The 144,179-nt window shown below is 40.5% G+C and overlaps 1 long non-coding RNA gene across 1 annotated transcript; it reads right to left on the reverse strand.

The window, feature by feature from the left end:
• Positions 1 to 116,263: 116,263 nt before the first annotated feature.
• Positions 116,264 to 119,526, reverse strand: LOC115947438 (uncharacterized). The gene is made up of 3 exons (XR_004081362.1): positions 119,508 to 119,526; positions 118,914 to 118,983; positions 116,264 to 117,973 (listed from the first exon to the last, which is right to left on the reverse strand). It is a non-coding gene; the product is annotated as an uncharacterized lncRNA (long non-coding RNA).
• Between the last annotated feature and the right edge of the window lie 24,653 nt (positions 119,527 to 144,179).

The raw sequence follows: 144,179 nt of genomic DNA on the forward strand, positions 1-144,179 counted from the left end.
AGAATCAGATTAGTTGTCTGTACTGAAGTTTCTCTTGGAGAGAAGTTCATCAGAACTGTTATGATAGATATCATCTCTTTGTTGCCCAGAATCAGTTAACTGGGCAAGCTAAGGCGACATCACTAAGAAGTTATACCAAAGCAATTAAAACATCATTGCATACTTGGGTGTGTTGGTTGTGATGAAATACATGTATTGCTAAAAGTTGGGTAATGTTTTCTTTTAGTCTCAATGGAGTTTTGTTGCTAAGTAGAATGCACTGAAAAATTCCTAAAGAGCTCAAAAATCAGGTAAAGTCTCTGAAGAACGGTATCCCAATCCCTCTCCTGTTTGTAGTGAATGCTCTGAAGGATGTGGAAGGGCAAAGAAGAGGCAATGATCTATACTTGAACAAGGAATCAGCAAGACAACTGTATGCTGCTTAAAGAAGGGGAAGCTGTGAAACAAACAAATAAATTGACAGAAATAGTCCTTGTTCACCGTGGACATACATAAGAAAAACGACCATAGATCCCTGATTTTGTGTGTGTGTGTGTGCTGTGATGAAGGAAATAATAGATAAAATATTGGAAGGGAGACTGCTGGTTTACTTGTCAAGATCTTATTTCTTCATAAGAAGGTCCTGAGTTAATAATGATATTTTCATGGTTTGTTTTTTTTTTTTTTGGCTCACCAAATTTGTTACATTGGGTGAAATAAAGCAAAATGAAACTAGAACATGTTTGGAGAATGAGCTGTTTGGCTGTTAGCACTGCTATTAAGTGGATGAAGCAAATTGCTCACATAAAAGCAGAAGTAGCCATTAGCCATGCAATCAAGACACTGTAAAAATGTGAAAGATACATCTCACCTCAGCTTCAAGGGTTATATAAATTTGGCACAGAGAGTTAGAAAAGAAACTGAAATCCATTGCAAGTGGCGCTGAGGCTTACTGTTCATGAGACTATCTACATTCAGATTTCTTGATAGATAGGAAAATGCAGGTGAGAAAAGAATAAACATCTGAGATTTCAGGCTCATAAAACAAAACCATTAACATTTTCTGGAGTATGAGCACCCTTAAAATTGAATAAAACAAGGAACCAAAATTTAATGTACATATTCCACATAGTAATGTTTTCTTATTTTATTACTTGGAGATTGAAAGTTGATGTCAGCATAGAGCTGGGACTTCCTAGTTTTCATGCTGATAACTCTTGCTACAGTACCTGATTACTGTCTGTCATGGGTTCAGCAGTAGCTCATGCTCTGCCAGGGAGGAAGGAGAGATAGGGCGCCTGGTCTGGGGCAGTCGGGGAGGTATTCCATACCACAGCACGTCCTGCTAGGGGAGGGGACTGGAAGCTGGCCGGGAGGGAAGGGGTTAACACGCCGGGCTGGGCTCGGAGAGGCAACTGGAAGCTGGCTAGGAGGGGAGGGGGGAGCCTCTCTCTCTCTTCCGGGCTGGCCTTGTGGTGGCAGGTGGTATCCTACTCTCTCTCCCTGTTTGTCTCCTCTAACATAGATTTGTTATTGGTACCGGTAGTTATTTCTGTTATACCTTGATTGCTGGACTGATTTTACCTCAATCCGTGGGAGTTGTATTCCTCCGGCTCTCCTTCCCATCCCTCCAGGAGTGGGAAGGTGAGGGGGGGGGGGAGGGGAAACAAAGGGGGAACTGTGCAGATTTAGTTTAAACCACGACAGTTTTGGCGCCCAAGGTGGGGCACGAACCCACGAAATAACAACAAATCTGACAGGATTTATAGTCATTTGTCACAATGCTGTTTTATTGGCTCTCACAGTTTTTTCTCTTGTTCTCACGGTTTCAGGATTTTACCAATTACATGTCATATATATTAGCTGTGTTAGTGTTTATCAAGTATGGGGTTTGGGCTAAGGTTCTGGTCTCATTGTACTTTATGTTAATGACTTGTAATACAATAGAAGCATTGATCATGAAACTGATCTGGTTTATGCTCCTGGTATGGTCACCAACTTTATATTTTGGGAGGTATATAATAGAAGTGCTTAGGAATTTCACATCTTTTTTCTCCTTCTCGGGTGGTCAACCTGTGAAGGAGACATTCTTCTATCCTCCCAGTGTTCTCTCCAGATGGTCTACAACATCATTTGAGGGTTTTGAAGTTTCTGAATGGCCTTTTAATACTGTTGAGACTTTTATGCTGATTGTGATGGGGATCACCATAGTAGCACGCATACAGAGTGTGTTTTGCTCACAGTTATTTAATCTGATTTCAAGAGTTAAGCGAAGTCAGGTCTGGTCCTGTATTGGGGTTAAACGACGAAATAGGAAGACTAGGAGATCTTCCCAGAGGCTGGACAGTCATGAATGGCAGGGTGTGTGCGATAGTATGGGCAAGCATCTAGGTCAGTGGGCCCCTCCAGTACTTTGGAATTTTACTCCCAAACAAGTGAAGAATCCGGAAGAATTAGTAAAACACCTAAATGAGGTGTGTTGCCGTCCTGGCCATACCAGAGATGGACAAATTACAGCAACGTGCTGGGGCTTGGCCTATGCTTATAGGGCCTTGATCGACACTATCCAACACCCTCAAAATGAAAAAAATGCCCCTGGATCTGAGAGCAACACAAAATTCAGCACAGCTGTTCCAACTCCAAGTACAGCAGCTACACCATCCCCAGCGGCAAGTACAGTTGCTACCCAAACCTCAGCTGTGACAGACAGTGCAGCTACCCCAGTAACGAGTACAGCGGCTATTCAACCCTTGACTGCAACAGACAGTGCAGCTACCCCAGCAACAAGTACAGTTGCTACTCAAACTACAGTGATGATCACTGCATCTGAACTAGAGGACCAATTCGTACCAATATCGGTTGCTCCTGTACACAAGAGAAAAACCAGAAAGGACGCAAGAAGGAAGAGGCAGGATGAAGAAACTATGCATCCACTACCTGGTCTAGTATCTGATCAGGGGTCATCATCACACGACGAAGAAGAAGAGGTGACTTCTCGATCTCGGACCTCAACTGAGCTGTGGAATATGCAAAAAGATTTCACCCGTCAATCAGGGGAGCACATCATAACCTGGCTGCTCCGATGTTGGGATAATGGGGCCAATGGTCACGAACTAGCAGGTACAGAAGCCAAGCAACTGTGATCACTTGCTAGAGAAGGGGGAATTGACAAAGCAATTGCCAGAGAGAAAAAGTCCCTCAGTCTTTGGAGGCGGCTTTTGGCAGCTGTGAAAGAAAGGTTCCCATACAAGGATGATGTTATGAGTCATTCGGCCAAGTGGACCACTATAGACAAAGGCATCCAGTCCCTGAGGGAATCAGCTATTGTAGAGATGATCTACCACACCAAGCTGAGTAATGGGAATGTACCCATAGACCCAGATGAAGTCGAATGCACACGACCCATGTGGCGAAAGCTTACACGAAACGCACCGTCGTCATATGCCCATCCATTGGCAACGGTAACCTGGAATGACATAGCACCACTAACAGTGGATGAAATGGTTCATAAACTCCGAGAATTTGAAGACAATCTTACCCCTTCCATCATCTCAGCTGTGGAAAAACTGTCTCATGATCTCAAACAGTTGAGGGACGATCTGTCTGATTTATCTAGCTCCTCACGTGTGCCAACACGCGTTTCAGCTATTAACAAAAGGCGTCCTATTGCTCGAGAGAGAAAATATATAAGATACACACCACGGGCCACCCTATGGTTTTACCTGTGGGATCACGGAGAAGACATGACAAAGTGGGATGGACAACCTACTTCAGCCTTGGAGGAACGTGTGAGGGAATTGAAGAGAGGAGCAAGGGCCATGACTGATTGCCCCATGAGAGCTGCAGCTTCAGTCTCTGGTGAGCAGGTTCCCAGATGGAGCGGAAGAGCTGATTTTACTCCAGCTCCTGTGATAAAGAAGAATAATCCCTTTCAACACGACTTAGGTGTCCAAGATTGTGACGACGATGACTATTAGAGGGGCCCTGCCTCCAGCCAGGTGGAGGTAGGGGACAATTGTATTTACTGGACTGTGTGGATCAAATGGCCTGGCACACCAGCCCCACAGAAGTATAAGGCTCTAGTTGACACCGGTGCACAGTGTACCCTGATGCCATCGAACTGTCAAGGGGTGGAACCCATCTATATTTCTGGAGTGACAGGATGGTCCCAAGAGTTGACTGTACTAGAGGCTGAAATTAGCCTGACTGGGAAGAAATGGCAGAAGCACCCCATTGTGACTGGTCCAGAGGCTCCATGCATCCTCGGCATGGACTACCTCAGGAGAGGATACTTCAAAGACCCAAAAGGGTACCGGTGGGCTTTTGGTATTGCTGCTTTGGAGACTGAGGAAATTGAGCAGCTGTCCACCTTGCCTGGTCTCTCAGAGGATCCTTCTGTTGTGGGCTTGCTGAAAGTCGAAGAACAACAAGTGCCAATTGCGACCACAACAGTGCACCGGCGGCAATATCGCACCAATCGAGACTCCCTGATCCCCATCCATAATCTGATCCGTAGACTGGAAAGGCAGGGAGTGATCAGCAGGACCCGCTCACCTTTTAATAGCCCCATATGGCCAGTGCGAAAGTCTAATGGAGAGTGGAGACTAACAGTAGACTATCGTGGCCTGAATGAAGTCACACCACCATTGAGTGCTGCCGTGCCGGATATGTTAGAGCTGCAGTATGAATTAGAGTCAAAGGCAGCCAAGTGGTATGCCACGATTGATATTGCCAATGCATTTTTCTCAATTCCTTTGTCGGCAGAGTACAGGCCACAGTTTGCTTTTACTTGGAGGGGTGTCCAGTTCACTTGGAACCGACTGCCCCAGGGGTGGAAACACAGCCCCACCATCTGCCACGGACTGATCCAGACTGCACTGGAACAGGGGCAAGCTCCAGAACACTTGCAATACATCAATGACATTATTGTGTGGGGTGATACAGTTGAAGAAGTTTTTGAGAAAGGGAGGGAAATAATCCAAATCCTGCTGAAAGCTGGTTTTGCCATAAGACAGAATAAAGTCAAGGGACCTGCACGGGAAATTCAATTTTTGGGAATAAAATGGCAAGATGGACGTAGACATATCCCTACAGAAGTGATCAATAAGATAACAGCAATGTCTCCACCAACTGATAAGAAAGAAACACAAGCTTTCTTGGGTGCTGTGGGGTTCTGGAGAATGCACATTCCAAATTACAGTTCAATCGTAAGCCCTCTCTATCATGTGACCCGGAAAAAGAATGATTTCAAATGGGGTCCTGAGCAACAACAAGCCTTCGAGCAAATTAAACGCGAGATAGTTCAGGCAGTGGCCCTTGGACCAGTCCGGACCGGTCCAGATATGAAAAATGTACTGTACACTGCAGCTGGGGAGAATGGTCCTACCCGGAGCCTCTGGCAGAAAACTCCAGGGGAGACTCGAGGTCGACCCCTTGGTTTTTGGAGTCGGGGATACAAAGGCTCGGAGGCCAGCTATACCCCAACGGAGAAAGAGATATTGGCAGCTTATGAAGGGGTTCAAGCTGCTTCGGAGGTGATTGGCACTGATGCACAGCTCCTTTTGGCACCCCGCTTGCCAGTGCTGGGCTGGATGTTCAAAGGCAGGGTCTCCTCTACACATCATGCAACTGATGCTACTTGGAGTAAATGGGCTGCACTAATTACACAACGAGCTCGGATAGGAAATCCCAGTCGTCCAGGCATTCTGGAAGTCATCATGGACTGGCCAGAGGGCAAAGATTTTGGAATGTCACCAGAGAAGGAGGTGATGCGTGCCGAAGAGGCACCACCATATAATAAATTGTCAGAAAGTGAAAAGCACTATGCCTTGTTCACTGATGGGTCCTGCCGTATTGTGGGAAAGCATCGGAGATGGAAGGCAGCTGTATGGAGTCCTCAGCGACAAGTTGCTGAAACTGCTGAAGGAGAGGGTGAATTGAGTCAGTTTGCTGAGGTGAAAGCCATCCAGCTGGCCCTGGATATTGCTGAGCGGGAAAGGTGGCCAGTACTCTACCTTTATACTGACTCATGGATGGTGGCAAATGCCCTGTGGGAGTGGTTGCAGCAATGGAAGCAGAGCAACTGGCAACGCAGAGGTAAACCCATCTGGGCTGCTGCATTATGGCAAGATATCGCTGCCCGGGTGCAGAAGCTGGTGGTGAGGGTACGCCATGTAGATGCCCACATACCTAAGAGTCGGGCCACTGAGGAACACCACAATAACCAACAAGTGGATAAAGCTGCTAAGATTGAAGTAGCTCAGATGGACTTAGATTGGCAACATAAAGGCGAATTATTTTTGGCCCGGTGGGCCCACGACACTTCAGGCCATCAGGGCAGAGACACAACGTACAAATGGGCTCGTGATCGAGGGGTGGACTTAACAATGGACACTATCGCCCAGGTTATTCATGAGTGTGAGACATGTGCTGCAATTAAACAAGCTAAATGGTTAAAACCTCTTTGGTATGGAGGACAATGGCTGAAGTATAAATATGGGGAGGCCTGGCAAATTGACTATATCACACTCCCACCAACCTGCCAAGGCAAGCGCTATGTGCTTACCATGGTGGAAACAACCACAGGATGGCTGGAAACATATGCTGTGCCCCACACCACTGCCCGGAACACTATCCTGGGCCTTGAGAACCAGATTTTGTGGTGACATGGCACCCCAGAGAGAACTGAATCAGACAATGGGACTCATTTTCGGAACAACCTTATATGCACTTGGGCCAAAGAACATGGCATTGAGTGGGTATATCACATCCCCTACCATGCACCAGCCTCTGGGAAAATTGAACGGTACAATGGGCTGTTAAAAATTACACTGAGAGCAATGGGTGGGGGAACTTTCAAGCACTGAGATACACATTTACCAAAGGCCACCTGGCTGGTCAGCACCAGAGGATCTGCTAACAGGGCTGTGTTGGGGGTCGAGCATGGGCGCTTTAACAGGCTTACAGCAAGCTGTGAGAAAGTGAACCTCTGACCCCAGGCTAAAAGAAGAAGCGTCAAGATCAGCAAAACAGGAACGCAATAACAAGATGCCAGAAGCATGATGTAACGCTAAGCTGAAGCGAAGGTGTGAAACCAATCAGGAGAGGTAAAGTGGAGCGTGTACCCCTCGTGGGCAAAGTGAAGCAGCCAATCAAGTAATGCGTGATCGCGTGTAAGACAGTATATTAAGAGCAGCCTTGTAATCAGTAAACGGAGCATTTTGTGAACCTACATCGTATCGGTGTTTTCTCCCCTCCACCTGGCCGCGGCATTCTGGTGACCCCGACGTAATACCAGGAGAGAGAGAGACCGCGGACGAGAGAAGGTGGAGATCCCGGCTGCCCGAGATAGGCAGGCTGTCCGAGAGAGGCAGGAAAAGAGCTCAAATTACGTGGCCACGGCTGACCGGTGAGTCAGGCAGACTGCGGTCTGGTTCGGGATGGGTTTCGCTGTATCAGCGATAGAAAAGGCTACGACAGAAGTGTAGCGAAGAAAACAGGGTACTCGATACCCCGACAGGAACTTGTGGACTTTTTATTTTGGTGCCGACGAAGGGGGTTGTTAGAAAATACGGGACAGTTATTCTCCAAAGATCAATGGCGTAAGATAGGGGAAGAATTGTGGGAGTCGGTGAAGCTTTTAATCTTGAGACTTGGGAGAAAATTACTAAGGAAGAAGCCTCTGATTTATGGATGTTTTCAGTCCTTCCTAAGGTGAAGGGAGCAACCCTTAAAGAGACAGACCTAAAGTTAATGTTGAAATGGTCGAAGACACGTTACCCAGAGATTTATGGGTCTACCGGATTTGAGATATCCTTGCGGAATGGGGCAGGAGTTAAGCTGTGGAATGCAGCCACGAAAGGCAATGATGCTGTGAAAAGTTTGTTAGTCATTTGGAGAACTGTTTTAGAGATGTTAAAGTAAAAAAAAATGAGATCATGGAGACCAGCGTGCCCCCCTCTCCCCCCCAAACCTCCGCTGGTTGCTGCCATGGCTGTGAAGACTGAAGATGAGGATGAAGATGATCCTTTCGACTCAGGCCCTATTGACCCCGAGAAGGAGCCTGTGCATGTTCATCAGTTTGTTGTTGCTGATCCTGAGATCCTGATGCCTGATAATGCCGATGCTGACCTGGATGGTGCTTTTGACCTGGAGCCTATTCATCCGGAAAAGAAGCCTGATTTATATCCCCCATATCCTCATGATAAATGGGTAGCTGTAAAGGGAGAAGTGAGATGGGTGGGGGATGCAGATGTATTGCACGGTTTCCTTGTGGTGTATATGCTGGTTCAAAACCCGCAGTGGGAAAATCTCTTGTATGCTCTTATCAGGGGTATCGGGCAGAATGTGTCAGACCGTGGAGTTGGGACCCCGTGTACAACTCCTTTGATACAGTCTCTCTGTGATACTCATATACTAGAAGTTGGTAAATATAAGTATGTCCATGTTTCTATCGACCCTTGCAGACCTTTAGAGGTATTGCTGGCAACTTCTTCCGATATAGACTGGCCACCTGTGTCGGAATGAGTGTGCATTTTGGTCAGTAAAAAAGCCCAAGCCTCATGCGATGTGAGGGAGGCAGAGCCTCTGCGGGGACACCCACTAAGGTTGAGCCTGCCACCCCACACTGTGATGATGCTTCTCGGAGCTGGTTTCCTGATAGTCTTTACAGGGTCCTTGTGCCACGTCCTGTATGTGGGACTGTGCAGTGGGAGCAATGATTGTCTGGATTTTGTGTTTCAAATATTGTAGTTGTGTGCAGTGTGCTTGTGGGATCCCATATGTGTGTGTGTCTGTGTGTGTTTGTGATGAGGGCAGACAGTGTTCTGTATATTTTTTGTTGTCAGGTTCATGTAAAAGTTTTAACAGGTAGCAGTTTAACCTTTCAGGCAAGAAAAGGTTAATGCAAAAGTGCAGTTGCCGATAGGCCGGTGGTTTTAGCTGTGCAAAGCAGGGTGAGCGACTTTGAAAAAAAGAAAAAAAAGGGTAATGATAATTCACTCTAGCTGTTATTAGTGACTGTCGTTTTGATGTATATTGCTTCAAGCTTGTTTTCTAGACAATATGCATGTGTGAACCAAAAAAAAAAAAAAAAAATCACTTGAGGGCAACTGAAAATTAACACCTTGAATATGCGTGCCTGTAAAGTAGCTATTATTAGAGGTTGTGATTTTGTGTATAAAACCACCTGTATTTACTAGCCAATTGCTAATAAGAAACTATACCTTGTATTGTATGGATTTGTCACTTGTAAAAGAGATGTTAAAGAAAGCAAATTTGCAGCAGCTGCTAGAAAATGCTAAGGTTAAAGCTAGAAAAATTCTAATATGATGGTAGTGTTATAAAGCAGATAATGGAACAAATTAAGAGGGTGGGAGAACTCCACTGTAAGAAATTTCTTTGGTTAGTCCCTCGCTGTCATCAGCATCTTCAACATGCTGATGCACTCTGTAATAGTTACTCTGCTAATGTAAATCTGTGTGTGCTTTGCTGTAGTAGTGACTTGTTACTGGGTTAAGCAGGTGAAACTCTGCATTGACAACAAGGTGCAAGGACTGAGATTGACCAAATGCCTGCTACCACAGTCAAGGGCAAGACTGGGTTGGCCTCTGTGTCTGCAACCAAGAAGAACCTTTAGCTCCGCTCCTGGCTGCAACCCAGCAGGTGTAGAGCGGTGGAGACACATGCCATGCCAGACCTTGATGTGAGGGATGGCCTCCGCTGTTATCAGAGAGCCATACAGGAGAAAAAGGGCAGGCCCAGCTGTGTAAAGCTATCAACAGGACCATACTGGCTGCCAGCGAAATGTACAAAGCCGCAGAATTCAACCACATAAAGAAACAGCAATGGTAGAAATCTGTGTAAAACCTTTGTAATATCTGTTCTATTATGTGTGACCATGGGTAATGGAAAAGTATACTGAGCATATCTGTTAAATCCCAACTATTCCAACCTGTTATATGGTGTGTAGGATTCACTGGTATGCCACATGTTATAAAAGTTCAAGTGACTTCAAATCAGACCAGTCTTACTGAAATAATGCTGCCTAGAGTAGTGGGTTGTTATGTTACACAAGCCAAGCAGTGACAGAGCAGACAAACCAAATTGTAAAAAACTTTTAGTAAAACTAAAAAGGGGGAGATGTGGAGACAGTGTTTTCACAGGAAAATGAATATTTTGTACATGAGCTCTGAATAACTCCGAGGGATACAGCAAGGCCGTGAGAGGCCCGAGGAAGCCTAAGCAAGCAAGATAAGAAGAAGCTGTAATTCACTGAGTTATGAGAACTGTGGACTGTTGGCAAGCGTTCAAGGTCAAGTTCTCACTCCTGTGCTTAACCAATTATATGTTAGTCACTAAGGGTCTTCAAGACAAGTATCTAATCATGATATGCCAAATTGCTGTAGGTGTGTGTAAGCAATAGTATATAAGGAGTTAAAGCTTTGCAATAAATGGCTTTTTGTCTGATAAAAAAAAAAAAAAAAAAGGGGGAGTGTAACTCCTTGACTATTAACACTGTACAGTTTACCTCTGCAGCTGCTTCACATCCCGTTTGCATTAGAATGCTTCTGGGCATGTGTTGTATGAATCTTTCTGATCATTCTGAATCTATTCACAAGAAATTGTTTGAACTTAAAGAAAATATGAAAGAACTTACTGTAGAAACAAATCCTATAGACTCTTGGTTAAAATCGTTAGGAATACGTAGTTGGTTAAGGAGTTTAATAATGATGTTTAGCAGACCAATAATGATTATGTTGTTAATTTTGTTTTTTGGACCTTGTTCGTTACAATGTACTATGCAACGCATGCAGCAGATGACGAACGCCTTATTTGAAAAAAGAGGGGGAGATGCTGGGGGTCGAGCATGGGCGCTTTAACAGGCTTACAGCAAGCTGTGAGAAAGTGAACCTCTGACCCCAGGCTAAAAGAAGAAGCGTCAAGATCAGCAAAACAGGAACGCAATAACAAGATGCCAGAAGCATGATGTAACGCTAAGCTGAAGCGAAGGTGTGAAACCAATCAGGAGAGGTAAAGTGGAGCGTGTACCCCTCGTGGGCAAAGTGAAGCAGCCAATCAAGTAATGCGTGATCGCGTGTAAGACAGTATATTAAGAGCAGCCTTGTAATCAGTAAACGGAGCATTTTGTGAACCTACATCGTATCGGTGTTTTCTCCCCTCCACCTGGCCGCGGCATGGCTGGCCCAGCCCAGTCAGAACTTTTACATATTGTAGAGGGGGACAAGGTGCCTGTAGTGCATATGAGAAATTTGCTAGGGAAGACAGTCTGGGTTACTCCTGTTTCAGGCCAAGGCAAACCCACTCGTAGGATTGCTTTTGCTGAAGGACCCGGATATACTTGGTGGGTAATGCAGGAAGATGGGGAAGTCCGATGTATACCTCAAGGGGATTTGATTTTAGGGGAAAACAGCCAATGAACTTAATTATACGTTGTTGCTTGCTGTGTAATATTTTTATAGTCCATCAACTAGGTGTCTTCAGGTTACCAGCGACTGGCCCTGACTTCCCTCTAACCATCGTCCCAACAGAGAATGAACTTTGATAGAACCAGATGAGTTCTGCAGTAAAGGGATGATCAACATCGGCAGGCAACAATCCAGCACTGCACACAGACTCTCCTACTACAAAAGACTATTACAAACTTAACATCATGGACCAAATGGACTCAATTGCATTATAGGGATTGGTCCATGTATTAAGAAATTATTTCTTTTTATCTGTCTGGGTGTATGCAGATGTATATATACATATATCTATATAATGGTATATTGAAAATGCGGGATCTGAGCATGACGTGAATGGTATGGAATAAGGGGTGGATAATGTCATGGGTTCAGCAGTAGCTCATGCTCTGCCAGGGAGGAAGGAGAGATAGGGCGCCTGGTCTGGGCCAGTCGGGGAGGTATTCCATACCACAGCACGTCCTGCTCGGGGAGGGGACTGGAAGCTGGCCGGGAGGGAAGGGGTTAACACGCCGGGCTGGGCTCGGAGAGGCAACTGGAAGCTGGCCAGGAGGGGAGGGGGGAGCTCTCTCTCTCTTCGGGCTGGCCTCGTGGCCGCGGGTGGTATGGTACTCTCTCTCCCTGTTTGTCTCCTCTAACATAGATTTGTTATTGGTACCGGTAGTTATTTCTGTTATACCTTGATTGCTGGACTGATTTTACCTCGATCCGTGGGAGTTGTATTCCTCCGGCTCTCCTTCCCATCCCTCCGGGAGTGGGAAGGTGAGGGGGGGGGGGAGGGGAAACAAAGGGGGAACTGTGCAGATTTAGTTTAAACCACGACACTGTCATAATGAGCCATGGAGAGCTAAAAACAAGGTCTAAAATTAAAGTACGGTTTACTTATAGGCCCGTGAATCAACATGAGTAACCTGGAAACACTTCAGTGTGAATTAGAATGTTGTCATTGGCATGCATTCAGCTGAAGAGGAGAAATCAGCTATACATGTACCTGATGGCTGACCTCTATTCCCTTCAGCTCTTAAGGATCCTTTCCATAGAAAGGTTACACAACCTCCATTTGGGGCTTGTGTCCACGTGATTGTCTTTAAGATAGGTCTGCTCTTGGCACATGTCAGTGATGTATGCCTGGTCTTCTTCTGTCCAGAGTATAGCAATAGCATGTTTTTCATGTTGTAATGCACAAACAGCAAATGGCTCCTGGTCAACAGAAGAGGGAGAATTAACTGAGTATTTTCTCATAGCCATCCATGGTTCCCTAATAATTTCCTATAATTTTTAATTTTAAAGACGTTAAATGCTTATTTTCTGTATAGTCTTAAAATTCTTAAGTTAGCCTCAAAACCAATTTTCTGAAAATTCAGAAAGGAAGGTTTCAAAAGGCTCTGTTTGCTTCTTAGTTTTCAGTGCAAGATTCTTTGCTTTTGGTTGCTATGAGAAGACTGCTTAACAATACTAAATGCCCTCAGATGGGGATGTTGTGCTTGCATCAATAAGGCAATTCTTTTTGAGAACTCAGCACAAAACATATTTGCTTGAAAATACTTATGAAAGTACAATCACAGATTCTTACAAAGACCACAGGAAGAAAAGTGAATGGCAGAAATTATGTCTACTACAAACCATTAAAGTATAAAAACATCTGTCATGCTAAAAATCAATTACAAGCAATCTGCCAAATCTTAGCTGTTATTAATTAAGCAACTCATTCTTTACAACATATGCAAAGCCGAATTAAAAATATATTTCAACATAGTCAAAATCATATTTGGGGGATTTTATGGTAATGAGTAGAGTCCTTGGTAACTTTAGCTAATAGAAAAACTTAATTTCAAATATACAGGTAAAAATTACTTTGCATATTTCTCTTCCCTTTTAGACATATTTGAAAAATGTGAAGCATTACATTACTTCTAAATCAGACTCTAGTTTTCACTACTACTTTCGGAAATGAGAGTGGAAAGAATATAGTCTGCAGAACTTCCAAGTGGTGCTATGCCACTGTTCTTTACCATCATCTACATTACTGGTAACTGTGAAGTAGCAGGAATGGAATTACACTGATGACCCAATATAGATGAGGCATACACATTCCTAAAATAAATATGTAGCGATTTTTCTATCCAAGTTCCTTAGGACTCTAACTCTTCAACTGGAAGTACCACTTTCACTTCTTCCCTGCTATTACAATTTTCCATGGGCATTTGTTGTTGACTAGTTGAAGAGAATAGGTTAGCTGTATTTCTGCAACAGTATTGTCAGCAGTCAGTGAAATGACTTCTTTCTTGTTGCAGTAGCTTAACCCAGGGCTGTGAAGCTTATTGTCACTCAAAATTTTCAAATATTTTTTATAATTATTTTTTTTTTTAGAAAAGAAACACAGAAGTACCTTTTAAGATTTTAAGTAAGAACATTATCTATAGAAAGATAACTGAACTTTCTTTCAGGATTTTTTCTTGTGCTTTTATGAATGCTAGACCCCTCTCTCCTGGAAGCTGTTCTTAACCTGAGGTAGGTCTTTGCCTGTGATACAACACAGCTGTGTCAGCAGATGTATGGGCACTCAGTTCCCACCTTGACCCAGACCTGCTGACTGAGCTGGCTTGATCTCTGACTGTCTTGTTACTTGGCTGTGTCTGAACTGACCACTCTCCCTGACCTGGGATTGCTGCTCTTCATCCTGACTCCTTGTGATGGGCTTCTTGTTCAATGCAGCCAAAACATGGCTCCTGGCTCATCTGTACTTTTGGAGCAACTAGGCCCTTCCTTCCCTGACACCTTTACACATGGTCATGCCTTTCTGAAATGATATCAGGAGGTGAGGGGGAAACTGTGGAGCTGAAAAAGATAACTAACATTTTGAGAATAATGTACAGGGTTACTTCATTTTTGACTCTTGCCCATTGGAAAGGTTTGACCTAAATTTTATGTGCAAAGAAGCAAAGTTGATACTAAACTGAAGTGGCTCAGAAATGGAATAAACTGTATTTATGAGTGTATACCGAAGTACTTCAACTGTATTTACCTTTGTGATTAAAACATTATCTTATTGGGCATTTTCATTTTGTGAAGAAAAGACCTGTAGAAAGCAGTGAGTTTTAGTTAGCATTTCTAAAAACACAACTGAACATTAAAAAGTTCCTATAAAGATTGAAAGTTATTAGTTTTCCACAGCTGAAGAAGACTGTGAAAAGCCAAAGGGTGATCTAAAAGTGGTGGTACATACATTCTACTCCATGTATCCAAAATATTGCTTGTGATAGTTTGATTCATGAAAGGTCTTAAATATTAAAACTCTAGGCTCCACTATGATCCTAATGAGTTGAGTGAGGCTTGATGGAGAAAGGTTAACACAATCTAAGAGGTTGGTTTTTCATCTTATTTTTGATGGTGTTCAAGAAAGTCTATAAAAACACTCTCAGACAAAGATGTTTCAGACCTACATGTACTGAGGCTGAGGAAAGATTAATAAGACCTGTGTTTATTCTTTCCTTTGTTAGGCAAATCTGAGACAAAATTTAAAAAATGCATCGTTGATTCATAAGAGCTCAATTGGAAGTTGAAACTTAACACCCATTACCTGATACTGTGTTTGTGAAAGCTTCAGTCATCACTGCTATTCCTTTTCCCTGAACTGTCTCATGAGCTTTGTGAGGAAATCGTATCTTTCTTGCCTATTGAGGTCTGACTGCAGTGATTCAGCGTAAAGCATTATTACCATTTGCACCACTTTTAAATTTTATCTAGTCTCTCTAGGCAGTTCACAATTCATTATTCCCAACATTCATATACTAATGGACATCTGCTATGCTATGGGAAATATGACCAATGTCCTTCTGAAATTGATGAACGTCGTTCACTGTTAAACACACCACTAATTTTATAATGCATGTCTTTCATTTCTCTCTTTTAAAACTTCTTTAATTTTTATATTTACAGAACCTTAAACTTTTAGAGTCCACTGGTAGGTGTTCAAACAACATGTTCAAACAATGTTTGTGCATCCATGTTTTGAAATACATTCTACGGGAATTCTAGTTGTAAAAAGAGATTGCTCTTCACTCGAGAGCAACCCTAAGGAGAAGGAATTGTGAGTGTTGATTGTTGAGAAGCTTAATGAGAACTATCAGTGTGCACTTGTAGCCCAGAAATCCAACTGGGCTACATCAATAGGAATGTTTCCATCAGGTAAAGGAAAATAATTCTGCCCCTCTACTCTGCTCTCATTCAGTAACATCTGAATTGCACTTACACTAAGCTAACGTCTTCGAAGATACATCTAATCTTAGAGTGTTTGCCTCTGCTTTGAAATTGCTTTCAAATTTTTTCTGGTTCATCACAGATACTTTCCCCCGTTACCCTTGCAGTCAGGATCAGAATCTCAGACTCAGTGTCTCTGTAGACATGGACTGTTCCTATCTTGAGTAGTGTGCTGACATATTAGTTGTTAGTGTGCATTAAACAGAGTGTTCCTGCTAACAGAGAAGACCAAGTGTTATTCAATTCCTACACATATTATTAAGAATAAAGGGAAACCTTTGAGACTGGTTTATCTGTATCTGTTGCAGTACTGGAATCTTCTTTTAATTATTTTCATTTTGTGATCTATTATTTGACCCAGCTAGATGGATGTTGTGTTATTAAAGATACTCATATACCAACAGACAACCACCCTCCTTTTGAATTTATGTCTCAGCCTGTCTATAAAGTGTTGCATAGTTATTTGATGTAATAACGATGTCAAAGAAAGAATGGTATCTCGCTGTATTTTTAACAGTGATTTTAAAGGGGTCTGGCCATCTGTATGAGTCAGTTCTTCAGACAAAGAACAGAACTGATCTATTATAACATTAATTTTCGGGAAAGCACCTGTGAGACTTTTTAATTCAATGAAAAGAATCAACACATTTTCTGTAAAGTTTTTCTTCTTTCCTGTCACTGTTTCTTAAAGCCTGTGTTTTAGCATGCTATTTCCAGGATAAATTGTTTGTAAGTGCTTTCTGATATTTTATACTTTTGATAGAGACACAGAATCCTGGAGCTAAAAAAGAGACTTTAATTTCTACCTTGCACTTCCGTATGGTCACTTTGTTTATAACCCAACATCATAAATATTGTAGGCAACCTGATTACTTTGCTGAAGTGATCTATTATGCTCCTTCTATTTCAGTTGGATAGCAGCACGTGGTAAAGTCACTGGCAAATCATCTTGGTAACTTTATATTTCAAGGTCTTTATAGGCCCAGAATGAGAATGATGCTCTAGATAGCCACAAGGTTATACTGTCTTTAAAATTCATGAGTATTCCACTGGGATGATGACATTTTTACATTACTGGCTCACACATTCAGCACAATACTTCGTGTAGTTTTAGGGGACTTTTGCCTCAGGAACAGAATGATCAAAGACTAATATGAATTAGTTGCACTGCCTCTAGTCAATTTGTGGCCCTTGGACTCTTTGGTTTTTATGAAATTTAGAAATGTGGCATCTTCTGACTCTTATCAAAGCTGAGGAAAAAATAGTGTTCTGTGAATCTGATAGACTCAAAATGGGAGGAAACTATGAAAAATTGGTGCTCTCATTTCATTTAACACCCGACTTCTGTGGTAAGTTCATTATATTATCTGGTTTCATTTCTCTCTTAGACTATTGAATGCTGAACCATCAATTTATAGCTAAAGGGATGTTGTATTTATTACCTTACTGCATCATACAATTGACAGTGAAATCAATTTCTGAAATAGAAAAATAAGTGCTTAAACTGTGATGTGAATAAAATTGGATTTTACAGTCAAAACCTTTCCAAACAATGAATTTTAACTCCCCATTGCAGTATTGTGAATGAAAGAGAAAATGCTAATCGTTTCCTATCTTGCCAATTCTATGAATTTTATTAACATATTATCATGTGGACATTTTTTTGGATTTGGTCTAACTAGCAGTTGGACATCATAATTTAAAATTATTTCCTATAACTGGTAAACTGAGAATGCATGAGGCTTGAGATTAAATGTTTCTTGAAGTGTTTCTTTCTTTCCAGTCTTCACATTTAGTCCAATATCCTATTGGTATGTCTTGAGCTAGATATGAATCACGAGCCCATGACTTTGCCACTTGCTTTACTGAAAATTTATTCCAGTGGAATCTTCATCAATGAAAAAGAATAATTAGTTGAGCAGAGAATAATACTTACAAGTGTTTGGATATTATGCTAGAAAATTGTGTGTAGCCATACAAAATACATAGAGGAGTTAATTTTATTTATTTTTTTTAATTCAGGTGAATCAGGTAGACTAAAAATGGTATGTCTCCTATTATGCCTTACTAGAGAAGAAAACATGGAATCATAGAATCATAGAATAGTTAGGGTTGGAAAGGACCTTAAGATCATCTAGTTCCAACACCCCTCCAAGGGCAGAGACACCTCACACTAGACCATATCACCCAAGGCTCTGTCCAGGCTGGTCTTGAACACTGCCAGGGATGGAGCATTCACAGCCTCCCTGGGCAACCCATTCCAGTACCTCACCACCCTCACAGTAAAGAATTTCTTCCATAGATCCAGTCTAAACCTCTGCTGTTTAGGTTCCAACCCGTTACCCCTTGTCCTATCACTACAGTCCCTAATGAATAGTCCCTCCCCAGCATCCCTGTAGGCCCCCTTCAGATACTGGAAGGCTGCTGCGAGGTCTCCACGCAGCCTTCTCTTCTCCAGGCTGAACAGCCCCAACTTTCTCAGCCTGTCTTCATATGGGAGGTGCTCCAGTCCCCTGATCATCCTTGTGGCCCTCCTCTGGACTCGTTCTATCAGTACCATGTCCTTTTTATGTTGAGGACACCAGAACTGCACACAGTACTCCAAGTGAGGTCTCACGAGAGCGGAGTAGAGGGGCAGGATCACCTCCTCTGACATGCTGGTCATGATCCTTTTGATGCAGCCCAGAATACGGTTGGCTTTCTGGGCTGTGAGTGCACACTGCTGGCTCATGTTCATTTTCTCATTGACTAACACCCCCTAGTCCTTCTCTGCAGGGCTGCTCTGAATTTCCTTTTTGCCCAGCCTGTAGCTGTGCCTGGGATTGCTCTGACCCAGGTGTAGGACCTTGCACTTGTCATGGTTAAACTTCATGAGGTTGGCATCAGCCCACCTCACAAGTGTGTCAAGGTCCCTCTGGATGGCAGTCCTTCCCTCCAGCGTATCAACCGAACCACACAGCTTGGTGTCATCGGCAAATTTCCTGAGGGCGCATTCAATCCCACTGTCCATGTCACCAACAAAAATAATTGTATGTGATATTCTTTTTTCTAGATACATGAAGAAGTTTCCTGATTTCCCTCCCCCCAGTCAAGTAACAGATCTCCTGAAAAAAAAAAAAAAATAACATCAAGAATAGAGGAACCCTTAGGTAGTATCCAAATGTATTGGCTCCAGTTGTGATGGAGGTTGTAATCATTAAAGATTCACTTTCCTGCCATACAGACAAATGAACCAAACTGAACATTGTGACTTTTCTATTGATTTCTTATCCTTTTGGTCAGACCTTGTGAAACCTACTGACAAGATGTTTTTTCCTTCTCTCCTCTTTAGCGGATCTTAGAATCATGAATCATAGAATAGGGTTGAAAGGACCTTAAGATCATCAAGTTCCAACCCCCCTGCCATGGGCGGGGACACCTCACTCTAAATCATGTCACCCAAGGCGCTGTCCAACCTGGCCTTGAACACCGCCAGGGATGGAGCATTCACAACTTCCTTGGCTAACCCGTTCCAGTGTCTCACTACCCTCACAGTAAAGAACTTCTTCCTCATATCTAATCTAAACTTCCCCTGTTTATGTTTTAACCCATTACCCTTTGGCCTAATTAAGAGTCTTCATTAGGGACCCCTACAGTCCCTAATGAAGAGTCCTTCTCTAGCATCCTTATAGGCCCCCTTCTGATACTGATTTAGGGAAGGGGAATAAATGAGCTTTTGTGGGGTATTTATCTGCTGGATGGACTTAAACCATCTAAGGAGCTGGAAACCTGCTGTCTTTCTCCATTTAGGTCTTTTCTTTGTGACATGAGATGCAGTTGCCCTCATGCAAATGACATATGCAAAGGCTTTCAAACACTTGTGATCTGAATGTAGAAGAGAAAATACAAGAATGCACTAAGCTGAACACTGACAGGTTCAGCAGCTGTCTCCATGATGGCAGCTGGTATCAAAGTAACCTGGATTAGAGTCTGTCCAAGTGGAACAATATTCACTCACACTAACTGTATGACAATCAGAGAACTTTGCCAAAGCCTTCTTTGATACCTTCCTGACATTCTCAAAGGCTCTTCTGGAAAGAAGCCTAGGAAGCAAGAAAAGGCAAATGAGTTTGAGAGACTGGTAACAACTGGAAAATAGCTAATAACTATCTATATTTCTGAAATGTTCTTCTGATGCATACAAGGAATGAAAATCTGAAATCTTCAGAACTTAGCAGAACTTTTCAAACTACCCTACCTCCCCCTAAAATGAAGATGCACTTGAAAAACCATAATCTATGTATTTAAGCAGTGTCTCACTTTGAAGTTTGTTTAAAATTAATTCTAAACAAATCTATCACTGATATTCTGCACAGGTGTACCAGTAGCTGGAGAGGCAATCTGTGCCTTGGAGATGTATTACCAGGCTCTGATACAGTCTGCTCTTTCAGGTATTTGTGCTGCTGACAGGTAGGGTACACTACAAAATGACCACACAATACCTGTATAATATGCACAGTTTGTTGAACAAGCACACCAAAGTGAAGAAGCACAACAAAGCAAAAAGCACACTAATGAGAATCAGGTATATATCTCTATATAATTAGCAGTGCATCAAATCATAACTGCATAGAAAGAGCAGAGATTAAGAAGAAATACACCACCAATTACCACCAAATCATCGTCCAGGCACACACTTCAAACTAGGAAGCCCCACTGCAGCTGATGACAGGAGTCTCAGGGAATAGGGAAAATTCCTATGCTGTGCTATGGATTTAAACACAAGAGGATACTGATTTTATACCCTTAGAAAAGCAACAAGCATTATGTCAGAACTGTAATTGTTTACTCGTCAGACCATGCAGTTTGTCATGATCTCACTGTTGTCTGCGCTGAGAGAGTTGACCAGGTGCCCAGTGTAGCCAAGTATGAAGGTCATAGAGCATGTGCACCCGTATGTTTTCCTGCCTCTTTCCAACAGTCATGATGAACATCAAAATATATACTCTTCCAAATACACTCTGACAAAAACATGCTTTGTTACGTCTCTCAGTCATGAGAAGGAATCAACCCTCATCTAGGTTCACATTCATTACACCATTCTTTCTTCTGTCTCCCTCACCTAAGCATCTCCATTTATATTATTATTTATTTCATACAATATTCTTCTGGTTTGTTTCTCTTTGAAATGTTATGGTTCAGCATTTCTACTTTAAGGCCTAAATTTAGTGTTTCAAACAGCTAACACTTGTGTCCCAAACGACCCACAATTGTAACTGTGAAGTAAAGCACAAAGTACTGAGTGCCCCTATGACACATTCTGTCAATATTGACAGGCACACCATTGTTGTTAATTTGATTTTTACTTCTATGACTTCATCAGTGTTCAGAAAAGACCCACATAATTTCATTTTCAGCTATCATGGTAATATCTGCCCTAAGCCTGTTCTTCAGCTATGAACTCACACTGCTTAGCAATCACCTGACATCAAATTCCACTGAACACTTTAGAAGGGAAATTCCAGGGATGTTCCAAAACATGTCCCTCTATAGTAATTTCTATAATCTCTCCCTCCTGCAATTCTGATCACCATTTAGAAAATTTAGGATGAACCCGTGTAAGCCAAGAATCTTCAAAGCCTTAAGTAAAATGAAAAAGCAAATATGTACCTTTTCCATGGCCTTGTTTCTTCACTGTTGCTGTCTTTTTCCAGAATTATCTAAGAATAAGCCCACATTCAAATACTTGCCCCAAAACAAGGTGTATAATTACTTGCACCCTGAGAGCTGCCCAGTGGCTACAGGCAAACTCAGCAAAAGAAGCACTGCTACCAACAACTGGAGTTAGTGTAACTAGCAGTTATGCTTCTAGCAATTTGATCATCACAGCGGAGTTGATTCTAAAGAGCAAGTAGAGATCTGAGACTGAGGATCAACTCTGTTTTACTTTACTTTCGCAAAATGCAGTACTGGCCAATGAAGGTGGCAATTATCTATTCCAGGGATAGATTTTTCTTTACTGAATAAATACGTCTGCTCTTTTTTACTTAAAAAAAAAAAAACACAGCAGCCTTTTTTTCCTCCCTGCTGAAAAGGTGGTCTTCTTAGCTCTTATTAGAAGTCAGTGTGATTCCTAAAATTTCATCACTTACAAACTGAACAATTAACAGATTCCTCTGCTGCTAAACTTACAATTGATCTGCCGTGTACATTCCTGCCAGATATATGATTCTCATTCAGCTTTATTCTATTAGTTCCTGATTGCAACAAGTAATTTTTATTCTACTTTCCTGGGGTTTTGTATCTAGTTCACAAATAATTCCAGTAATTGCCCTCAAATTGACCTAGTCCAGCTTTTGTATTGATAGGAAATGAAGAGTATTGCTTTATAAAGTGGTTTCCCAAGATTTAACAGTGGCTGGAGCCAAAGCTATTACTGCCTCTTTCAACAATACTGTTCAATAACCATAAATCCATGCTGAAACAATTTTATTTGTTTGGAACACAGAGATATGACTGTGATTCAGGATCAAGTTCCCTCTGGACCTTTCTGGTTTGCTAGAACATTTAGCCTGTGCTCAGAAGAAAAGAATAAAATTTGGCAGTGGTTTATGTTTTGTAGACATTAACTGTAAATATCTCTCTGCCCAGCCGGGTGGAGAGATCTCTCTTTAAACCTATGCAAATGGATAATGTCCACTACCATATATTGGTGTTTAGCAGTCTATATGAGGACAAAGATGGAATTTTGCTCGTGAAGACTTTTCATGTGTTGTTCTTGAGAGGGATATTTCTTTTTACATGAGCAAGGACATGTTGAAGTATGCCATTTTTATTTCTTTCAATTTCAAATTGAAATCTGGTTTGCTTTTAAGAACTGTAAATGTCTAGAGTTGCAAGCACTACCTGTAATTTCAGAGTATCTAGATATTTCCTAATTCGTATGGGACCTAAGTCCACACTTACTTCAGGAGACGCATTTCATGCTTTGAAAGGATTTTGCCCCAAGTTGCTGTGATAATCTCAAACTCTTTATATATGCGTATTCCAGGTAATGCACCCAGTAGCTCACTGTCATGCTTGTGTTTTCTCTGATTTTCTTTTCTGTCTCATCTGCTCTGAAATGAGAAAATGAGAGGAAGGTTGGGGTTGGAAAAGTTAAATATCATCTAGTCTAACCCCCCTGCCATAGACAGTGACATCTTGCACTAGATCAGGTTGCTTGAAGCTCCACCAACCTGACTTTGAACACTGACAATGATGGGGCATCTACAACTTCTTGGGCAACTGTTCCAGTGTTGCAACTGTTGGAACTCTACTGGAGCAGAGGGTGGCCCTCAGCCTGCTGGCCATGATTAATTGTATGCAGCCCAGGATACAGTTGGCTTTCTCAACTGCAAGCATACATTGCCAGCTCATGGCCAGTTTTTTTATTCACCAGTATTCCCCAGTCTTTCCCTGCAGGGCTGCTCTCCTTCCATCAGTCATATGATTTTGTTATATCCAGGAAGATACCTTGAAAGAAGAGCACACATCTCACAAATTGGGAAAAAAATGGAAGGCCTAAGGAAAGGTGGCTGGGTTAAATGGCATCATCTAAATACATGTGGGATAGCTATTTAGCGTTAATAAAACAACCGATTAACAGGTTTGGGGCACAAGATGTAACACTGAGTTAAAAAAGAAGAAAAATCAGCATGAAATATTTCAGCAACCGAGAAATAGCTGTAGTAGGAAATGAAGCAATAAGTGAAAGATATATACCTTATTCAGGATTTTCCTCTGTGTGGGAAGATGGTGAGAGCTCTGAAGACTTCATTCACTTTCTGCTGGAAGGATGATCTATAACAGGTGACAGCAGCAAGTTACAATAGTAAGCAAGAAAGGCTAAGAGTGACTAAAACAAGGGACAGCTGATACAGTGGAACTCAGCAGAGAATACCAGACATGGGAACAGCAGGCACCACCTGATAATTGGTAACTTATTTTAGCTTTTTCTACATACCAGGAAAGAAAACAGACCTCTGGACTGTAAGTCAGTGTTACTGAAGGGCAGGAAAAGAAAACCTGACCTACCACGTGTCTTGCCACAGAACTGGTGAAAGGGGAAAATATTTCTTAAAGCAAATAACAGCAAAGCTATCACACAATCTGCTGAAGATTTGCAGTATGCCAATGCAGAAAATAGGCAGGCTGAAGTATGTTAGGTTAAAGATGTTGAGAGCCTGTTCGCAGGTTGCAGACTGGTCCCATAGCAGAACAGAAACTAAAGCAGCAGCAACTTACCTTCCTGTTCAGAAGAAATGCAGGAAGATCAAAACCTGTGAAATTACTGCTTGCCAAAAAAAGCAACCAAAGATTCCAGAAACTCTCAAGAGGCCAGGCCAAAATTTGAACCTCAGCTTGATCTCAGGGAATAGTTTCAGAGAGGAAGGAAAACACTACTGTGCTTGGGGATTCACTGTTTACTTCATTTCTAGTGCCTAAGAAATGTTTGTCTTTGTTTCTAAATGCTTTCCTGATGCAAAAAAAAAAAAACATATTGGAATATTTTTGTCTCTCCTTATCTGTTTAAAATTTCTCTTTTTATTCCTCCTCATTCAACCTCTAAACTGAACAGCAGAGGGCAGGGGACATATGTTTATTCATCTCAGTTGACAATGGACCATCTGACAGTAGAAAGCAAATCAGTTAATGAGATGGAATCTTAATTATGAGTCAAATGCTCAATTTTAAAAAGACAACACCTGCACAAATCTCTGTTTTTTTCAGCTGCAGCAGATCTGGACTAAGCCCTGGAATAAAACAGCTGATTAATGTGTCATTTCTAATAACACAGAAATAGCCTAGCTGCTGTGATTGTTGCCTTCGGTGATGCCAAGGTGAGGTGGTAGCTCAAATACTGCCCAGCATTGCCTGGGCTTCAAGAATTCCCTCTTCCTTTGGTTACAAAATTTTTATGATATTGCTTAATGTAGTCCAAAGTACAGTAATTCAAGGTGTTTCAATGTGTTCACCCAGCAAAGATAGTACTGCATCCAAGGCAACGACGGGGATGATTTCAGGGAGTTCTGCATGTGGTTCTGCTTCACTTGAAATGTTCTGTTTCTCGTGGTGTTCCTGGAAATGCTGCGAGGTGCTGGTCCACAGGTATTTCACCCTTCTTTGGACCATGGAGATCTGACATGTGCAAGTGCGTATGTAAGCCTTGATGTCCATAATTCTCGCTCAGGTGTTTTAGCATTTATTTTTTTATACAGGGTGATGTTATTGAATTGCATTGAGGCTTCAGGACTGTGCCTGCTTCATTGCTGTCATTTTGACTTACCCTGTGAAAACCAAGATTTATCTCTCAAATTGCAAATTCTGTGAGATGGAAAGGAACGAAAGACTTCACTAGAAAGCTGGTAAGTCTCCCAAGTGTTTTTAAGTTACCATTTATGAAGATGATTTCAGTCCCTAATTCTATTTACCTGCTGGCCAGCACTTCTGTCATTGGTCAGAGAGATCTGTTCTTCTCATACTTTGCACCTTATTAAAATTACTTTTGCAAGAATTAAGTTCTTGAGCCTCAGATATTTCCTTCTCCCTACGCAGGCATTTTGAAATGGTGATCAAATCAATTTCCATGCATTCTTTTCTGAAACAATATTTGTGAGGTTTTTGGACTTCTTTTCCCTCAGACCACTCATTAAGAATTTTTTCCCTCCTCCCTCTCCAGAGTTTGCTTTAAGAGTTTCCTTGTGCCATTTCTGGTTACTTGTCACTGCTGAATGTGTGGTTGAATCTTGTTGGGATAAAGAATATGAATAAATGCAAATTCACACTCAACTATTATTTTACTTATTTGGACTATTGGAAGGGCATATGAAGTATGTTTTCTTTGTGTAAAAAGTTTTCTGTTTCTTTACATTTTGTTTCAAAAGCTTTTTTTTCCCTTTTTTTTTTTTTGGCTGTTCACTTTCCTTTCTGAAAATGGGTCTGTGGGAAACTGAGCAGAAGCTGGGTTTACGTATATGTTTACACATGCATGAAGTGGACCTCTTCATTCTTCCCAGACAGCAAAAGTCATTTACACTTCTAGGTCAACTCTAGCAAAAGAAAAACAGTTAGCTCTTCCTAGATGAATGGCAAAATCAAATTTGAAAGTAGGGGTATTTGACTGCTTAGGGAAATTTAAGATGTCTGCCATTGGCCCATGTAAATGGACTCATGATTCCTTAAGTAAATGATCAATTTGCTGGTTTGGATGTACACAGAGGAAGAAATATAGCCAAGCATCTAACTTTATAGTTTATTAGAGAGTTTCAGAATAGCAATTTCCCCTCCTTTGCCTATGTTAGGAAGCCAATTAAAACATTATGTTTGTTTTCTTAATAGCAAAATGAGTGAGAAAAACAAGCCTCATTTGCTAGTCTCCTGAAATGAAAAATGTATCAGTTGAGATGATGCATGCAGACACACTTCCCCAGTTACCAGAACAAAAAGACTTTTGAGACTGATACCTATGGTTCATGCAGGTTCTATCATGGAGATTCCCACAGCCATAAATCCTGAAAGAAAGGCATTCCTGAGATAAATGAGTGTATCTTGAATATGAGCATGTATGGGGACACACTGTCTAGTTCTGAGAAATACAAACCCTTTTGATTGCTCCTTTTTAATTTTACTTCTGTCACTCAATTCACCACCCAGTTTACAAAGGGCAAACTTGTCACCTGCTGAGGCTGCATGACCCCAACAGCTGAATCTTGCTGAGAAGCCTGATTCTGTGCATGCAAGCTCCTTCGTTCATGTGTGTAATTGCATTTGACTCCAAAAGACAGCCTGTAGGAATGAAGCTAGCTTCTGTTAGGCAGATTTAGTAGAGTCTGCCACTTAATTAGCAATCCCCAAACTGAAGCTGTGTACCTGGATGACTCTTTCAGTGAACATAAGGAGAAATAGTTACAGCATTAGTGCATTCACTCAGCTTTTGATAACTGTTTCTTTAAAACCAAAGCCGCTCTCCAGTGGTCCCCTTTGTGTTGAGATCAAGTTAACTTTCTTTGTAACAGCTGTGGTCACTCACAGCCTGCATTATTCCGTGAGCTTCATGAGCACAGTCTTGGCCATTTCCATTGAGTATACCTCCATTTCAGAGGTTTACTGATCAGTAAATGGAATCCAGTGAGTAACAGAGGACTCAGGGGGCAATAATGTTTGCTAATTTTTCTGCAGGTCTTGATGGGGATATTGCAGAGGTTCTGTGGCCAAATGACTGAAGACAGAAGACTGAGAAGGGAGTTTCTATGGTGACAAGGAGCTGCTAGTTTTTAAGAAGGCAAAGAACTGTCCCTACATGTTGGCAACAAGACTGGTGAATAGCCAGTAAAATGTGAACTGAAGTCCAAGAGGAGTGAACAGAAAGGAACGCAGAACAATAAAGCCTGAATGGGCAGAAAAGAAAGCTACAATTTTGCTCTCAGTACTGTTGGTGTAAGAGTTAAGGGGAAACACAGGCTGTGAAAAGATTCACAGTGTGATAAAGAACATTTGTCTAAAGCTTGAGGGAGCTCTGTTTATTACCTGCTTTGACAGTAGCCATGAAATTTGGAATTGAGCATCCCCAGCTTACTATTCAACTACACTCTCTAATGTTCAGGGTTTTGTTTCGTTGTTTTGTTTGTTTGTTTTTGTTTGTTTTGTTTGTTGTTTTCTAAAATTTAATATACCTCTAAAACTGTAATCACAGAGATGCTTAATTGTTTCTCATTTCTCCCAGCCTTCACTAAATCTGTCTTCACATGCACAGGTGATTTGTGCCTAAGGGCCCATGTACCTTGGAGCACATTTGAAGGTCTGTTTGTTATAGTGCAAACCAACTGGATTAATTACTTTTGCTGATTTCCACTAGAAGTTCCTCCAGGTGACAGGGGTTGCTTGTTTCTGTTGAAATGTTTCAAGGATGAGAACCCATTTATGTTAATATTTTGTGAGCTGCCCACTGTTTGCGCAGATATGAGATCCTGGCACTGGATTTCAGTGAGCTGTTAGCTGAAATGGAGCTTTAGTCAATGTTACACAGTTTGTCTAAAGCCTTTCATAATACCCATCTCTCAGCCATTTCCAAAATCTGTACATCACAGAGATTTTTGCTTCTATATTTTCTTTCTCATAGCTTTTATCTTCAGGAGCTTTTCCTTATAACAGGTAGAATTCTCTTCCAGCTCTTACAGGTCTTGTAGAAAACCAGTTCATCTGCGATGTCAAGAAACTGGAAAGCACTTCATTACCTAAATGTCTCTTACTGATTTTGTTCTGGTAAAGTTTCAGCTAAAGTTCTTGTTCCTTAAATGAGATAGCACTTACAGAATTATGTGTCCCTAAATATCAGTTCCAAAGCAGAGTTAATAGGAATGGCCATCTGCAAGACACAGCTGAGACTGTTAATCCCACAATCCTGAACAGAATGCAAGCAGATAAGGATAGTTTTACTGTGTCAGACTAAGTATTCATTTACATCTATCGGTAATTATCCTGTTTTCAAGAGATAAAGAATAGATATAGAGAGAAAAACTAATGAGCAGAGCTAGCAGAGTGCTGCTATCCTACATTTTTTTACTGCATCCATGGATTGCAGATTAAGCATCTCTTCAGCCAATTAAAATGCTTCTTTATTAAAAAATAATAAGCAAGGTTTTTTTGAAACTATTATGTGTGAAACCTTTTTATGTAGAGAAAGCATCCTAGAATGAACCTTCATCTGAGTGAATATCCTGAAAATAATGCAAATAACTTTGAGAAAACATGTGCTGTTCAAGCCATGATACTGAAAGTACTCATGGCCACTGTTATTTTTTTGTTGGCCTGCTTTTGAAACTAAAAGACAGCTCGAATTTCGGCTCATGAGATTTTCAAAAACCTAGTTCTGCCATAAAGAACCAGGAAAATTGAGCCTGACTGTCACTCTGGAAGCCTCAGGTAATTGTGTTTTGACAGACTGGAAACTGGGAGGCTGGGGCCTCTACCTCTGAAACATTGCTCCAATGTGTTACATACATCTATGACCAATGACTACAAGGTAGATCCATTTATTGGATGGATTCCTTGAAATTAAGACCATGTATCCTGGGGGCTCTGGAGTTAGACTCCAGAGTGATCAAGATCAGAAGTCACACTTTGAAACATAGTTTCCACCAGCTAAAATCCCCAAACTAATTAAATTCTTTATGTATGTGCCTTTTCCTTTATGCTTAATCTTCTTTGTGTCACAGACGACTGTAAACTTTTGCCATGTTGTGTGTAGTGATAGTCTAAGTATGTTCATCTACATTGTAAATCCTGTACCTGTCAGGAGCAACAAAATTGGACAGCTACTATATCCAAATATGGTTAAGCATTAAAATCAAAGTTTCCAGGACCTCAGAACATCGCTGTGCATGAAGACTTCAAGAGGAGGAGGGAATAGACCATAAAACCCCATTTATCCTTGTCTGTTGTTCCAACTGCATGAACACCTCCTTGCTGTGCAATGATTACAGTGTATATATATAACAAAATTATCAGTGAGTGCATTTGAGATTAAAAGGTTAATTTACTTTAATTTAACAGTGAAGTTCCTTCCTTCCTGAACTGCTACTGTGTGAATTAGGCACATTGTCACTGGCTACTAACACAGTAGAGGAAGGTGTTATTTCAAGCGGATTCTGTCCAATGATGCAGACTATACATATCATTCTCTAGGGATGAATTGGGTTATTACTGCAATTTTAAGAAACTTGTAGTAGTAAAAATAAAATTCTCATCACCATTATGTATTTGAATGAACTCTCTGTCAATATTGTTATCAACTCTAGTCAATTAGCTCGTATTTCTGATATTTTGGCATGGAATCATGAAGAAGATGATGATAAATAAGATGAATAGACATTGTCCTGGGCTTCCAAAGAAGTTAAAGGAGGAAGACTGCGATGTGTTTGAACAAAAGCAAAATGAGAGCAAAGCTGATTGGTTTTCAAATTCCCAGACTCTACTGAAAAACAAAACCAACAATGAATCGGATGACTAAATTTTATCCTCTCAAGTTTTCAGAGTAATAAAATGTACAAATACTGACAAAGAAAGATGAGGAGGCTGGAGTTAGTGATCACAGATAGTTTGTCTAAATATGCAGAGAAAGTTATGTAGGATCTATGCAAATTCATACTCATCAAAAATATGGGAAGGTTTTTTTCTTTATTTGAAATTACTGTGACTTTGTTTTAATTCTGTCTTTTTACGTCTTTTTTTTAATCTTAATTAGAAAGAAAATTGTAACTCTAGGTTTTCTTTGTTTTATTCTTTAGATAAAAAAAATGATCTTATAGGGAGAGGTTGGCTTCTGATTGCTGCTTCGTATCCTGATGGCACCACAGATATCTGGAAGACATGCTCAGTTCTCACTGCTGGCCTGACAGGGAGGCATGAAAGGTATGCTGCTTCCCAAGACCTGAAGTCTGAGGTGTTGCAAAGAGGATAACATGCCATGCAGTTTATGCTAGATCACCATGATCTTTCCAAATTCATAATCCAGCCACGAAATCTGATTTACAGCCTGAGAGATTTCATGCCAAATGTACATGGTTATGCTTTGCCTATAAAAGCTTGCCCTAGACATCTCTGCTCTAACCTTTGTCATTTTATTGTGTATTCCTTGCTGCTAGGGTGGCTACAGCTTACATTTAAAATTTCTTTGCTCATTGTATATGAAGTATTCAAGTACCTTTCAAAGTATTAATTCTGGTTTGCACCATAATCTAGTTTTTTCAAGGTTATTATTTCAACAGCTTCAGCTTTGTCTGATACTACTGATGTAGTTGCCTTGATACAAGTGACCTTTCATAATTTTGCACCCCAACATTATGTTAGAATCATCTGGTTCAAACTGGCAGTATCTGTGTGTTGGTGTTCACCTTGCAAGCTTGCTAGGGCACATGGCTCCTCTGCTTAGCTATAATTAAGTGCACAATCACCTACGTAACTGAACAATAGAGTATCGTTGTTCTCACCCTGTGTTTCTATGCTCATTCAGGATCCTCACCCTTGAATATTTTCAAGCACTTTTGTGGTTCCCAGCAAAGGCCTTGGTGATAGGGGATCTGGTGCTCTGGCAAGACCTGGCGCTCAGCAAAGAGGAGGTTTAGGTTGTCCTGCCGCTCAGAAGAGAAGTATGGCTTGTCCTGCTAAAAACTCGTGTTTCAGTGGCAACTTTAGAATCTGAACATTTCTTCTCCCTTCATATATTGGAATTTGATCTCCTGATTCTTACATGCTAGTTTGCACACTTATATGTATTGGAATTTTCTGAAAGAAAGCCACAGATTTCATGGGGAATTTGGGGGGATCAGTATGGTATGAGAAGAACTAAAATGGCCTGTAAATGTACACAGAGTGAGGCTGGAGGTAAAAACAATGAGCAGATGTGGGAATATTTTTGGCATTTTCTTTAACTCTGTATCTGTTTACCTTCTCACTTCATATTTTTACTGCAGGCAAGAGTTTATCATTTCGCAGGTCAGAGAACCATGAGACAGAAATGTTGGTATGCAGGCTGACAGATGTATACATGCTGTCTATCAGCAACCAACCTTACAAATACATTGGAGAAATGGTCGCTGGCATTTAGAAGAGCTGACTCCACAGGGATTGAGAGCACAAGAATGACATAAAACCCAGAATTTTTTGGCCTTTCTTCATGTTTTGTTGTACATATTATTGTAAAAGCTCAGACTGATGACTTCTACTGAGTGCTTGAGTGAAAGCCTCTGTTGTTAGATCTGTTCCTAAAACAGGCTTTTGGGAGCCACAGAGAAGAGTAAAGGAAGTCAGAAAAATGTCACCTAGCCTTTACACCACTCAGAAGAGCACTCAGAAGAGTAAACATAGAATAATTCACACCATAAATAAGCAAGCAGCTACACTCTTCCTGAAATAGCCCTGGAAGGGAATTTTTGGGAATGATAATTTTTCTCTTAACCACAGTAAGCTAACTTTCTGTGAATATTTAGCAATGGGTTTTAAAAGTACTCTCTCTTACCCTTGCTCCCATCCCTCTGAAACTGGCAGTCCAGTTCCCAGTGTGAGGAGGAGCTTCTGCAAGACTTCAGCCACAGGTTACAGTCAGCGATTTCAACATGGTGAAGTAACAGATGTAGTTTAAGTGTCTCCATAGGTGAGAAGGTGTCCACTGGAGATGTACTTGGGTAGGTATACTTCCCAGTATAATGGAGACCCTATAGCTGACTGGCAGCTGGTGTTACTATGGTGATCTCAGGAGCTATGTACATGGTTAATAATGGAATTAACAATATTAACTACTTAGAATCTAAAACATCTCTAAGACTTCATTTTGGTTTTCAGAGAATTAGGAGTTACTGTACCTCATAATGAAAATACTGGGACAATGCCATGGTTTAAGCCCAGCTGGTAACTCAGAACCACACAGCTGCTCGCTTACTCCTCCCTCCCCTTCCTTCCCCCTGCTCCCAGAGGGATGGGGAGGAGAATCAAAAGAATGTAGCTCCCACGGGTTGAAATAAGAACAGTCCAGTAACTAAGGTAAAACACAAACCACTTCTGCTACCACCAATAATAATAATGGTAAAGGAAATAACAAGAGAATACAACTGCTCACAACCTGCCGACCAATACTCAGCCTGACTGAGCAGTGATCTGGCCCTTCCGTGTAACTACCACCAGTTTATATCATGGGGATGATGTGCTGTGGTATGGAATACCTCTTTGGTTAGTTTGGGTCAGGTGTCCTGTTGCTGCCTTCTCCCGGCTTCCCCTCCTCCCCGGCAAAGCATAAGAATCAGAAAGTGCTTGGTCACAGTAAACATTACTGAGCAACAACTAAAAACATCGGTGTCATCATTCCCAGGCTGAAAGTCAAACCCACAGCACTACACCATCTACTAAGGAGAAAAATGACTGCTACTGTTGAACGCACAACAGACAATCAAGACAATTTAATCTCAACAATGTTGAAATAATGGATAATATAACAAACACTAAACACAATTCTGCTGTTTTTAGTTGTGTTGAAGGCTGAAATAAACCACTTGCTTCTGAAACATGACAGTTTTCTGTTCTGGTGAGATCTTCCAGCTTCTGAAAGTGTGGTCATTGCTCCTTCACATGTAGCAGACTAAAGCAATCACTGTTCTTTGCTGTTAAATGTCACTTGAGTGCCTTATTACAAGTGGGACTCCAGACAGCTGTTAAATGTCACTTCAGTGCATTATTACAAGTGGGACTCCAGACACATGCAATGGGCCAGTCTCAGTTGCAATGACATTTTTTGGAAGAGCATTAGCATACTTCTTCAACAGTCTGTATTAGCACCATTCTCTAGTGTACTGTGAATATATTACCCATCTGGCAGCTATCTCATATTCATGTGCTTTTCTGCTGTAAAATATTTCAGATGTGGAAGAGAGTGAATAACATGTCTCGTCCATAATTTAACATCTGGATTTTCAATGTTGTTTTCAAGAAGAGCTAATGAAGAAGGACAGGTGAAATTTAATACTTTAAGGGTGAACACACTGAAATCATCCTTGGTTGTGATCTCTTTATTCCACCTTGCAGAAGCAGTAGATGCCCTTTCAATGTAAGCATTTAACTTCAAAGTGTGACTGGTTGATATTTGATACACAGAATTTTATTACTGGAGTACACAGAAAAGTTGTAGCAAAAGTCCTAAAAAAAAAAAAGAAACGAAAGTGTAGTTGTATTTCTCTGAACTTTTTCATCTTCTGTCCTGATGGTTTGTTTTTAATTCTTAGTGAGACAAAGCTTAAAAGCAGTGCAGGAGGTATGGAGACACAGAAACATTTTGTTTTGTCATGACAGGTAGGGTTCATATGTGCCAGCATCATGACTCTCCTCTACCTGATGGTTGACTTCTCAGTTATGGAATGCCCATTCATTGTGCTCCCCAGATTGGAAGTCTCAAAACCAAACTGGAATTAGATGCTCATTCTGAAGCAAGAATGACCTCTGACAGTCTTTAGAGAGAGGCTTAAATGACTAGCATAAACTACAGTAAAAGAAGGTTTAAGAGCATCTAACACTGTTGAAAAAAGGGTGAAAAGCTATTCCATACAATTAAATTGCCATGAATGATAAACTTGATTCTAAACTTATTTCCTTATTGCTCTGCCTAGTCAGTTTTGCTTTATCAGCTTTTTCTAAATGTAAATATGGTAATAGATGTAATCACAAAGTTCTTCAGAAAGTTTAGGAATTGTAAAGCCTAGCTGAGTAACAAAACAGAGTACGCAGCAAATGTGTTGTCCTGGGAAAAGGGAGATAAATCCTGGGTAGCAAGGTCTCTTCTGCTTAGAGCTCACTTCAGAGGTTTCAAAGGTTTCTACAGATAAAATTATATTGGTGGCATAATTTTATCACTCAATTATAACAGTGGTATATATTGTCAGATACATGTACATAGTACTTCAAACAAAACTGCTGTCTTCATGACTGATTTACCTAATATTTGAAGCCTGTGGTGGTGATAAATCCATACCTAATATCACTAAGATGGGTTCATTAGCAAAACATTTATCTACAGATCAGGGCAGATTCTTTCTGCTGAACAACCCTGACTATGCAAGCCATGTAGAAACAGAGAGATTTGCCACTAATCTATGTTCTTAATAGTAATATTTCAATAGTAAGAGCTGAAACAGTGAACAGACACCTCATTTCGTAGATATTATTTATGCTGGAGTTTTTGGTTTTACTTCAAAACTTTGTTTCTTTCTACTACAGAGATTTGTATTTTCAGTTCAGTTCTTTTAAAGAGCTGGAAGCTGAAGAAAGGACTCTACTTCAGAACCAGAGAAATATGCCCAAATGAGAACTTGCACTGGGATCTAGAGCTTGTGAAAGAATCAGTAGAAAGACAATACTTCTCCAAGTTCACAATGGGATTTTAGTTCAGAGGTGGAATGGATCAAACCAGGTAAGACACAACTGATGTCCCTTTTTCTGTTTTATACTTCAGAAACTACAAAAAATAATAACGCTCTGTGATTAATATACTCCTTGCATCTTTCTATTGGATGCTGATGGTAGTTTGCTTGTCTTTAAATCCAGTATTCCTTCTCTCTTTACACTATAATTTGAGCTGCAGACAGAGAAACCTCTTGACACTGATTGCATGAAAATCTCAGGCAGTGAAATGTGGCAGTCATTAGAGGCATTTTAAAGAATTCCACAACTCATCTTCTGTGCTCAGAACAATTATAACTAACAGTACTTCCTATCACAAGTTTTTATATTCATTTTATAAAAGCCCATGCTTGGGGGCTCTCAAAGAGGAGTGCTTAAGAGAATAATATTCATAAAGCTGTGAATGGCTGCATAAATAGTGAAAAAATGCTCTAAAGTTTCAACTGATGCGCAGTCAGCAAAGATGAAGGGGAGTGCCTCACATTTTTAATGTCAAGTTTCCAAATCAATGTGCCTGATCAATAGGAATAATATTATGACTATGCAAGTTTGGAGTGAAAGCTGCTGAAATCAAGAGGAAGCATCCAGTTCATCTGAGGATTTCAGAACAAGATTTTTCAAGTGCTGTAGTATTTTTTTGTGTGTGAGACTTTCATGTTGTCAATTTTGAAGGTATTTTATTAAGAAACACACTACACCCCTAGTTGCATGCCATCTTTTGTGGAGGAGGATCTAAGTTTCCCTGCCTGAGTTTGTGGGATATTCACTGGTGGGTAGGAGGTAGAAAAATAAGAAAAGACGATGAAACTGATAGCGGCAGACATGCTGTCTCTGTAATGGTAGCTCTGTGGGGATATTCCCTCCTTTTTGGAGGAATGAAAAATAGAGTTGAAGAATTGCAAGCCAATCCCCTCAAATCCTATTTTTAGGAAAAGGATTCTGGGACTGAGAGGTATGGTGAGGATTTATTTGCATTTCACTGGGAGTCAATGTGTTTACAAGAATATACTGTACTATAAGAAAATCAGTAACAGTCAATACTGTTTATGCTTTTTTGTTTCTTTCTTTCTTTGGTTTTGGTTTGTTGTTTTTTTTTTTATTTGACAAATCTGTTCATTTTTTCTTGACATTTGTTAGAATCACTGTGTCCTCCTCATTCCCATGGCTGTTCCCCACTATTGACCGATTTTGATCTGCTGAAAACTTGTTAACTGGGGACATCCAATACTCAGTGCACAGTGCAGTTCCTGTATCACTGGAATATTACTATTTTATTATTTCAGAAACTATGTACACTGAACTTTATTACTACAGCACTTTCTCCCAGTCAGAATTCAGTATCTTAACCTACATATATTGACTCTCCTCACAGCAGGTTTTGCCACTAAAGACCTGCCACTCAAATATTGCACTCCTTACACCTCAAAAGGGAAGGCATAAACTGACCTGGAAACTGAGTTAAAGAAGGGCATTTTCGTAGTCCTCCACGCACCTGCAGCACAAATGCAAAAAGTGTTTCTGTGAGTGAGAGGGCAAACTGATGAGCAGACACTTCTTCGTAGCGGGCTATTCCAACTGTGTCTGTTGAAGGATGTTTTCTGCAGAATTCCCTACTCTTTGTCGTGGTTTAAACCAAGCCGCAAAGCTCGTGCACTCACTCCCCCCCTTGTTCCCCCAACTCCCAGAGAGTTGGGGAGGAGAATGCAAAGAATGTAGCTCCCACGGGTTGAGATAATAACAGTTTAATAACTAAGGTATAACACAAATCACTACTACTACTGACAGTAATAATAATAATGATAAATGAAATAACAAGTGAAGAGAATACAACACCTCACCAGCCGCCGAGCCATAACTCACCCCACCCTGCCCGACTGAGCACCGACCAATACCTCCTTCAACCCCCCAGACCATGAGCCCTTCCGGGTAACTCGCGGTTACATCCTGTTATGAAATACCTCTTTGGCTAGCCTGGGTCAGGTGTCCTGTCTCTGCTTCCTCCCAGCTTCCCCTCCTCCCTGGCAGAGCATGAGACTCACAAAGTCCTTGGATAAACCGAACATTTGAGCAGTAACTCAAAACATAGGTGCTATCAGCACCGCTCCCAGCCCGGAAGTCAAAACACAGTGCTGCACCAGCTACTAAGAAGGAGAAAAAATGACTGCTACTGCTGAACCTAGTCCTTGGACAAACCAAACGTTTGAGCAGTAACTGAAAACATAGGTGCTATCAGCACCGCTCCCAGCCCAGAAATCAAAACACAGTGCTGCACCAGCTACCAAGAAGGAGAAAAAATGACTGCTACTGCTGAACCAAGGACACTGTTTTATCAGCAAAGTGAACAGGAAAGGAAAAAATCCTACTTTTCAGCAGTTTAAACTCCTTAGTGAGACAAGAAAATGAAATTAACTATGGACATTATCTTTAGGTGAAGGTGACAGACCTAATGTTCAAGCCTACAAAATGGGGGCATTGTCTATGGACAAAGAATGAGTGTTTGAAGACAAGAAAGTTGAGGAAAGCAGTAAAGTCTGAAAGCCCAAAGAATGAAAACCAGAATCTTCCAAGGCTGCTGTAAGGAATAATCTTCAGAAAATAATTTCTCCTTATAGTTCACTCTTCCAGAATTTCACTAGAATGCCCTTTCAAATTATTCACACCTTGCCAGAAATGTAGGTCCTCTACATGTAAGAGCAAAGAGTAGTTCTCCTGATTTTTAAATTACAGAAATCACACCTTTGTTATTGAATGCAGATCTACTTGACCTCTAAACAGAATGGTAGAAAAAAAAACATGTTAATTTAGTTTCTATTGTGCATTCAGAGCCAATTAGAAAAACGCAAAACAAATAGTCCACAAATAGTCCAGTTGCCAGCACATAAGCTTGTTTTTTAATAAAATACATTAGCTTTAATCATTGAGGATTTATACAGGAAAAGTTTTTCACATCCAATTAAAAGACTATCAAATAAAAATCATTAACAGATTCACTGAACTGGGATTCAGGAGAAGCCTCAATATTCTGGGGCAGGGGTCTCAGTAAGTCCCTCTTTGACACATCTTCCTTTCTCCCTTTGCTACTGAAGTAAGAAAAATAGTTGCTCAAAAGTCTTTTCTGAGGAGTGAATATTGGAAGAAGCTACTTTCTGGACACTTTGCTAGCTTTTTTTGGCACAGGATTTTGCTGCAAGTAGTGGGATATGAAATGTTATACAGATGGGGATAAAACTTCATTTTCCCCATTTCCCTGTGCATCATACACTTACTTGTGCTTGTCTGAGGATGATGAAAATATGCATAAATTGAATTAGAATTGAGAAGAGTCTGAAAAATTTTCTCCCTCTATTAATCTCATCATGTGTGTTCATGCTCTCCTACATAAAATAATATTTCTTTTTCCACTAGGATATGCCTGCATCACCGTGCTGTTTCTCTTCTCTTTCCCCAGTAATGTTCTCCCTGGGGCAGTCATTCTCCTGCACAAGGATGTGAAACAGTACCTCCTGATCTCCTGGGAGGTTTTTTTTTTTTTACTTGAGTTAGAGGGAACTGAGCACTGCATGGGGACAGAAATTCATTCAACGCTTCTTGAGAAAAGAGGATTAAATTCTTCTTCGAGTTGGATTCTTTTCCACTTAGATAATTTTTAGACATAGGAAGTTTGGTTGCTACAAAAGAAAGCATTGCCTTATCCAGAGTTATTGCATTGCCAGCAGAGAGCATTGTCATAATGCTTCAGGGAAGATGAAAAAACTTTGTAATTGAAAGCAGATGCTTACCTTAGTGCTGAGTTTTGCTCAGGGTGATATCAGGTCTTCCTGTGGGGTATCATGACCTTTTCTCTGGTTTTGAAACTATTTAACTATTGTTAAAATACCTCACTTCTCATGTGTTCCTATCTGGTGACAGAGGATACATGGGCATTGTTCTCAGAGCGGTTCTGTTCTGAGTGGTGGCATCTGATTTCCTATACTTGATTCCCATTAAGTCCTATTAAAGTGAGCTGATTTTCAGTCCCTTTTGATCATAGCAGCAGATGTTTAGTCCAGCACCTCTCCAGAGGAAATCCCACTGTGCTTGAAGACATTACTGCAATATTGGGAAAGTCAATGTGTTGTGTATAGTATAAACTATTAATCCTTTATAGCATGATGAAATAGATAGGTGTGCACAAAAATGGTGTTGTTGGTAACCAGCTGTAAACAGAAGCTGGTGGCTGGTTTGGGACTATGATGGCTGCCTTTTCTCTGAGAATAAACCACTTCTGATGCTGTTAATTAAAACTGCTAAAGACATATTAGTCAGAGACATAATACACGATTAAAGAAACACAGACAGTGCAATAAAAGACTATCAAGAAAGCGCAATAGTAGTTTATGGCAAAATGTGCTTCTGGAGTCTAAATTAGTGTAATTACTCAATGATTAATTATGTCATTGGTCACATAAACACTTCAATTGCTGCTCTTGCCTCTGGAATTTGGATCTTTCAAAGTAGTTCTCCATGTTCTGTCTAATATCAGTTTTATTGGAGTTGAAATCAATGTTTGCTTCAGTTCCCACATTTGCTTTCATTTGTTAAAAAAAAAAAAAAACAACGGAATTGTTTCTAGCTATTTTTTTAAAAAAAACAGACCTAAACTAATATACTTCAGACTATTCTCATGTATTCTGAAATACTTAAGACGAATGCTATACAATCCTTGTTTAAGTCATAGCATGGTTTATTAAGTGCCGCGGAAAGGACTCAGTCAGAGATCAATGTGATCAGACAAAAAGCCATTTACTGCAAAGCATTAACTCCTTATATACTATCGCTTACACACACCTACAGCAATTTGGCATATCATGATTGGATACTTGTCTTGAAGACCCTTAGTGACTAACATAATTGGTTAAGCACAGGTGTGAGAACTTGACCTCGAAAGCTTGCCAGCAGTCCACAGTTCTCATAAGTCAGTGAATTACAGCTTCTTCTTATCTTGCTTGCTTAGGCTTCCTCGGGCCTCCCATGGCCTTGCTGTATCCCTCGGAGTTATTCAGAGCTCATGTACCAAATATCCATTCTCCTGTGAGAACACTGTCTCCACAATTAAGCTTATTTTTGTCTTTGTTTGCAAGGAAAATGTACCATTTCTTTTTGATTACAGGTAGACTTGGGAAGATATTAAAATAATAATTTAATTTTCCAGGACTGTAGCGTTAACTGTGATTATTTTCAGTGATTTCTTAGATGACTCATTCAATGTACTTGAAGACTAATTTATAAAGATATAAATAAGCATGGCTTTCCCTAACACAGAATCTTATATTGTTACTAATATTTCACAAAGCTGAGGAAAGACTTTCATGCCTTCAGTTAACATTTATTCACAATAATGCCCTGATATGCACTGTAAATGGGGAAGGTGTATTTGAGACATTTCAAGGGCTAAATGAAGCTGCCAGTCAGCCTAGAATGCTTAGGCATATATGTCTGTTGTTTAACTCATGGCTCATTAAAATTGGAGGGAGCTTTGTAACATCTGTCCTGTAATTTGACTATAACTCAGGTCTATTGGCAACACAACAACAATATTAAGAAGGCACTGATCCTGCAAGGAGTAAGATGTGTGTTTTATTTTATGTACTGTATGGTAATGCTATTAAATTAATTTAGCCTGTCAGTGCATGAATATGGAGATGTTTGCTTTTAAGACTAAAGATTACTTCAGTGCTAGTTTTTGAGATGTGGGAGGCAGGATCTATCCTGTTTGACAATCTAATTGGTGGAAGGGAGACTTCACCAGCATCTGTAAAACCAATACTGGTATCCTTGGACTGATAATACTACACCAAAGTCTGGTTGCTATACTGTTCAAGAAATGAAGATAAATGTAATTCTGTTGTTTAGCAAAGGACTCTCAATGGGCAAGGTTTCTCCAAATGCACAGCCTAGTCATAAGCCACTGACTTCCATTTATACAAGGGCCCACACTTGGCATACTGGAGTCTCAGTTGCTGTATTTGCAGCTGAGAGGAATAACGCCTGGAACCAAGATTGCAGACCTATCTTCTCTAAATTCAGTTTCTAATCTCTCTGCTATTTGAGATACAGCCCTGCAGGTCATTAACAAGTAGAAATCCTCTTCTCTGAGCAGAAGACAACATGACAATGAAAGCTAAAGAATAGTCATGCAGCTGGATACTTATATGTCCTGCTGTTCTCAGTTTTTCTACTGTTAGCTCTTTTCTGAATACAAACTCTTCCAATCAACCAGATGAAGGAGGAAAATACTGCCTCTTGCCTCTTAAGCTTGAAAGCTACTCCAAAACCGGTCTGCACTTTCAACTCAGGTCTAACTGGGTAGTGCTGAGACAAAACACCAACAAACTGAAGTGCCTTGGAACATGGGGTTGCTTCTTAATGGAAAACTAAAGGCTGAAAAAATAACTCTTTTGGCATTGTACAATGATGTCTTACACAACAGCAAACCCCAAGGTGTGGGTGGGCTCCACACGTAAATACAGTGGTGGTCAGTAATGTATACCCCTGGGCAATAAGATAGTCTCAGACTTCTGAGGGACAGGATGGGAACAGGCATTTGGTCATTGAGACTCTAGAAGTTTCCAAGGATGCTGAAGCAATATGAATGAGATTCTTAGATACATGAAAGAAGTATATGACACATGTAAATGTCACTTCTCAGTATGACTGAGTTACTCTTTTCTTGCTTGGATTTTTGCAAATGATGATCATGACAGAAAAAAACTGCTGCATTGTATCACCTTTTCACATTGAGTGTAAAAGGCAGTGTACAAATCTGTCGTGGTTTAAACTAAATCTGCACAGTTCCCCCTTTGTTTCCCCTCCCCCCCCCCCTCACCTTCCCACTCCCGGAGGGATGGGAAGGAGAGCCGGAGGAATACAACTCCCACGGATCGAGGTAAAATCAGTCCAGCAATCAAGGTATAACAGAAATAACTACCGGTACCAATAACAAATCTATGTTAGAGGAGACAAACAGGGAGAGAGAGTACCATACCACCCGCGGCCACGAGGCCAGCCCGGAAGAGAGAGAGAGCTCCCCCCTCCCCTCCTGGCCAGCTTCCAGTTGCCTCTCCGAGCCCAGCCCGGCGTGTTAACCCCTTCCCTCCCGGCCAGCTTCCAGTCCCCTCCCCGAGCAGGACGTGCTGTGGTATGGAATACCTCCCCGACTGGCCCAGACCAGGCGCCCTATCTCTCCTTCCTCCCTGGCAGAGCATGAGCTACTGCTGAACCCATGACATTATCCACCCCTTATTCCATACCATTCACGTCATGCTCAGATCCCGCATTTTCAATATACCATTATATAGATATATGTATATATACATCTGCATACACCTAGACAGATAAAAAGAAATAATTTCTTAATACATGGACCAATCCCTATAATGCAATTGAGTCCATTTGGTCCATGATGTTAAGTTTGTAATAGTCTTTTGTAGTAGGAGAGTCTGTGTGCAGTGCTGGATTGTTGCCTGCCGATGTTGATCATCCCTTTACTGCAGAACTCATCTGGTTCTATCAAAGTTCATTCTCTGTTGGGACGATGGTTAGAGGGAAGTCAGGGCCAGTCGCTGGTAACCTGAAGACACCTAGTTGATGGACTATAAAAATATTACACAGCAAGCAACAACGTATAATTAAGTTCATTGGCTGTTTTCCCCTAAAATCAAATCCCCTTGAGGTATACATCGGACTTCCCCATCTTCCTGCATTACCCACCAAGTATATCCGGGTCCTTCAGCAAAAGCAATCCTACGAGTGGGTTTGCCTTGGCCTGAAACAGGAGTAACCCAGACTGTCTTCCCTAGCAAATTTCTCATATGCACTACAGGCACCTTGTCCCCCTCTACAATATGTAAAAGTTCTGACTGGGCTGGGCCAGCCCTGTTAGTAGATCCTCTGGTGCTGACCAGCCAGGTGGCCTTTGGTAAATGTGTATCTCAGTGCTTGAAAGTTCCCCCACCCATTGCTCTCAGTGTAGTTTTTAACAGCCCATTGTACCGTTCAATTTTCCCAGAGGCTGGTGCATGGTAGGGGATGTGATATACCCACTCAATGCCATGTTCTTTGGCCCAAGTGCATATAAGGTTGTTCTGAAAATGAGTCCCATTGTCTGATTCAGTTCTCTCTGGGGTGCCATGTCACCACAAAATCTGGTTCTCAAGGCCCAGGATAGTGTTCCGGGCAGTGGTGTGGGGCACAGCATATGTTTCCAGCCATCCTGTGGTTGTTTCCACCATGGTAAGCACATAGCGCTTGCCTTGGCAGGTTGGTGGGAGTGTGATATAGTCAATTTGCCAGGCCTCCCCATATTTATACTTCAGCCATTGTCCTCCATACCAAAGAGGTTTTAACCATTTAGCTTGTTTAATTGCAGCACATGTCTCACACTCATGAATAACCTGGGCGATAGTGTCCATTGTTAAGTCCACCCCTCGATCACGAGCCCATTTGTACGTTGTGTCTCTGCCCTGATGGCCTGAAGTGTCGTGGGCCCACCGGGCCAAAAATAATTCGCCTTTATGTTGCCAATCTAAGTCCATCTGAGCTACTTCAATCTTAGCAGCTTTATCCACTTGTTGGTTATTGTGGTGTTCCTCAGTGGCCCGACTCTTAGGTATGTGGGCATCTACATGGCGTACCCTCACCACCAGCTTCTGCACCCGGGCAGCGATATCTTGCCATAATGCAGCAGCCCAGATGGGTTTACCTCTGCGTTGCCAGTTGCTCTGCTTCCATTGCTGCAACCACTCCCACAGGGCATTTGCCACCATCCATGAGTCAGTATAAAGGTAGAGTACTGGCCACCTTTCCCGCTCAGCAATATCCAGGGCCAGCTGGATGGCTTTCACCTCAGCAAACTGACTCAATTCACCCTCTCCTTCAGCAGTTTCAGCAACTTGTCGCTGAGGACTCCATACAGCTGCCTTCCATCTCCGATGCTTTCCCACAATACGGCAGGACCCATCAGTGAACAAGGCATAGTGCTTTTCACTTTCTGACAATTTATTATATGGTGGTGCCTCTTCGGCACGCATCACCTCCTTCTCTGGTGACATTCCAAAATCTTTGCCCTCTGGCCAGTCCATGATGACTTCCAGAATGCCTGGACGACTGGGATTTCCTATCCGAGCTCGTTGTGTAATTAGTGCAGCCCATTTACTCCAAGTAGCATCAGTTGCATGATGTGTAGAGGAGACCCTGCCTTTGAACATCCAGCCCAGCACTGGCAAGCGGGGTGCCAAAAGGAGCTGTGCATCAGTGCCAATCACCTCCGAAGCAGCTTGAACCCCTTCATAAGCTGCCAATATCTCTTTCTCCGTTGGGGTATAGCTGGCCTCCGAGCCTTTGTATCCCCGACTCCAAAAACCAAGGGGTCGACCTCGAGTCTCCCCTGGAGTTTTCTGCCAGAGGCTCCGGGTAGGACCATTCTCCCCAGCTGCAGTGTACAGTACATTTTTCATATCTGGACCGGTCCGGACTGGTCCAAGGGCCACTGCCTGAACTATCTCGCGTTTAATTTGCTCGAAGGCTTGTTGTTGCTCAGGACCCCATTTGAAATCATTCTTTTTCCGGGTCACATGATAGAGAGGGCTTACGATTGAACTGTAATTTGGAATGTGCATTCTCCAGAACCCCACAGCACCCAAGAAAGCTTGTGTTTCTTTCTTATCAGTTGGTGGAGACATTGCTGTTATCTTATTGATCACTTCTGTAGGGATATGTCTACGTCCATCTTGCCATTTTATTCCCAAAAATTGAATTTCCCGTGCAGGTCCCTTGACTTTATTCTGTCTTATGGCAAAACCAGCTTTCAGCAGGATTTGGATTATTTCCCTCCCTTTCTCAAAAACTTCTTCAACTGTATCACCCCACACAATAATGTCATTGATGTATTGCAAGTGTTCTGGAGCTTGCCCCTGTTCCAGTGCAGTCTGGATCAGTCCGTGGCAGATGGTGGGGCTGTGTTTCCACCCCTGGGGCAGTCGGTTCCAAGTGAACTGGACACCCCTCCAAGTAAAAGCAAACTGTGGCCTGTACTCTGCCGACAAAGGAATTGAGAAAAATGCATTGGCAATATCAATCGTGGCATACCACTTGGCTGCCTTTGACTCTAATTCATACTGCAGCTCTAACATATCCGGCACGGCAGCACTCAATGGTGGTGTGACTTCATTCAGGCCACGATAGTCTACTGTTAGTCTCCACTCTCCATTAGACTTTCGCACTGGCCATATGGGGCTATTAAAAGGTGAGCGGGTCCTGCTGATCACTCCCTGCCTTTCCAGTCTACGGATCAGATTATGGATGGGGATCAGGGAGTCTCGATTGGTGCGATATTGCCGCCGGTGCACTGTTGTGGTCGCAATTGGCACTTGTTGTTCTTCGACTTTCAGCAAGCCCACAACAGAAGGATCCTCTGAGAGACCAGGCAAGGTGGACAGCTGCTCAATTTCCTCAGTCTCCAAAGCAGCAATACCAAAAGCCCACCGGTACCCTTTTGGGTCTTTGAAGTATCCTCTCCTGAGGTAGTCCATGCCGAGGATGCATGGAGCCTCTGGACCAGTCACAATGGGGTGCTTCTGCCATTTCTTCCCAGTCAGGCTAATTTCAGCCTCTAGTACAGTCAACTCTTGGGACCATCCTGTCACTCCAGAAATATAGATGGGTTCCACCCCTTGACAGTTCGATGGCATCAGGGTACACTGTGCACCGGTGTCAACTAGAGCCTTATACTTCTGTGGGGCTGGTGTGCCAGGCCATTTGATCCACACAGTCCAGTAAATACAATTGTCCCCTACCTCCACCTGGCTGGAGGCAGGGCCCCTCTAATAGTCATCGTCGTCACAATCTTGGACACCTAAGTCGTGTTGAAAGGGATTATTCTTCTTTATCACAGGAGCTGGAGTAAAATCAGCTCTTCCGCTCCATCTGGGAACCTGCTCACCAGAGACTGAAGCTGCAGCTCTCATGGGGCAATCAGTCATGGCCCTTGCTCCTCTCTTCAATTCCCTCACACGTTCCTCCAAGGCTGAAGTAGGTTGTCCATCCCACTTTGTCATGTCTTCTCCGTGATCCCACAGGTAAAACCATAGGGTGGCCCGTGGTGTGTATCTTATATATTTTCTCTCTCGAGCAATAGGACGCCTTTTGTTAATAGCTGAAACGCGTGTTGGCACACGTGAGGAGCTAGATAAATCAGACAGATCGTCCCTCAACTGTTTGAGATCATGAGACAGTTTTTCCACAGCTGAGATGATGGAAGGGGTAAGATTGTCTTCAAATTCTCGGAGTTTATGAACCATTTCATCCACTGTTAGTGGTGCTATGTCATTCCAGGTTACCGTTGCCAATGGATGGGCATATGACGACGGTGCGTTTCGTGTAAGCTTTCGCCACATGGGTCGTGTGCATTCGACTTCATCTGGGTCTATGGGTACATTCCCATTACTCAGCTTGGTGTGGTAGATCATCTCTACAATAGCTGATTCCCTCAGGGACTGGATGCCTTTGTCTATATTGGTCCACTTGGCCGAACGACTCATAACATCATCCTTGTATGGGAACCTTTCTTTCACAGCTGCCAAAAGCCGCCTCCAAAGACTGAGGGACTTTTTCTCTCTGGCAATTGCTTTGTCAATTCCCCCTTCTCTAGCAAGTGATCACAGTTGCTTGGCTTCTGTACCTGCTAGTTCGTGACCATTGGCCCCATTATCCCAACATCGGAGCAGCCAGGTGTTGATGTGCTCCCCCGATTGACGGGTGAAATCTTTTTGCATATTCCACAGCTCAGTTGAGGTCCGAGATCGAGAAGTCACCTCTTCTTCTTCGTCGTGTGATGATGACCCCTGATCAGATACTAGACCAGGTAGTGGATGCATAGTTTCTTCATCCTGCCTCTTCCTTCTTGCGTCCTTTCTGGTTTTTCTCTTGTGTACAGGAGCAACTGATATTGGTACGAATTGGTCCTCTAGTTCAGATGCAGTGATTATCACTGTAGTTTGAGTAGCAACTGTACTTGTTGCTGGGGTAGCTGCACTGTCTGTTGCAGTCAAGGGTTGAATAGCCGCTGTACTCGTTACTGGGGTAGCTGCACTGTCTGTCACAGCTGAGGTTTGGGTAGCAACTGTACTTGCCGCTGGGGATGGTGTAGCTGCTGTACTTGGAGTTGGAACAGCTGTGCTGAATTTTGTGTTGCTCTCAGATCCAGGGGCATTTTTTTCATTTTGAGGGTGTTGGATAGTGTCGATCAAGGCCCTATAAGCATAGGCCAAGCCCCAGCACGTTGCTGTAATTTGTCCATCTCTGGTATGGCCAGGACGGCAACACACCTCATTTAGGTGTTTTACTAATTCTTCCGGATTCTTCACTTGTTTGGGAGTAAAATTCCAAAGTACTGGAGGGGCCCACTGACCTAGATGCTTGCCCATACTATCGCACACACCCTGCCATTCATGACTGTCCAGCCTCTGGGAAGATCTCCTAGTCTTCCTATTTCGTCGTTTAACCCCAATACAGGACCAGACCTGACTTCGCTTAACTCTTGAAATCAGATTAAATAACTGTGAGCAAAACACACTCTGTATGCGTGCTACTATGGTGATCCCCATCACAATCAGCATACAAGTCTCAACAGTATTAAAAGGCCATTCAAAAACTTCAAAACCCTCAAATGATGTTGTAGACCATCTGGAGAGAACACTGGGAGGATAGAAGAATGTCTCCTTCACAGGTTGACCACCCGAGAAGGAGAAAAAAGATGTGAAATTCCTAAGCACTTCTATTATATACCTCCCAAAATATAAAGTTGGTGACCATACCAGGAGCATAAACCAGATCAGTTCCATGATCAATGCTTCTATTGTATTACAAGTCATTAACATAAAGTACAATGAGACCAGAACCTTAGCCCAAACCCCATACTTGATAAACACTAACACAGCTAATATATATGACATGTAATTGGTAAAATCCTGAAACCGTGAGAACAAGAGAAAAAACTGTGAGAGCCAATAAAACAGCATTGTGACAAATGACTATAAATCCTGTCAGATTTGTTGTTATTTCGTGGGTTCGTGCCCCACCTTGGGCGCCAAAACTGTCGTGGTTTAAACTAAATCTGCACAGTTCCCCCTTTGTTTCCCCTCCCCCCCCCCCCCTCACCTTCCCACTCCTGGAGGGATGGGAAGGAGAGCCGGAGGAATACAACTCCCACGGATTGAGGTAAAATCAGTCCAGCAATCAAGGTATAACAGAAATAACTACCGGTACCAATAACAAATCTATGTTAGAGGAGACAAACAGGGAGAGAGAGTAGGATACCACCTGCCACCACAAGGCCAGCCCGGAAGAGAGAGAGAGGCTCCCCCCTCCCCTCCTAGCCAGCTTCCAGTTGCCTTTCCGAGCCCAGCCCGGCGTGTTAACCCCTTCCCTCCCGGCCAGCTTCCAGTCCCCTCCCCGAGCAGGACGTGCTGTGGTATGGAATACCTCCCTGACTGCCCCAGACCAGGCGCCCTATCTCTCCTTCCTCCCTGGCAGAGCATGAGCTACTGCTGAACCCATGACAAAATTGAAAGAAGATCTCTTTGACTTTAGTTTTTATCACAGTTTCAGAACTCTTTTTTATGTCTTCTTCAAAGGAAAATGCAGCAGAAAAGGGAACCATAGATGTCAAAAGGAGATGTCACAGGCAATTAAATAGGCACTTTTCTTGCCTTCATCCTGATATAGGAAGTGTGAAACTAAATGTAGAAGTGATTTTTCAAGGTTTCTAATGATGCATGCCTTCCAGTAAAGTTTTAGTGATGAAAAAGTAAACACAAAATGGTGTGATGCCAAGTGAAACAGCACAAGCTTAAATAGGTCCATGCTGAAAGAACAGGAATAATTTAATCTTAACATTTATACTGTTCTTTATGCTGCCTCTCTGGGCTTTTTATGAGTCGGATTCCAATTCTTCTTCAGTTACAAATTATGTAAAACACCTGTGAAGAATTTTCTGTGGAATGGCATGGCAATTAAGTCATATGTCTCTTGACCTCAAATTAACCAAGAATCAGTATAATCCCTGCAAATTTTGGATGTCAACTCCTAAGGTTAGTATGCTTTGAGCTAGTTACATCAGCTATAAATCACAATTTTATTAATCACAACTTTACCATTTATAGAATATTTTAAGCTTGTATTATGTAGTTGAAATTATGAAGAAATAATGGTACTGCATTACAGAAGCCTCACCACAGAGTGACAAGAGCCACTGAGGAGGGAGCCTCAAGTCCTTGACAGGACTTGCAAAGAGCTCAGCTACCATGAGGAGCTGACTCACCGGGGACGGAGACAGGAGGAGTGGCACCAACTGTGAGTGGTTAAAAATCTACCCAGGGAGCACGGCGACCAGGAGAGCGGCAAACAGAGCGGGCAAACAGAGCGGGTCGAGGTAGTTTGCGCGGGCAGGCGAGCAGGATGGTGAGCACTCACCATATGACCAAGATCCAGTCTGGGAGCTCTGCCCCGGCCACCACATTGGTGGCCAGAGTAGGCACCCAGACAGAGCCGGTAAGTGGGAAGGTTGTGGTGCAGAGCTTGGAGTGTAGAGAGTGCCTGCACTGGTCTTGTGAGGGAAAGGTGCAGAATGGGCAGGGCTGTGCTTACTGCTCCCTGATGGAGGTCCTCCTCCAGCAGGTGGCTGAGTTACGGCATGCTGTCAGTAAGCTGCAAGATGTCAGGAAAGCTGAGAGGAAGCAGGACTGCTTGCTCCAAGACCAAACAGCACAGGGGCCTCAAGATTCCCCTCTGACTCATGGAGGAAAGAAGGGGTCTGTTGATCAGGGAAGCTGGGAATTAGTAACAAAAAAAAAAAAAAAAAAACAACAAAAAAAAACCCACAAAAGGAGGAAGAGAGCAATTAAAAGCAAGGGGCTTCCTCCAAAATCTGCTGTACCCACCCAGAACCGCTTTGCTGTCCTGCCGGGGGCCGATGAGGAAATGCACTTGCATCAGGAACAGTCGCTTGTGCATTAGTACAGAAGATCTCCACTGGTGCCACCAGGAAAAAGCAGTGGGTTGTAGTAGTAGGGGACTCTGCCTTGAAAGGGACAGAAGTGCTCATGTGTCGGGCTGACCCGGTCGCAAGGGAGGTGTGTTGCCTACCTGGGGCAAGGATCAGGGATGTTGCAGAGAGGCTGACTGCTCTAGTAAGTCCCACGGACTATTACCCGCTTCTAGTGATACATGTGGGTGCTAAGGATATAGATAGTAGTAGCCTGAGGAGTATAAAGAAGGACTACAGAGCTCTGAGAGAGGTGGTCAGAGGTTCTGGAGCTCAGATAGTCTTTTGGACAATTCTCCAAGACACAGGGGAGGACCTTCCAAAGTCAAGGAGGATTGGACAGGTTAATAAATAGTTAAAAGGGTGGTGTCATAGTCAAGGGTTTGGGTGTCTTGAATACGGGACTCATGTTTGTAGGCCAGCTCTACTGGGGGCTGGTGGAACTGCTCTGATAAAGAAAGGGAAGAGTGGCTTTGCTGGGAGGCTTGCCAGACTTCTCAAGGATGCTTTAAACTAGTTGTGTTGGGGGAGGGGAGCATCATTCCATCCCAACACACCCAGTCAGTTGCCAACACCTATAAGAAATACTCTGAGCAAAGTAGTAATATTCCAGCTGCTCCAGCCACTGAGCTGGCTTCATTTGGAGCTCGGCTCAGATGCCTCTATACAAATGCCCGTAGTATGGGGAATAAACAAGAGGAAATAGAGATGTGGGCACATCTACGGCACATCTTGGGGGTGCAAGACTCTTGGTTAACATTCAAGGATCACCTGCTACAAGCTCAGGAGTGTTGCATCCCGATTAGAAGGAAGTGCAGCAGGAGGGCCAGGAGACCTCCTTGGATGGATAAGGAGCTGCTGAGAAAAATTCATAGGAAAAAAGAGGCTTATAAAAGGTGGAAGCAAGGACAGGTGGCCTGGGATGAATACAGGGATGTTGTCAGGGTAGTTAGGGACCAAGTTAGGAAAGCTAAGGCCCAATTGGAGGTTAACTTGGCAAGGGATGTTAAAGATGATAGGAAGGGTTTTTATAGGTATGTAGCAGCTAAAAAACAGACTAGGGACAATGTAGGCCCCCTCCGGAAACTTTCAGGAGAACTGGCTACACAGGACTTGGAGAAGGCTGAGGTTCTGAATGGCTTCTTTGCCTCGGTCTTCAATGGCAAAGGCTCTGACCACACCACCCAAGTCTTAGAAGGCGGGCGCAGGGACTGTGAAAACCTAGACCTTGGGCCCACTGTACGAGAGGATCTGGTTCGAGACCATCTTAAGAACCTGAATGTACACAAGTCCATGGGGCCTGATGAAGTCCATTCGCGGGTCCTGAAGGAGCTGGTGAGTGAAGTTGCAAAGCCACTGGCCATCATATTTGAAAAATCATGGCAGACAGGTGAAGTTCCTGATGACTGGAATAAGGGAAATATAACCCCCATTTTCAACAAGGGGAAAATGGATGATTCAGGGAATTACAGACCAGTCAGGCTCACCTCTGTGCCTGGAAAAATCTTGGAGCAGATTCTCTTGGAAGGCATGCTAGGGAACATGAAAAAGAGAAATGTGCTTGGTGACAGCCAGCATGGCTTTACTAGGGGAAAATCCTGCCTGACCAATTTGGTGGCCTTCTATGATGGGGCTACAAAGATGATGGAGAGGGGTCGAGCAGTTGACGTCATCTACCTGGACTTGTGCAAAGCATTCGACACTGTCCCACATGACATCTTTGTCTCTAAATTGGAGTGTCATCAATTTGATAGGTGGACCACTCGGTGGATAAAGAACTGGCTGGATGGTTGCACTCAAAGAATTGTGGTCAACAGTTCAATGTCTGGCTGGAGATCAGTAATGAGTGGTGTCCCTCAGGGATCGGCGTTTTGACCGGTCTTGTTTAATATTTTTGTTGCTGACATGGACAATGGAATTGAGCGTGCCCTCAGCAAGTTTGCCGATGACACCAAGCTGTGTGGTTCTGTTGATACGCTAGAGGGAAGGAATGCCATTCAGAAGGACCTTGACACGCTTGTGAGGTGGGCTGATGCCAACCTCATGAAGTTTAACCATGCCAAGTGCAAGGTCCTACACCTGGGTTGGAGCAATCTCAGCCACAGCTACAGGTTGGACAAAAAGGAAATTCATGGTAGTCCTGCAGAGAAGGACTTGGGGGTGTTAGTCAATGAGAAAATGAACATGAGCCAGCAGTGTGCACTCACAGCCCAGAAAGCCAACCGTATCCTGGGCTGCATCAAAAGGATCATGACCAGCAGGTTGAAGGAGGTGATCCTGCCCCTCTACTCTGCTGTCGTGAGACCTCACTTGGAGTATTGTGTGCAGTTCTGGTGTCCTCAACATAAAAAGGACATGGAGCTGTTGAAACAAGTCCAGAGGAGGGCCACGAGGATGATCAGGGGACTGGAGCACCTCCCATATGAAGACAGGCTGAGAAAGTTGTGGCTGTTCAGCCTGGAGAAGAGAACGGTGCGTGGAGACCTCATAGCAGCCTTCCAGTATTTGAAGGGGGCCTACAGGGATGCTGGGGAGGGACTCTTCATTAGGGACTGTAGTGACAGGACAAGGAGTAATGGGTTGAAACTTAAACAGCAGAGGTTTAGATTGGATCTAAGGAAGAAATTCTTTACTGTTAGGGTGGTGAGGTACTGGAGTGGGTTGCCCAGGGAGGTGGTGAATGCTCCATCACTGGCAGTGTTCAAGGCGAGGCTGGATGAAGCCTTGGGTGATATGGTTTAGTGTGAGGTGTCCCTGCCCATGGCAGGGGTGTTGGAACTAGATGATCTTGAGGTCCTTTCCCATCCTAACTATTCTATGATTCTATGACTTCATCCTTTCTGTGAGGTTTCTTCAGTAAGGTTAAGCCATAAAGTGAGAGATTTAATCAATTATTTCTTCTTGCCTATTCCATTAGAGGAGATGTAGAACTTACGAAGCAAATGCTGGCAAAATATTTGTGCATGTAGAGATACTGCACCATTGAAAGAACGTGTTGGTAAATTAAACTTTCTTCTCACAAAAATCTGTGTTTCAAGAGAAGGAGAGGGAAACATTGGAGTATTTTGGATTTTAGAAAATGAACATTGAAAGAAAAACATCCATTGTATATTATAACGGATATTATAATGGCAAAAGGAAATAATAAATAATACTAATAAATATATTAATTATTAATTAATGTATTTTTATAATGGTTTATTAATTGATAAAATATGTAATTTCCCCTCCCTCCTAATTTATTTGAAATATTTGTTTCTGCAGACTTTCTTAGGCGATGTGTCAAAGCAAAGGAGATGTTTTTCTTCCCTATTCTCTTCCCCGGCCTCCTACTAGTAGTGAAGAATTTTCACTCCTCTGAAGGGTTTACCAAATATTGGCAACCACATGACTATAATTGTCTATTCCTCCCTTTACACATGGTACAACTTTGTTACAAACTCTGCATTCTTTCATGGATGGCAGATATTTAAGATAAATATTTTCTTTTAGTGTCAGATCAAGATTAAGAAACCACTTTCCTCTCTGGGTCTTTGAAGTACTAACTAGCTTGTTAGCCATGTTGCTATGCCTTAGAGTCTAGGTTTAAGTTCTTAAAAATCAGAGGTCTAATTTTCTAATTTTTTGCATACATCCTTTTACAGTATGAAGTTGACTATGCTGAGTTGAGATCTTGTGTTGTATAGTCTCTGCTTTCTGAAAGAGAAATGTTCCCTTTTAGAAACCTTACTGGTCACACAGGTGAGTTTCCAATTTATATTTTGCTTGTGACAGATTTTGGCTGTTTAGGCCAAGCCAGTAAGAGAAATACCGACACAAACTATCTGAGTTTGTTGGCCGAGATGTTCGATCTGAGGAAAACTGTTTGCTTGTATCAGAGAGGAAACCAAAGGGTTATCTAAAACAATGGAAGCAAATACAGAACAGAGGTAAAAGATAATAACCTGCGACCTGGCCAACAGCCAATGAATGGTACCATAAGCAAGATTTCCAGGGTCATCTGTGGCAGTACAAAGTAAGCTCAGAATGCTACACTTAGATTTACCTAGTGAATTCTACTACCAGAGGTATTTTAATGAGATGCAAAAGTACTACTTGAAAACTGAAGCTCTTTCCTATCGATCATTACCTATCTGCCTTATCCATTGGAACTGAAGTGAAAAATATGCTGCCTTCATGGAAATGAATTGACTGGTATTTTGTAACACATGATGCACCTAATCTGTTTGACTATTTTGGGATTTCTAGTATTTTAAAGTATCAGAAGGTGTTATCCCCAGGGGAAAGATTAACTGGAACATTACAAATGGACTGCATAAATTCAGGTAATGAAAATTAGATGGAAAAACGTGAAGAATTAGCAGAGTAGTAATCCTGTCAAAGGTTTGCTTTCCAGCTTTTTTTCTGGAAAAGTTCTGTGTGTGGATTTTGAATGGATCAGGATCAACTGAGTCAACTGCTGTTCACACAAAAAGGCTGATCCCTTTGTTTACAATTTGTGAGAACTGGAAGAACATCTTGCCTGATGATGGTGTTATAAGCATGGTCTTTGCAGCATCCCAATACACATGAGCATTTCTAGGAGCAATGGGTTGTGAAAGCAACTGAAAAGCCACATACAAGCAGAGACCTACTGCACACAAGATAATTGTTAATTATTTTTTCCTTGATGCAACCTAAAATTTTAGATACTGTAATGTAAATCCCGGAGATGTTGAGGAAACATACATATTCTGAATAAAGGGAGCACGAAATGGCTTGTTTTTCAAACCAAGGGCCTTTGTATTCACACTCAGCGTATGAGTTCCCTCTATTTTGTCTTCTTTGTTTTTGAAGACATCTGTTTACTTTCAATTGAATCAAAGCACAGGGAAGATACTGGTTGGGGTTTTTTTGCCCCTTCTATATAATCAAATGATATATACTAACTGCTGAACCACAGAATAACCCTGGAGAGAATAACACTGGAGAATATGTTTTAAGTCTTGTCAAATACACACTTTTTTCAAGGACCTCTCTGGACCCTTCTGTCAAAATTCATAATCATACTTTCTAAAATAAGCAACACAAGGATAGCAGCAGCAAATAGTTTCAGTGACAGCTAAAATGTGTAAAATATTTCTGAATTTGAGTTACAATTGGATATTCATTTTTGACAAATGAATGGCAAATAATTTTTTTGAACTGCAAACTGAGAAAATAATTTTTCAGTATTTTGAAAGCAAAACATATTTTATTTGAAAAGAATATTTAGTAAAAGAAATGTTGACTTCATAAAATAAAATTTAACTTTTAGTTTCATATTCTTAAGGATAATATTCTAGATAGTTTATGCCTCTTTGAAAAGACTGTAAAGTTGTGTTAAATTTTCTTCATTAAGTCTTAGATTTTAAACCAGAGACTTAGCAGTAGCTGCTACTTGCTTCTGAGTGCAGTTTGCTGTTCTATTATTGCAGCACTGATTGGAAAACAAGCTTTAGAAAGTGCTGTTGTCTGATTAAATGTTAAGTTTACATATTTCAAGACATTAAGTCTTAAAATAAATTTTTAAAACAGAGAAACAAACTGTAATGAACTTGGGGATTATCCCCTTCAGGCTATTGTGAGTTCCAGTTAGAAAAATAAAAGAGCAGTGGTTGGAGTTGAAGTCTTCAATATAGTAATCTTGAAAGTCCTTAGATAATTTGTGTTTGTGTATAAGCACAGGTGCTTGAATTTTACAGTTTGCTTTTTTTTTTTTTAATTTTTTTAGTCTAAAAGTGAATTCATTATTAGATTCTGGAGTTTATAACTATACAGAAATCATGCTTTCAAAACATTCATAGCTTAGTCTTAATTCTGCCATTTAACACAGTATGTGAGCTTATAACAGTGGAGTCAGTGAAAGTCATAGCACTTCAGCAATTTGAATGTCATGCTGATAGTTTTGGCCCTGTGAAGGTGACAGAAGTCAGTCATGAAGCTTCATGAAGGTTGTTATAACAGAATCACTAAATGTCCAAATGAATGCAACCTTGCATATTTGAAGGTCTTGAAATTTGTAGGTCTTCAGGAATTTTTTGGACTGGGGCTGATATTGTTCTGGCTCCTTCATTTGTGTACTTTCAGAATTTGTTTGATACAGAATTACTTTTTCTGCATCTAAAAAAGCCAGGAGGAAATAAGAACGCTTGAATACCATAAAAAAAAAGTTAAAAAAAAATAGATCTATTTCATGGTATTTGACTGGAAATCCTATCTCTGGTAGAGGCAATGTCAATTATTGAGTGTCTCAAGGCTGGTGGAGTAGCTTTTCTATAGAATTAGGTCACCTGTAATACCTGTAACTGTAGGGAACTGTTTTCAACAGCATGTGAATTTGGGTTGTTTTTGTTTTTTTTTTTTGTTTAGAGTCATACATGAGAAAATACATTAAATTTCCTTTTTATTTAATACTCTGTGGCTTAGGCAAGGAGTGCACTTAGGCATAATTTTTGAAACACCATGAAATCAAAACCTCACTGGCTCTTTGCTTCCAAAATGAAAAGTCCGTCTTTTTCATTATTCTTGCAAGATGCTCTTTTACATTGTGCTTTTTATTTCTAATTGATGTAGAGTTTGAAATTCTTTCAAATACTTTGAAAGACCTTTGGGAAAACATAGGTAATCAAGAATGAAACCTCAAAACTACCCAGCAGCATGGACACTGCTTCCCCCTTGGTGAGGGGCTGGCTCGGCCCCAGCTGGGTCTGTCCCTGCTGTGGTATAAGGGGCTTGTGGTCAGTGAGGAGCTGCAGGATAGGAGGAGGGAGAGCTCTGGGCCGTGTGTGCTACCAGCTGCTCCACCTAATCCTCTGCCTGAGCGAGATAGCCAAAGCCACTGACAAGGGCATTGTGGATCACAGGTCTTTCTTCTTCTGAAGATCTTTATTTTTTTCCTTCGTAGCAGGAACAGCAGCCAAGCTAGGCTGTTTTAGCAAGCCAGTGGTCAGAGGCTTGTGCTTTTTGGTGAATTATGGCAGTCTTAGTCTAATTGACTAAAGTGTCCCAGGCTACCTAGGACCTTTCTTTGAAAGGCAGCTATCAAAGACAAGCAGGTTTGTGAGTGCTGGAATCAGTCCCAAGAAAATTTGTTCGCTTTCTTATGTTTTACAGCTTTTAAAACCCCCAGTGTATTTGTTTGGTTTAGGTTGGGGTTTTCTAATAGAAAAATGTGAGGTTTTGTTGCTGTTATTACTGTTTTTACAAAACATAACCTCAGTCACTATCCTGTACAGTAAATACTACAAGTAAAAGGAACAGTTCTGATCCCAAAGAGAGTATCTCTGAAGTAAACTGCTAAATTGTGCTAAGGTGTTTTCCGAAGTTCTGCTTCAAATGGCTGGGATAAATCACTATGGATGAGACCTGACAGCTGTAAGAACACATGGACACAGTCCTTCATCAATCTCAAACAGCAAGTATGTACACTGAATGGAAATTTCTAAGATGATCAGAAATTACGTAAGATCTGTTATAACTATACAGGAAAGTATGTTGTCATGGGTTCCGGCTGCTGGCCTCGTGGCGGCGGGTCGTATCGTATTCTCTCTCCCTGTTTGTCTCCTCTAACATTGATTTGTTATTGGTACCGGTAGTTATTTCTGTTATACCTTGATTGCTGGACTGATTTTACCTTGATCCGTGGGAGTTGTATCCCTCTGGCTCTCCTTCCCATCCCTCCGGGAGTGGGAAGGTGAGGGGGGGGGGGAAGGGAAACAGGGGGGGGAACTGTGCAGATTTAGTTTAAACCGTTTTTATCTCAATCCGTGGGGGCTACATTCTTTGGATTCTTCTTCCTAACTCTCCCGGAGTTGGGGGACTTGATTTAAACCACGACATATGCATACAGAACAAAAGGGAAAATCATGCTAGCAGGGACTAATAAGCAACCTTTCAGAAAAGAAGATAAAAATATTCTGTCCCCATAAGATTATCATGGATGTCAGGTGGTTTGGGTTTCTCCTTTAAAGTGCTCCATTAATATACCTCAGTACACGCCTGGCAGGTTACTCTTGAATTCCTGCCCTTTGTGGAGTGACCAATCCTTGCTGCTAGCTGGCAGGAGAGATGTGGCAATTGTGCTTAACAAGCCTCAGTTTCTAAAGTAGAGTAAAAAGTAATTTACTTCTTTCAGAGCGTTCAGGTATCCACATTTCTAGGTGAGCATCTCATGGATAGCTGTGTAGGATGTGTAGAAATGAAGGTAAAAAAACTGGATTCTGAGTACAGTAATGCAGACTGTGGAGTCTTTTGTCCTCCTGTGTGGCAAGACCTGTTGGGAAAGTTTAGTGAAGTTGGAGAAACACTGGTATCCATGGATGTTTCCTCTTCCTACTTTGCGAAGTTATCTGAAGGTTATTATGATAAAATAGGTTGCACTTTAAATAAAATTTTTGCAAAAGTAAGAATGGGCTAGTATAAGTTCTAATGATGGTTTGTGTTGATCTTACACAGCAGCAGAGCAAAAGTCAAATGAATAACAGGAGGAAGGAGAGGAAAATAAGTCCACTTGAAGAGTAGATGCTGGATAAGGAAAGTGGTGGCCAACTATAGTGTAGAAAAAGGGATTATTTTCTTAAACATATCTGAAGAGGAGTAATACGTAGGACAGAGAGTCTGTTGCCATATTATTCTGGCTGTGAATCAAGGAGGATTGCAATTTTAGATCTGAACTGTGGTCTACCTTTGTCCTGTTTATATATAACTGCCAGTCAAACTGCTTTGACTTTTGTACAGCTTCTAAATAACACATGCCCATTATTGTTTTTGTCTCTTGGACTTCTGGAGGAACCAAGTGGTGTGAGCATTTTCTACATTTATTTATTTATTATTCTCTTTATTTGCCTTGAGCCACTCAGCCAAAATGATCTGGCCTTTATACCTCAGGAGTTGGGCAGAATTCTAGGGATGATATGCTTTGTTGTATGACTCTAGGATCTTTTGATTTATAAATATACATTAATTAAGGTCACTGTGTTGCAGTCCTGGAAAGCTCTCTACTTTAAACTTCTTAAAGGGGGATCTGCAGAGTGAATAGTGACATTCGATTGAAGATCTCCTGTATGATATTTGTCAAGCTGGAAAGACAAATAAATCTATGTAAGACACAGATGTAACTGTGAGGTAGCAGATTGTTCATCTGCTGAAGGGGTGACTGAAGGTGCTGAAGGTCATTGCCTTTGTTTATGGGTTTTCAGATTGCCACAGAAGAAGGTAAATTGATGCTAGTGTCCTAGGCAGTTTCCTTGAACAGGGCAAGAATCCAGCACAAACTTGCAGAAAGCATTTGTGCACATGCACACTTTGGTGTGTAGGGGGTAAAGGCAGACAGATGAAAGACTGAGCTGAACATGGTGAATATGGCTTGCTCAAGGTCACAGCAGCAGAACTCTCCCAACCCCTAATATGAGACCTTACTACTTTGTTGGAGGACTTCGAAGCCACTTTGTCCCTGCAGCATTCCTAGCACAAGTTACTGTGTGACAAAAATAAGCTTATGTCAACAGGGAGGAAAACAGCAAATTCCTGTCAACTAAATGGGTCTTTCTGATGAACACTGTGATCTCCAGTTAAAGTAACAGTCATACAGGAAACATTTTTTACAAGCCCATCTGCAGCAATAAGAATCTTAGCAGAAGATATTCAGGTTTGTGTCGTGTCTGCATGCAAGCTGCAACTTCCTATGGTATTTCTAATGTCATTTCAAAATATCCTTTGAGATCACAAGAAGAATCTCTAATGAAGACCTAAAGTTGATGCTTCAAATTCTTAGTCACACCCTAATAACAAAAAGGGAATGGGACAAGGGGGAGCAAATTTACTGGGTCTGCTTATAGTCTCTAGCTGCAATACTTTCCTTGAACTCTGTTCAAAGAGGAATGGGTTGGATTATTTCCATTTCATCGTTATTTATTACATATCACCATGCCGTACTGTTATGAAGCCAAGAAAGACATCCACTTCTCCCCTATGGCTATAGAAACCACGATGACTGGCTTGACATGCAAGATGAGTAACCTGGGAGCAGTTTTGGGGCTCTACTATTAGTATATGTATATGAATACATGGTTAATAGAGCTGTAGACGTGGTCTGAGCTTTCCGTGTATTCTGCCCAACTGGAGCTAGAAGCTGTTTTGGAGATGAACCACATCTTGTGGCTGTTTGGAGAACCCTCAGCACACTGGGGTAGCTCAGGGCTGTAGCTCTGCTTGTCATCACTGAGCTGTGCCTCTCCATTTACATTTTTCCGTTCTAGCAAGGGCTGTGGTACAGTGTGGTATGGTGTCTATCTTGGTGTCTTCATTGCATTTACTGCCTTTCCATTTTCTGGAATAAAAGCTTTTATTTCTCATACTTTTACAATCCATCATCTTGGAAATCAATCTTCTCCTTCAGTTTACTTAATATTACTGTCAAAAATCATCAACTGGAGAGCATGTGGTGGTGAATATAAGAAATTTTTTCAAACCCCCCCCCCCTCAATGATGAGTGCAAGGGACAAAAAAATCTTTTACAATTTATTTTTTTCTGCCACAGTAAAATAAAAGCAGCCTCCTGAGACACATTAGTAACTGTTGAAAACCCTTACTTACACTTGGTAATTTATCTTCATGTTTATAAAAACCACAATTAAGTATTTTTAAAATCTTCACAGTATTATAATTTAAGATCTTTATCCAGTTTTTGGTGGGGCAGAGAGGAAAACAAAATAATTTAAAATGCTTTTAACATCCAAGGATTTGTGTTTGTTTCTGTTAACTAATATATACAGTAAACTCCTAAGTCCCGAGTGACTCATGGCTGTGCAGATGGTGAGCTTCCTTCCCTCCAGGCTCACTGAATTAATGGAATACAAAGGATGCTGCATAACCACCTCCCCCCATCCCAGGTCCTCATCCCCTGTTGTAAAGCCAGAGGGTGTGTGAAAACCCCTCCTGAAAACCCAGCTTCAGGTATACTGTGTTTTCCAGACAATTGCGTTTTTTTGGGGGAAGCTTGTCCTCTGTCCCTGTGTGAATGAAAGGAGATTAGCTGAGGTCTTCTGGAGGTTGCCAAGGTGAAAGCCAAATGGATGATGTACTGTGGGAGGACAAAGTAACTTCATTCAGGGTTAAGTCTCCCAGGGCTGGTTCCTACTTCGGAGGGGTCTTGGTGTGAGCAGTGTTCTGCCTTCCTTCCACTGTTGTAGCAGAGCATTTGCCATTTCTGTGAAGATTTTGAAGAAAAGAATTGAAAAAACTCCAGTCACATACCTCTAAAACTAACCAACTAAAAAAAACCAACCTGCAACCAAAACCCCCTTACCCAGAAAGACACTGAAGTGCTGGAGCATGTCCAGAGAAGGTCAATGAAGCTGGTGAATGGTCTGGAGCACAAGTATTATGAGAAGTGGCTGGGGGAACTGGGGATGTTTAGTCTGGAGAAAAGAAGTTTCAGGGGGTGACCTTATCACCCTCTACAACTACCTGAAAAGAAGTTGTAGAAAGGTGAGGCTCAGTCTCTTCTCCTAAGTAAATATTGACAGGAGAAGACGTCTCAAGTTGCACTAGGGGAGGTTTAGATGGGACATGAGGAGAAACGTATTCACTGAAGAGGTTTTCTAGCATTGGAACAGGCAATCCAGGGCAGTGGTGGAGTCACCATTCCTGGAGGGATTTAAAAGACATGTGAGGGACAAGGTTTAGTAGTGGACTTGGCAGTGCTGGGTTAATGGTTGAACTAGATGTTCTTAAAGGTCTTTTCCAACCTAAAAGATTCCATTATTCCATGATGATACCATGATTTCTACAGCTGATGAGTAAATGTCATTGCATGATGATTTGAAAATGTTTAAGCCTTGAACATTTTGTTGTAATGTGAGGTAAAAATTGAGTACACAGATGGAATCCATGCTGTACACTCTGTGTCTTCTATACTTGTTCAGTCCAGTCTTACTTCCTCCACCTCAGTTGCACAGTTCATTTTACCTAATGTTTTAATCTCCTTTTATAGCTTTGATTAATGAAGGGTATGTGTGCCCTGTGTTAAGGGAAAAAAGCCAGGAGCTTGATTCCAAGTCTAATTCAAATTTAAAGGATTCAGCCTTTAGAATATCAATGAAGAAAAAGAATGACAAAAGCAAAAGGAGAAAATGGTAAAAGTGGTTAAGGAGAAGAATTAGAGAATTAGAATGAGACCTCATTCTTTTTTCTTTGAAAAACTACACTTTAACAAGGGCAATGAATAATCCCCAACTGGGACTTTGGAGCTGGTACTTAATTTGCATTGTCAGAGGTATTGCAGGTACCAGAAATGCTCTAACAATTTTGACCTATTTCTTCTCCTCTTTAAATTCCATTTTCAAAGATAGGCACATAATAGTGGCCATGGTAGTGCTCCAATTATTATTATTTCCTCTCCAGGTATGAATCTGATCCTGCACCATAAACCATGCTTGAAGCAAGCTGTTGATACTGAGCCATTTCCTTGACTTCCTCAATGTGGGAACCAGGAAGAAAGCAACTTTATTGTTGGCAGCTCACAGGAGCTCCCCAGGTTTGGCTGTTGTGCAAGGATTACTGTTTGCTTCCAGCTGGCCCAGGGCAGTGGATAATTTCTCTGTTGAATTTGCAGACACTGATCTTTAGTGTGACAGTTGTGTTAATGGAGATACACCAGCATAGGTACTGCTATGGGTAGTGAGACTGTTTGTCAGAAAAACACAGGAACCAGCAAGCTTCCATCTGGAACAGGAAACAAAAAAATAAAATGGGGTATAAAAGAAACCTAGTCTACCCCAAAGCAACCAGTCTTATGAACTATTTTTATTCATTGTTCCAGTTCAAGAAAGCTCCAAAACCTGTTTTTCTTGTATCTATCAGAAAGACACCCCAATAATATCTTGCAATATCAGCACCAGCTTGCTTTTTTTTTTTTTTTTTTTTTTTCCTACAGATACAGAGCAATTTGGGAAGCATTTAATGGTGATGTCGCCTTTCAGCAAGTGCAATTCCTAGTTTAAAATGAAAATAGTTACTCTCACACTCACATTCTCTCTCTCTCACACAGAGCTCACTGGCTGACAGCATTACTTGTTCTGCACATCTACAGATGGTAATATTGTGGCAAATAATAAGTCCAGGTGGAATAGTATCAAGATTGAATTTAGAATCTGGAGCCAACTAGCAAATTGTCTCTTAATTATTTCTTTCAAGGCACTTAGCAGACAAAGTATAATCACCTAAATTGAAAGCGAGGGGAATTGGAGGAAACTTCTACCTATGAAGAAAAATCACAATACTATAAACAATCTAACCATTAAGTTAATGGATATAGATCAAACAGACTTGGAGGAAATATTTTAGGTAGACTGAATTGTTCAAGTATAAGCTCTTGAACTATTGAGTTTAATTATTTATATCTACACTTTCTGAACACGACATTCAAACAACTTCCGAGTCACCAGCTTCAGTGGAATCAGGATTGGAAAGACCTTGAGCAGCCTTGCCAGCATGGGATTAGTTCTGGATGGTTAAGCCAGGCAGACACAAAGTAAATGAATGATAATGCTCAAAAAGATCAAGACTCAATAAAACTCAAAAATAGCTTAAGGGAGGTGGAAAAGTCAGGAAACAAAGCAAGGCCAATGTTGTGGAAGTGATCCAGTAAGTCAGACTTAGGTAGAAAGGAATATATATTCAGTTTTGGTGTTTTGGCCATACTTTGATGAAGTCTTGTTTGAAGAGCTTTGTTAGACAGAGCTTCTCTGCGGGTATTATGTTAAGACTTACTTGTTATCCAGTGGCAGCAGTCTGCTGATGAATACCTCGGGGGTTTCTTTCCCTATCCTACTTTGTGCCAAGTCCGCAGGCAAAATGAACCTGCAGTTATACAAGGCTGATTTAAGTCATGAAGATTCATACCTAAAGTGTGGAAAAATTTTCATATGGGGAAAAGAAACATTTAGAAACTGATTTTGGATTTTCTTTACTGAAGATCATTTGGTTTGGGATGAGCCTCCCTCTAAAACAACTGAGTAATTTACTGGATGGTGAGGAAGTCTAGTGAGCTTCAGCTCTTGATTGACTGACTGAGTTATCACAGAAATTTTTGGTCACAGCAAATGTTAGAAATCCCAGCCAAGATCAGGATATCCCCGATGTAGAAGCTGTACAAGGATGGACCAGTTGAATCTTTAGGGACATAAAATCAAGATGAGTTACTTGATAGATTTTTGCCTAATTAAAAAGACCTGAGCCTAACCCAGATAGCATCTGGACCAAGTACCAGATAGATCTTCTAAAATACCAGTATTTATTGAGTAAGTGAGGCTTTCTAAACATGTTTTCGTAGTTTACTTTGTTTTGATTTTGCTTTTGTAAGCACAGGTACATACTAGGGAATGAATCTGTGCTTACTTAAACAGCTGTCTTACAGACTTTCCTATAGGACTGTTTTTTTTCCCCTGCTTTGTAAGATACAATTTTTCAGTATCTTAATCATATCTTGCGTTTGGTTGTCATATGTTAGTGTATGCTAAATAGGGAAATGTATGAAATGCTGAATGTGACTGAATATTACTCAATATTACTGAGTATGATGGAATATTACCGAATTTAATATACCTTTGCTCCCTTTTTCACTGCTATATGCAGTTGGAGTGCTCCTTCAGTCCAGCAATATGAAACGACAGCAGTCTGTGTTAGGAAACCAGTTATCACCTTGCCTAATGTTTCCATGCAGCAACCACTCATCTGTCATCTTAGCAGCCAAATGTTAATGTGACATCTGTTATACCTAATTCCAGACACTATCCAGAATCTCTCTGCACACAAAAAAAAATTAATGCTTACAATTCAAATTTCTCACAGAATATGCAATTTCTGCAAACACATTTTTTTTTTTTTATTAGAAGGCAAAATGTTAGATGGATAAAGGTAATGCCCATACAGGCTTCCAGCCAGCACTTGGAACACCTGAGGCCATTTTCCCATGTGTTTATCTAAGCCATTCCCTTAAATCTTCAATGAGATTCCTGATTGCAGCTCCAAGAATGAGCACAGACAAGTTACTAGATGGAATTACATTTATGTCTAAGTAATGCAATAGATCGCATTCTCTTATTATAGTAAAAAAATTACCAGTGGTCACTAGAGAACAAGCCATTTTACTTTACCTGGTTTTTGTCATTATATTTTATAATTAGTACGATAGGTGACGGTAGAATATTTTATCACTGGCTTTTCAGGATGAAATTCTGCCTAAACTGTATTTGTATCACCTAAGTTTGTGCACCATCTTTTTGCATAAATACACAAAGGCTATTGGCCCAGTTATGCAACATGCCAAAAGTGTTAAGAGTCTATAAGCATACCTACACATTTAACTGCTATTATATTGAAAAAAATATACTTTTTTTTTCCAAATGTCAGACTTTATCTTCTCATTTTACTGCTTCTTTATACCACTGAAAGTGAATGAGGGGATGGCACTGAATATGTTTTCTGGTAAAGCCTGGCATTATTTTCCATAATTGGGTTAACTCAATTACAGTACATTAAAAACTTTCATCATAGTGAGTTACAGAAACGAGCCCAGGACAGACCTTTCACCAAAGTTTTTGTTATTTTCCCCACAAGTCCATGAAAACCTCATGCTAGTAAATATCCCGATTTCACCACCTGTGAAGAACATGTGCTGGAGAGACAGAAACATGCCATATTTGAGATATCAAAACTGCTGTATGGACCATAGTAGTCATAACTGAAAGTTGGTATTTTAATTTTGGGGCAGGATGAGAGTCAGCAATTTTTAGTTTGAGGAAATAAGACCAGGAAAAATATTCAATGACAGCACCTCCAAGGCCAAGAGTATGTCTAATTAGCATAGGACAACTTGAGACAAAAGATCAGTTCACCTCAGGCAGAAAATCTCTTTCCAAACGTACAAGTTACTTTCCTCACTGACAAACTGTCTTCCTTTGATAATCAAAACCACAACTCTGCAACGCTGTGGCTAAGCAAAAATGTTGATAACTGTCGACACTGAATAAATTATTCTTCTATGCTGTCACCTACATTTTATTGGTGAATAAACACCCTGATTTTCTTTTATTGTTATTTATCATTAAATTAAAAAAATCGGTCTGTGCCTGTCCATATCAAAATTGATTTTTTTTAAATAACATTGTAAGGTTTGAATTAATATTATCATAAGTTTGCATGAAATATATAAAATGTCATGATGATATGGTAAATATATTCATATATTCTTTTAATTTAATGTTAAAAAATCTTTTACAATAATTCAAACTACTGAAGGAAGTGCTGGGATTTTCTTCCCCATTTTAAGTCTGTCATTCCAGGTGACATACATCTACAGAATCAGTTGGTTTTAGTTTCAACTCATTTGCATTTTTAATAGAATTGCTCCATCAAAACCAAATTATAAATTCTATTACATATATCTATGCCCTCAGAAGAGTGCACAGAAAAAAAATATTAAATCAGTAAATTATTTCAATGCTCCCTTATACATACTTTACAGATTCTTTTTTCAGCCAGGTCACATACAAGAATCAATATATTGCTTACCACACCATGAGTCTATATATTAGTGATGTTAGTTATCACTAATAACACAGGACATATGAAACTCTTGTCTCTTTGAAGCCATAGGTATATGATCAACTAAATTTCTTTGTTAACTGTGGTGAGACAAAAGCTTCCACCAGGATTATTTATCTATTTATATCACTTTTCCTCCAAGCAATAATCATTAATCAATTGTTCATTAACTGTTGTTTACTTTAATGACTGTTAAAGGACAAATAAGAAGCTTCATCTGTCTATTCTGCATTTAAACAGTGAGTGATTTGTTAAACAAACCCAGCTAACACATTTCTGAGTGTTACTAGTCCTTTTTACTTCTAACACACTTTCAGTTTCAGCTTATTTCTTGTACCTGCAACAGTCTTCAATCAAATATATGCTAACTCAAAGCTCTTGAAGTAACTTAAATCACATCTATCTAGGGCTTTCCCTTGCTGGGGAAAAAACAGCACTGGAGACTGGAGAGTTTTCTGGAGTGCACTGCAAGAATGGTGCTCAGCAGATGAACTCTACCATAAAAAATTATTTATGGTGTCTCTAGTCATGATTGCATATATTTTAATGGGTGTTGAAAATATGTTGTAGAATGGTGTTCATAACACTTATTAAATGGTTGTAGTTAGGCAAAGAACTGCACACTAGACATGGCTCTCCTGGTTTTGGGAAGGATTTGGGGTGATGATTTATGAAAAGCAAAACATGACCCAGCAATAGAAAAACATCCATGTGCCGGTCTGCATCAGGAGTGTGATCAGCTGGCCAGTAGAAGAGATTCTGCCTCTCTACTCTGCACTCATGAGATTTCACATGGAGTACTGCATTCAGCTCTGGGTCCCCAACACAAGAAGGATGTGAACCTGTTTCACCAAGTCCAGAGGAGGCCGTGAAGATAATCGGAAGGTTGGAGCACCTCTCTTACAAAAGACAGGCTGAGGGAGTTCTGCTTGTTCAGCCTAGAGAAGAAAATAAGCTCTAGGAAGACCTTAGAGCAGCCTTCCAATACCTAAATGGGGCCTACAAGAAATCTGGAGAGGGACTTCTACAGGTGTGTTTTATAGGACAAGAGAGGATGGCTTTAAAATGAAAGTCAGTAGATTTAGATCGGACATTAGGAAGAAATTTTCACTATGCGGGTGATAAGATCCTGGAACAAGTTGCCCAGAGAAGTTAAAGAGAGGTTGAATGGGGCTTTGAGCAACCACGTCTAGGGGAAGTTGTCCCTGCCCGTAGCCCATAGGCAGTTGGAACTGAATGATCTTTGATGTCCCTTCCTTCCGAAACCATTCTATGATTCTATGATTAATCAGCAAGAGCTGAGGTCCATAGGTCTGCAAATACTGTAAGCCAAGCAATTCTGAATAGTCAATGTTCAGATGTGAGTTAATGTTAGCAATGTTGTCCTGAATGTATTTCTGTATTCTTCATGGTTTATGAACTAACCTACTTTTATTGTCTTAATTAAATTTTTCATTAAAAAAAAAGAGGAGTTCAATCTAGTCTCTCATGACTAACATTATATTCTCTGCCACGTAAGAATGAGACAGTCATCTAACCTTAATGATTAATGACATTTCTTTAATATAGATTGTTGCAGGTACAGGCTGTGCAATCATTCGCTTGTCATTTTGAACACTTTTAATGCTAATTTGCATAGTGAGGTGGTTTTAACTTTTTTTTTTTAAGAGTAAAGATGCTTCCACAAATTGATTTTATTAGACTGTTTTAGTTTCAACAACTCAAAGATACCTGCTGGTGCAGGAGATGCGAATTTAGCAAAATTCTGGCACAGATTTTTTTAAAAAGAAAATGCAGGATAGGGGAGGTAAAGACTTCATGACTACTCTAAGTGACTTACTGGTAGCAGCTCCTTTTTATACGTGATTTAGTTAAGCTCCTGAATCATTGATTTTCCAGAAACTGGAGGCTTCTTAGAGAAAGGTGTCTTATTGTTTTTTAAATGCTGATGACATCTCCTTTTTCACTCTTGTTGTCTGATATTGACCAGGAAAATACCTGAGGTTTCTTCTTACAATCTAAACTCTCTTAATTTTGTAGACATATATGAGCAACTGTAATTTTAACCCAGGAGACAACTATCCAGAGATTCATTAAGAAGGTACACCAAGAAGATGGCTAAAAAAAGGATGGAGTCTGCTTTTACAAGGTATCACATGGAAAACATGAAGGGCAATGGGTACAAGTTACTCCTGGGGGGATTCCAGATGGACATGAGAGGAAAATTTTTTAGAGGAAGAACACCCAGTCATTGGAATAATCTCCTCACAGAAGTGGTGGATTCCTCAAGGCTTGATATTTTTAAGATTTTTTTTAAACATATATTCTGCCCTAGCTTCTTTGCTGTTACTCTTTTCACTGGAAGGAAATACAAGGAAGGACTTGACCCCATCTGTTTGGCAGGGGTCTGCATGTGCGCAGGTGTGGAAAGACCACAGCATAACTCAGAGTAGAAGGAGACAAGTGGAAATAACCATCAAAGGGCTCTGGCTGACCAAGAACAGCATGGCTTTAGGACTGGTAAATATTGCTGCCCTGCTCAGATGGGAACAGGTAATCAGAGGGAATCATGTTGAAAGGGACAAGTACAGATACAGACTGAGATGGTAACTTGTAGACTGCATTGTGTGCTAAAGCTCTGAGTTCTCATTGAGATCATCTCTGTTGTAATGAGAATAAGAGAATATTCTTGTAAAACTTCTGCTATAAAGTGTCCTAACTTTATAAAGACAGAGTGAATGGCAGAATTTTTACATCAACACTTAAGTTTTATAGCTGAAACATTGTTCTTGAGAGACAGGGCAATTTTTCATTCATCTATAGCAGGCTCCACTGCAATTTTTCCAGCTCACTCTACAGTTAACAGGACCCAAACCTGAGGAAGGAGGACACAGTGGAATTATTCCTTAATGTTCCCAGGTTTTGGAATGGAAAAGAAGATTAACAAATACCTGCTATTCTTATCTTCTCTTCCTTTCCCCATACACTACTGCTGTGCGTAACCTCTTACAGTGAAAAATGTAATCTCAGTCCTTTTTCTTTGAAAATCATTAAAACCAATGCCTTATTTGTAAAGAGTTACATAAAGGCACTGAATCTTCCAGCTGATTGCGTGATATTTTTGATTACTTGTTTGCAATGGTAAAGAGACACCTTTAGTGCTTATCTCAAGAGAACTCAAAAGATAGAAGGAACTGACAGGTCCTTAGGTACTTATTGCTGGGGTAAACAGAAGGGAGGCAAAGCAAGAGATCCTATTTCACGAAGGTGAGGAATGTTTTCCTGTGTTGTCTGCTCTGAAGCTGAGAATATCAACAGCCTGGGCAACAAACTCCTCTGGGACAGGACCACAGTCCCTGCAGGCACCTGTCAGGGCACAGCATTTACTGGGTCCTGGTGCTCACCAGATACCCCTGCAAATGAGTGTCCACCTGTGGGAGGATTCCAAGGACTTGACCCTGTAAAAAAGCAGCCTTCCTTAGCTATGTGATGTGCACTGACTAAAAGGACCACAACTGAAGAGGCGGCAACTGAAAGAGTTTTTACTTGCTGGCCTAAAAGACATTGCTGGATCCAGAGGGCAGTGATCCTAGTTCTTTATCTCCTTTCTTTTCTTTCTCCTTTTCTCCTTCTACTTCAGATCTTTTACGAGAAACTGCCAAGGTTTTTATTTCTCCTGACACAGTTTTAAGGAAGTTGCAACAAAATTACTGTTTTGTTTTTCAGCCTCTGGAGAGCCTATGATTTCTCCCATGGACTGCAAAGTATGGTAAAACCCACCTCTCCCACCACTGAGCAGATGGAACATTTGTTACAAAGCAGTCTAGAGATATCTTTCATGAGATCATTCAGGAACAACTTGCCTGTCCATCTGTGAGTGATGACTGCTTGAAACTGAAGTTAATAGAAAGTTGTACTAAGTATGAAACAAACTGAAGTTGTTGTGGCAGTGACAGAAAGAATTTCTCTGCTGTATACACACACCCCTAAGCAGTTAACAACTTAATTCAGCAGTTTTCAAAGTCTCACTTTTCCCAAGGTGAATGTAGTTCTTTACAGAGAAGCACATCTGCATCCTCACATCGAAAGGTCTAAAGAAATTTCATTTTTTGCTTGGACCTCTCCTGAAGCTGACTGCACAGGAAATCATCCAGATAAGCCTTACTTGGATTTGGGTTTGGAACTTAAGAATTTTGAGATACAGAGAAGGATGATGCACAAGTGTTCCCATTTGGGAGGTGCTTCTCTTGAGTTTCATTTCTAGCTTCTAAATGGTTTATGGAACCTCCAAGATATCTTTTTCTAAATGCTAGAGGGAAAGAAGGAGGCAGGCAAACCTTCACTTCCTAGTATTGCTTCAGTGTGACATAGGCTTGAGAGGAGAGAGATAGAAGAAAACGGTATAGCCAAAACTCTCTTCGGGCAGTGGTAGAAAGGGTTTGTTTTGCATTGCTAGAACACCATCTACCCATTTCCGTACATGTGTGAGACCTTTGAGACAGATGTCACATAAGAACAGAAATTGCTGCTTTGTGGTCTGGAGTATCTCATCAAATAAAAACTCATTAGAAAGAAGATAGTCATGTGCTAGTACTTTCATCTCTGACAGCTGCACATGCTGGTGACTCACAAAAAACACCAATAAAAATAAAACACAAGCAGCTTTGCCCCCTGTAGCCCTTAGGTCATGTTCAGCCAGTTAGGCTTCAAGTTTCTGGTGACATCTTATTAGCTTAACATTTGGAAAATGTCACTGAAAGGAGAGTGCCATGGTATAAACCCAGCTGGGAACTAAGCACTACACAGTTTATATACTGTGCATGACATGCTGTTGTATGGAATACCCCTTTGGCTAATTTGGGTCAGATGTCCCCTCTCTGCTTGCTCCTGGCTTCTTGTGCCTCTCCTCACTGGCAGAGAATGAGAGACTGAAAAGTTCTTGATGAGGGTAAGCGCTACTTAGGAATAGCTAATACATCATGTGTTATCAAGATTATTCTCAAACTAAAGCCAAAACACAGCACTGTACCAGCTAAGAAGAAAATTAACTCTATCCCAGCTGAAACCAGGACAGTATTCACCCCTTATTCCATTCCATCCCATCCACATCATGCTAGTTCCCACACTTCCCACAAACATCTTTCCTGTCTTTTGATCTGTCTATCTATCTATCTATCTATCTATCTGTCTAGATCTAGATATCTAGATATACTTACATACAGATATTATTCCTTTAATCTATGGACCATCTCTTCAAAAGTTCATTGAGCTAATTCATGAGCCCACGACTCTGCTGTATTTGTCCAGTTTTATCTAAGTTCATTCTTCAATAATGTGGTGATCAAAAGGGAGTCAGGTTCAGATGCTCAGATCTGGAGCAGTAAAGACAGGTACCACTAGGTAACCAGCTCAGTGATGGGCATATAGCCTTCATGGAAGCAATCATGTTCAATATTATACAGCATCATACAGTTAAATTCATTGGCTATTTTCAGCCATAATCAAATCTCCTTGAGGTAAACACTGGGCTTCCCCATCCTCCCATTACCCAATATGTGCGCACAGGTCCCTGAGAGGAAGCAATCCTGTAAGCAGGTGTGCCTCTGCTTGAGGCTGGAATAACCCAGACTGTCTTCCCTAGCAGATCTTTTATGTGCATTACAGAACTTAACCCCCTCTACAGTACATAAAAGTTCTGACTGGGCTGGACCAGCCCTGTTGGCAGATCCTCTGATGCTGACCAACCAGGTGTGTATCCCAGTGTCTGAAAATCCCACCACCCATTGCTGTCAGTGTAGTTCTTAACATCCCATTGTATTGCTCAATTTTCCCAGAGGCTGGTGCATGGCAGGGGATGTGATATACGCACCAATGCCATGCTCTTTAGCTCAAGCGTCTATGAGGTTATTCCAGAAATGAGTCCCAATATCCGACTCCATTCTCTCCGGGGTTCTGTGTCACCACATCTTGTTTCTCAAGGCCCAGAACAGTGTTCCGGAGAGCAGAATGTGGCATAGCATATATTTCCAGCCATCTGGTGGTTGCTTCCACCATGGTAAGTACATGGCACTTGCCTTGGAGTGTCCATTGGAGTGTGGTATAGTAAATCAGCCAGCCCCCCCCCTTATTTGCACTTCAGCCATTGTCCTCCATAACACAGAGGCTTCAACTGCTTGGCTTACTTAATTGAAGCTCATGTTTCACATTTATGAATAACCTGGGCAATAGTATCCATGGTCCAGTCCACCCCTCAATCACAAGCCCATCTCTATGTTGCATCTCTGCCTTGATGACCTGAAATGTCATGCAAAAGGAAGTTTTGTAAGGAAATGCAACAATCATATTGTTATCTCAGCTGAAGCAAACGACTGTTTAAAGTCAGGTTATTATGTTCCAGGTTCTTCATCTGCAGGAACTGGGAATTTGGTTTCTAGCTACTCTCTATTAGGGCCAATGGAGGCAGTCTCCCTAACACTTGTTCTGTGTCATTGCACTGTAAAGACCTAATCCTGCAAAGTATCAAGAAATATGGATGTGCTCAAGATGAGTGAAGCAGTGCAATCCCTGTGACTACTTCTAATTTAATTGTGGAATATTGTGTTTAACAGGAACACTGTGAAACTAGGTCTAGTACTCTTCTGAAGTCACTGTTTTCCTATAAATATAAAGATTTCAGGGAGGGTGATTGCCTTTCAGGGAACAAGGGGACTGTGAATGAAGTGACTATTACATTATTGCAGCGCCTGATAAAGGAAAATAGAAGATAATATGTACTGAGAATGAGAAAATCAGCTGATTTATCAGAAACATGACTTAGTCATGAATGGAGAGTGATAGGAGCAGGACTGAAGACTTTATCATGTTGAACTATGTGTATACAAAATTACTCATAGAAATAACCTGAATACAGACAGAAAAAGGACCCTATGTAGAATAGAGATTTTCTTGATTATGACTATTTGCTATGGATATTGGATTCAAAACCCACTGTGTCTGAAAAGATAAAAATGAAAATGCCCATCTGCATTGTTAAAAATATTACTGGGTGTTTCAATTCAGAAATTGCAGGAAGCTATAAATAACATATGTTGTCAGATACGATTGTTAGGCAGGACTATCAAGGTTCTGAAAAACAGGCAAAATCATTAGACTGTGTCCAGTATTCATGCAAAGTCAAAATAAAATTTAGCTATTTTGACTGCAGAAGGGTTATTCTAATTTTAATTTTCTTCTAATAAAAGAATCTATTAGAAACACAGTGGTGAGCTGTCTCTCAGTAGGGAAAAGATAGTGTCACTGGAAGATTTGTTTTTTCCTGTCAGTGGGCTAAAGGCAGACTTGAAATAAAATGTGTTAAGGCATTCCCCATAGCAGGATCAGAGCATCGTCGGTTCAAGTGCAAAATTTGAATGACAAAGCAGTGGTAGAAATCATAACTGAAATGAACAAGACCAGATGAAGCACAGGTCCTTGGTCTTAATATTTCTGTGAACTAGCTGTTTATTGATACTGGGTAAAATAAACCTTGGATTTGTCAGCTGTGAAAGAACAAAAACATGAACAATGGAGCTTAAAGTTGTGCACATATTTATCAGTAGTGCCTCAATGATCTGTAATGACTTATGCATGAAAGAGCTTTGAAATAAAGAGATTTCCTTGGTTGATTTTATTAGCAAAATGTGCAACTAAATATTGGTTTATACATTAATGTGTGCCACTAAACACCCCATTGATAGTACTGAGCTATCAACTTTATTTAGCAGGAATTTGCCTTGAAGAGTTCATCTGTGTGCAATTTCTTGTGACAGCTTGGACCTGTTTATTCCAAATAAGGGGCAAAAGGCAGAAACCTTCCTCTGAGGAGTCAATGCATATCACGGTGAGAGGTAATTTCAGCTTTTCTTAGCAAAAAGAACATCAGGAACCTCCACTAAATAGAACAAAGTTTGAATTGCTGCAGTAATTGAAGGTAGAGGTGTCCAGTTACACATGGTAGAAAGCAGACACTGGGATATACATATTGCAGGTGTTTCTGTACCCCAGGATTAAATTATATTTCTAAATAACCATAACTTGTAAAAAAACCCCAAACTTCAGTCTGATCTACAAAGCAATATTTTGTATTTCAGAAAATACAAAGAGGAAAGATACAGAAATATTACAGGGTCAGACTCAGCACATGTTAATCTCCCATAGGAGCAAATCTGATTCAGACCAGTTGAAATTCTTCTTGACTGCAAGTCAGAAGTTTAAAAATCCCACCATGGAAGGCTCTCCTGTCATAGCCACCCATTTATTGTCCTCTATTAACAGATAATGATGTTTGTAATGGTTTAAGCTTCAGTTCCTTGAGTGGCAGATAAGAATCTACATGGCTTCCAGAAAAGTTAGAGTGAGACAGGGGAAGCTTGCATCATAAAACATGATTCAGTCCATAATTACATAAAGTAGAAAAACTGTTTCCTTTTCCCCAGCTTGTTTTGCTATAAGTCAGGGCAATAAACTCAATGTAGGAATAAACTAACAATACAGGATTATCATTTGTCTGTACAGAAGAGCTTAGAGTATAATAATTTCCTAACTCTCTTCTCCACATTTCCAAATTCAGGAATAGAATTCCCAGGCAGACAGTGGTCTCTACAGAAGGATCCCTGTCAAAACTGGTTTGTGTGAATCAGAGTGGCTGCTAGCCAGGAGTACCCTTGTGTTTGTGTCTCCTGTGATCAGCACAGCTCTTATAACTATCAGTCATTCTCTGGGCAAGCTTTCTTTCACTTGGAGAAAAACCACACTTAGCTTGAAAAAAATTGGAAAATTTGTATAGAAAGACAACCTTAGTGATATGAAAGTTGTGATTTTCTTGGTACACCTAAGATCCCTCGGGGTCTCAGGGTAGGGTGTCTCTTATCAGCAACCTCGTTTGTGTTAGCCTGGCTTGGTGTCCACATGGTGAACTGATATTCAACCTTCTGTGTTGATCCTAGAGATGTGAAGGGCTCTGGAAAGCATGGTCAGCCTTGCACAAGGATGGCATGGTCTGTAGGTGTTTTTCATCAGTTTGTTTTGAAGAAACCATCCTGCCTTCTCTGGAAGTGTGTAGCCGCTGCAGGGAGATATTGAAAGACTCATAGAATGCAGGTGTAACAAGTATTTTTTTTTACCTTTTAAAGGCACATTTTGCTCACTCAATTTTTTCCTTCTGTTTTTCTTCTGTCCTCCTGGAAAAAAGGTCATAAGTTAAATGTATTTGCTTGGAAAATCATTTAACGAATTTTATAATGAATTGGAGAAGTAAATTGCATTATCTTAAAATGTGTGAGATCTGTAACAAGGTTTTTAAAATATGTCATTGTTTACATTTGGTGATTATGTAAGAATTAACTAAAAACTACTGAATCAGGATCTTGTCTTCCAGGAAATAATTTTAAGTCGGTGAAAGTATGAGAAGTGACTTCTTACTTCCCTGTTATGTGCCAACAGTGAATTGTATAATATATTTTCAACCTTACATGTGGTACATGACCTTGTAAATTTATGTATTAGCTATGGAGCTTATCAAAGCCAGAGAATTAGAAAATTACAAGAAATGCAAGAATTTGCTGGCTTGGGCTAATAGTATAAACTCTTTTAACATTCAGGAGACCACATGTTAAATCCTTTTCTATCTCTTTATTCATATCCAGTGATCAATTTCATACATTCTGCTCTTTAAAAAACTTTTATAATAGTGGTGTTTACTGCAAGTCACCTCTTTGCTACATTGATTAGCAAATGAAAGCAATTGTCTTTGGTAAATGAAACCAAACAAATAAAAATTAACAACTCTAGACATAATTGCCCTCTCTCAGTAATTTTTTTCTATATATAATTAATGTAATCAAATAGTTAACAATGCTGAGAATGACAAATATTTAACTCCATCCTCAGCAGATTTCCCCCACTATTTAAGATCTTCCACAGTTTGAAGACATTCAATTTTCTGGGGCCAGAGTTTAAATACTGATCACTAATGGTTTGCTATTCATGTGCATATATAACTTTTCATTAATACCTTTTTATCAATTATTAAATGGGTGATCTTCCCAGAATTTTGTGTCCCTGCTTGCAATTCCCTTGCATCCATCTGGTTTTGCTGTTTGTTTTCTGTTTCTGAAAAACAGTATGGTCTTATGTGCTAGTTAGTTGCAAGTTCAGTAATTCCTATCCCTGTTTCTAGGCTCAGCTCTCATCTAAGTTTATTTACATTACTTCAACAAACTTTTAAAATGCACAGAGGTCAAATGACAGCCATCACGAAGTTGAAAGCTCTTGAAATGAGGGCTTCAACGTAATTAATTTCATGTCTTCATTGACCTTGACAATAGATGAAGATTTGTCCACATCACTATGAAGATGAAAAGCATGGATATTGATTTGAGTCTGCAGCTAGCACACTTGCTTAATTACCTTTCAACAGAGAGGATGTTACTCACTCTGATGTTCTTCCTGGATGATCTGGTAACACATGTTTTTTGAACTCTTTAAAACATAATGTAGCTTTTTATGACTGTATTTGACCTACTGGAAATTGTTATTATAATACTAAGCTTCTTACTACTAAATTTGTGATATTAGATGTCAATGAATCCATTCACATCCTTTCCAAACTACAGATGTTCATTGCAACACTGAATAGGTCATCTGCAGAAGGAGTATGCCCCATGTAAATGTCATGTTCATAGTTTAGTTATGAAGTTCTATCAGAGGCATGCACAATTGTGGAGTCAGGGGGCTTACAAACATTCAGTTAAACAATGATTTTTTTTTTGTTATTTTAGTGTCTTATCTATCTAATGTATGTAAGAAGCCACTCCTAGCAATAAGAGATTAGTGGGAGTGTGATTCATTAAGCCAGGAAAAAAAAAACAAACACATTTTTTAGCATGTGCACAGAGAAAGAAGAACTCTTCACTATGATCATTTACATTCAACAAAAATGATAAGCATGACTAAAAGTGCCAAGGTGCTCTGATAATGGAGAGTCTGTGGATCTCTGCAGAACGGAAGTATGTGTTGATGAGCTCCTGGAAGCAGCTTTCCTATTTTGTCATCCTCATCATGTGTTAACACCTTTCTCTTCAGTGAGTCTAAGCCAGCTGCCCTTTATCTATGAACAGAAAAGGAGAGCCCAGTGGTGTCTTTAATAGAGATATATTTATACATCATTTGATTTAGGTAGAGAAAAAAGGTAGAACCATCTACTGCTGTTGTTCAGTGACATAAATCCAATATTCTGGATGCCCCAAAAGAGAGAATAAATATGAACATTTAACTAAGGTGTTTGTTCATTGCTATAGCAGGAATGTACAAACCCTGAAAGAAACAGAGAAACGGTAAAAGGAGACACAATTTATGCCTGTCTTTAAAAGTCCTGGAAAAATTAGAATAATCACCTGCCACAACCATTAATAATTGGAGACTGGCTGTGTTACTGTCCAGGTGTAGATTTGGAATGGGTTCTGGGAAGAGGGACAGAGGAGATCCCAGAGCTACCATTAACATCAGTCAATGCTGCAAATGTTCCCCGTTGCCTGCAGTGGGGACCTACCAACCATATTTTCTGTTTTCCTTAAGGGACTGAACCTGCTTCAGGTTTGAGTATCTCAGGAAAATTAAACCATCCATTGCATGTTTTCTTCATGAAAAACTGATACATATTTATTATAAGAACTGCTTACTGCAACCCATTCTAGTATATATTGGGACTTTTTCCAAAATATATGTTGGAAAACACTGACTCCATATGTGATATTTTCCCTCTTCAGCATTTTTACCTAATTTCTAGACCTCTCACAGAAAGTGTGTGAAAATCTTTTTTCCTTAATTTTATTAAACATAAAAGTGACCAATAAAAAAGACAGCAAATGGAATCCTTTGGAATTCATTGCAAATTTTTGCCTGCTTTAGAGATTAATTAAACTGCAGAGGGCCAGAAAATTAGGATATCTTTTCTGCAAATAGAATCTTAGTTATGTAAATCTGAAGAGCTCTATTTTTAAATGAGGAATAGTTCTAATCATCCTTAGAACATTTTCACCTATGTTACTAGCCAGATTTTTCTATTTTCTTTTTTTAATCAGAAACAGCTCCACTCCTACAATTACTGTCATGACACTGTGCAATTTCAGATCATTGTGACAGCAAATCTGATAGACTGCTTAATTCCCAGGGATCCTGATACCTCACCAGCATCCCTCGTAGCTTAGCCTTTGTCCCAGGTTTAAAGGGTCTTCATTCTATTTTATGCAGTTAACCAGAACTTCCCCAAAAAGGCATTAGGGGAAGTATATTCTCAGACTGATTTGAGGACCTATGGATGAAATAGCTTGCTCAAGCAGCAAACAGCTTGTTCACATCTGGTTCTGCTCTTTTTTTTTTTGCCCTGAAGAAGTGGAATAATCTGTATTCTTCATCTGGAAAAATAACAGACATGCCAGGCAGGTTGTTAGCCTAATTATAGTATATCAAGTCTCAGGAGATGCTTGTTCTATGCTGTAGTGTAACTTGCTTTATGGAATCAGAGTTAAAAACAAGACAAAACACACAAAAAATTCCCCCAAAAAATCAAAACCAAACCCAATTTCTTATTAACAAGTTCCAGTGACTAAGGGGGTGCTAGTCTTCTACAACTCATCCTCTACATAGATATTTCCCTAGAAATTATTTTAGAACAATTGTGGAGATGGACTCGGGGATGTTGGTCAATGAGAAACCTAATATGAGCTGACAGTGTATGCTCATGGCCCAGAAAGCCAGCTGTATCCTGGGCTGCATCAAAACGAACGTGACCAGCAGGCCAAAGGAGCTGATCCTTCACTCTCATGAGACCTCACTTGAAGTGTGCAGTTCTGGTGTCCTCAACATGAGAAGGACATGGAGCTGTTGAAACAAGTCTAGAGGAGGGTGATGAGGATGATAAGGGGGCTGAAGCACCTCCTGTATGAAGAGAGGCTGAAAAAGTTGGGACTGATCAGCCTGGAGAAGAGACGGCTGTGCGGAAACTTCATGGGAGCCTTCCAGTTTCTGAAGGGGGCCCACAAGGATGTTGGAGAGGGACTCTTCATTAAGGACTGCAGTAATAGGAGAAGGGGTAACGGGTTCAAACTTAAACAGTGGAAGCTGAGGTTAAATATAACAAAGAAGATCTTTACTGTGCTGGTGGTGAGGCACTGGAATGGGTTGCACAGGAAGGTTGTGAATGCTCCATCCCTGGCAGTGGTCAAGGCCAGGCTGGATGGAGTCTTGAGTGGTATGGTTTAGTGGTGTCCCTGCCCATGACAGGGGGTTATCACTAGATGATCTTAAGGCTCTTTCCAACACAAACCATTCTATGAATCTATGAATCTATAAACTTGTTCAAATGCTCTTAGATATATTAATATCTCTGAAAGGCATATTATAATCTAACTAGTCTAATTTTTTACCTCAGTGCTACTATTGGGATGCCATAACTTGAAGCATTACATGAAGAAGAAAAATTAATATTTTTAAACTTAAAGGTATACATATTTTAAAACAAAATTCAGCATTTCAAAATATTAAAGGCTGGATAATTCCTTGTCAAAACAGGTTTTGTTCCAACAGATAAACAGTAATGAAAATATTTTACTGGGCTTTAGTCAAATACTATGTGCTGGCATTTCATTTCAAATTCCTTGTAAACAAATGGGTACACCAGCCTCATATTACTATGTAAGCTCATGAGTTTTGCACTTCATTAGCATTGTACCTTGGTTGTTTTTCATTAAAATAAGCTGGATGACTTAAACTACTGGGAATATATTTGAGTTAGAAGGGGTGTTTGTTAGGTTTAATTTGTGATCTTTGGTTGGTTTTGGGGTTTAGATTTGATTTATTTTTTTTCCTCTGACTGGTGCTATTCTTTAAAACCAACATTATTTATGTGATGTAGTACCTTAAATATTCTCATGTTTAAGTTAGTATCTTTTGGGGGATTTAATGACTGCTTCTGATTCTTAGGGTTTGATCAAATGTGCTCTGGTCTAACAATATTGTAGTATTCAACGTTTTTTTCTAGAATCACTGTATGTCTCTCTATCCTCAGTTTTAACTGAGGCGACAAGTATTTTTTCACAATCAAAACAATCAGGAGTGTGTGATGTGGGTCATAATTAAACACAATCTGCTTTAAAGCAACTCTTTACCAGCCATGAAATGGAGTGATGAAGCAGTTCACTCATTGCCTTTCTCTGGAATTGTAGTTTCTGTCCAGGCACTCTCCCAAGCACAACACTAATATCAGTGCAGCTCCCAGAGAGAGAAGGCTGTTCACACACTGCTGAAATTACTCCGAAAACCCTGAGCTCTCTCTCCACGTGATGATGACGTGAGCAGACATGCTTGCTACATTTTGGGGAATTCTGCAAAACTTACTGTGGTTTACCAGATAGATAAGCTGCTTATTTAACAGTTGTATCAGCATGTATTACACAGAACACAACCACCATGCTGGATACTGTGATGCTCTTCTAGCAGGTGCACGCCTTCATCATTGATTTTCTTGTGGCACTTTCAAGTTGCCCCAGTAACACCACTGTGGCCAATAAGTAATCATTTCTCACTTGTTTACCATCCTCCACCAGCTATGATGTTCCCTTATGCCGATGTTTTCTTTCAGTGTTTCCATTCTTTTTATTCTCGAAGAATTATGAGATTTCATCCCATTTTGCACAGAAAATGACAGGGTGAGTCCAGACTCCCTAACTTGTAAATCTTCAAATATGCAGCCACACTTTTTGAAGGCTTTGCAGAGCTGCTGTCTTTGCTGTCTAGGGAGTGTAAAGCAGGAACCTGAACCTGCACCACCAGATCAGAAGATACAAACATGCTGAGCTTGCAGGCCTCATATGTTAAGAGTCATCCTATCTGTTGATCAGAGCATGGCAGCTTATTCTCAGTATTTCAAATTAACACAGGCATTGGTTGGCATGCACAAGCCTTTCCTGAAAACTAGCAAACCCAAGAACTTTCAAAGGTTTATGTTTGTATGTGCTTGAAGTGCATTTTTCTCACTCCTGCAGGTGCACATAACTGCAGAATCATGACTCCAGCGTAACTTTGTGTTGCTGATGTAGTGACCCACTTCACCATAAGAGATAAGTAGCAATATATTTACTGATATAAAACAGCTATTTAACAAGCCTTACTACTAAATGAAACATAGATTTAACACGATTCAGTGGCAAAGTACACTTGAGTATTTATTGCATAGAGGACAGGGTCACACTAAACTGTCAGGAATACCCTCCTCTTGAGTTAGGAGGTTCAGAAAGGACCCCTTGCATTCTGAACTCCTTCTCAGAGAGGTGTCTAGGTGCAGCTGGATCCAGACTTATCTCAGACTTAGTACACCGTTTATGTCTAAAGGATTATATGTTTGCAGTCAGTCCTTTATATGACTTAGCTAAGATTTCAAAGTTTAATAGGCTATTAATCACTTACAGAGTATCTGTTGTGGCAAGGAATCTCTCAACCTTGAGGAATAACCTTGAGAGATGTCCCTACTTAAGGGAAGATCTTGGTGTGCAGTTCACTCATGTGCAGGAGAGCTTAATGGGCCCTGCATTGTCCACTATCTGTGGAGTGAGATAATTGACTTATAGTCATGTTTGCATACTGACTACAGAAACCTTGCTTAAATTGGACCTGGTCGGGAGGTGGTGGTACATCTTTCTCAGATTAGCACTTGGATGATGTATTGTTATCTGTCTTCCTTGAATCTGTTTTGAATCTGATGGGGCCACCAAACCCAGAGGCATCCAATACCACCACCACCACAGATTGTTATCACTTTAGAAAAGTTAAAGGAAATAAAGGTCAGGTCAGGAGAGGCAGGGTTGCACACTGCCACACTTTAGTGCCTGTTGATACTCATAGATCAAGTCAGTCACTTCATTGCAGACAGTATAATCTCCTTTCCTAGTCAATATTGATTTCAAAGTCCGTCAATCCTACTGTAGAGTTTGCTACAGAGGATTTCATTACATTTTCCCTTATCTGATAAACTTACATTACCACCTTTTCCTCAGAACACCAATTTTCATTCTTATTTCATGATGTACCTGATCTTATGTATGTATTTAGTATTTAACCAAGAAGAATTTAAACTCCAGCACTTCCGAAGTATCTTTTCTCCATTCAGTTCATTTTGTCTGTTATCTTTTGAGGCAGAAGAACGCAGCATTAGTGGGTTAACTAAAAGTAACATGTAAACCTTAAAAATAATTTTTAAATAAGAAAGAAATTCACCTTCTCTATTCCCATAACTGTAATTTGAGACTTTTCTTAACTACAATGTTTTGCAGTCAAAGTGATAGCTTTTATTCAGCTCAATAACAGTTATAAAATTCTATAGGTCTTTTTTCCTGCAACAAGTCTGGACTAAATATTACATGAGCAATAAAACAAAAAAGGTTTTGGGGACTTTCCCTTTTTTTTGTTTGGTTTTGGTCTTTTTTTCCTGGTTTTTGTTACTAAACAACGACTAGGAAGGACTTTACTGACCTTTCATAACATCTGCCACAGGATATGAGCCAGTAAGCCTCTTATCAGCCTCTTAGCCAAGATGCAATGCTCTGAGAACTTGTAATATTTTTTTGGTTAGCAACTCATCCTAAACCAACCCAAACCACTTCAGACAGGAGGCTATTTGCATATATTTTAATGTAATTGTTTATATTTAATGTATTTTTTCTTATTGCATGCTTCAAGCAGTTCATTAATTCTTTTATTTTGATCATCACCTGCTTTTCTGGTTTAGCAGTAGCACTGAGTGTAAAATTCTAACATTTTAATTAATGACTACTTTCAAAAGAAGTGAAATTTGGAGTAAGAAAAGGTCATACTTCACTGTTCAATTGACCATTTTTTATGCCTAACTTGGAAAATCTTTTCTTTTTTCCCTTTTAATATGAAATCAGCAAACTAACTATCACCGGTTATTTGTGAGAAATATTTGTGATTAAGGGAGAGGGAGAGGAAACAGCAGACAAGGTTCTAGTATCTGAATGTCAAAACCACAAAAGCCCAGAACAGATTAAAAAGAAGAGTATTTATGCAGCTGTGATACTTTCAGATATTGTGATTTTGATTTTTTGATATCTTCCTAACACCATTGTGCTGGTGAAATCATGTAAGTCATGCTGAAAACATACAAGTAATTTTCTTAGGATAGAGAAGTACAGATAAGTTCATTCCAGTGAAATGATATATAATAATAACAAGTGCAGTTTCTTTACAGTGAAAGTAACCTTATATCTTTTCGCTCTTGCAAGCATATTTAATTGTCTTTCACACTGACAGAAAGATCCCATTATTAAACAAGACTGAAGTTGGTGCGGAGTAAAAAAACACTTAAATTATTTCTGTTAATTCATTTCATCAAATAGATCAATTTGTTCAGCTGGAAAGAATACTTTCTGTGCTTCAACATATTTGGACTGCAGCTAGAAATCAAAACAATTTTTGGAGTGTTTTTTCAGCAAGATGTTGTGCCTGCTTCAGGTTATTGATGTTCATTTAAGTTGATATCTGTTTTCTTCTGCACATCTTGATTTAAGAACTACCTTAATAAGAATATTTGAGTTTACTTTTTTGGGTTTGAAAAGACAGTCTCTCTCTGCATCATGTAGCTAATGTGATTTAAAATGTAAACCTGCTATTTTTGTCAACCCAAAGTCTAAAATAAGTCAGACTCTTGTAGGACATTATACTAGTCTCCCTCATACCTCTCCCCATCACCCTGCTCTATAGGTGGTTTTAAGTCTTTTCCAACCAACTTTGTTATGGGAGACCTTGTTAATAAACAAATAACAGGAAAAACTTCAGCTGGAGCTTGAATCAGTGACATTATTGTACATATTAGACATATTTTCATTCACTGCTCTTGGAATTGCTAGTTTTACAAACATCTGTATATCTATAGGACTTCTAGATCTGCTTAAGCAAACATTTTGCTTTTTTATTTCCACTGTATATGTAAGGGGATAAGTAGGTTGCCATTTATGACATTCATTAAAAACTTAAAGGCTCTCTTTTATTAGATGTCTTAATCCAATTCTCTTTATGGGGTTGTGGAGTGAAAATACATTCTTTTGAGTACAAACAATAAAAGACAAAGTTAAACATGGGACACAGACAACTCCAGCTAAAAACAGAGAACTAGCAGAATCAGTTTGACAAACTTACAGTATGTATTTGGAAAGAGGATATTCCAAGGTAATTGGGTCAGGAAATTGAATGTGGGAATTCTTTTTAGGTGCAAAAAATTAAAGGGAAGAACTCCTGATTTCAAATATTTTTCAAGAAGTCTTTTGTTTCTGAAATGCATTGGTTTTATGAACCTATTTACTACAACAGAAGATGAAAAATAATATAATAACCTAAAAATTAAGCTGAAGGCTTTGTTGAACTAAAAAGCTCTGTGGTTTAGGTTTACCTGATAATTCTACCTGATTTGTCAATTTCACCTTTAGTTTCAACCAAGTACAGCTCAGGATTGCCTGGCACATGTTTGCCAAAAAGAAAATTTTAGTCTGTAGTATTGGAGTGTGTTATCATTAGGTGGGAAGGATTTGGAAAAAAATTAATAGTTGCTTGACCAAATAAAACTGTAAATATGTCTTCTATCATTAAAATTCAAATATTTGCACCAAAATAAGAGGTGAAGACCTTACCTTCAATGTGTTTGATTCTTACCATGCAAATGATTTTCTTTTCTTCAAACTGTATCTGTTATTTGCAAAAAGATGGGATTGAGTACTTCTAGTTACCGTTCAGCAAAAAAAAAAACAACCCACATTTTTAATTGTTTTTTAAAAACTGCTGTCATCATGGATCTGATCTAAAGTCTTTACCTGTTCCCATTATCTTCAAAGATGGTTAGACCTGCAAAAGTGTTCAATTATATCATTGAGTCAAGGTCCATACGAACATGTAACTGTTGTTAATCTCATTGTGAGTAAAATGTTCACACTCTATGCAACTCTTTGTGATGCTGAACTTATCCTTGAGATCTGTGATTAATTTATATCAAAGTTTTATTACTGCTGTTGATCTCTTGTGCCAGTTGTGAGTTATAACTGAAATTATTTTGGAGTACCTGTCAGGAATGTGTGAAGTATAATTATAAGTCATATGGGAGTACTGAGACTTGCAATAATGAAAATCTCAAGGACCATTAAATACTAAACCAAATTTCCAAACCCTTAAAAAGCAATAAGGGTTTTGAAATGGAATCTAAGTATCTGTTTTGGTGAAATCTTTCTGTGCATAAAAAGCTTTACTTTCAAATAAAAAGTTTGTTATTTCTGTAATAAAGCCATTATTATTATTACCTACATAACTTTACAGAGTCAATATGTTATGCAGTTATTTTCTTGCTTTCTTCATTAAATAAATACTGGTGAAAAGAAGCAGGGAGGGAGGAGTTCTAATTTCTTACTCTTAATGGTGTTGCAAATTAAGCACATGTAAATTACTCAAAGAAACTCATGTCATGTTTTAAGGCACTGAAACATAAGGGAAGAACATAGTGCTTTCATCAAGGTGAAGAAAATACAGAGACTCTGGAAACAACCAAAGCATGTTCCCACTTACAGTCCTTAAATTTTCTCTGTCTGTGCAGCAAGGCCTTTCACTTACAGCCAGGAGCCACAAAAATGCAAGTTAGCTGTTCTCCTCCTAAGGGCTGATTTCATTAGACAGTCTGAGTCACTCTTGAACTGTACTATACATTAAAATATAATACAAAACACCTGCACAATGCAATACATTTTCTACTTTGTTTTTAATTTTTTTCTTATACCTTGAAGATAAGGATACTTTCCTTACATTTATACAATTATATTGAATGATCTACTAATAAAAGTTCACCATCTTACATATATCCTGCCTCTCCCTATGCTATGATGGGTCTAAAGCCCTCTTTTTCTCCCAGCAAGAGAAAATCTTTAAAGCTAAATTTTGCTCCTGTTGTCATGGTCGTCATCATGTTTCTAAACAGGCAAACTGACCCTTGGTTTCAAAGTGTTTGTTGGAGTCAGATGCTGCTATTTGCTGGTGGTCTTGAAATTATTCCTGTTGCATTTGGTAGCTGGAACCAATAGGAAATCATGCTGTTGGATGATGGTATTTTATGCAAATTGCTCACCCTTCATCATTCTTCCAATAAAGCAAGAACTTTGCACAACTTTCTCAGATAAATGTTTACCCTTCTGATTTCACTTCTTTCATCTTCCAGAAGAAATACATCTGCTATCCAACAGAGGCGCTCCACTCTGGGCATTTCCTTTTCTTCCTGCAATAAGATTCTACCCTCTAACTCAGCTTCTTTTCAGGCTCTACAGAGTAAATTCAAATTGGAGATTAGAAATAAGAAATTGGAAAGTATAGCCTCAAACTGTCCTATGCAGCCTCAGTATATGCATTCCTTTGTAAAACAGGATGATTTGTGTGGCTTTTTGTACATTCTGCTCCTTGTACGAACAGGAATAACTCTGCTAAAGAGGGTAGAATAAGCAGATTTTAATTTACAAATGTACTGCTTCTCTTTTAGTAGGGCAAGCTTTCCTATTTTTGTGTACTGTACTTTTGAGTGCAAATATTCCCTCGGTTTAGAAGGAAAAGCATTCATAACTTTCATACTGGCTGAAGCTGGAGGGAAGATCTTAGGTCTAGAAGCGAGTACATTTATTGTGCCATAGGAACAGATGTTCAAGCTTTTTATATACACACAAACCCACATTCTTATTGACTGGTGGTTCTCAAGTGTGTGCTTCAATGAATTTAAATGATTTTACATACACATGAGAAGAATGCGTAATACCTTGTTCAGAATATAATGCAGAATAATAGAGGTAAGAGTTGCAGTGAGCACCCCTGCAAATTTTATCTTCCTCCCAGGCTTAATCTTCAGAGCCTGTTTGAAGCTTTCTGTTGCCAGATCCTTGACTTGTGAGCACTGGCATAGCTACATAGATCTGACCTACGTTTTTAAGAAGAGGTGCAGAGCCTTACCAAATTAGGTACTGTTGAAAATCATTTCACACCCAACAGTATCCAGAATTCAGAAAATATTTTGGATTTCCCCATCCTAACCCTGATGTTTTTGCTTAACTGTTTGTTTTAAAGACAACTCTAGAGCAAGTGTTATGAAAGAGGTATTTACATTTAGTACTGTCAAATTAAAAAAAAGGATTTGGAGAAATGTTTTTCCCTCATACTGATGAGAAGGGGAACTATAGATAAGTGATTCTCTCTTAAAAAAAAAACACTTTTGCAGATCCTTCCATGTAAGTTCATTATTCTGTGCATTTGGAAGGCTACTTACAAAAAAAATTGGAGCTTTAGGGAATAGCTGTCTCAGCAACCTGAAGATTTACTGTTTGTCTTGACCCATAAGGCAGCCAGAGGCAAAGGCTTTTCACAACAGTAGGCAATAGGCCATCTGTACCCAGCACCATGCCTGATGTGATTTCCACACAGATTCCCATGTTTATCAGTGACTGGAGCAGCCTTTCAAAAGTGGCCTTTGCTGTTTTCCTCTTGGAATTGTAAGGCTGCCTTATTGTTTTGGGAAGCCTGTACTGATGAAGTATTCACACACTCATGACCTTGCATGGGTATAGGGATAGGAGAAAGCACTGTTAAGAGTCTGGACAGCAATCACAACCACCCTGGAGAAGGCCAGCACAGCAATGATGCAGAGTTTTTACCTTGAGTATTTGCATTAATTAGAATAATGTGCTGTGTCTACAGATACAGCTTGGTCTCATGTAATTTTCTGCTTATACATCTCTTGCAAAACACAGGTACAGCTCACAGTGCCAGTCCAGTCATTTTTTTTTTGTCCACTTCTAGCTGGTAAGTTATTCTATATCAAAAATATGGGGTTTTATATATGATATAATATGATATTTAATATGTTATTATATTTTATTTTATTAGCTGTAAAGAATATTCTATATAAAGTATATGATGTGTATCTGAAATCCACTGGACACATTATTCTCCAGGGTTTCAGCCACTTACAGCACACTAAGTGACTACTTGCAGTAGTTTGTAGATTAATTAATTATTGAATTAATTAAAGTTTTCAAACATTCTTCATCAGGAATTATGAGGAAAGGACAGCATCATGAGATACTGTATGTCTTCTGCTTATCTGATGATGCATTTTTTCATTCCTATTATCATATGATTCAATTTGTGCGAACACAGGTTTTTGGTGACTTGTCCTTTCCTGAAGAATGTGTCTCAGAGACTGAGGACAAACTCTTAACTGGGAGCCTTATGCAGGCACTTACTGAAGAGGGAATATACCTGGGTACTCCAAAGAGCTTGGCTGCCACCAGCGCTGCTGAACAGGCTGGGCTGACTGCTGCAGGTAAGAGTCTATTTCATGAAGTCACTGAAATAGAGATTGATGGAAAGCCTCCCTGCCCAGGCTGGAATAACAGAGTCCCTTTCATTTCTCCTTCCCCTGGTAAACCCATTCCCAGACCAATTGTTACCTGGAGGCTGCCACCAAAAACTTTCTGCACACCAACAATTGTTTTCACCCATTTCCATAGCTCTGAAGACAGTCCCCCAGGCTCGGTGTGAGAAAAGCAGGGGTTTGTCCTACCTCTCTGAGTCTGCAGTTGAGAGCAGAGGTACCAGGTGGAGGATAGAGAGTAGTGCTCTGTACACTATGTCCTAGGGAGGGATGGCTGCTGGGGTGGGACAAGGGCACTGTCCCAGCTTCACTTCACTTGTCTGTGTGAACATGGCTACTGAAAGCAAAGGAGAGAAATAGCCCTCATCAGGCAGGTGACAGCACTGATAACTGACCAAATACTAACAGTGATAATGACCAAATACATGACAGTGTATGTGCAGTAGCTACAGGTGACCTGAGATCTCCTTTAGTCCTGAAGAATCCAGGAGTGTTTTTTGGCAGAGACCTGGGAAATTAATGTGACAAGTCTGCTGGAATTCTGAAAATCTTCCATGTTGGCTCAAATCCTGTCAGTTCACTGTGCTTCCTTACATGGAACAATTGAGTTCCATGCATTTGGTGTTAAGACATCGGATGCCAAACACAATTATCTGTTTTGAGTGAGCATCATAAACTCTGGAACATAACTTTGGAGCTGCTCCTAACCCTGTGCAGGGCAGTGGCAAGGTATGTGGCATTTTCCTCAATGAATGTTCCAGTTCAGCCTAGGAATGGTTTGAGATGCCAACTTGTGTGGCACTGTAACTAGCCACATTTTTCACAACATATGTTTCAGCAGGATTATAGCATAGTCCCTGTAGATTCCATTCCGGCTCTGTAAAGGAACAGAAGCATCCCTATACCCAGTAAGTTAATGAAATCCAGACGCTTTCGACATGTTTTCTTATACACACATAGTTTTGCTGACAGAAGCTACTTCTGGAAAAGGATGTACATACATGTTTTTTAAGCAGTGCTTCAGCTGGGGATCCTTGAACAGGGACATATAATGATAGAACAAGGGGGAATGGTTTTAAGGTGAAAGAGGGAAGATTTAGATTAGATATTACTGAAAAAATCTTCATTATGAGAGTGATGAGACACTGGAACAGGTTGCCCAGATAAGCTGTGGATGTACCATCCCTGGCAGTGTTCAATGCACTGCAGAGCCAGCATGATTGTTTCCTGGCTAATTCAAAATTAATCTTAATATTGTTGTCAGTGTTCTCCTGAGGGGGGAAAAAGGTTAGTAGGTAGAAAGCCTTATGCCTAATTGCTTTGCATCTATATTTTCCAATGAAATATGTTAATATGCATTATAAAATCTGTTGTTCTTGCTTCTATAGTTAACTGGCTCTCATAGTTTTCATTACAAAACTGTAATTTTAGGGATTTATAACCTTTGCTAGACTATCAAAATTTGCTGCTGGCTGAAGCTTGGCAAATAAAGGTCCCAAGCTAAGAACAGTTTTGTTGATAAAACTTACAGATATCCAACTTCTCTGCTTTCCAATTATTTTTCTAAAATTGAAAAGAAATACTGATATATATATGTGTGTGTACATATCTATACATTTGCTGATCTGTAAATTCAAATATTACTAGTGTATTAATTCATGATGAAGTCCGAAATACCTTTTTGAGCTTCAAGAATTCTTTTGTTTCCAACAACAGCAGGAACTTACAAACTGAAAATATCTTATGATTTTTATACAGCCATTGTCAACTTTTGTTCCTTCTAAAGCTCCAGTGTCCCGGGTTCAGCAGTAGCAGTCATTTTTCTCCTCCTAAGTAGCTGGTGCAGTGCTGTGGTTTTGACTTTCAGCCTGGGAACAATGCTGATAACACCAATGTTTTTAGTTGTTGCTCAGTAATGTTTAGTCTGACCAAGGACTTTCTGAGTCTCGTGTACTGCCTCATGCTGGAGGAGGGGAAGCCAGGAGGAAGCAGAGACAGAACACCTGACCCAAACTACCCAAAGAAGTATTCACACCACAGCATGTCATGCTCAGGATGTATAGCTGGGGCAGTTACCTGGAAGGGCTAGATCATTGCTTGAGTCAGGCTGGGTATCAGTTGGTGGGTGGTGAGTGGCTGTATTCTCTTCCCTTGTTATTTCCTTCATCATTATTATTGCTGGTGGTAGCAGTAGTGGTTTTGTGTCATACCTTAGTTACTGGACTGTTCTTATCTCATCCCATGGGAGTTACACTCAGGGAGTGGAGGAGAAGAAAGGGGAGGGAGTGAGAAAGGGACTGTGTGGCTGACTGGATTTAAACCATGACACTCCAGAAAGAAAATGTAAGTTTTCTCTCAAGCAGATTGTACTAAAGGTACTGCAGATCTTGTTTCTTTGGGCACATAGTCACATAAATTTTGTTTTAAAATTTCTTTGTTCTAAAATTCTTCTTTGCATATTGAAGTTGTGGCTTTTTCTCATTTGCAGAAAAGTGGTTTCTTTTTATCACTTTCCTCTTGGCTAGAATTCCTTACTTTCCCTGAACAAGCCCTGGAAGTTGCAAGACCAATACCCTTCAATTTAACCTTTCTGACAAACCCTGAAGCTGTCATTTGCTCTGTAGTGCTGTTACTTTCTGGTTTTGTGTACTCATTAATGATAATTAAAGTATTCTGTCTTTGGAACTTTTTAGCAGACTCTATCTGCTGTGCATTTGTAACCTGGATCTTCCCACCCTTTCCTATATGTTTCCCATAAGTGATGTTATTGATTCTTTTTCTAACTTTTCCAACTAATTATTTTGAGGTTTTTCTTAACTCACTATGTACTTTATGAAATTTCTAGAAAAAAAAATTTAGGGATGGAGATTAATTGGGGTTATAGGCAACTAAAATAGAACCCATATAATTAACTTGTTTGGCAAAATAAATTGTTCTTGAAATTTTCAGTGACAACATCCATTACATACTTGAGGAAGCAGTGATGCTATCAGCTACCAGTATTTTATCTATGAAGGGTTATTGGCATAAGCCCACAGAATTCCCAGAGCACTGAAGATGCAGCTGGTCTTGATATGTCATCAAGAAAATATCAGGTTTTGTTCCAGGAGTGGTTGTAAAGATGAAGGTCATTTCTATTAACTATATTTGCATATATGACATCCCTACTTGAAATTGCTTCCTGGCTCTGATAATACTAAAAGAAATTAATTCTCACTCTTGAAGCTATGCAAGTAAGTACCACCTTAAAATTGGCATAAGTCTTGAAGGACAGTCTTGTCAGAATTTCTGTGTCACAGAATTTTTATCCCAGCTGCTATCTCTGCTATGAAATCAAAAGGGGATCCTGGCTTAGTGGTGTAAGCATCCCTTTCTCACTGGGCATCCTGCAGCTATTGGGAAGTGGTCTAGCACCCAGCACAGGACAGGATAGAGTACTTCAGGGTTAGGTAACACTAATAGTTGGACAAATTGCACTAGCACATTAGTTCTTTTCTCCAGAGACCAAACTAAACTATTGCATTAAACACACACTTTTCCACCTCAAACTTGTGGCTGGGAGCAACTCCACCATCATGTTTTCATGTTCCCATTTGGTCATTTTCTGTGATGTCTTTGTGTTACAGCAATAGACCCTGGGTCAACCCACAGGCCATCAGAAGCTGTAGGGTTGCTGTTGACATTGAAACAGGTGATGATATCCTGCCTCTGCACAAGTGGACTAACAGAGCTTGCAATCAGTTGTGCTCACCCCCTTTCTCTTTAAGCAGAGTTTTTATAAAAGTAGAGAGAATAGTAGGATTTCATGTTAACTGCTGCATTTGCTGTCCTCTTGCAGTTGTTGCATACTAAGAGTTACTTGACAATAGAAAGTCTGGGTACAACCACAATGATTAAAAAAAAATGTGAGTGGAAGGGTAGTGATGAAGCAGTATAAAATTCTTCCTTCAGAAAGACCAAAACCACCATCTAAACAAAAATTTGTCAGTTGATCTCAGGTTTTTTGTTAATGAAGTTTTCATCTGGAATTACATGTTCCCTGGGGCTCAGAGCTAGCCCTGTAAAAGCTGCCAATTGGACAGGCCAACATGTGAGATTCAAAATATGTTATTAGCTTGAATTATAGTTTCTGGGAAAAAAAAAAACAACAAACAAAACATTGCAAGTAGAACATCAGGAGCTAGACAAATATTCAGGAAAATATATCCAGAACATTAAGCTTGTAATATGTTTTGCTGTATTTTTTTCCTAAGAAAGAAGCATCCAAAATGATCACCCTGTGTTCTGCAGAACATCTGTGGGTTTCTCTTATTGGCAGCATGCATGTCTATGACGTGACAGTGTGGTTGACATGATTGAGTTCATGAGTGTCAGGCCACAGGCATTACAGGAGAAGTTAACATACTTTACAGATGGAAAGCTTGATCAGTCCTTGGACCAGCTGCATGACACACTGATGTCAGTGGCACCAGCACAGGGAGCTGGTGGCAACTCCTCTGCTTCCATGTCTCAAAGCATGGGAGAAGCTGCAGTGTGGTCCTCATTGAGGACCCGAGGCCCTGGTGTGACAGTTGCTCCTCAGAGATGCCTCATACTTTCTCATACTCTACATGGATGGCAGATAGTTTGGTCTGGGAGGAGAAAGGGATGAACTTTTTCAGGTTTGCAAAGGGATAACAACTGATACGGGAAGAGGAAAGCTGGCATGATGCACACATGTGTCCTACTGGCATTGTGGTCCAGCACTTCTGCTCCACCATCAGGCCTACATGCCATTAAGAATGAAACTCTTCCCCCAGCTCCCTTTTCTAAGTGGGCTGTTCAGTTAGGACTCAAGCAACTGCCCACTTGACACTCAGGACACCTCACTCCAAATCACCAATCACTGTTGCTGTCATTTCTCTTTATTATTGAAGTGAGTAAATAGGATCAGTGATAAGTGCTTTCCCTAATGAAAACCACCTCTGATTTATTTTCTTATTTCTTCTTGTTTTCTCTCAGTCAACTACTTCTTTTTCTTTTTTGCATGTTCATATTTTCTCAGTTAACAAACGAAAAGAGAACTAATATTCAGAGTGGTTTCCTTTTGCAGTTCCTCCTGCCATTTTGTTTTGTGGGGTCTTTTTTCTCTCTGAGGGAAAAAAACTTGTTTTTCTCTCTGAGAAAAAAAAATTTAGAGAAGAATATATGCTTCCCAAACACAACCTCCTCTCGATTCTTTTTGCAGTTAGTAGTGAAAAATCAAGGTGAAGAGATTACAGAATATAATATATACAGAATTAAAAAAAAATATAGGTGAACATATTGCATTATCATATATAATATAGGTATGTTCAAAACATAATTTTATTTTTTGCAGGTAGAAGAGACACACTGCATATGCCCAAGATGATACCAAATGTCACTCTGCATGCTTATTGCACCTATTTATATCATAATATGTGTCTGAGTGTGTACACATATGTAGGTATAGCTCTATACAGTGCTCAGTAACACATAAATATCTACAAGATATATAAATGCATTTATCTTTGGGTTTATGTTATCTTGCTTTTTTCATAAATGACACATTTAATTCCTACTTATGGAATAAAGCTCTTGTTTCAATTTTAATACAATTTTAAATGTCTCTGCTTCCAATTTCTGTCTCCTGTACAGCATAAAACTAGGCTCCAGAGGATACTCTCCTTAAAGGAGATAAATGAACAGCAAGAGAAACAAAGCTATTTAATAAATGAATCATAAAATGGTGGTTAATAGTTAGACACTATTAGGCAATATGTTTGATTTGGGACATGCTGTGCATGAGATTGTCAGATTTTTTCATTAAACATTTTAACCCCCCTAAAAGAAATAAAAAATCAAGATCAGATTTACAACTGTTTCATCCAACATGCAAATACTGTTTGATCTTTCTGGGCACCCAACTTGTGTCAGTGTAATTTTACTGGTTCAGTTTTATTACATTTTTTCAGGATGAAGATGTTGAAAGCTTGGATAATTTATCTGGTGAATTACTTTTCACTTGTATCCTTCTTTCCCTTCTCCATTGTTTTTAAATAAGTTTTAAATTTAAAGACTTATGTTAAGTGATAATCCAAAAGCATGTTAAGGAAATTAATGTTACATATCTCATACCCTGAAATGAGATACGTAGGAATTGTTTGACTTCATAAACTGTAATGACTGGTACTACTAAGTCTGGATTAGCCACCCACTGGTAACGACATTTGCACTGCATATTCAAGACTACCAAAAATTAGCTACTGTAAACATTCTATAATTATTAGCTGTATCATCACTTAGAAATAGTGATCACTACTGTATTTTATAGATTTCAGTCTAAATCTTTAAAAGTCTATATGGACCAGTGTGTATTCAAGCTATCTTTCATTTTCTCTTTTTGAATCACAGTATGACACACTCATGCATTAGTGACTACTGATACTCTATTACAACTCTCCTTGCTCTTTCTTTAAATGGTGATGTACGGTCTTAAGAAGCCTTGCTTTAAGGTGTGCCAGAGTGGTGTGATCACTGATATTTCCAGGTAGTGAAATGAGTGATGGCAGCATTAGGCTGGGGTATCAGGAAGCTCCAACTGTTCTGCTTAATGTGTCTTTTCATCAGTTGCTCTTATTCTGTAGAGAACTGATAGTAAAGACAATTATCACAAAAATGTACAAAAATTACCACTTTCTCAGCCTGTTACTACATGCTGGGTTTACTTGGTCCCTTCTCTTTGAATGATGGTGTTTTCTACCTGCCATCCCACCCACTAGGAACATTTCTGTAGTATGGCTTTGACTTTTGTTCCACCTCTTCTCCGTGTTGTCACTCTCTGATTTTCTCCAAATCAAAGCCCCTTGATCTACTGGCTCATTTAATTTTCATTCTCATTTGTTGCAGAAGATCTTGACAACATTTCTTTTCAGGTCTACCTGGGGTAAAGGGAAACCTTGAGGGGAACACCACCATCCTTATTTGCTGAAGGGTTTGTACAGACAGCAACAGGAGCATGTTCTGAAAGATTAAGAAAAAAAGAAAAAGAAAAATACTTTCTGTTTCCTGAAGAGAGGAAAAAGACAGCTAAAAAACAGTGGAACAGAATGGTAGTTATTTCCTGTATTCTGCATCTTTTCCATTCTAAAGAAAAGCCAACTCTGGAATTTCAATGGTGTAATGACTCTGCATTGCAAAAGACAATTATTTCCAGGAATTGTCAGATTTTAGTTTGCATTTTATAAAACATGTTGTTTTATCTGAAATCACTAACAGCAACAGGAAGGGTGCAGAGGTGCAGGACTGCTGAATAGCAGTCCCCCAGACTGGCAACCCAAGTATGCTCTAAGAAATTATAGTTTCCTGAAGAGTCACTGAACCAGGATCCCACTATTGTGCCATCTCACTCACCCAGCATCAGAGGCAGTTCAAAGGATGCTTAGATACTGACAGTTGCTGGAAATCCACAGGAGGTCTTAGGGATGCTTTTTTAACTTCCTACTTCACAAAAGAAAAGCTTTTTCATATCTGCATGATTGCCTGGTAATAACATATTTAAACACCCTAAGAACATTTAAAGTACAATGGAAAAAATATGACTTTCAATAACCATCTAGTAAGAGATGGTAGAGCTGATCACCTTCATTTTTTTATCCACTTATAGAATCATAGAATCATAGAATAGTTAGGATTGGAAAGGACCTCAAGATCATCTAGTTCCAACACACCTGCCATGGGTAGGGACACCTCACACTAAACCATATCACCCAAGGCTCCATCCAAACTGTTCTTGAACACTGCCAGTGATGGAGCATTCACCACCTCCCTGGGCAACCCACTCCAGTACCTCACCACCCTAACAGTAAAGAATTTCTTCCTTAGATCCAATCTAAACCTCTGCTGTTTAAGTTTCAACCCATTACTCCTTGTCCTATCACTGCAGTCCCTAATGAATAGTCCCTCACCAGCATCACTATAGGCCCCCTTCAGATACTGGAAGGCTGCTGCGAGGTCTCCACGCACCGTTCTCTTCTCCAGGCTGAACAGCCACAACTTTCTCAGCCTGTCTTCATATGGGAGGTGCTCCAGTCCCCTGATCATCCTTGCGGCCCTCCTCTGGACATGTTCTAACAGCACCATGTCCTTTTTATGTTGAGAACACCAGAACTGCACACAGTACTCCAAGTGAGGTCTCACGACAGCAGAGAAGAGGGGCAGGATCACCTCCTTCAACCTGCTGGTCATGATCCTTTTGATGCAGCCCAGGATACGGTTGGCTTTCTGGGCTGTGAGTGCACACTGCTGGCTCATGTTCATTTTCTCATTGACTAACACCCCCAAGTCCTTCTCTGCAGGACTACCATGAATTTCCTTTTTGTCCAACCTGTAGCTGTGGCTGAGATTGCTCCAACCCAGGTGTAGGACCTTGCACTTGGCATGGTTAAACTTCATGAGGTTGGCATCAGCCCACCTCACAAGCGTGTCAAGGTCCTTCTGAATGGCATTCCTTCCCTCTAGCGTATCAACAGAACCAGACCACTTGGTGTCATCGGCAAACTTGCTGAGGGCACACTCAATTCCATTGTCCATGTCAGCAACAAAAATATTAAACAAGACCGGTCCCAACACCGATCCCTGAGGGACACCACTCGTTACTGGTCTTCAGCCGAACATTGAACCGTTGACCACAGCTCTTTGAGTGCGACCATCCAGCCAGTTCTTTATCCACTGAGTGGTCCACCTATCAAATTGATGACACTCCAATTTAGAGACAAAGATGTCATGTGGGACAGTGTCGAATGCTTTGCACAAGTCCAGGTAGATGACATCAACTGCTCGACCCCTCTCCATCACTTTTGTAGCCCCGCCATAGAAGGCCACCAAATTGGTCAGGCAGGATTTTCCCCTAGTAAAGCCATGCTGGCTGTCACCAAGCACATTTCTCTTTTTCATGTTCCCTAGCATGCCTTCCAAGAGAATCTGCTCCAAGATTTTTCCAGGCACAGAGGTGAGCCTGACTGGTCTGTAATTCCCTGAATCATCCATTTCCCCCTTGTTGAAAATGGGAGTTATATTTCCTTTTTCCCTGTTTTTGGAACTTCACCTGTCTGCCATGATTTTTCAAATATGATGGCCAGTGGCTTTGCAACTTCATTCGCCAGCTCCTTCAGGACCCGCGAATGGACTTCATCAGGCCCCATGGACTTGTGTACTTTCAGGTTCTTAAGATGGTCTCGAACCAGATCCACTCGTACAGTGGGCCCAAGGTCTAGGTTTTCACAGTCCCTGTGTCTGCCTTCCAAGACTTGGGTGGTGTGGTCAGAGCCTTTGCCATTGAAGACCGAGGCAAAGAAGCCATTCAGAACCTCAGCCTTCTCCAAGTCCTGTGTAGCCAGTTCTCCTGAAAGTTTCTGGAGCGGGCCTACCTTGTCCTTAGTCTGTTTTTTAGCTGCTACATACCTATAAAATCCCTTCCTATTATCTTTAACATCCCTTGCCAAGTTAACCTCCGATTGGGCCTTAGCTTTCCTAACTTGGTCCATAACTACCCTGACAACATACTTTTATTCATCCCAGGCCGCTTGTCCTTGCTTCCACCTTTTATAAGCCTCTTTTTTCCTATGAATTTTTCTCAGCAGCTCCTTATCCATCCAAGGAGGTCTCCTGGCCCTCCTGCTACACTTCCTTCTAATCGGGATGCAACACTCCTGAGCCTGTAGCAGGTGATCCTTGAATATGAACCAAGAGTCTTGGGCCCCCTTGCCCTCTAGGGCTATATCCCATGGAACTTTGCTAAGCAGGTTCCTGAAGAGCCCAAACTCTGCTCTCATGAAGTCCAGGGCAGTGAGCTTGCTGCATGCTCTTCTCACTGTCTTGAGGACCTCAAATTCAACCATCTCATGATCACTACACCCAAGACTTCCCTGGAGAGTCACATTTCCAATGAGCCCTTCCCTGTTGGTGAGCATGAGGTCAAGCATGGCACCTCTCCTTGTTGGCTCCTCTATTGCTTGCAGAAGAAAGTTGTCTTTCACACAATCGAGAAACCGCCTGGATTGCTTGTGCCGGGCCGTACCGTCGCCCCAACAGATGTCAGGGTGGTTGAAGTCCCCCATGAGAACAAGGGCCTGTGAGTGTGAGGCTTTTCCTATTTGTCTGTAGAGTTCTTCATCCACAGGTTTCTCTTGATCAGACAATCTGTAACAGGTCCCCACAGTAATGTCTTCCATCACCGATATCCCCTTAACCCTAACCCACAAACTTTCTGTTAACTGATCACCTGTCCCCAGAGAGAGTGCCATACTCTCCAACCTATCCCTAACATAAAAGACAACTCCCCCTCCCCTCCTACCAGGCCTGTCTTTTCTAAAGAGCCTGTAACCTCCCATTCCAAAATTCCAGTCAAAGGAGCCATCCAACCATGTTTCTGTGATGCCTATTATCTCATAGTCCCGTAGATGTGCCCACATCTCTAATTCCTGTTGTTTGTTCCCCATGCTATGGGCATTTGTATAGAGGCATCTGAGCCAAGCTCCAAATGAAGCCAGCTCATTGGCTGGAGTGGCTAGAATGTCACTACATTGCTCTGAGCATTTATTATAGGTGTTGGCAACTGACTGGGTGTGTTGGGATGGAATGATGCTCCCCTCCCCCAACACAACTAGTTTAAAACATCCTTGACAAGTCTGGCAAGCCTCCCAGCAAAGCCACTCTTCCCTTTCTTTATCAGAGCAGTTCCACCAGCCCCCAGTAGAGCTGGCCTACAAACATGAGTCCCGTATTCAAGACACCCAAACCCTTGACTATGACACCACCCTTTTAACTATTTATTAACCTGTCCAATCCTCCTTGACTTTGGAAGGTCCTCCCCTGTGTCTTGGAGAATTGTCGAAAAGACTATCTGAGCTCCAGAACCTCTGACCACCTCTCTCAGAGCTCTGTAGTCCTTCTTTATACTCCTCAGGCTACTACTATCTATATCTTTAGCACCCACATGTATCACTAGAAGCGGGTAATAGTCCGTGGGACTTACTAGAGCAGGCAGCCTCTCCACCACATCCCTGATCCGTGCCCCAGGTAGGCAACACACCTCCCTTGCAACTGGGTCAGGCCGACAGATGAGCGCTTTTGTCCCTTTCAAGGCAGAGTCCCCTACTACTACAACCTGCCGCTTTTTCCTGGTGGCACCAGTAGAGATCTTCTGTGCCAGTGCACCAGCTGGCTGTTTCTGATGCAAGTGCATTTCCTCATCAGCCCCCTGCAGGACAGCAAAAGGTTCTGGGTGGGTACAGCAGATTTTGGAGGAAGCCCCTTGCTTTTAATTGCTCTCTCTTCCTCCTTTTGTTGTTTTTTTTGTTACTAATTCCCAGCTTCCCTGATCAACAGACCCCTTCTCTCCTCCATGAGTTAGAGGGGAATCTTAGATATCCTGTGAATCTTAGAATCCTGTGCTGTTTGGTCCTGGAGCAAGCAGTCCTGCTTCCTCTCAGCTTCCTTGACATCTTGAAGCTTACTGACAGCATGCCGTCGCTCAGCCACCTGCTGGAGGAGGAACTCCATCAGGGAGCAGCGAGCGCAGCCCTGCCCATTCTACACCTTTCCCTCACAAGACCAGTGCAGGCACTCTCTACACTCCAAGCTCTGCACCGCAACCTTCCCACTTACCGGCTCTGTCTGGGTGCCTACTCTGGCCACCACCGGGGCTGCCAGGGCAGAGCTCCCAGACCAGACCCTGGTCATACAGCGAGTGCTCACCATCCCTCTCGCCTGCCCGTGCGAACTGCCACGCAAACTCCCTCGACCTGCTCTATTTGCCTGCTCTGTTTGCCGCGCTCCTGGTCGCCGCGCTCCCTGGGTAGATTTTTAACCACTCACAGTTGGTGCCACTCCTCCTGTCTCCGCCCCCGGTGAGTAACCTCCTCGCATTAGCTGAGCTCTTTGCAAGTCCTGTCAAGGACTTGAGGCTCCCTCAGTGGCTCTTGTTGCTCTGTGGTGAGGTTTCTGGACGCTGATCTTCCCCGGCTCTGCTCCGGTGCCACAGGCGTCCTTTCTCAAGCCACCCCCCTCAGCAAGTCTTATGCTGCTCTATGTGTGAGAACTTGAGTGTAAATATGGAATCCAGCTCTAAATATTCTTTATTATACTGGTGAGATGAAGTTGTTTGCCTTTGTTTTAAATTTATTCTTATTTTGAAGCAGATTTTTAAATAAATCAATAGACTTAATCCAGAAGTAAAATAGTTTCTAAATACATGAAGGAAAACATGCACCTTATTTTTTCATTATCTCCTATCTTTACATGTTTGTGCAAAATTCCTATTTCTTATTCTCAGATGGCTTTTACTTTCAACAAATATTTTACATTTAAATATTGTCCCATCCATACAAATGGAAGACTTCCAGCCAATCATCAAAATGCAGCACTGAGATGATTATTTTTTCTTTTTTTTATCTTTTCATTGTTTTTGAGCTGCTTATGTGCCAAAAGTCTTCCTATGTGTACCAATTCACAGTTAACTATTACTACACTACTATACCACAAACACCTGTGATTAATTGATATTTGGGATGTATGTTGAAGACCATGTCCAGTGCTGCACTGTTAGTGAACTGTTGCCCAAACCAGTTTGATTAAAGTCATGATGTGATTATATTTATATGTGAATGATATAATATATTGATATTTTAATATATTAATGACATATTAATACATTAATGATATAATATTATTATATTGATGCATTATTATGATATTAATGATATCTTGATGTATTGAAATGTTTACAATAAAATGTTTCTCCTTTGAAAAATGTTTGAGAAGAGTGCCACATAACCTTTGGATCCTTTTATATAACAAACCTTGGGTAACCATTTTCTAAACTCCATGAAGGAATTAATTCACAGACACTTCAGGACAATATGTTGTGAATGAAAGAACTGACATATATATCATATACATAGACCACAAAACATTATTCAGCTACAAAAAGAAATATTTGGTTTTGGGTTTTTTTTGTTTGTTTGTTTTGGGATTGTCCCGGGTTCAGCAGTAGCAGTCATTTTTCTCCTTCTTAGTAGCTGGTGCAGTGCTGTGGCTTTGACCTTCAGCCTGGGAACAACGCTGATGACACCAATGGTTTTAGTTGTTGCTCAGTAATGTTTACTCTGACCAAGGACTTTCTGAATCTCATGCTTTGCTAGGGAGGAGGAGAAGCAGGGAGGGGGGAGGGACAGGACGCCTGACCCAAACTAACCAAAGAGGTACTCCATATCAGAGGATGTCATGCCCAGGATGTAGAGTTGAGGCACTTACCTGGAAGGGCTAGATCACTCCTCGGTCAGGCTGGGTATCAGTCGTCGGGTGATGAGCGGTTGTATTCTCTTCCCTTGTTATTTCCTTTATCATTATTATTATTGGTGGTAACAGTAGTGGTTTTGTGTTATACCTTAGTTACTGGACTGTTCTTATCTTAGCCCATGGGAGTAACATTCTTTCAATTCTCCTCCCCATCCCTTTGGAAGAAGGGTGGAGAGGACGGAGGGAAGCGAAAGAGAGACTGCGTGGCTGGGCTTAAACCACAACAGGTTTGTTTTTTTTTTTGTATCACCAAATGGGGCTATAACCTGTCTTGCTAGCAATTCTTTTTTTTTAAATTTTCTTTCATAAAGCTATGTTACACACCCAGAATTGATTCCACATGCTGTTAAATTTCAGGTAGAAATGAAGGACAGTGGTGGATAACGCATGAGATCACTGGCAGAATGCTTAACATCTGTTAAAATATAATAAGCAACATTCCAAGATGTGTATGTACATTTATCAGCTGTGAGATTAGGAACTTGGCTTTGCTCAAGCTGGTGAGGCCACATTCAGAAAACTGTTTGCAGTAGTTCACACCAAGCTCTGGATCTGCTCATATAGCAAAGAAAAGAATAAAGCATATGGCAGTGAGAGAGATGCAGGAACCAGAAAGTAATGGGTGTTTGCCAAAGCCAGAGGAACTACAGTGGCTTGATGTCTGCTGAGAAAGTCAGAAATGCAGCAGAATCTCAATGAGGTTAAATGTATGCAGGAGCCTGAGTAGCTATAAGGCTGGAATAAGCAAGTGCTAAACAAAGGAATAAAAGATGTTAGGCAGCATTTCCTTATAAGACAGTGAATACAGCGTAAGAGATTAAGCTGTTAAGATCAGCACCAGAAATGCCATTTAGAATGTCTGGTGGTTGATAGAAGGGCATAAGCAATACTAAGGAAACAAAACAAAAGAAAGTAGACTCAAAGGGTTTGTTGTGTTTTCTTTTTTCCCATTAAAATTCATATTCAAAAACATGGTTTAAAATATTTGCTGAGATGCACATTAATAAAAAAAAAAGAAAAAGGTAATGCTGTATGTATGTAATTGCTGAGAACTGCTTTTCTGCTTTGATTCCAAGGAAAATTCTCCCTTAACTATAAAAACATGCTGTTCCACTATTTCATCCATGTTATTATTCACATTTTTTCTGACTTCTCTGTACATTCTGCTTCTTAGCAGAGTTTAATTCAACTAGGAAACATAACCATGATTATTTTGTTGTCTGGGGTTTTGTAAGTCTCCAATAACACTCAAGCCAGTTTTTAATAGGCCCTTATTTGGTAGGTGTATTTGCACGGAACATGTTATTATTGAAGCAACTCAGAAAAAGTCCAAGGTTTTTCAGTGTTGGGGATTCTTACTTGGGAGTTGGGTTTTTTTGTTGGTTGTTTGTTTTCACTTTTTCTTGTTTTTTTGTTGTTGTTGTTTGCTTGTTTTTGTTTTGTTAATTTTTTTATTTTGTATGTTTTTGTTCTTTCCATACACATTTTTTAGAATTTTTTAATTTGTTCTATCTCAAAACCCTGCAATAAACTCTGCACCAAATCTTTACTGTAATTGAAATGTGATAGCAAAATAAGTAATGAGGTGGGTTTCCTGATGAGATAAAAGGTGTTTTAAATATGAAAAAAAATATACCATTTTAGATCATTTTTTTTTCTCCTTTATGTATATGTTTTCATTTTATAGTCACTAGCTAACTCTATTTCAGACAGCCAAGACTGCATGTTGTGTGGACATTATCTACCCTCATGAAAGGTAGTAAGAGGTTTACTGTTCACATAAATAAAACATGGACAAGCAGCAGAATGACCTTCTCTAGATCTGTGTCGTGCCCCAGAGGATGCTAATTGGCCTTGATTGCCCTGACAAGGCTCATCTGGGGCCTCTGTACGTGTTGGCTGACCCCATCTCTCATTCATCAGCATGAGAGCTGTATTTAAGCCCCGTCCTTGGTTGGCCTGAGCTGCAGATGTGCTTGTTTTCAGCACTGCTTGGTTTTCTTTTACTTATATGGGATCTCAATATATGGTCTAGCATTATTTCCTGGTTGGTAACTGTTTGCTGCTCCTGGGTGGACTTTGTTTATAAGCCCCTTGTTTCCAAGTACAGTGGTGCAAGTTGCTTTTGCGGGTTGTTTTGTTTGCTTGTTGGTTGGTTTGGGGAGTAGGAGGACTCAGTTCTGTGTATCTTCATAGTGATATGTCTAACCTTCATCTTTGTACTTTTGTTGGTTTGCACAGCAATAAGTTTTATGGGATAGCAAAAGCACGAACTAAAGGTGTGAATGCAAAGTGTAACTGTGGGAGTTATGAGACCTTATGACTTCTTAAAAATTGGAAAAATAGGATCCAAACTTTGTTTATAACCTAAAAGCATAGAATGAAATCTTAAAGTCTGAATTATGTGAGAAGTTCAAATGCTGTTAGAGGCCTACAGTGTTGCAAATGTCTTGTAACAGATCCCTCCCATCACTTCTGTTCGTGAATCTACAGGTGTCATGAAGCTAAGGTTCAAGGTGGGGAAAATAACAGGATGTTCTCATTTGAAAGTGCTTTACCACCCTTAGGTTATATATGCCTCAAGAGCACAACATTCTTATTCTCACAATGTGGTTGCTACTATCCAGGTGGCTTTCTGTATTGCTGTTCAGACTTCGATAAGAAACAAGGATATCTAATCCTGCTAACAGAGATATAACCGTTACAGTTGGATTTTGCACACAAGACTTCAAGGGTTGTCTGAAAGCTTTTCTAATAAAGGTGATAGCATTCTGTGGTGTATTTGTTGAACTATTTCAGTGAAACTAATGGGGGGAAAACAACTGCAGCCTATTTTTATTACAGTCTGTAAAACCAGACTACTTATGCTTCTATGGAGTTTTACGGAAGAAACTATCTACTTCAAATTGTTGTGTCTTTTACTAATTTAACTTTACGTTATAAAGTATCTGAAAAGCACAATCATGGTTGTATTTGTGATCATCTGCTCCTAAAATTTAGTGGGTATTCAACCACTGTAAATTAGTTAAACAGAGCCTGTTACTTGGATTGGGCTCAGAACAATATAAAAAAAAAAAAAAAAAAAAAAGAAGAGCTGTTCCTAAACACTCCACCAAATAATGAAGGCATTGAAAACAATAAAGCTTGCTCAGGATGAAAACCCTGATCCCACCCATCAACCTGAAATTTGATAGCTCTTTGTCTGGTGTTCATTATAATGTCTGTATTTCATGGCAAGAAACTTATTTTATTCTAGACTCTAAGCATAATGGATCAGGAGCTACCACTATTACTGATTTTTAAAAGAATCACAAAAAAAAATATAATCTCCCTAGCATTGTTTAATACCAATGTATCAAGTGAAGGTAGGAAAGGTGAGAAAATTCAGGAAGCAATCTATAACCTTTTAATTGAATGTCCAGCAGATGCATGTCTTTGCAATGCTCATCACAGGGTCTGCCTGTGAAAGGGAGCTCAGTCCTTCTATTGATAAAATTAGACAAAGATATGGAAGTACCTTGGTGTTATGAATTCCAGGAAATAGTTTAAAGAAACATTCCCAAAGGAATGAAATTGTTGTCACCAAGACTACTAAAGTTTGATTGGTTTTTTCTTCCCCATTGAAGAATCTGAGTGTGGGTTGTAGATTGTGAGGCATAAAGATAACTGGTTAGATCAGATAGGTCTCTGCAAAGGTGGTTAAAATGGCAGTTAAAACTGGGGGAAACATTCTGTCTGTCCCACTCATTCATAGTGATTTATGGTGGCACAACAGCCTTTGAGAGAGGACTACAAAAGTAGGTGGAGAAAAGCTTTTCTGGGCTGTAAATAGTTATTAACTGAACAGAAGAATAACACTGGCTGCTGGGGGTCAGGAAAGAGTAGTTTATAGGGTAGAAATTTTGCATCATGGGCCTCTTCTGCCTTTGAATTTTGGCTGAGTTCTGGATTAAAGGTGCCCTCTCCTATTTTCAGATTAACCAATAATGAGGAATACAATGTCATAGAATTGTTCTTTTTTTTTTCTTAAGAGTGGCAGCTGAAAAATTTATGATGAATTAAGTTATAGCAATATTTTGTCCAGAAAATGTTAAGATGAGGCATTCTGGGGACCACTGAAACACTCTTCCAAGTCTGCCTTTCAGAAAGACCTAAGAAAAAAGCTAACGTGTTTTGCTTTGAGTGGATTGTTTTTTTCCAGTGAATAGTCATAATAAGGTGTTTTCTGAGCAGTCCTAGACACAAGTACCACTGGGGCATCACTCAACCTCTAGCTGAGAAGCAAAAAGAAGAAAGCCTGAGGAACTCTGGCTGCCCTAAAAATCTCTGATATCCTGCAGCAGAAAACTCATTTTGGTTTAGATGGTACAAATCATGACTTTCGTGTCTGCAAAGGTCTGTGGAGGCAAGATAGCCTTTTTTAAAAAATCGGCTTGTGATTGCATTCTTCCAAGGAAAATAGCCAGGAGTTGTAGAACAGGCCCCTCAAAATCCCGATTTAGAAATGCGCACTTTTTCTCGTAAATGAGTATGAAGAAATAAGCTTCTATTGAAGCCAACAGGAGAGAAATTTGAAGATGTTTCCAGAGTTTCACTGGACTAAGAAACACTTTTGTTTTGATTTGTTCCTTTTTGGTATTTGATTGTTGGGGTTTTTGTTTTTTTGTTGTTGATTTCCTTGGTTTTTGAGTGTATGATGATGCATGTTGTTCCATATAAAGTGGGATTCATGGAAAATGGTTGCCTATGCATTTGTCCTATGATTGAGGGAATTTGACAAGAGGTGAGCTGTTGCAAGTTTTCCTGTGAGGAAGCACTAGTGGAGTGTTTTCTCCTTTGCCTGACCTGGTTTTACATTTTAGGGAGCTGAATCTATGTGAGAGCTGTGTCATTTAGTCACAATTAACACAAATTTCAGACTCATCTGGAAGAATATGTACAAACACAGATACATGACCACCTACCTACAAGAGAGTATGTGCTGCTACTGAAGAACCCAGGATTCTTGCTTTAGTGCAGGCTGGCCACTGTGCAAGCCTGAAGAACTTCTGTTGACATTAATATGTCAGTGTTAAACTTCTCTGAGAAGAGATGGAATAGCAACAAAAGATTCACTGTTGGCCCTTTGTATGACAAGTTGTACAAATAAATTAATTTTCCTTCTTCTAAGATCCTAATCTTGTCTGCTGCAAGCAGGTCTGGGGCGCTAAGCAGGATTTCACCCCTCTGTGATCCCTCCTCACATTTCTGCTGCAGTTTTCTCTGGGTCTTCAAGTCCAAACATCAGGTAGCAAACCCCACACAGGAGCTGTAGATGAAGCTTTGTGCTGCTTGGAGGTTCAAGCAAAACACAAAAACCATGCTGTGCAACTGATAACAGTTTTCAGAGGCAGTACTGTCTTCAAAGAGATGCAAATGCATATTTTGCATCAGTTCTTTCCATTCAAGTGCACAAGACTCACAGTGTTTCTGTGTACATTTCTGTGACTTGCAGACATTTCAGCCCCTGTCTGGTGACATTCTGTTTGTAACGGGGTTTTGGCATGAGTAGGGGCTGTGTTTTGCAGGAGGTCTTAAAAAATTTTTAGGATGCATTATCTGTTTTGATATTGTCATACAGAAGTATTATGCTGTTCTTTTATGGCAGCTGTAGAAATTAAATTGTGGAGTTACACAGTTGCTTAATCTCCAATTGTGATTCCTCTTCATCTGTTTTTGTCCAGATGAAATGTCTTTCTTAAATGCAGCCAGACAGAAACAAATTATCTGTGATTATTTTCAGCTAGTTTCTATAAAATGTCCTTTTGCATAGCAGTGACTGTGAAATAATGTTTCTGGTTAGCAGTTGAACAGGGACTGGTTTGCCAGAGTAATCCAAAGGTGCAGTCAGGTGTCAGACCTGGGATTATGAACTAAAGTCCCATTCCTGTAACATTAGAAACCCTAAATGCTAAGCAAGATAGAAACTGTGAAAGAACTAAAACCAGAGTTTTTTTAACAGGTGGATTTGAAGAGTGTTGAGTAAACAATGCCAAAAGAAATTTGATGTAAAGGAAAGGGCAATTCTGGCATTTTGCTGTTTGTGCATCTCTGCCCCCTTTCCACACAAGCAGATTCCTGCCAGTACTGTCTGCATCACAGGTTTGACCTGAGGGATGTCTTCCACTTGTCTGTTATAGAGTAAAGCTTCATTGCTTGTTTGGGTTATTTGTTAGGTTTTTTGTTTGTTTGTTGGGGTTTTTTTGTTTGTTTGTTTGCTTGCTTTTTTCTTTTTTTTTTTGGGTGGGGGTGGGTTTTTTTTGTTTTGGTTTGTTTTTTTCCTGTTGTTTCATAGAAGATTTCACCAGGTGACAAGATAGACCTAGATCTCTGTAAAAAGGCTGAGATTCCTGGAAGCTGCTGGCAGGCACCATGAAAGAGCTGTCATCTGTGGGGGTGGGAAAGGGATTTACCACAGACCAAGAAAACACCAAGGAAAAAACAAAATAAAAAGATTTAATTCAGGCATATCCTTGAAACAATAAAGCAAAAAGAAATAAAAAGTGACAATAGGAATAAGTCCATATACACATGCACCTCACAGGGGCAGTGGTTAGATGGCTATATTACAGCACTTCTTTCCTGTGTGACATTATGTGACATGTAGCCATTGTTGTTTCAAAGTTAATGATATTTTTCCATGAATTTGCTTTATGTGCAAAACATAGTATTGAAGCAATTTCTGGTTTTGTTTGCTCCCTCAGAACTTCTCAATTAGGTCCAGCAGCTTGAGGCAAATGATTGAGAGTTTTTAGTTTTCTGATTATTTCTTTTTTTTTTTTTTGTTTTGTTTAATTTCTCTCTTTCATGTGGGATGATATCACTAACAGCCAAGAATTTATGGGCACATCTTTGGGCAGTTTTATCATCAGTTTTAACATAATTAAATAAATTGAGTGGGACAGCATAAGCAATTTTAGGTAGATAGTAGCTATTGGACCTAGCTCTATGGACATGAAGGAGCAAAAAATGCCACATGCTTGTAGAGTTGATTAGTTTTGTTTAGTTCTGTTTTGTAGGATTTTTGTGGAGTTTTTGATTTCTTGTTGTTTTTTTTTTTTTTAAGAATAAGAAAAGTTATGAGCCTCTTCATAAAAAGTACTTTGTCAAAAATTACACTTCTCAAACCTTTTAATTAAAACAAGTCACTCCTTACAGTAAATATAGCTAGGATAGCACGAGTAAGAAACTGAAGTACCTTAACAGGAAAAAGTAAATGTTCAGGTATATACAACTTTTACATTTATTTATTAATTGATGATAAAGGCAAGTCTGAGTATTTCTACTATTTTCTATCCTGTTAGTCTGGACAGAATGGAGTACTGCCAGCTACTGTGTTCTTCCAGAATGATTGACCAAGATTTTATTAATGTTGCTGCAAAGGACAGGCAAATCAGCTTGTTAACTTGGTAGCTCTACACTTTGGGTTTCTTTCAAGAAGTGTCCAAGGTAGTAAAAAAGAAAGGAAAAAAAAATTAGCTGCTCCAAGAAGGTAAGTGCCTAGCCCATTAAGCCAAGATTGGTTTGACAAGTTGGGGTTTGTTGTTTTTTTTTTTTTGTGTGTGTTCTGTGTTTCAGAATCATAGAATCATAGAATAGTTGGGGTTGGAGAGGACCATAAGATCATCTAGTTCAAACCCCCCTGCCATCACCAGGGACACCTCACACTAAACCATATCATCCAAGGCTTCATCCAACCTGGATTTGAACACTGTCAAGGATAGAGCATTCACCACCTCCCTGGGCAACCCACTCCAGTACCTCACCACCCTAACAGTAAAGAATTTCTTCCTTAGATCCAATCTAAACCTCTGCTGTTTAAGTTTCAACCCGTTACCCCTTGTCCTATCACTACAGTCCCTAATGAATAGTCCCTCACCAGCATCACTATAGGCCCCCTTCAGATACTGGAAGGCTGCTGCGAGGTCTCCACGCACCGTTCTCTTCTCCAGGCTGAACAGCCCCAACTTTCTCAGCCTGTCTTCATATGGGAGGTGCTCCAGTCCCCTGATCATCCCCGTGGCCCTCCTCTGGACATGTTCCAATAGTTCTATGTCCTTTTTATGTTGAGGACACCAGAACTGCACACAATACTCCAAGTGAGGTCTCACGACAGCAGAGAAGAGGGGCAGGATCACCTCCTTCGACCTGCTGGTCACGCTCCTTTTGATGCAGTCCAGGATGCGGTTGGCTTTCTGGGCTGTAAGCACACACTGCTGGTTCATGTTCATTTTCTCATTGACTAACAACCCCAAGTCCTTCTCTGCAGGGCTGCTCTGAATTTCTTCTTTGCTAAAACTGTAGCTGTGGCTGAGATTGCTCCGACCTAGGTGCAGGACCTTACACTTGGCATGGTTAAACTTCACAATGTTGGCATAAGCCCACCTCACAAGCGTGTCAAGGTCCTTCTGAATGGCATTCCTTCCCTCTAGCGTATCAACAGAACCACACCGCTTGGTGTCATCGGCAAACTTGCTGAGGGCACACTCAACTCCACTTTCCATGTCAGCATCAAAGATGTTAAACAAGCCCGGTCCCAACACCGATCCCTGAGGGACACCACTCGTTACTGGTCTTCAGCCAGACATTGAGCCGTTGACCACAACTCTTTGCATGTGGCAATCCCCCAGTTCTTTATCCACTGAGTGGTCCACCTATCAAATTGATGTCTCTCCACTTTAGAGACAAGGATGTCATGCGGGACAGTGTCGAATGCTTTGCACAAGTCCAGGTAGATGACATCAACTGCTCGACCCCTCTCCATCACCTTTGTAGCCTCGTCATAGAAGGCCACCAAATTGGTCAGGCAGCATTTCCCCTTAGAGAAGCCATACTGGCTGTCACCAAGCACATTTCTCTTTTTCATGTTCCCTAGTATGCCTTCCAGGAGAATCTGCTCCAAGATTTTTCCAGGCACAGAGGTGAGCCTGACTGGTCTGTAATTCCCTGAATCATCCATTTCCCCCTTGTTGAAAATGGGAGTTATATTTCCTTTTTCCCTGTTTTTGGAACTTCACCTGTCTGCCATGATTTTTCAAATATGATGGCCAGTGGCTTTGCAACTTCATTCGCCAGCTCCTTCAGGACCCGCGAATGGACTTCATCAGGCCCCATGGACTTGTGTACTTTCAGGTTCTTAAGATGGTCTCAAACCAGATCCACTCGTACAGTGGGCCCAAGGTCTAGGTTTTCACAGTCCTTGCGTCCACCTTCCAAGACTCAGGTGGTGTGGTCAGAGCCTTTGCCATTGAAGACCGAGGCAAAGAAGCCATTCAGAACCTCAGCCTTCTCCAAATCCTGTGTAGCCAGTTCTCCCAAAAGCTCCTGGATGGGGCCTATGTCGTCCCTGCTCTGTCTTTTAGACGCTACATGCCCATAAAATCCCTTCCTATTATCTTTAACATCCCTTGCCAAGTTAACCTCTAACTGGGCCTTAGCTTTCTTAACCCTGTCTCTAACTTCCCGGACAACATCCTTGTATTCACCCCAGGCCACCTGTACTTGCTTCCACCTTTTATAAACCTATTTTTTCCTGTGAATTTTCCTCAGCAGCTCCTTATCCATCCAAGGAGGTCTCCTGGCCCTCCTGCTGCACTTCCTTCTGGTGGGGATGCAACACTCCTGAGCCTGTAGCAGGTGATCCTTGGATATTAACCAAGAGTCTTGGGCCCCACCTGCCCTCTAGGGCTAAATCCCATGGAACTTTGCTAAGCAGGTTCCTGAAGAGCCCAAACTCTGCTCTCATGAAGTCCAGGGCAGTGAGCTTGCTGCACGTTCTTCTCACTGTCTTGAGGACCTCGAATTCGACCATCTCATGATCACTGCATCCAAGACTTCCCTGGAGAGTCACATTTCCAATGAGCCCTTCCCTGTTGGTGAGCACGAGGTCAAGCAGGACATCTCTCCTTGTCGGCTCCTCTACTGCTTGCAGAAGAAAGTTGTCTTTCACACAATCGAGAAACCGCCTGGATTGCTTGTGCCGGGCCGTACCGTCGCCCCAACAGATGTCAGGGTGGTTGAAGTCCCCCATGAGAACAAGGGCCTGTGAGTGTGAGGCTTTTCCTATTTGTCTGTAGAGTTCTTCATCCACAGGTTTCTCTTGATCAGACAATCTGTAACAGGTCCCCACAGTAATGTCTTCCATCACCGATATCCCCTTAACCCTAACCCACAAACTTTCTGTTAACTGATCACCTGTCCCCAGAGAGAGTGCCATACTCTCCAGCCTATCCCTAACATAAAAGACAACTCCCCCTCCCCTCCTACCAGGCCTGTCTTTTCTAAAAAGCCTGTAACCTTCCATTCCAAAATTCCAGTCAAAGGAGCCATCCCACCATGTTTCTGTGATGCCTATTATCTCATAGTCCCGTAGATGTGCCCACATCTCTAATTCCTGTTGTTTGTTCCCCATGCTACGGGCATTTGTATAGAGGCATCTGAGCCAAGCTCCAAATGAAGCCAGCTCATTGGCTGGAGTGGCTAGAATATCACTACATTTCTCCGAGCATTTATTACAGGTGCTGGCAACTGACTGGGTGTGTTGGGATGGAATGATGCCCAGCTTCACAGTTCCTTCCCTGATTCAGGAATTCTGCTTTCTATAGCACTGAACTGAACTTTGGCTGCAGCTTGCCAAATCTCCAGAATCCTCTCAAAATTACTGAAAATTATTGTTTGAAGAAGATGAGCAGAATGCAACCAGGAGTCTGCTTAGCAATGCCGTAGTTTGCCATTATGTCATTATGTTACCTCTGATACGTGCCATTCACTAAAGGAATCCAATTAATTTTCGTCTTAAAATTCAGTAATGGTCTAAACTACGTAGGAATAATTTCTTCTTTCTTAATTGTAGATGCACAGAAATAACAAAGTTATCTGTCTGTCAGCAAGATGAAAAGAGGAGTGTTTAAAAAGACCAAAAAAAGAACCATCAGCTTTTCTGGACACATAAGAGTGTTCCATTCATTCCACTGATTATTTTTCCAAAAAAAAAAATTATAAAAATATGAGAAACCCAAGCACACATATCAAGTGGATATTTATACACAGCCTAGCATTTGAAGCTTGCCATGTACTGTTAGTAGTTATGTCTTGTGTCTTTGCTGGTGGTACTGTCTAATGAAACCCTATCTTCTCCTGCACTTACTGCTACAGAAAAACCTTATTTTCACCTGTTATGGATTCTTATTAACAGCAAACATAGTGCGAAAACACTAGCCACTCACAAAGATACCATTTCAAGTACAAAGCACACTGCAGCCTCAATAGAGATATGTTATAAAACTCAATGTTGTGATATTGATGAAAAAATAAAAATTAAGTTATTCCACCTAATTTCCTGACTGAAAGAAATCCCCTACCTTTTATGATAGAAATTATATTGAGGCAATTTTGTCACTACAGAAATGTCATTAAATACATATAACCAGGTTATCTAGTAATGGGATGATGTGCTTAAAAACACAAAGTAAAGCCCAAAAGATATGTATTTGCTGCTTTATTGCAATACCCAAGAAGAGATCAAGGTTTGCTTCTAAACACCTCATTTATTTCTCATTTTGCACTGGGTAGCAGTAATGATTCCTTTGAGTATTTGCTAGTGCTTCACACAACCACCCTCCCTCATAAGGATCATAGCAGGAGAAGTTTCCTTCTAGCCCAGGCAGGTGTGATCTATCTGATTGTGCTAAAGATGGCAAAACAGGCTAGACAGGCTGAACAAAACTGAAATTGAGATATTGTATGCTAAGACTGCTTCCTCAAAAACAGGTTTCAAATTTCACATTCAAACCACCATAATTTTTGTGAAAAAGACATTCAAATTCATAGTCTCAGTTTCTATTTGACTATATATACATACTGGGAACTCAAAAACATTATGTGCAGTTATGGTAACTGCAGATAGACATTTCATACATTTATAGGAGCAAAATAACCATATAAATATTTCCCCTATTTGCTAAAAATGTATTTAATGGTCAATAGGCCAAAGAAATGCATTAGGATATGTTTAGCTGAGAAACCTATGCTAATACTCTGTGGTAATTCATGACTGAAACCAATAAATGTCTGAAAAGCCACTGTAATGATTCCCTTAGCAGATATAATTCATTTGCTTTGTGTGCATAAAAGATGGGAAGGTGCTAGTTTCCTCAACATTTGCTTTGTATATTGGTTAACCTTTATATATATGAGGTACAACTTCATCCCTGTGATTTTAGAAATTCAGACTGCTATTTAGACTGAATGTACATCAATCAAAATTACAAAATAAACACACAGTATCAAAACTCAGAAATAAATAGCAACCTGATAGGTCACTGAATTAAAATCTCACAAATGTTGCAGGAAATAATTAAAAAAAAAAAAGAAAAAAAACAAAATGCCCACAAACTAGTATACCTTCTCTGGATTTATGCAACATCTGCTATAGCTATAGACTTTTTTTTTACAGTATAATTGTAACAGTCTCTAATGCAAAGACTACATGCACAATCCCAGATGTATGGATTGAATACAGATATAAATGGGGAAATGGAAGTAGATACGCAAGGTGATGAGACGGGTTCAGATTCTCCCTTGGCTTGGCTGCCTTGCCCACAAGTACAGAAGTTTTAACAGTTTTTTTGTAAGTGAACATCTTCTAGCTCCCAGAGTAAGCAGCCTGGTGTGGACTCAGGAAGTTGACTTCCAGTTTGTGCCAGAATCTCAGCAATTTACAACCAGTCATCCTCCCAGATAACCTGATGAAGGAGTATTTGAAACAGAAAACATTATTATTATTTGCCATATGCAAAGAAATTTGCAAGACAGACACTCACACAGAAAAATTTTTTGCTGTATCACAGAGATTTTTTTGCCATATCATAAAAGTCAACTTGCAAAGGGGTGAGAAAAGGGACATGTAAGCAGCTAGTGGCACTAGAATCTGTATTTGAACCCAGTATGAAAGCCACCTGCTTGTTTGAAGGGTCATATATCCAGAATATTACCAATGTATTTATTAAATCAGGTGTCAATAGAAAGTATTTACTGTTCACACACTGTGAGTAATCAATACAATGGAAAAGAAGGAAACTGGCTTTATAACAGAGTGAAGAACACCAATACAATTATGGGAGGAGATGAGAAGCCATGGGCATTAGCATCATCTGTAAATGTGAATATGTCCTTCTATGCTACTGTCTGGAGAAGCAGTTCCAGTGCAGAGAAATGCTCTATCTGTTCACACATGAAGTTTGGAGGTTCACCTCAGCTAAGGACATTGAAGAAACTTGTGAGGCATGACATGCCAAACTACAAATGTTTGTGCCAACTACTTGCTCTGATTTTCCCAGAGGTGCAGAGACAGTCCTCACCTACCTGCAGAAGGCAGAAGAGTGTTCAAATGGCTCTTATTTCTCCTTCCAGACCCATAAGACCCACAAGACCCACATGGGGTGGGTTAAGAGGACAGACTTTGCTCCTTGCTCTGACAGTGATGTACCAGACTGATGTGAGACAACTCATGTACACATAGATCAGTGTCTGAGAAACAGGGACGTGGCACATGTATGCATGTGCACATGTACACACACAGTCACAGAGGTGGCATTATACAACTTCCCATAAAATCTGTTGCAACATGCTTTTGAGCTGTGCAGCTGCAGGACCTGAAAAGCAGGCTTTCAGTAGTTGCTATTCTTACATTTTACTGCTTTGTTGTTTTGAGTTTTTTGTTTTTTTGTTTTTTTTTTTTTTTTGTATTTAACAGCAGAAATTACTGTGGCTTCAGTCCATGTCATACTGAAATGTGCTGTCTCAGTCATTGTTACAGACTTGTCATAAACATTTACTTCATCCCTCACACAAAATTATTTTATACTTTAAGCAGGAAAAAGAGATAAACAAATGTCCAAAGGTCATTGTGTATTTTGTTTAAGGGCCTAAAGTAGAAAAAAATACCACCAAAACACCTCTTTCCTTACTAATTTCCTTGCTCCTCAACATCTTTATTCTCTTTGACCATTACAGAGCAAAATTCAGAAGCATTAAATAAGAGTATTCTTTGCAGTCATTACTCATATGCAATGTCATGTAGGTAATTTGGTGCATTGACTGCTGCCTGAACCACAGCCAGAAATCTCAACAGGGCTTGCAAAGCATGACCAACACAGAGTGTACAAACTCAGCAGGTCAAATATTTTGCTGTATCAACTGGATGCTACCTGAAATTGTCGCTATAAACCTAACAAGGATGGGTTTAAACAACAGTTTAGGCACCACATAAAATGCCAGTGACTGCTGGATGTATGAATCAGCTGTCCTCTGAGTTTTATGGGGAAGATTTCTTTCCCAGTGTAATTTCCTCTTTTCAGACTGAAAAACTTACAAAAACACACATTTTCTCGCAGGGATCATTACAAAAATGGCAGAGTGGTGATCTGTCTGATCTAATCCAACAGCTGGCACCTCAGCCATTTGTTTGCTGGGCTGCCCTGTGGCTTTCTGTGGCATCTCCCCACAGCTAAACAAGGGCTCAGAGAAAAGGTTACTTGCTCTCAAGTCCTGTGTAGAACCACCACATTGACACTCAGTTATTGTTAGTAATCAGGCAATTATTTCATTAATGTGTAATTGAGCAAACTGCTTGGAGATGATTCTATGGTTCTATGTTATGATCTAGGAAATGGTACGACAATTCCCAGATTTTCCATTGCACTGGGAAAAGATTTCTTTCTATCGAGAATGTGACAAAGTTTCCTGGTTTATATATTTTTCAGAACTCCTGACTACAGACATATAAATGTTTTCCTGAGAGAAACCAAATACTACCTCTTTCAAGCCAGTAAGCTGGTGCTCTTTGAGAACTCATGAGAAAGGTGATGCTGGCTGCAGTTCAGGACAACTTTCTGTGGACATGCATTGCACAGACTCTCCTTAGATACAGTTTTATCCAACCCAGAGAAGAGTGAGGTCTTTCTGGAGCTGCATAAAACAGTTAGAGCTGGGGATCGGTGGCAGCTCTAGTCTCCACAGCCCATGAGGGCTACAAGATGACAGTGAGGAACTCCTGCTCCAGCTGCCTGACATCGTTCTGGCAGGAGGGAAAGTGCTAAGGGCCAGGTCTGCACTCATTACTGAATCAGCAAAACTCCCAGCAGGAAACAAAGAGGAAAAGACAACTCATAGTGTCTTCTTCAGCAAGGCCCTCAGGCTGCTCAAGTGTTTCTTTTCAACCAGTCATTTCTCACCCTGCTTTCCCAGGGGCACAGGTAACTTACTCATGAGAAGGCTTCCCTGGGCAGCAGCCCAAGCACAGCAGAAGTCTGTGCTTCCTAAACATCATCACCTGGAACGAGAAACTTTTTTTTGACAGATTGTATTTGTAACAGGTTGGGACTAATCTAGTCCATGGAGGTCATTAATACTCATTTATCCAGCACAGGCACTACCACAGTGTCAAAACAAGAAAGTTCTTGGATGGTCAGTTGATATTGAAACTACAGGAAACTGAATCCAATGTGTTCTTCCCATGGCACTCTCATCTTCGGTGCATGTTTCTGTGACTTTCCAACTTCATCTTTCAGTGTTGTAGTCTCTCTGGTTTTGGTCATGATTTCTGCAATATCTGGTATATATCTGAAAGCTGGAGATCTTGCCCATCTGTCTCTAAATTAGTATTGCCAGGTTTTACTGTATCTTACAAAAGTCCTGCTTCCAAAGAAACAGACATGAGTCAGCATACACAGGAACTTCAGGAAATGGAAATATGCATAAGGGAGAGGGGAAATCTTATACAGTGTCAGGATTGACCTCCTCTGAGCATGAAGAGACAAAACTTTTGTGGTTAGTGTCAGTTTTGCTAAATGCTTGTTCAGTCAAGTTTCTGACCTGTCTGTTCCATGTGCTTGTATATAAGTATCCTCAGCTGCTTGGCCACTAAATTCAGATGCAGTAGAAGTTTAGAGACTTTACATTACCTGCAAGCTTTCTGAAAATAAGCTGCAGAAAAAAAAGCCCAAATGCCCCTTGACTCTTGGAGAAAAACCTAAGCTGTGTGGTTTTAGTGAGCCACTGTGGAAAATGTTGTTCCCTTCATCACATTTTTTGTCTCCCAAGAAATGACTCAGACTTACCCGCACCTTTCAGCCCTCTCTTCCGTATGCTACACCCTGTCTAGTTAAAGTTCATGGCTACAAATTGTAGAACTGAGTCATTTGTGTTTCCTCACAGTTTTTAAGTTTTTAAGGCTTTTAAGTTTTCCTTAAAGTTTTGCCATGGGACTTTCATAGACAGCATGTTTGTTGAGGACCTGTCCCATATGTATGCTTAGATACATACATATGTATACAAGTAGGTGTAAGCAGAAGTAAAGGAAGTAAATAAAGATGTAATACAGCCTTCTTCAAACAATTCAGGAAGAAATTTTTCATAAAATTTAAAAAAGAGTGCCACAGAAGAGCTGAAGACATCTATTTTAGCTAAACATGTGCAAGAGATGGATGGAGAGAGAAAAAACATTTGCAAAAAATCCATCTTTCTATTCTTGCAAGAGCTCCAGACCAGTGAAATATGTTCCATGTTATGATACAGAGAGAAAACAGAGCAAGAGAAGTGAAGCACAAAGTCATTTTTTTTCAGTGTTACCCACCTTATTTCTACAAGTTAACAGTACATGTCAGTAGTATTTAACAAATGATCCCCATCTTTGAAATTTTGACCTGTCAGGAGCATAATGTGTGGAAAAAAAAAACCCCAAAACATTCTTTAATTGAGATAACATTGCACCATGCAACAAAAGAACTTCAAATGATAGAAAAAGAAAGAAAAAGAAATGATAGTGTCGTGGTTTAAACCAAGTCCCCCAAAATCCCGAAGAGTTAGGAAGGAGAATCCAAGGAATGTAGCCCCCACGGATTGAAATAAGAACGATTTAATCTAACCTTAGACAAAACCCAAATCCGCTCAGATCTGTTCTTATCTCAAACCCTCGGGCCCCACGTTGGGCGCCAAAAACTGTCGTGGTTTAAACTAAATCTGCACATTTCCCCCTTTGTTTCCCCTCCCCCCCTCCCCCCCCCACCTTCCCACTCCCGGAGGGATGGGAAAGAGGGCCAGAGGAATACAACTCCCACGGATTCAGGTAAAATCAGTCCAGCAATCAAGGTATAACAGAAATCACTGCCGGTACCAATAACAAATCAATGTTAGAGGAGACAAACAGGGAGAGAGAATACGATACTACCCGCCGCCACGAGGCCAGCCCAGAAGAGAGAACTCACCCCCCCCCGGCCCCGCCCCCGCCCCCCTCCTGGCCAGCTTCCTGTTCCCTCTCCGAGCCCAGCCCTTGAGGAGAGAGCTAGCCCCTCCCCTCCTGGCCAGCTTCCAGTCCCCTCCCCGAGCAGGACGTGCTGTGGTATGGAATACCTCCCCGACTAGCCCAGACCAGGCGCCCTATCTCTCCCTCCTCCCTGGCAGAGCATGAGCTACTGCTGAACCCATGACAGATGGTAAGGTAATTCTGTTCAAAACTACTCACAGCAAAACCTGTAGTTTTAACCTAGCTGTTCCAAATAGCATCATACAGAAATTATAAATGCTTGTTCAAAATATATCACAAACTTATATGTGGAAACACTCTAGGTTTCTCAACAAATCTCAAGTCCTGAGTAGAGAAGTGGTGAATGATGTGCTAGCAAGCTCTGGAAGAAGACTTCTTCCAGGAGTCTATTTGGAAAGAACAAGAAGAAACAAGGAACAGTCTCAATCACAACCTCCTTCTCATGAGGGCAGAAAGTTCACTGCTTAAAATACGTGAATGGTGATACCTTCTTAAAAATAAAGCTTTATATGGAGGCTGGGAGGCCTGAGAAAGAAATTACCATTGACAGCCTTCTGCCTCCTGATTAGGCAGAGCAGCACATAAGGCAAGCTTCAGGGGCAGAAATCCAAGAAGAGTGCTCTCAACACCTTGAGGTACAGCTACTCCTTCTGGATTGCACAAAAAATCATGTGGAGCAACACTGTGGTCTTCAGTCTCATATTTCTCTCGATGCTAAGAAAATATTTTTCTTGTAGCAGCACTGTCCTTTAAAACCACTTTGTGTTTACAGATCCCGAATTCTCTGTCCTCCATGAATTGAAGAAAGAAGAGGTAGAGAGAAAGTGACTATAGGATTGTATACAGTTGGCTTAATTCACAGTAGCAGTCCTTTCCTCACTGAAATCTGAAGCTCAGAAAATTGGCTCAAACAAAATTAGTTGTGAATAGAGCAGCAAATACATGATGGATGGCACAGAGCTGTAAGCAGAGCAACCTTCTCATCTTTGTTGACATCATGAGACAAAATCTTACAGGAGGCTACGCCCAATTATGTTTATTCACATGTGCAATCACACTGAACTCAAAAGAGACACCTGAGTGAAAGAAACCTGGATTTCATTCTGACTGAAACTAAGCAATTATTTTGAGACACACTACTATAAACAGTCATTCAGTGCTTCCAGGACTGAATGCATACAGTTTATTAACATGTGTCAGGCTTATGTTAAGGCTCCTACAGCAGGTAAATGAAGGCAATGCAATGCTCATCTGTAACTAGCTTTTCACACTTCTCACTCATGAAAAAAGTTGACCTAAAATACCAGGAATTGGATTTTATTTTCAGTTCTTAAACATAAAACTTTATCATAAGCTAAATTTGAATATTAAATGTTAACTTAAGTGATTGGTAGTTCAATATTTTTTCAATAATTTATCAAGATTCTGTAGGTTAAGTGGTTAATTTAAGTAAGAAAAAAGAAGAAAATCAATACAGGTCTGAATGCACCTAGTAACATATTCAAATGTGTCCAAGGTCCAAATTAGCAAAACATCCTTTCATTACATTGTATTAGAAGATACCAATTACTGAAGCCACATTACTCCTGGTTAAAAAAATTACTTGGCAGCTTTCAGAAGGATAAGTTTAGACTATGCAGCTATGAAAAGAAGGAAGATTTTTAGGATAGAGAAAGATCTGTGAAACCCAAAGCATGTTAGAGGAGAATTCTTTCTCAACATATGACAGGCCTGGGAAGGCAAGTTTGTGCCCATTTAAAACAACCAATATTTAAAAAATACTTGATTTTTTTTTGTCTCAGGCTTAAACAACTCTGTACAGCTCAATTTGTTTTAATTTTAGAGGATTTTCTTTTTCAGAGTATGCTTCTTGAATTACCCAGCTACAATTCTCAGACAGGAATGAAAAATATGAAAAGATGGGCTATGCTACAGGGGCTCACCCAAATGAGTATAAGGAAAATTAACCTAAAGGGGTTAAATAGCAAGTTTCTTGCCAGAAATTGTTTGCCATTTACACAGAAAATCAACTGCACATATATGCTATATTCTCCATAGAAATGTACATTTTGTTGAACTCATTTTTTCCAAAACATAATTTATCTTTCTGTCACATAAAATATGATAATGAACTGATTTATGCTTTGGCATGGATTCCATTATATTCCAATTCCAAATAATAATCAATAAATCAAAATAAATAAACAAGTGTTGAACTCAAAAAAAACATCTCAGTGGACATTATAAATCTACCATTAATTACAGTGTATGGCTTTTTGTTCTAAGTTTGAACATTTTCTGGCCATAGACAAGTTTGTGCAAACATTAAAAGACACAAAATTAGTTCTGACTGCTGCAAATTCATGTTTCATGAGGAAGACACAGAAGGGTGCTATCTAAAAAGACCTCGGGAGCAATGTCTATCAAGCTCAAAAACAAGCCACTGTTCACACACTGATTGTAGGAATTTTACTAAATTTTGATGACCAAGAGATTTTGTGGTCAGATACACTAGTGTGAATTTTACAGTGAAACTAGATTTATTAGAGAGGGTCTAGCAGATGTCAATAGAACATGGTCTGATGATGCACTACATCACATTAAAGATATTAAATTCAAGAAGTTCCCGAAGTCAATATTATTTTGTATTAATTTCTTCCATGCAACACCATGATTTAAAGACTTCCAGGACTTGCCTATTCCTCTGCAGGGTTTATTTGCTTATACCATGATGTACAGTAATGAGGACTAATTAAACACTAACGAGTCTCCCAATGTCCTGCTGCACTGGGAAAAAATTAAACATGCCACCTTGTTTCAGAAAATGATGCTCAGAGTAGAGGGTAGCTGAGTCTGATGTCTCCAGTGCATTCCAGAATAATTATAAAAAAAAACCAAACTCATCAGCTTTTCTGATGCACTGTAACTTCAGTGAGAACAACCTGTGGTGGCTGAGATGTCCCAGACTTATTACAGTGGAAGAAAGGAAGTGTGGCATGAGCTTTTTTTTGTGAGAATGGTCTTAAAGCTTGATGGTACACCTGCACATTGAGCTCTGTTGGATTGCGACTTGGAGTAAAGATATAATACTTCTGATGTTCTGAATACTGTGTTAGTATTCTGTACCCACAGAACAAAATTTGCAGCCATAATGGGGTGAAAAAAAGGGAGAAAAGAAAATAAATCTATTTTCATCTCTTCTGACTGTTGCCACACAGGTATAAAGGTGGAGGTGGTAAACCTGAAGTGTCATTGCTAAGAAAGATGAGAATATAAATAAGAAACTGCAGGTAGGACCCTTCTAAAGGACATCTGTGATGTATAGTGGTCCTAAGAACATGTTTCACTTTTTCCTGAATGCCTCCTCAGCTACTTTTTCTTCTGCCCCTACTGCTCCACCAAAAGCTGGAGTAAGGTGTTGGCCAAATAGCACTACAGCAGAAGCAGCAAGGAAGGAACCTCTCAAAATTATGAGTGGAAACCCATTCACTGTTAGTGGTTGTCATGGTTTTAATCACCTTAATTTTAGGCAAACTTACTGAAAAATCCATGAGGAATAACCAAATCAAGGAAATCTGGGGACTTTTATAATTTCGCTTTGCTCCCACTGAAGAGGAAGAGGCACCATTGTCACATGTCTGGGAAGTCAGAGATCTTAGTATTTGGTCTGGTCCCAACCCCACAGTAGTGGTGTCAGTTGCTTCAGTGGTGCCATATGGATGAAGTTGCCGATGTCCCTGGGGAGCTCAGTGACTCACAGTGGCTACAAGGAACTTGACAGAAAATGGATATTGATGCTAAAATCACAGTGCTGTGACATTAGCAACAGAACATGGTCACATTGGAGACCATCACTAGAGCTTCCACATGCAGCCAGAGCTGATAGTCCATTCACCATACACACAGCTCTTTTCTAAACAGTTTTTTACTGTTTTACCCCTTGCAGGTCCATTGCATGTGTTCAACCTTGAAGACTAATAGCCTGTGGCAGGCCAGATAGTCCATACAACATTTTTCCTCTGCTCTGATTAGATTAGCATACGCCTCCATCAAGAATAATTGTGCATAAAAATTTAAAAGGCAGTTTCCATGACAACTTGAATAAATGTCTTTGAAATTTGACTTCTGTGAGCACATTTTGCCAGTAGAACTAGGTTACTGAAATACCTCATGGAGAAAATGGATTAAACAGGTAAAGAATTTAAGGTGACACTACGGGAGGGTGAAATCTGCACTATGTTTAGACAGCTCCAAGCACAAGCCTGGTCTGGAAATGGGATCCTCATTGCTACCCAAGTTTCAATGAACACATCAGTGAATTAATTTATGCTAAGAATGGCAATTCATGTGAAAATAAACTTTACCATTTATTTGTTTTCCATACTTGCTCTAAGATCTCTGTCATCACCATGATTTAATGAAGAAACTATCCAAAACTGTCAGCAGTTTTCACTGACACTGTTCCCACACCTATTTACTGCAAATATATGTTGTGGGGCTGACAATCCACAGTTATTTCTGATACAGAAACTGTAACTTGGAAACAAGAATTGTCTGAGAATATTCAGTTATTCCAGTGGCATTGTGTAAAGCAGAGTAACCTGTAATCACAGATTCAGAGAATCACAAGGGTTGGAAGGGACCTCGAAAGATCATCTAGTCCAACACCCCTGCAAGAGCAGGGAAACCTAGAGTACATCACACAGGAACTTGTCCAGGCGGGCCTTGAATATCTCCAATGTAGGAGACTCAACAACCTCCGTGGGCAACCTATTCCAGTGCTCTGTCACTCTCACAGTAAAGAAGTTTTTCCTAATGTTAACGTGAAAACTCCTATGCTCCAGTTTACATCCATTGCCCCTTGTTCTACCACTGGATATCACTGAAAAAAACCTAGCTCCATCATCCTGACACCCACCCTTTACATATTTGTAAACACTGATGAGGTCACCCCTCAGTCTCCTCCAAGCTAAAGAGACCAAACTCCCTCAGCCTCTCCTCATAAGGGAGGTGTTCCACTCCCTTCATCATCTCTGTGGCTCTACGCTGGACTCTTTCAAGCAATTCCCTGTCCTTCTTGAACGGAGGGGCCCAGAACTGGACACAATACTCCGGATGTGGCCTCACCAAGGTGGGGTAGAGGGAGAGGAGAACCTCTCTTGACCTACTAACCACACCCTTTCTAATGCACCCTAGGATGCCATTGGCTTTCTTGGCCACAAGGGCACATTGCTGGCTCATGGTCATCCTCCCTTTCCCCTTCACTACTTTCCGGTAGGTCAACCCCCAACCTGTACTGGTACATGGGGTTGTTCTTCCCCAGATGCAAGACTCTACACTTGCCTTGTTGAATTTCAACAAGTTTCTCCTTGCCCAACTCTCCAGCCTGTCCAGGTCTCGCTGAATGGCAACACAGTTTTCTGCTGTGTCAGCCACTCTTCCCAGTTTAGTGTCACAAGCGAACTTGCTGAGGGTACACTCAGTTCCCTCATCCAGGTCGTTGATGAAAATATTAAACAGCACTGGTCCCAGCACCGACCCCTGAGGGACTCCACTAGTCACAGACCTCCAGCTAGATTCAGTGCCATTGACCACAACTCTCTGCCTTCTTCCTTTCAACCAGTTCTTCATCCACCTCACTACCTGATCATCAAGCCCACACTTCCTTAGCTTAGCTATGAGGATGCTGTGGGAGACAATATCAAATGCCTTACTGAAATCAAGAAAAAACACATGCACTGCTCTACCATCATCCCTCCACCTAGTTACTTCCTCACAGAAGGCTGTAAGGTTGGTCAAACATGACTTCCCCCTGGTAAAACCATGTTGGCTGTTCTTAATGACCCCCCATCCTTGATATGTCTAGAGATGGTGTCAAGAATAACTTGTTCCATCACCTTTCCAGGGATGGAGGTAAGGCTGACCAGTCTATAATTACCTGGGTCCTCCTTCTTGACCTTCTTATAGACTGGCATGACATTTGCCATCCTCCAATCCTCAGGCAACTCTCCTGTTTCTCACGACTTACCAAAGATGATGGAGAGTGGACTAGCAATGACCTCCGCCAGCTCCCTCAGCACCCATGGGTGTATTCCATCCGGACCCATCAATTTATAGATGTCCAGATTGCATAGCTGATCCCTAACCCAATCCTCATCTACCAAAGCAAACTCCTTATTTGTCCTGACTCCTTCTGGGGCTATAGGAATCTTGGCCCCCCTGGGAGAATCTGCAGTACTAAAGACAGAGGCAACGAAGGCATTCAGCACCACTGCCTTCTTTATATCCTCTGTCTCCAGGGCACCCTTCTTGTTCAGCAGTGGGCCTATATTGCCTCTTGTGTTAGTTTTATTCACTATGTATTTGAAGAAGCCCTTTCTATTGTCCTTAACCCGACTAGCAAGATGAAGTTCCAAAGAGGCCTTAGCTGTCTTAATTGCCTCCCTATATCCTCTAACAACTGTCCTATTTTCTTCTGAATATCATGAATAGAAAGAACACTTTTTTCCTATTAAATCAATGTTTTTTTGGACACACTACTGTCTTACTCTTAATAAAAAGAAATCAAAGTGAGATAAATGTGAGATTAGATCTTCATGGATACAGAAAACATTTCATGCAGCATAAATCACTTATATTGGCAAATGTTAAATTGTTAGTGTCAATGTTTACTACTATGTTTCCCTAATCACTGAGGTTTTGAAGGGTTTTCAGAACATATACAGGTTTGTGTTTCTGCTCTACAGTTTAATTCTGACCCCAGTGAAATGAACAAGAGCTTTGACTGACTTCAGCCATCCCTCTCAGGATCCAGCCCCTAGATTCTCAGCTGCGAAGTATATTTATCCACAGATTTCACACTATCTAGAAATTTTCCTTTTGCTGAGTAGATACAATTTCAAATTGGATTTTTCACTTCTGATTAGTTTAGGAGGATCGGGCAGGTTAATAAATGGTTAAAAGTGTGGTGTCACAGTCAAGGGTTTGGGTGTCTTGAATACGGGACCCAGGTTTGTAGGCCAGCTCTACTGGGGGCTGGTGGAGCTGCTCTGGTAAAGAAAGTGAAGAGAGGTTTTGGTAGGAGACTTGCCAAACTTGCCAAGGATGTTTTAAACTAGATGTGTTGGGGGAGGGGGGAATCATTCCATCCCAACACACCCAGTCAGTTGCCAGCACCTATAATAAATGCTCAGAGCAATGTAGTGATATTCCAGCTGCTACAACCAAAGAGCCAGCTTCATTTGGAGCTCGGCTCAGATGCCTCTATACAAATGCCCGTAGCACGGGGAACAAACAACAGGAATTAGAGATGTGAGCACATCTACAGGGCTATGATATAATAGGCATCACAGAAACATGGTGGGATGGCTCCTTTGACTGAGGTGTTGGAATGGAAGGTTACAGGCTCTTCAGAAAAGACAGGCCTGGTAGGAGGGGAGGGGGAGTTGTCTTTTATGTTAGAGATAGGCTGGAGACTATGGAACTCTCTCTGGGGACAGGTGATCAGTTAACAGAAAGTTTATGGGTCAGGGTTAAGGGGAAATCGGTGATGGAAGACATTACTGTGGGGACCTGTTACAGATTGTCTGATCAAGAGGAACCTGTGGATGAAGAACTCTACAGACAAATAGGAAAAGCCTCACGCTCACAGGCCCTTGTTCTCATGGGGGACTTCAACCACCCTGACATCTGCTGGGGCGACGGTACGGCCCGGCACAAACAATCCAGGCGGTTTCTCGATTGTGTGAAAGACAACTTTCTTCTGCAAGCAGTAGAGGAGCCGACAAGGAGAGATGTCCTGCTTGACCTCGTGCTCACCAACAGGGAAGGGCTCATTGGAAATGTGACTCTCCAGGGAAGTCTTGGATGCAGTGATCATGAGATGGTCGAATTCGAGGTCCTCAAGACAGTGAGAAGAACGTGCAGCAAGCTCACTGCCCTGGACTTCATGAGAGCAGAGTTTGGGCTCTTCAGGAACCTGCTTAGCAAAGTTCCATGGGATTTAGCCCTAGAGGGCAGGTGGGGCCCAAGACTCTTGGTTAATATCCAAGGATCACCTGCTACAGGCTCAGGAGTGTTGCATCCCCACCAGAAGGAAGTGCAGCAGGAGGGCCAGGAGACCTCCTTGGATGGATAAGGAGCTGCTGACGAAAATTCACAGGAAAAAATAGGTTTATAAAAGGTGGAAGCAAGTACAGGTGGCCTGGGGTGAATACAAGGATGTTGTCCGGGAAGTTAGGGACAGGGTTAAGAAAGCTAAGGCCCAGTTAGAGGTTAACTTGGCAAGGGATGTTAAAGATAACAGGAATGGATTTTATGGGCATGTAGCGTCTAAAAGACAGAGCAGGGACGACATAGGCCCCATCCAGGAGCTTTTGGGAGAACTGGCTACACAGGATTTGGAGAAGGCTGAGGTTCTGAATGGCTTCTTTGCCTCGGTCTTCAATGGCAAAGGCTCTGACCACACCACCCAAGTCTTGGAAGGCAGACACAGGGACTGTGAAAACCTAGACCTTGGGCCCACTGTACGAGTGGATCTGGTTTGAGACCATCTTAAGAACCTGAAAGTACACAAGTCCATGGGGCCTGATGAAGTCCATTCGCGGGTCCTGAAGGAGCTGGCGAATGAAGTTGCAAAGCCACTGGCCATCATATTTGAAAAATCATGGCAGACAGGTGAAGTTCCAAAAACAGGGAAAAAGGAAATATAACTCCCATTTTCAACAAGGGGGAAATGGATGATTCAGGGAATTACAGACCAGTCAGGCTCACCTCTGTGCCTGGAAAAATCTTGGAGCAGATTCTCCTGGAAGGCATGCTAGGGAACATGAAAAAGAGAAATGTGCTTGGTGACAGCCAGTATGGCTTCTCTAAGGGGAAATGCTGCCTGACCAATTTGGTGGCCTTCTATGACAAGGCTACAGAGGTGATGGAGAGGGGTCAAGCAGTTGATGTCATCTACCTGGACTTGTGCAAAGCATTCGACACTGTCCCGCATGACATCCTTGTCTCTAAAGTGGAGAGACATCAATTTGATAGGTGGACCACTCAGTGGATAAAGAACTGGGGGATTGCCGCATGCAAAGAGTTGTGGTCAACGGTTCAATGTTCGGCTGAAGACCAGTAACGAGTGGTGTCCCTCAGGGATCGGTGTTGGGACCGGGCTTGTTTAACATCTTAGATGCTGACATGGAAATTGGGGTTGAGTGTGCCCTCAGCAAGTTTGCCGATGACACCAAGCGGTGTGGTTCTGTTGATAATGCTAGAGGGAAGGAATGCCATTCAGAAGGACCTTGACACGCTTGTGAGGTGGGCTTATGCCAACATTGTGAAGTTTAACCATGCCAAGTGTAAGGTCCTGCACCTAGGTCGGAGCAATCTCAGCCACAGCTACAGTTTTAGCAAAGAAGAAATTCAGAGCAGCCCTGCAGAGAAGGACTTGGGGTTGTTAGTCAATGAGAAAATGAACATGAACCAGCAGTGTGTGCTTACAGCCCAGAAAGCCAACCGCATCCTGGACTGCATCAAAAGGAGCGTGACCAGCAGGTCAAAGGAGGTGATCCTGCCCCTCTTCTCTGCTGTCGTGAGACCTCACTTGGAGTATTGTGTGCAGTTCTGGTGTCCTCAACATAAAAAGGACATGGTGCTGTTAGAACATGTCCAGAGGAGGGCCGCAAGGATGATCAGGGGACTGGAGCACCTCCCATATGAAGACAGGCTGAGAAAGTTGGGGCTGTTCAGCCTGGAGAAGAGAATGGTGCGTGGAGACCTCGCAGCAGCCTTCCAGTATCTGAAGGGGGCCTATAGTGATGCTGGTGAGGGACTATTCATTAGGGACTGTAGTGATAGGACAAGGGGTAACTGGTTGAAACTTAAACAGCAGAGGTTTAGGCTGGATTTAAGGAAGAAATTCTTTACTGTTAGGGTGGTGAGGTACTGGAATGGAATTGGTTGCCCAGGGAGGTTGTGAATGCTCTATCCTTGACAGTGTTCAAACCCAGGTTGGATGAAGCCTTGGATGATATGGTTTAGTGTGAGGTGTCCCTGGTGATGGCAGGGGGGGTGGAACTGGATGATCTTAAGGTCTTTTCCAACCCTAACTATTCTTAAGGTCCTTTCCAACCCTAACTATTCTTTGATTCTGTGATTCTATGAGATGTGAGTGGTTGCAGCTCTGGCTTCAGCTCTGTCATTTTACGTGGTTTAAAATGCCATCCAACAGAAGGAGGCCCAAACCTGTGACAACAAGCAAAGCCATGGGAATATAACACAGGAGACATGCTCTGCAACTAATCCACTTGTTTAAAGTTCATAGTTTTGTAAACATTGCACACACTGGATATATTCTGTAAACCAGGCTGGATGTAGTCTCAACAAATCTTTAAAAAGAGCTGGCATGCCAGTCTGTGGGAAAGTAAAGATCATCTTTGACTTCAAGTTTTATGTAAGATTTTTGTCTTATTTTAAATTAAATTATATTTATGTGGTGATGTTTAATGAAAGTATTTGGTTTTGGTTCTTTTTTCTTTTTAGCTTTTTTTTTGCATGGAATTGTAAATATCTTGAGTAGAAAAGACTATTTATAAACCTCATGATGTACTTGGAAGACAAACTGTGAGTGTAACACAAAATCAAACTTCAAAAATTTTGTCAGGAGTTCTTTAACTATGTTAAGTGAACTAAGTGTTCCATAGTGCTTGCCATGGAGATCCTAGAAGGACAGCACGACCCTGTCTTCCCTTGGCTTCATACCATTCTCTCATCAGAGTTTTCCCACCCTGCCATAAGCCCACATCCCCAGGCACAGGAGGTATATTCACTTCTCCTTGTCCCTGTCTGCATGCCTGAGCACAGAAGCTGAATGGCTGGTTGTTGTCACTGTCCTGGTTCCACTAGTCCGGCACAAAAGGACTTGGCCAGGTTTCCACATATCAATGAGCTCACCATGTACTTTAGTTTATATTACCATTATTCCTTCTCATATAAACAACCTGTACCTATTTTACTTTTTCTGTAGTGGCCCTGATTTTCTTCATTTTGCACCCTTGTTTGGTAATTTCATCCTTGCTCACTGGCCCCGCAGGAAAGAATCCCTTTACTTGCATTCGGATGGTGAGTGATGGTGCTCCTCACTCTGAGACTTTCTTTCCTCTACCTTTGATGCATAAAAATGTCTCCTGGGGCTGCTTTTATTGCTTCAGCCCAAGTTAGGACTGATCACCTTTCCTGTCCTGTTTTGTCCAGGGTCTGACACTCTCCTTATGAGCATAGAACCAGGTAACGGTTAGCTGTATGAAGGCACACTCTCTCTGAACATCTGGTGGACAGATTCTCTAACCAGCACAGGCAGAATCTGTTTTGCTTTCTGCGATCCAAAAGTCTTTGGAACTGCTGTTTTTTTAGTTTTCATGTTGCTTGTGTGAAAGATAGCTTTGCAGTTTTCAAATTCTTTATTGTGAGTAGCTAATTTAGCTAATTCTGTTTGTTTGGAAACTGCTTGTGAGCATCACTTTGATCTGAACCCCTCCCCCCCCCCCCTTCCAAGTTCAGTTTTTTTTAATTACAGAATAGTTAAATTCTTAGAAATATTTTGTCAATTGTGATCGATGCTGTATGCTTGATTGATTAATGACAGTGTATTGTTTTGCTCTCAAAGTGGATTTTTTTAAACTACAGGACAATAAATAAAATATTACATGTGTTCTCAAGTATTTCCGTTGTAGAAACATTTCTGTGGAGAACAGCTATCCCCACACATTTTTATAGGAAGAAGAAAAGCACTTAAGAGAGAAGATTTCTGCTATGAGTAAAAAGCATCACACATGGCAAAACTGGAAATGCTCTAGGATATGAATGAGAAAACATTGCTTTTTTGGTACTCAAGGCATCTCTGCTATTCTAAGAAGGACATATGCAATCTGCTATTTATTTTGTAATTACAGGCATGAGCAGTATATTTATTAGATGGTTTTCAATAAATGATAAAATTGTTGGTTCTATTTAATCCTGAAAATTGCAAAGTATCTACTTTTCTAGTGCACTCATTAGGTCTACAAAGGGATGCATCATGCTTAAGAGTCAAGCAACTTAATCTTGCTTAATATCCTAATGAACGATGGGTTTTGAAAATGTAATTTTTATTCAATAACTCCAATTGGTTTCAACATCTTAGTTCATTACAGATATATAGGCCAGTCCTTCATATTTTGAATTTTGTATACTTTCTGTTTCTATTCCCAGATGATGCTTCAGTACTCCCCACTATAAAGAAAACTGCCTTTTTTGCAGTCTTCAAACAAATTAGAAAAATATTTCTACCGAGATTGAAGATTGTATTTCCATTTTTGTCAGAAAAAGGAAAGAACAACTCAGGGTATATGGAACAATTTACATGAAATAAAATGCTCAATTTTTCAGGATAGTAAGGAAATAGTTTCATTTTTATCAGAAGTACAACTATAGAAATGGGTGCAGTGGTTTTGAGCCCCAGTTTTCAAAGCAGCTGAAGCAACAGAAGATTGAAGGACAGGATTTTAACTTCAGGCCTGAAAAATCCATTAGTGATGAGGGGTGACAGCAATAAAAAACACTGACATCAAATTTGGTGCACTGACAGCAAAATCGGCAGAATTGCTCAATAAAATTCAAAAAAATTAAATAATTAAATTACCGTAACCAACTATATTCTTGCAGTCACTTCTAATAGTTCTTTGAAGTGGCTTATCCACTGCAGCAGTAAGGCACCTATTCCAGATATTTTTCAACATAGTGAAATCCATCACTGTGTTTTAGACACTTAAATTATTTATCTCCTGCATGGAAGAAAAGTTACAATGGCATGTCCAATTCTCACATTCTTGTTTGCATCCTGACTACCAGAACTCGGAATAAAAATGTCTACTCATTCATTTTCATGCTTACCTGGCCTAGTGTCCAGTCTGTAATACTTGCACCTCTTGTTCCCTGCTAATGCTACAAGCCGTTTAGGTATTTAACTGTTCCCCAGATTGTCAGAGAAACACTGAGCTTGTGAATGTTATAAGATTCTGGACCTGCAGCAGGTGGACATCTAGAAGATTTGATGTGTAAAAATACAGGTATCACAATTTGATTCCTGGTGCACAAGGTGTCCCACAAACTTGCTGTGCCTAGCAAGCTCATCCTGCTCTGCTTTCTTTAAAAAAAAAAATAAAAATTCCATGTGTCCTGCTATGAAAAGGACATTTTAGAGGTTCCAGTTGCTTAATCTTATGCATAAATTTCTTTTACTTTTTCAATTTTTCTGTCTTATGTTTAAACCATGGAAGACAACCAGTATCACAAAACGACACAAGACTGAAGCAGCTCCTCTCAGCATCTGCCAGCTCCAAGTGAAAGATTAGCAGATTTTGTACACATATTATAGTTATATATTTCAGTTATGTGAGCTCTGTTAAATGGCTTTTAATGGGTTTGATACTGGATTTGTAAAGGCTTAGAGCTTAATGAGTCAAAATCTGGCTGGATTTGTTGGTTTGGTGGTTGTCAGAGGTTTCCAGTCTCTGAAGACAGCCATGAAACCCCAGAAATTGTGTCTTTTCAAAGAGAGAGAAAAATAAATTGATACATACAGCACAAAGACAATGCTTCTGTTTTTTTTTTGTTTTTTTTTTTTTTTTTTTTTTTTTTTATCCAGCTGTCAAAGAAAAGACCGTTTCCATCTGCAGGGTCAAAACAGCAGTTTAAAGAAATACCTGGTATGTTTTCCTGGGGTTACTGCATATAAATCAACCTGTCAGACGTGGCTATGTACACAAAGTCAGCAGTTTTTCCAAGCTATGGTAGCTGCTGTTGTGTTTTTAGCTTGATGCAAATATGACATAGTTTGTTTAGTTTAGTCCCTTTTTACTCACCTCTGTATCACATGTGTTATCCTTTAAAAAATTCCCAGAGCTCAATAAAACCCACTTTCTGTCTTGCCACCCCTCAGCAGTTCCTGACTTTTTTCTCTTCCATTTCTACGCTTATCATTCAGCTCTTACATCCACTTCCTATTTTTTTAGTGAAAAGAGATAGCATCTTTTATTTTGGAGGTTCACATTAAGGTTATAATAAATAGATATTAACACATATTTTCCAAGGCTATGCCACATGCTATAGAAGTAAGTCATAAATGTCTGTTCAGGATTGTAATCTCTATACTGCAGTTTGACATAATTTTGACAAGTGTATATGATAGAAACAGTCATTGGAGTACACATGATGTTTTTGGAACTGATTGATGCTGGTCTTGCTTGCAGGCATTTCATAAAGGCCATAAATATGGAGAACATATCCTTTTCTACAGAGTAAATTGCTTTTTGTACAAAACTGAAGTAGGTGTTCATTGGTGTGAAGTGGGTGGCAGGTGGTAGGAATAGAGAAGGCAGTGCAGTTCTTTCATCCTTGTCTAGCTTTTGCCTTGGTTTCTACAAGTAGTGTCTGGTTTAAATTTCAAAAGAGTTTAGGTTTTTCAGACTTCCTGGGTTGCCTGTTTCCTAGGAGAAACTTTCAAATAACCTTCAATATAACATGATATATTGCTATATAACAAATATATCAAATAATGTGATAGCGGATTTATGCTCTAACTGCCCCATTACTGTAACTTTGTTTCTTGCCTCACCTCTTCCAGAGTTTTGTGTAAATAAAGTAACTTGCATCAGTTGATTACTCATTGTTGCATACATCTTCATTCATCAGTATGTGTTTGCTGTTTGGGTTTATTTAACCACATGGCTTTCTTGATGAATTCTATAGCTTTAAGCTGGGTGGCATCTCTTCTAACTGATTACAACAAGCTACCTTTCTACATTCCTCAAAATAAAGGAAAATTTTTACCACTACAGAATTAATCCTATTTATTTTTAGCAGGTCATAGTATCATTGAGCATTAACTGGGCCCCTGAAACATTTCTGCTAGAAGTTGCAGGACAACAATTCAGTTTTCATATCTACAAAGGCTGTCAGGAAGAGTGCTGATCAGGCGTTTTGCATTGACCCACTCTCTCACAGCATTTCTACTCTCACTAAGTGCCATAAGATATTAATATAATTTGCCACATGGACTTAACATGAATACATTCTCTGGAGCTCTCATGGGTTTTTTTCCATTTTAGAAGATTTTACCTTTCAGTTTTCATTAACTGTGCACTTAAAAGGAAAACGGAGCACATAATTTTTTATATATGTATATATATATATATGTATGTATATATATATATATTTTTTTTTTTTTTTCAGATTTCCCGTTCCATTTCATTCGCAAGAGCTGTCTTGGCAATTTTCAGATCTGAAGGAAATCTTGTATGTCCAGAAATTAATTTACTTCTTTTCAGAGGCATAGCAATCATAACACTACTTCCGCAGAGAAAAGAGGCTGAAAGGAGGTGGGACAAAATTTGTTACTTAAGAGTTTCTAGAAGAGTATATGAGATAATAATACCTATGGATTCTAAGCTAAACCAAATTCACAGTCTAACAGAGTTGCACTGCCAGAAAGGTTACTTTTTAGCTGCATATATTTTCCCCTGAGAATAGGTACACAGTGTAACCATCCTAAGGTGCTGTAATGTCTCTTTGCTATCAGGAAATTGTTTTAATTATATCCAATTCAAATTATATTGGTATGTGCTTTACAGCTATATGGCTTTTGTATTTTTGTTAAGGTTTAATAGTTATGTGAATCACTCTCTTCATCAGGCAAACAGACAGATCATCATTTTCTTTATCTGGAAGAAGCAATAAAATGTGTAGACTGGCATAGAAACACAGTCAAATTGCCTCTTCCTTTTCTTTCCAGTCAAATGAATGAAGCGTAGTTCAATGCTCAGATAAATCATCGTAAACAAGCAAATAAAAAGGCTTAGTATACCTTTATGTAGCTATACTGGGGGAGAGGATAGTAGGAAGAGAGAGAGTAGCAGACAAGATTTTGCTGCAAGTTCCTTGCCGAATGCTCCCAAATTTCAGGAAGAATATTTTTCTCCATGAATTTTTGTTTTGTGACTAGATCACATCCTGTATTAGTTGTCAAGGATCCAGGACTGTTAAAATTATTCTGAGGCTGGTTCCAAGTAATTTGGTAGGAAAAGAAGCTTGGAAATCTTGTCTTCTCTTGGTGATTCATAACTACTGTCACCTAGGAAAAGGGGAAGTACCGAAAAGACGCTGTTGTGTCTCTCCAGAAGAGTCCAGCACACTGTAAAGAGAAGTTAATCTGATCTGGAAGGCATTCAGTGATATAGGCATCTCACCATTTGTAGATATTTATACCTGAGCTATCTACCACACAGAACATCTCATTTGGCTCATGTGAGTTTAAGCTTATCTTTTCAGGGGATTACACACATCTAAATATTGTAAGTTTATTAATAATGTTGAACATGAGAGGGATTGGCAGTACAGAAGTCTGGGATTTTTAATTGTAATATATCTTCTAGTGGGTTTTGGGAAAAATAAAATCAGACCATTGATAAGAAGTTGATAACCAGTGTGCACTTCTGGATGAATTAGTTGTTTTGTTTGGTTTTTTTTTTTTTCTTTGCTCAGTTATCTGGTTGTGACAGTCTCACAGACATCGTGTAACTCAGCTAAGAATGCAGCCTAGTCATAAACACGCATTTTCATAAAAATAGTTTAAATGTACACCAACTGTGGTAAAACCAGTTAGTCTGAGCATGTGCTACAAACTAAATGTTTTTCTGAGTACACTTAACAGAACAGGCATTCTTCTACCTCAGTTCTTGTCTACAGCAAAGCTCTTCACTAAAAAGACATGGGTGGAATGAATAACTGTTCTTCCTGAATAACTGTTCTACCTGAGCATCCTTTAAGTTGGTACTCGTGCCTTGGCTAAGAGCTTCTTGAGGCCAGTGAAGAAATATGAGTTCTGTCCTTATCATATTACTGAGTTTATTTTGAGGTTAAAGAAAATAGTCAGAACTGTGGAATGTTTTTATTCTGTGATAAAGACGGGCATCTACATGTGAGACAGAAATGACAAAAGTTAATGTCATGGTTTGAGCATGTTTTGAGGGTGTTTTTGTTCAAGGTTTTTTCCAGCTAGGTGGAGGAGGGGAGGCCGGGAGGAAGGAGAGACAGGACACCTGACCCAGGCTAGTCAATGAGGTATTCCATACCATAGCACGTGATGCCCAGGATGCATACTGGGAGCTCTGGAGGAAAATGGAGGAGGGAGCACGCGGTGCTCAGCCGGGCAGGGTGGAGTGAGTTATGGGTCGGTGGCTGGTGGGGTGTTGTATTCTTTTCGCTTGTTATTGGCTGTATCATTATCATTGTGTTATGCCTTAACTATTAAACCGTTCTTATCTCAATCCGTGGGGGCTACATTCTTTGGATTTTCCTTCTTAACTCTCCGGGAGTTGGGGGACTTGGTTTAAGCCACAACAGTTAATGATCCTTTGCTGTTGTTAGCTTTACTTCTACTGACAACATAGGTGATTCACCTCTGCTGTGTTTGTTTGCCGCAACATATCTCTTCTGACAACTATCTGCATGCACTGGTCCTCTTTGCTGAAGGAGGTCCTTCCAGACTTGTCAGTCCTTCTCCTCCTGAAGAAGATAGATGTCTCCTGTAAAGTACAGGAATCTGATATTTTAGCAGTGCAAGAATAATCTGAGTACAGTTAATTGTCATGATGGTTTCATTATAAGTACACTTCTAATTAGGTCTTTAAGGAGAGTTAGAAATGTGAATCCTGTGTTTCTAGATGCAGAAACTCAAGGTTCAGATGTTTTCCTCTCCCAGTTCGACATTTGAGAATTCCCATTGCTCAGTGTTTGGATCCAAATGGCCATCCTGAGAGATTTTGCCTTCTGCCACTAAGCACCAGGAACTAAGCTGTCTGAAGGAAAAATGAGAGAGTGCTTCTGTGGCTTCTCACAGGACAGAGAGGGTCATTCACATGAAATGGATTGGTCTTTTGCTACTGAAAGCCTCCAAACTGACTTTGAAAACTTCACTGCAAACACCACAAGTGTATACACCACCTGACAGAAGACCTGCAGTTCTTGAATGACCCACTTAATTGCTACAGACTTTTCCAATGATGTAAACCAAGTCTGTGAATTCCTATCTTGGTTCTGATAAAACAGGGATTTTCATGATAATATAAATAATCTAACAGGTCCATCTGTGGCAAACAATGCAAATGCTAATGCCTTAACTTTCAGGCAGCTTAGAAAGGACTCATTTCAGTTTCTAGTAAAATATGAGCATTCCCAACTTTTCAGGGAAAGAGGGGCTGTTCTGCTAGTCAAGAAATTCCCTCAAAATCATCTGAGTGTGCAAGGAAAATTGAAGTCAGAGTCTTTAAAAACAACTTCTTCCAGTATGTCATTTGAAAAACATAAAAAATCAGAGTTTGAACTTGACTCTTGCTCTGTTGATATTCAGATTCATGCCCAGCACAGAGACCAGTGGCAGCAGCAATCAGTACCTCATGTGCTGACTAGTGACTTTTCACACAGTGATATGGATGGAGATGTAGTGAAATCACCACTTCCAGTGTCTGAAGGGTGGCTGGCACACCGGTGCATGCAGAACACATCATCCTTTCAGACCCTGAACTCCTCACACATGTGAAATGAGTCCAGTCTCTACTGCCTTGCACAGTCACTTACACAAGTGCAGAAAAGTCAGGATGGGATTTACTGCTTCACTCTTAACTGCTGTGAATGCACAGCCAGAAAGTGTGGTTCACACCTTTCCCAAACATTGCCTAGGGGTGATGCAGACACAGGAAGATCTGTACCAGTCAAGTGTCCCCAAGCTGCAGTAAAAATAGAAACTGAGCACTGAGCTGTGTTCTCACAGGAAAAACTGCTGTTGTCCTCAGTCCCTCTGCTGTTACAAGGCCAGACATTTCAGTGATGTTTTAGGCATGTTTGATACCTATTTCATTCCAATGCAGTGGTTTCTGAATGCTCTCTCAGGATACTCTCCACTGGTACTTCCCTCAAAGGTAGTGTAAAATTCTTCTCTTTATTGACATATGGAGCCTGACTGTGCTCTGGATCAGGCTGCAAACTGTGTTATTTTAGATGAGTATCTGGTATATTTTTAGACTGGCAAAGGAAGACATTTAAAAATAACAATGATTTTTCCCCCCCAGTCCTTTCTGGAGGGATACAGGCTGAGATACTTGTTTCTAATCTCTTGCCTGCTGCACCAACTGTCACAAAACATTGTTACAAGTCAGCCTTTTGTATCAGACCCAATGGGACTCCCTGTGCTCCGCTTCACGGCAGTCACAAAGTGTTGTTCTGCACAAAACATAGAGAGAGGTTTTTCCTATGAGAGAACATCAAAACATAGATATAGAAGTTTCAGAGGATATCTTTGCTGCAGTGAAGGGCAAGCTAAAAGTGTGGTTTATTCTTGCTTCAGAAGATATTTCCTCTTCTCTTGCCCTTTATTCTTTGCTTCATTTACCAGCCTGAGAAGCTGAAGTCTTCCATTTTTAACCTCTTTTGCTACAAAATGTGTGTAAGCTTGTCAACACTGCTTCACTACTTTGTCTCCATGTAGGGGCTGATCTGGGCCAAGAGGACTCTAAGCAGCCAACCCAGAAAGGTTTTTACTTCTTCACTGGTGTCTTCAGGTAGTGCTGACATCCAGACATACACCAGCTGTGTTCTCCCTCTGAAAAGCTATCCATGATTGCACCCAACAAGGGCAAAGCAGCTCAGTCTACTTTTCTGTGGCTCTGTCAGGCTCAGATCCTCTTCCTAGGAGCTCTGCTCAGAGCCTTGTATTGGTGGTATAACAGCACCCAGGAATTACCATTTCCAGCATGAGCTGCAGGCATCCTTCTCCTGGGCTCTACCTCCTGACTGCTCCTGTGGTACCCAGAACTGAGAGGTCAGTGCATCAGGATCTGTTTAATGCTCTCTTGATTCTTTGCACTTGTATTTCTTCACTTCCTTAGGTCTTTCTTCTTCTGTATTCCACAACTTTTTTCCATCCTACCACACATTTCATAAATGGAAAGGGACACATTTTGGGTTTTCATTTTTTATAATTAAAAAGCATAGCTCCTTCTTTTCATAACACAAGTGCATGCCAGCTCTATCTGTGCTTCATCAAATCCAGAGAGTAATTAAATTCTTTCCCCCCCTCCCCCCCCCCCCCCCCCCCCCCCCCCCCCCACACACATTGACTACATTGCCTGGTGCTAGATTTATAATTCTCAGCTGTGGTATCTGAGAATGTTATTGAATGACTTAAAAAAGGACCTTGAAAATACTGTCTGAAAGTACATGACTTGGTAAAACAAAATAGGATGATACTTCCAGCTTCACTCACTTCTTTGTCAGCTGCCTGCCATGCCAGGATTGGAGGCAGAAGTAGAAGAAAAATGTTTACTGACAGTAGTGGAAAGATCTATATCACTTATGCAAATAGCTGGAGCGATGTCTTGGAAAGCAGATGTTTTCATCAAGTGATCAAAGCTGGTTCATATAGCACATAGTTCCATCACAGTTTCATTGTAGTAAAAGAATCCTTTTTCATGTTCCCTGCTCAGCTGGCCCAACAACCTGTTCCCACGTTTTCTAGTTATTTACAACTGGGCAACATAATTCTAAATGAATGTGAAGCCCAGTAATGAGAATATTTCAGTGGTGTATAAGATGGTACAATCATTTCCTCCTTTTTTCAGTCTGACCTTGTCTTGCTTGTCTTATCCATGTATCTTACACCTTTTCACCTTTTTTTCCCAGAGCTGGGTCAGATCAAGTACCCCATGTGACTTCTTGGCTTCAAGTGTGAGGAGGAGGGAAGGAGAGGTGATGGTGGGCTGTATTAGTGGCCACTGTCAAGGCTAGTTCTGCTTAACTGCCATTACCTAAAGCAGCTAGATTAAAAGCAGCACCAGCAGGATGATAACTCCACTGTCCTGTGCTGGCATTCCTTACAAGTTGAAGGCTTAGTTCATGATTCTGAGAGTTTGTGAAGCATATGAAATAGTCATTCACAGGGAACTGACTTTCTCTGTGTTACCAACAGCTCAACAGTGGCAGAACTGAGAACAGAATTCAGCTTTTCACTGTCTGTCTCTAAGCATGTGTCCAATGCAATGAACACATCTTACAGATATTACATACATTTGAGAGAAAATTGAAGTAGGTAAAACCTTCTACTTTCATCATACAGATGGATATACAGTACCTATCTGGGAGAGATTTGCATATTAATACAAACTGACATACAATTATGAGTTGAGCTGATGATAGTCCTCTTTTGTTTGGCTTGCTTTCTGTTTTGGTCTTCTGAAAAATCTGGGAACCGAATGGGCTAAGTTAGCAATATTAGGCATAAAATCTTCTGGATTAGATCCACTTTGATGAACAGGGAATTTACACAGACATATTCAAAGATGTGGATTAATTTTGTAGAAGGAAACTACAACATGTGACTAACAAGTGACTCACACTCCAAGTCTGAAGCTTCTCCTAGCTCAGGAGAGAAAACTTGGCAATATAACACTGCATATGAGAAGCTGGTAGCTAAGAAAGAAAAGCTGTACCCACAAAAACTAGAAACTGATTATGGAAGTGAGCAAGGATGTATGACTGTTGAATTGCCAGTGTTAGTGGTTGGGATCTGTATTCTGGAAAAAGGAGATGCAAATTCCTATTTTTATTTTAGACAAAACAGTGTTCAGAACTTTGATCACACCTTGAGAAATTCCTATGGATTGAGATAAACTGAACGCTTTTCTAGACCATTGCTGAAGCCAATACATTCTTTCAGCAAATTAGTTCAAATTAGTTTTCCAGTTGAAACAAGTTTTCCTAATGGGGGGAAAGGAATCTCTGTGATTCAAAAGTCATTTTCATTGGTTTTGCTTATAGAATTATTCTGAAAGAACCCTTGCCTTGCCTTGCCTTGCCTTGCTTTGTGCCATGGCCCAGGAACACACTGGAAGTGCAATGTTTCTGGTTGACCTCTCTCCTCCTCCTGCAAAGGCAGTCTGTGAATCCATCACTTACTCCACTGAAGTCTCTTTCAGGCAGATGAATACACAAGATCATTGAAAAACTGAGCTCCTAGCCAAGAATTCTGGATCCTGTAGCAAAAACACAGGCCTGTGACACATTAAAATTTCATTAATGAGGGTGGAAATTGAACCCCGTAAAAGCATTGATCATATGGCTTTGAACCCAAACCTGAGCATAGTAAAATTCTGTATTCGGCAGTAGTATATAAATATTTTGCAACATTGTCATGAAATAGTTAGCAAAATGTATAACCATTTTAAATTAGTAAGCAAGCAAGGTCTGAACTAAGACATGTATAGCAGATTTTGAAAAGCTCCTGAGTGATGGAAATTGTACAGTAAAGAACAAAATAAGCACAAAAACAACTAAACAGGACATCCTGTTAAATACAAAAAGAGAGTGACAAAACCCAAAGAAAGTTATAAATATAATATAAATATATATTTATATATAAATATTTTGATATATATAAAAGAAAATATTTCTATTTACATATTATATGTATTTATATACCTATATATATGTATTTATATATGTTTATATATTTATACATAATATAAATATAAACATAATAAAAGTTATTGGGAGCAGATGAGATCCCTTTTGGGACTGAAAGGGTTAATCAGGAGAAATGGCAGGTAAAAATAAAGTAAAATACGATCAAAAGTTGGTTTTTGTCTCACCAAGTAGTTCTGGAGCCTGAACATCCCAACTGCCATGACTTTGGCTTTGCAGCCAAGGCTACCAAGGACTGTGGCCAGCATCACTTGATGGTTTGTGCCCTACAGACAGCTGAAGATACAAGCTGGAAGACTAGCAGTTGGGTTTGTATAGTGAAAAATGATGATAAAATGCAGGCACAGACTATCATTGTTAAGTATGTTGTTAAAGAATGCATACAGTCTTGTTGCAGAGCTTGAAATGCCTCTCTAAATGTCTTCTTGACATTTCTCTTGAAATGTCAACTCTCTAAACACTTCCATCACTGTCACCTTCAGTTCCTTGATTGGTGAATATATGGATATATATGCTTACATATGTGTAAATCCAGAGGAAAGAGAGAGTTATTAAATTGTAACAATCTATTGTAAAATCCTACCTTCTTCCAGGTAATCTTACAAGTAGATAGACAAATATGTTATTTTATAAATCCTCTGTAAAAAGTGAGACTCACACTCTGCTTAATATTTCTATATTTTATTAACAAAGATTTACTTCTCACTCTCCCATGAGGTTTTACACAGGAGTTTAACACGGATTTTTTTAATGTTTTACTGAACATTTGAGTGATTGAGATGCATCCAAGAACTAAAATAAATTGTGACATGGCAGCCAAATCTAGTCCTGAAAAAAGAATTAAGATGCTGGTACCTGACGACAAAGGAAAATAATATAAACAAGATTTTTTTTTTTTAATCTATTAAATTTCTTTGAGCTGCTGGTTCCAATGCAGAAATTGCATTTTGTCTTTGATGTAAAAATAACTGGTTGCACTTTTTTTTGTTAAAAATTAGCTGCACACCTCCTACAAAACTGCTTAATGTTTGGTTAAAACAGACTGCAAAATACTGCATGAAATTTACATACGCTGCCTAATTTTATTTTAGGGGCATCTTTTTTTTTTTTCTAAATAAACATTATAATTTATTCTTCTAAAGCTTTTAAAGCAGTATTTTCATCTTCCATGAGATTTAGGTAACTCTTATGAACTTATTATAAAAGCAGTCCTTGAAATAAAAGGAATTTTTAAATAATGATAATATAAAATACTGATAAAAAGCATAGGTTAAACCTTGATGGTGCATAAAGAAGCTGAACTTGTGCTGGTGATTGTGTGCACAATTTCTAGTAAGTATAAATTCATTGGTAGCTGTTGTTAATTAGAGAAAGACGATATTGCAAGATGGCAGGAAATTAATTGTCACAACTCTGAATTTCAGTTTTCATCCCATTATAACTTTTTCTCCTGTTCCTGATGGGAAAATATGGGGGAAAGAGACCTTCATTCACACTGCCTGATTTTGCACACTCTATTTAGGGTTTAGATTTCAGTGTCATTTGTAAAACTAGCTGACTGGAAAGCCATGACCACATTTCACCTTTACTATGGAAACCATGGAGATGTTTCTGCAGAGTGACTAAGCTCTCTGTGGGATGACATCATCTCTGGGGAGTGCCTCTTTCTGCCTCTTCTCCACAGAAGGAGCCAGTGGCTGGTGGAGGGAGCCTTAATTCAAGTATTGCAGTGAAATGCCTGAATGCATGGAGGATTAATCTGGACCTCACTGTCCTGAGAACAGTCAATCAGGAACACTATGGGCTGGTCAGGAGGTGAACCAATTTCTCCTAATGAACACAAGCAAAAGGGATGTCTGTAACACCCCTCCACAATGCTGGCTCTGCAGTAAGGATTGCATGTCAAGGTCATCACTTTGAAGATAATGGGGTTAGATGCTGGTATTTGGGAAATAGAGCTTTTCTTATTTTTCTCAGTGATGTAGCCATGGAGTCTGGAAAACAGGCAATTTAACT

Source organism: Melopsittacus undulatus, chromosome Z (assembly GCF_012275295.1).
Source record: "Melopsittacus undulatus isolate bMelUnd1 chromosome Z, bMelUnd1.mat.Z, whole genome shotgun sequence".
Lineage (NCBI taxonomy): Eukaryota > Metazoa > Chordata > Aves > Psittaciformes > Psittaculidae > Melopsittacus > Melopsittacus undulatus.